Source organism: Microtus oregoni, unplaced genomic scaffold, assembly GCF_018167655.1.
Source record: "Microtus oregoni isolate MIOR12 unplaced genomic scaffold, Mior012 000070F_ref0000104, whole genome shotgun sequence".
Classification (NCBI taxonomy): domain Eukaryota; kingdom Metazoa; phylum Chordata; class Mammalia; order Rodentia; family Cricetidae; genus Microtus; species Microtus oregoni.
This window is the reverse complement of record NW_024543977.1, coordinates 711314-855492: the sequence shown is the minus strand read 5'-3', so window position 1 is coordinate 855492 and position 144179 is coordinate 711314. Positions and strand designations below refer to the sequence as shown.

At 41.8% G+C, this 144179-nt stretch overlaps 1 protein-coding gene across 1 annotated transcript; it reads left to right on the top strand.

The window, feature by feature from the left end:
* The first annotated feature begins 56877 nt into the window (after positions 1-56877).
* On the top strand, positions 56878-142902 carry CUNH10orf67 (chromosome unknown C10orf67 homolog). Its single transcript, XM_041641505.1, has 20 exons — positions 56878-56987; positions 68299-68419; positions 70743-70886; positions 76080-76154; positions 83271-83426; positions 89691-89823; positions 90903-90961; positions 96322-96387; positions 111384-111443; positions 112213-112512; positions 118435-118556; positions 129193-129217; positions 129998-130060; positions 130362-130441; positions 130517-130582; positions 133697-133784; positions 138425-138502; positions 138588-138648; positions 140015-140087; positions 142746-142902. The coding sequence occupies exons 1-20, from the start codon at positions 56878-56880 to the stop codon at positions 142900-142902; spliced, it is 2037 nt and encodes a 678-aa protein (XP_041497439.1).
* Positions 142903-144179: the final 1277 nt, after the last annotated feature.

Here is a 144179-nt window from a genome sequence, read left to right as displayed (position 1 = left end):
TTGAATTCCAGGAAGGCTTTAATTTTTTTCTCTATTTCTTCCTTAATCCAGGTATGGTTCAGTAGTTGACTGTTCAGTTTCCATGAATTTGTAGGCTTTCTGGGGGTAGCATTGTTGTTGAATTCTAACTTTAATCCATGGTGATCTGATAAGACACAGGTGGTTAGTAATATTTCTTTGTAACTGTGGATGTTTGCTTTGTTACTGACTATGTGGTCGATTTTCGAGAAGGTTCCATGAGCTGCAGAGAAGAAGGTATATTCTTTCCTATTTGGGTGGAATGTTCTATAGATGTCTGTTAAGTCCATTTGCTTCATTACCTCCATTAATTCTCTTATTTCTCTGTTAGGTTTCTGTCTGATTGACCTGTCCGTTGATGAGAGAGGAGTGTTGAAGTCTCCTACTATTAGTGTGTGCGTTTTGATGGCTGCCTTGAGTTTTAGCAATGTTTCTTTTATGTACGTGGGTGCTTTTAAATTAGGGGCATAGATGTTCAGGATTGAGACTTCATCCTGATGAACTGTTCCTGTTATGAGTATAAAATGCCCCTCTCCATCTCTTCTGATTGATTTAAGTTTGAAGTCAACTTTGTTAGAGATTAGTATGGCCACACCTGCTTGTTTCTTAGGTCCATTTGCTTGAAAAGCCTTTTCCCGGCCCTTTACTCTGACTAGGTGCCTGTCTTTCTGGTTGAGGTGTGTTTCTTGTAAACAGCAGAATGTTGGATCCTGTTTTCTTATCCAATCTCTTAGCCTGTGCCTTTTTATAAGTGAGTTGAGTCCATTGACATTAAGTGATATTAATGACCAGTGGTTGTTAACTCCGGTCACTTTTTTAGTCGTAGAGTTTGTGTGTTTCCCTTCTTTGAGTTGTGTTGGTGAAGGGTCTCTAGATGTCTGAGTTATTGTGGTCATTGTTGGACTCCTTGGTTAGTGATTTTCCTTCTATTACTTTCTGTAAGGCTTTATTTGTGGCTGCGTATTGTTTAAATTTGTTTTTATCTTGGAAAATTTTGTTTTCTCCATTTATAGTGAACGAAAGCTTGGCTGGGTATAGTAGTCTGGGCTTGCATCCATGGTCTCTCAGTTTCTGCAGTACATCTATCCAGGACCTTCTGGCTTTCATGGTTTCCATGGAGAAGTCAGGTGTAAGTCTGATAGCTTTACCTTTATAAGTGACTTGGCCTTTTTCCTTTGCAGCTCTTAAAATTCTTTCCTTATTCTGTATGCTTTGTGTTTTGATTATTATATGGCGAGGGGATGTTTGTTTTTGATCCAGCCTATTTGGTGTTCTGAACCTTCATAGGTATATCTTTCTTTAGGTTGGGAAAGTTTTCTTCTATAATTTTATTAAATATATTTTCTGGACCATTGAGCTGCACTTCTCCTTTTTCTACTCCTATTATTCTTAGGTTTGGTCTTTTTATTGTGTCCCAGATTTCCTGAATGTTTTGTGATGAGAGTTTGTTGGATTTGCTGTTTTCTTTGATCAATGTGTTTATTTTCTCTATGGTATCTTCAGAATCTGAGATTCTTTCTTCTAACTCTTGTATTCTGTTGGTTATGCTTGTTTCTGTAGACTCTGTTTGTTTACTTAAATTTTCCATGTCCAGCTGGCCCTCTGTTTGTGTTTTCTTCTTTGCTTCCATTTCAATTTTCAAGTCTTGAACTGTTTCCATTATCTGTTTGATTGTTTTTCCTTGGTTTTCTAGGGTATCATTCACTGATTTATTCAATTCTTCAAACTTTCTGTTATATTTCTCATCCATTTCTATAAGGGTGTTCTTTACACGCTGTTTAAGGATGTCAATCACTTTCATGAAGTCAATCTTTTCTACTTCTTCTTGATTAAGGTGTTCATGTTCTCCCGTTGTGAGGTTGCTGGTTTCTGGTGGCTTCATGTTGCTTTTCAGATTGTTGGGTGAATTCTTGCATTGGCGTCTGCCCATCTCTTCTTCCAAATGCTCCCTTATGGATCTTCTTTTACTCAATCAGGTGTCCTTGCTTACTGATGTACCTTCCCAGTGATGGCTCTCCCCAGTGATGTCTCTCCTGGTGCCGAGATCAGATCTCCATGCCCAATGATGGCTCTTCCCGATGCTGGCTCTCCTGGCACCCAGTTGGGTAGCTCGTAAACAAATCGCCTACCTTGCTTGGTGCAGGCAGGCTATAGAAACAATAGAACTCCAGCCTGCTTGGTTGCCCTGAGGATTCGGACCCAGTGCCCAGACAGGCTGGGCTGGGTGATGTTATGTGCCTAGAGAGGGCAGGGGGGGCTGAAGTGGGGAGGGCTCTGGATGCAAGCTGGGTGGGATAGGAAGAAAGAGGCAGTATGCAGGGAGTAGAGGCCCTGCAGAGAGCCCAAGAAGGATAGGGGGCTGAGGAACCCCTGTGTTCCCTGTCCCGGTCTGACGCCGCGGGGTCAGAAACTCACCCCAATATTGGCTCTCCTGGCGCCGAGAGATCAGCGGAAGTTAGGGATTTTGACTCGCGGATTGAGTCTAATCGATGCGGCTTTCCTCACTCTGGGGCACTCCTTTGAGAACCCTCGTGCTTTTCCTAGGTTAGCATTTGCTCAGTGGTCCTAGCCTACACTATGCTGACTTCACTTGAACTGTAAAGTCTTTACCTCCCAGAGTTAGGATGTACCACCTGTTAAAATCTATCCTAGAAAAGAAGGTGTACCCCTCCATCTGAATGCCACCCCACACGACAAGTCTCTCCTCCAGAGCTAAACTTAAAAAGACAAAAGAACAGAGAATGGGGAAATGAATGGCCTCAGAATAGTGGGCAGAAATAGCAACTTCCCTTTTTCTGTATGGCTTGGGTTTTGATCGTCTGTTCCTTTTTTTTTTCTTTTCCCAGTCCTTTTTTTTCAGAGAGAGAGACTGTTCTTTATGTCAGGCTGTGAGGTCGGAGACTCTAAAATACCACATGTGTCATTGGATGGGACATTTCTCAGAAGGGCATTAACTTTGGGAAGAGTTTGGGCGGTCCCAAATGACTCAGATGTAAACGATGAGTCAATTCATGTTGCTAAAACTGTGTTCCCTTCCTCTCGGCCTTTGGAATATTGGATTCTTTCAGCTTGGCAATAGCTAGCATTTATTGATTTCTTGAGTAGATTCTTGTGACCATGAGAATGAAGACCAAAGTAGACCATCTTTCCATGTTGATACAGTCTATCAGGCATTATCTGACACCTGGAAAAAATAACGAACTGGGGAAACAAGATTTTTGTTTTTAACCACATTAAAACCATTTCTGATAAAGCTTCTCAGGAAACTGACAAACTGTCAGTTATTCAATAATAAACCAACTCTCTAGGTTGAGGTCACATATGAGTACCACTGGTCGAGGGTTTTGTCGTGGGCACTGTTTTTAGAAACTTTTCATCTCTTCCTTCAGTTCAACCCCACCTCTATTGCATAGGGAAGATAGCATATCACCAGCAAGCTACACAGGAGGAAACTGAGTCACAGAATAAGCATTAAGGAGCAGGTCAAGGTTTAAACCTTGTCCTAGCCAAGGGACATTCTTTTTATGGCTGCACTTTCTGGATTTTCTAAAGTGCTTCTGGGGGAGAGTCTATCGGCTGGGCTGTTGCGATACAGGCAGGGAGAATTAAGATTGACTCAGATGAGTTTTGGTGTGCCTTTTCCCTTTCTGAGTGAAATGCTGAGGACCCGTCTGGAATCCTCACATTCCTGAAGGGATCGTGAATTACTGTATAAACATTTTATTTATCCAGTTGAGGCAGACACTTAAGTAATTAAAGTCATGGGTTCATAAGGGATAGGAAATGGGATCTTAATATATAAGGCTCTTCAAGTGTGGGCTTCTAGAATGGTTCCAAGCTGGGCCTTACTGGCATCTGCATTTAATCTCGGCGTCCAGGAGGCAGAGACAGGAGGGGCTCTGTGAGTTCTCTGTATGCTACACAGATAGACCTTGTCAAAAAAAAAGTCTCCATATTAGATAATTTACAGTACAGACTCTTGACAGAGAAATCGCAAGGCCTTGGCAGCTGGAGATTTCACTTGGGATCCTCCCCCTCAGGAACTTAATCAATACCATTTGATCAAGATGTGTTTCACAGGATTAAAATTGTCTATTTCTTCTTGAAGAACTGCTAAAAGCTTTATACATTCAAGCACTCTAGCTAATCAATAACGTATCTGGGGCTAGGGGTTCTGACTTACAGAGATACTGATGACACACTGTTTGTGGTGATAAGATTGTGACATAAATAGTGGCTCCAATAGGAGCCTAAGATAGAGTTTAGAGCTCTTTTAACATTTATATTATTATGTGTGTGTGTGTGTGTGTGTGTATGTGTGTGTGCATGCACACACACACAGCACTAGGGACACACACATGGAGGTCAGATGACAACTCTGTGGTTCTGGTTCTCTTTTCCACCTAAGTGAGTTCCAGGCTTATGTAATGAGCACCTTTACCTGCTGAGTCAGCAACTCAGCAACACCTCCCCTCATATTTTAAAAGATGAATAAATTCATAGTTAAATAAGGTTACTTCAGATAGCTAGACACCCATTTCTTGATTTTATTAGCCTATGTCCTAAGAGTGTGCTTCATCACACTGGTTGGCCGCCTGTTATGAGCTCTCCTACAGAGTTCCTGCTTCATTCATCTTTTCAGGACTATGTTTATAACACGCAGAGCACATGGCAGCAAGCAAGCAGTTATTCAGCGCAGACCCTGACAGTGCAGCACCGCTAAGACAAGATTAAGTAAAGGGCACTTTTATATGTCTGTTCCAGTTGTATTGTATTAGCAGTTTCAAAGAACATGGAGTTAAATTACAACCAAAATGCTGGCTTTTTAGATGTGCAAAAGAGAGGTGAGGACCGCAGTGTAATGAATTTTCTTAGGTGTCCATTTTTTACTTAAAAAGTATTAGACACCTACCCTTCTCCAGATAAAGAAAAGTACTTAACTGTCACAGACTGTGTAGAACTCTAAAATAATTCTGAGACCTCTCAGCAATAGTGCTCCCCCTCCCTTGGGAACCAAGGACCTAACAACTGCACATGCACGTACTGAAATGTTGGGAATTTTCCATCTCCCTGAGTCCTTATGAATGTTCTCCAAACAGACTCAGTTATTGAATAGGGGCAAGATAACCCTTAGGTGTTGACTCAGTTGTTTTGATTCAGTCCCTGGGAAAAGGTCAAAGTAACCCTCAAATGTTTCCTCTTGCCTCACCTGATCTGGCAACCGCTCTCCAGCCAATTATTGGTAATAGCCCTATGAATAAGCCAATCATAATAGTTGAAGAAAAACCCTCAGACTCCCCCCTTGTTTCTGTGGCTTTTTGCTTTGAAAGTAGCCTGTACCATCTATTCAGGGTCTTTCTGGCTTCTCAGATGCTGAAAGACCCTGTCACAACAGAATTAATTAAATCCTCATGCTTTTACATCAACTTGATGTGAGGGTGGTCTCTTCGGGCAACTTCTCCTCAATGATTGGACTCCAGGGTCCAACAAGAGCAGGATAGACATGCTTCCTGCCCTCTGGAACTTGCCTTCTTGGAGAAAAGAAGCAAAGTAAACATTGAATAATAAAAAACATTTATTACAAGTGATGAAGACACTGTAGTGTATAGTTTTGTTTGTTTTTTTGCTTGTTTTGTTAACTTGACACAAGGTAGAGTCATTGAGAAAAGGAACCTCACTTGAGAAAATGCCTCAGTCAGACTGCCTGGAGGCATTTTCTTAATTGACACTGTGTCTGGGAGGATCCAGCCCACTGTGGGCCATGCTTTGAGATGATCTTCAAAGGTATAAGAAAAGTAGATGAACATGAGCCTGGAGAGTAAGCTGGGAAATAGCAATCACCATCACCTCCTTTCCTTCCTGATGGACTGTAGACTGTAAACTGAAATAAGCCCTTTCCTCCCCAAGTTGGTTTTGGTCCTGGTTCTTAATCACAGCTATAGAAAACTAAGGCAGGGGCCAATTTCCTCCATCAGAGCATACCAGGAGCTCACCTGTGGTGGAACAAGTTGATACTGGCCCTTGCATTCAAGAGAAAACACACAATGTGAATTGTGTGGTATGTTGGAAAGAGAAGCTGGGAAAACTTTGATGGGTAAGGAGTTGGAGTCCCTGTTACAAACAAGGCTAAACATGGAGGCACTTTTGCCAGTGTTGAAAATAATCAGCCACCTAGTTAAGTATAGAGGGAGAATGTGATATTGAGTGAACCATATGGTGGCCTTGTTCTTGTCTTGTTCTTTGCTTTGATTCATTTTGTTGTCGTCTCAGAGGAAACTTGTCCAAGTTTGAGAGTTTATAATATTGTTTATATCTGGCTACTATAAATGCCAGGACAGTTTCTGCATATCAATACTTCATCTTTCCCACCCCGACTTCCAGAGGAAACAAATAAGGGACCAGGTAGCAAGTGCTGGTAAAGAAATCTATGTTCCTTGGGGGTGATTAGATATTGTTCTTATCTCTCCCAACATTTTATCCTTGGAATCTTGGGAAAGAAACTAAAGGACGCAGCAGTTAAAGAAGCAACTGCGTAGGTATCTTGTCTTTCCATGTAGAATAGGGTGTGTGTGTGTGTGTGTGTGTGTGTGTGTGTGTGTGTGTATGTGTGTGTGCATTTGTGTGCACTTGTGGAGGAATGTTAATGAAGAACATAGTCTGGGTGACTTGGATTCTTCTTGTTTATCCAGTCTCTGACTCTGACAAGACAGCACATACATGCTTAGTGACAGCGAACATCAGCCTGGTGAAACTGACTGCAAAGTAGTTCTAATCATCGTCTATTAATAGCTATCGGTAACACAGGCCTCAGATAAACAGGCAAGTGTCAGTGATGTGGGTCCCGAGGACGATTGCTGGTACATCAGCAAGAATTAAAATAGTGGTTTTAAAAAGAGTCCTAAACGTAATGAAATGCCTTCATTTTTCAAGCTCCCCCCCCCCCACCTAAATTCACTGATCGCTCAGCGTTCTATTTTTACTAGAAGGAACTATATTAGGAAGATGTTTGCTGTAGATGCTGTCTGGGATGTCATGGCAACCGCTTGCTTTTCATCAAGCAGTTTGTGTCAAGATTATACATTTAGCAACTTTCTGCAGGATGCCTAAAATGATGGTGTATTTCAGCCATCACTTCAGTCATGGGAATCTTATCCAGAGGCTCATAAATTCAAACTTGTTTGAGAGAAGGGTGGGACACAGGGATCACCTATGCTTCTGGAGAAAGGTTCCTTTCTTTCAGCAACAATGGGTGACTTAACAGACATTCTGTAGCTGGCAGACTCAGCACACAATGCCATCACACAAGCGTAGAGGTGAGGCAACAATCAGACCGTGAAATACAGTTCAGCCCCTGGTTTCTTAACCCCGCTATGAAGCATGACACCAAAGACTACAGGACTCAACTTCCCTAGCTAAATGATAATAAGAAAGTCCTTGAAGCCTTATGTTCCTGTGGTTGGGGCTTTCCCTTCATAAGTCTATGTTCAAGAGACTCCTCCAGCATTTCCGCCTAGACAGAGCAGTGTGGTTAAGAGTTCATGCTTGAAATGAAAACAAACCTAGGTTTAAATAAGCCCTGGCTCTGCCCACACACTTGCTATGTGTCCTTGGAAGGGTTCCTCATTGAGAAATGAACCTTATAATAGTAACTAGCTCATAGGGTTGGTGGGAGGAGCCACAAGAGCTTAACTTAGTATCTACCTCATATGTTATATTAGTTATGTGAGTGTGGTGGTTTGAATGAGAAGGGCCCCCACAAGCCCATATAGTTTAATTTTTGGTTCTCAATTGATGAGAATGTCTAAATTGGTGTTAGGTGTGGCTTTGTTGAAGAAGATATATCGTTATGGAGGACTCTGAGGTTCCAAGGCCCATGCACTCCCCAGCTCACTTTGAGTGTTTGTGACTCAAGATGTAAACTGTCAGGTAGGGCTTAGCATCATGCCTGCCGGCCTGCTACTCCCCTTCCCCATCACCATGGGCTTAGACGCTAACCCTCTGAAACTGTGAGCCCCAAACAAATAATTTCTTCTATAAGTTGCCTTGATCAGGATGTCTCATACAGCTAAAGAACAGTAGCTAAGACATATGAGACAATAAAATAAAATTTACTCAGTATGGTGTTTGACCCATTGAAAGTAATCAATAAGCATTAACAAATATCAATGCCAGCCTTAACAGATATTCCCCTTGGGGAACTGCTAACATAACACATGACTAGCCAGCCTTGTAGAGTTAAAAATAATCAGACCAACAAATCTCTTCATAATAAAGTAAGGGAGTCTGAGATGTGTTATTGGTCTCACATTGGAGCATAGTGTGTATTTTTTAACGTTCTCAGCACCTGCAGCTTCTACTAACAAGCAGCCGACAGTCCATTCCATTAGCCTGCACCACCGGGATTAATCAGGCCTGGGGATCAGGCACAGAAGGTCTCTGCAGAGGCCTCTTTCTTAGCTTTGTGCTATCACAGAAGATTTAATTATCATGATAGGGGGTTGATTACTTCCTGCAGACTGGGAAGCAGAGAGGAAAAAGAGAGAGAAGTGGCAGGCATCCTAATGCCCCCAGTGACCTAACTTCCAGTAGGTTCCAACCTTTCAAGGTTTCACTGCCTCCCAATAGTGCTGTGAGCTGAGCAGGGAATCTTCAATACACAAGCCTCTAGGAGATATTCAAGAGTTGAACTGTAAGACCACTGTACAAAAGAACACACTAAATGGTTGAATTCCAGACCTAAGCAGCCTTTGCAGCTAATCCACCTGCAGCCAGTGAAAGATTGTATCCTAGTTCTCCAGCTTTCCACACTATATTTTAATGTTCTTATTTAGTTTTTCTAAAATCAGAGTTAGCTTTGCTTTCCTTTCCTAAGTTGCATATAAGTGGAATCACATGTGTATTTTGTCCTTTGTTACATACTGCCTGGCAGTCAGATATATATATATATATATATATATATATATATATATATATATATATATATTACATATAATATGTGTAATATATTAATAAACCTCTATTAACTCCTTGATTACTTCAGATGCCTCTGGATTTAATTCAAATTTTTATAGTTTTATAAATACTGTATATTTATTATTTATCCAGCTATAATATAAGTAACAGTTAAAAATACCAATCTTGCAAAAATAATGAAGGGCCCTTCATAATCTCAGCCAGAGACAGTCCCTGCTGTCTCAGTTTATACCTCTAAATTTTCTCTGTGTTTACAGCCACTTAATTAGGATGAGCATGGAGTGTTAAAAACACACAGATTCATTTTTCTCTGTCAATAAATTTGTTTTTCTCTGTGGAGGTTTGAATCAGACATCCTGTGTAAGTCTCCTGAGAGTTTGATAGTCTCTAGTTTGTGGCTATTTAGCCTTGTTGTAGAGTGTGTCACTGGGGATGGATGTAAGGTTTCAGAAGCCTCCTGAATTCCTGGTGAACTCCCTACTTCCTTAGCCACTGCACCAGGGCCATGCCTGCCTGTCTGCTGCCACGCTCCCCACCATGATAGTGACAGGCTCTCCTGTCCCGCTGGAATTTTAAGCCCCAAATCAACCTTCCCTTCTATAAGTTACCTTAGCCAAGGTGGGGGTTTTTCCTTTTGTTTTTCTCAAGACAGGGTTTCTCTGTGTAGCCTTTGGAGCCTGTCCTGGAACTTACTCTGTAGACCAGGCTGGCCTTGAACTCACAGAGGTCTACCTGTCTCTGCCTCCTTAGTGCTGGAATTAAAGGTGGGTGCCACCACCACCCAGCTAGCCAAGGTGTTTTTTCACAGCATTAGAAAAGTAACTAACAGAATTTCTAGGGTGGGAAAATTCAGACACTGTACAAATCAGATAACCTGGCGTTCTGAAGAAGGCAAAACTCTCGTGAGAGTTGAACAAGTGTCTGGCAGAGGTGCAGTTGAGGAAGAATGCTGGGTATGGGGGGAAGAGGAGGAACACTGCGTAAGGGGCAGTGGAGAAGGAATAACTCTGGGTAAGGGGCAGTGAAGGAGGAGAAACACTGGGTAAGGGGCAGTGGGCTGGGTAAGGGGTCACACCACGGAAGCAAGCCTTGGAAATAGTGGGGTTATGCTCCAACACTGTAAAAGGGGTGCATGTCATCATTCATTTGCAACACCCACATATATAGAGACTTGTTAGTAGTGATGTTATGGCCAGGTAGTCTGTAACTAAGAACAAAACACACAAGTGACTCTACCTAGATGTAAGTTAGAAAAATGTAAAGATTAGACTTTAATAATATTTTGTACAAATATTAGTTCATAATTACAGCAATGTACCATGTAATTGCAAGACATTAGTAAGAGAGGAAACAAGAAAGGACTTGGGGGTTTGCAACCTCTCTGAATTTCTCTCTAAAACTAAAACTGCCCAAGAAAGCAGTCTCTATTTTAAAAGCCAAGTTAACAAGTCTAGGTCGTTGTGAGAATTATACTTCTTATGGTAAGATCCAGGTTCTTTCTAAGTCACTAATGTGACCCCAGCTTGCCCAGGGTACCATCATTGCTGCATGGATAAAGGTAGAACACAATCAAGTCTGGATTCCAGTTGGAGATAGAGGGGAAGAGAGGGTGTAGGAAGCATGCCCACCGTCCGTGAGCCCAGACCTGCACACTGCTCCAGGAGTTATTCTACTTTGAGGACTTAGTCACTTGTCACAGGTGAAAGAAATGCTGCAAAATGTCTACACAGGTGGCTAAGAAGGCAGGAAGCAAGTAAGGATTAGAGTGTGGAGAACGGCCAGACACACAAACACATGCAGTCATTAATGCTTATTTTGTGTTTTCCATATGTGTTTAAATACATATTGTAATTATTTTCCCTAAAATAGGATCCTCTAACATCATGCCACCTATTCTTTTACATTGATTTGGGACATGTATGCATGCTCCTTTGCCCTCGAAACATTAGTGACAACAGTAAACTATTTTGTTTACAGATTTCCGTTTTAATTGATCTCTGATCATGAACTTCCATGCTGTTCTACATTTTCCTGTCTTGCATTTCCAGACTGGTTCAGGTCTATATTCCCATAGCCACTTGTGCTTCTTCACTGAAAACAAGGCAAAAATTAATGAATAATTTATTATTGCCTTCATTTGTCTGTCTTTATTTGTTTTGAGACAGGATCTCTCTGTGTAGTCCTGGCTGTCCTGGAACTCACTCTATAGACCAGGCTAGCCTTGAATTCAGAGCTCCACCTGCCTCTGCCTCCTAAGTGCTGGGGTTAAAAGTGTGCACCGCAGCACCCATCCCCCTCATTTGTCATTTTACATTAAGCAGGCAACCAAGCTGTAAGCTAGACGGCTTGTCATTTGCAGATGAACTCTCTTGAGAACCATGACTGCATTTGTCTTCTGTGATGGTCCACCCAGGTCCAGGAGCTAAACACACTGCACTGAGCAGATTAGTTGTGTGAGTGAGAGTGTTAGTTACTTTATTGTCACTGTGCTAAAAGATTTCTGCTTGTCCTCAGAGGTTTAGCTCATGGTTGGCCCACCTGCAGAGCATCGTGAGGCAGGAGCACAGGCTTCACCTGGCAGAGGCTGGGGAGCAGAGAGAGACCAATGGCGCTCTCTGGCCCCGCCTGTGTGCTCTGTATTCCACCCAGGTCCCAGACTGTGGGATGGCACCACCCACATTAGAGAAAGGTCTTCACCCTTAGTTAATCCTCTGAGACATTCTCCCAGGCACACCAGCAGGCATGCGTCACTAAACCAACAGGCACTGCTTCCTCCAGGGAAGCTGGTAATCAAGATTAGCCAGATGACTGAAGAAGGGAAGAACCTCAGAGTTCTCAGGGCACTTCTGGAATAATTCTTAAAGTGCAACTGCTTCATCAAATTCATATGATCATTGCATGCATTTATAGCTGCTCGAGGCTGACTTCCAAAGAGTTGATACTGAGCTTTAATTCCATATGCAGGGAATGAGAGGTTCCACCCACCTCTGCCTCCTAAGTGCTGGGGTTAAAAAGGTGTGCACCGCAGCACCCAGACCCCTCAATCATCATTTTACGTTAAGCATTTTACCATTTCTCCCACACTTTTCAAAAAAAAGGAGGAGTGCGGATTTATCTTTCAACAAAAATAAATAAGATCAAAGAGAGCAGTTATTTTAAAACCTGAGTTAAAGCATCCCTAGAGTTATGAATAGAGAAAATGTTTCTGTTGTGGGAGAAAGTTGAAAATCATAAAATGGAGGCTCTTGTTAAATAATCATGTCTGTTGGGTGTAGTAAGGAGGAGGCTTGTTGGTTCCCGGCTGCTTAGTCCCAAAATAATCACACAGAAACTGTATTAATTGAATCACTGTTTGGCCCAGTAGCTCTAGCTTCTTATTGGCTAACTCTTACATCTTAATTTAATCCATTTCTATTAATCTGTGTATTGCCACATAGCTGTGGCTTACTAGCTAAAGTTCCTGTGTCTGGTCTCTGGTGAGGCTACATAGCATCTTTCTGACTCCGCCCTTCTTTCTCCCAACATTCAGTTTAGTTTTCCCCGCCTACCTAAGTTCTGCCCTATCAACAGGCCAAGTCAGTTTCTTTACTCTTTAACCAATAAAAGCAAACACATAGACAGAAGGACCTCATCAGTCGGACTCTCTTTTTTTTCCTCTATAACATTTCTGAACACTAATTCAATGTTCAATACAGCTTAAATAGGTCTTGGTGTGTATAGATGGTGTGTTATCATAACTTTCTTCTTAAAAAACATTAGAGGGTAGGAGTGTGCCTCAGTGGTACAGTAAATGCTAAGTATGTGTAAGCCTCTTCATTTCCAGAGCCACACAGAAACAAAGCAAAACCCAAGTTGAAATAATGAACATTTAAAACCAGTTTTGAGAAACAACAACATTATGCAGAAAAAAACACATATTTTAAATCTTTGGTTCAAGGAATGTTCACAGACTCAATGTGCGTATATAACAAATCTCAGACCAAAAAAATGAAAACTATCTCTACCTCCCAGAAGTCCACTAAGTATATCTTTATTTATACAGATGTTCATCTCAATGATGTCAAATCAATCATTGATACTAATATTGACAGACATTCTTGCTGTTATTGTTTTTATTATTAATGAGTATTGAACCAAGGCCCTATACACTTATCATACACAGACTCTACCCTTGTTCTACGCTCTCAGACAGAATGTATGTCTTATATGAGTGCGGTTAAACCACACTTGTATGTAGTGACGTTTCCTCCATCATTACGCTGCATATTTTAAAGGCAGGTCAATGCAGACAAATAGAAGGCTGCTCACGTCATGGAGAGCTAAACTTGACATCCCTGGTCACTCTGCACATTCTCTGAGGTTTCCAGATGGCACCAAAAGCCAGCCACACAAGTCATGGAAACAGCTGGGGACTCTGTGTAACAGCCAGTGAGGAAGATGATTCAGGTCCAGGGCTATTATTAGAGTCAAGTATGTGCTAACTGTGTAAACAGATCATTAAATAATCCCTTGGACAAGGAGAGAGAAAAGGAAGAGTAGACGTCGCGGGCACTTTCTCTTTCCCCACTGTACCATCCGAGTCCAAATCCAGCGTCATCACCATCAGTCTGTGTTCCCACGGCTGGACTCCATGTATCTGTCAGCTGCCCAGGAAGACCAAGCAGCAGGTGTCTGTGCATCTGTGAGTGACTCAACTCAGTGCAATTCAAATAGTGCTCCACACAGCTGCAAACGAAGTTCCAGAACTTTCAATGGGCAGGCGCACTTTCTTTCCCTTTGCTCTTTTACTATATTTTCTGTGACCTCAGATATGAGTGCTTATTCTGTTAGACTTGCTCTGCTGCTGCCACTGTGTGTGGTAGTTTGGTTTAGGGTAATTGGTTAACATCTTATATATGAGGACTCGAGTCAATATAAACATCTACATGCGTTTACATGGAAACAAATCAGTCTTCCCCAAAAGAGACCCATGAAAACAAAATTGACCACATAAACAAACCAACTGTGGCACAACTTGAAATAGGATCAGTCCTTGCTTCAGTTCCCAACACAAAACTCTGTCTCAACTCCCCTAGTGACAAGGGCACCAGAAGCATCTGTTGCTGTAATGTCTGGTTCTTGAAACAACTTGTTAAAACCTCAGGGACCCAGCGAGTGGCAACTGCATCTTTATTTCAGTCCTGTGAAGGTTGGCTTCAGTGTCAACTTGTCACAAATCAGAATCACCTGACGAGGGGCCTCATCCAGAGAAGTGTCCTGGTAGTGTTCATTGATGTGCAAGTCCCCACGCTGAGTGAGAGTGTGCCTTCGCTCACTTGGCTATCTCTCTTGCCTGCAGAGCCTTTCTTCTCACTGCCATGTTGATTTACCCTGGTGTCACTGCTGCTGCTGATACTAGAACCAGCATTTCCAAGCTCCCATCACTGACGGAGGACCAGAGGCACTCCAGGAACCTCCCAGGTTTTCAGTGCCAGATTGGGACTTCAGCCTCACCTCACTCACAGACTAAAGAACTACCAGGTTCTCAGGCTCTTGGTGTGAGACAGCCATTGTTACTATCTAAATGTAAGTTGATTAACATGCAAACAAATATGCATATATGTCATTCTATTGCTTCTATGTGTCTAGAGAACTCTGGCAATCCAAAGTCGTATGGATCACTTTGGAATTGGTGGTAGTGGGGTAAACTTGGGTCCGTGAGGTCTACAGACAGCACTAGAATGCAGTCACGTCTCCGGAAAGAACAAATGATCATGCCGTTAGAGCGCCACTTCACCGTCATACACCAGTTTTGGAAAGAGGCTAAATCCCTGGAGACTGACCTCTGTAGAAACTCCTAGACAGTGACACTCAAGGAGCTTCCAGATGAACACACCAAGGGACTAGCAGGGTGTGGGCCTAGAGAAGATCATGGAGTTGCCAGCCCTACAGGCCAAGTCTTTGGCTTTGGGTGCTCCTCTTTATCTTTTGCAATATGTTTTCCAACAAACGGTTATAGTTTGAATATGAAATTTCTCTGGCAGTTCATGTGTTAGTGTTTGGTCCTCAGTTGGTTAGTACCATTTAGGGGGGTGGTAAATACTTCAGGAGGCAGGGCCTGCCCAGATGAAGTAGGTGACTGTTGGCATGCTTCTGAAGTTGTACCTGCTTCCTAGTCTCTCGTTCTGTTTCCTCTCCACTATGAGGCGAACAGTAGCCTCCTCTGCAAGCAGCCACCACTATGGTGTTCTGATGGAGTGCATAAGGCCAAGTGTCCATGGACTGAATCCTCTGGAGTTACAAACAAGATAAAACTTCTTTCCCTGACGCTACTCAGTCAGGCATTTTGGTTTCAGCTACACAAAAGCAGCTAGTTCAAAGCTGAAAAATGCTTTTCCCTCATCTCCAGGAGCCATTCGAGCCAATTAGTCAAACCTGAGAGGCCCATGGGTCATGGGCAAGGATGACCCACAGGACAGCTGGTACCTGAAGAATAAAGAACGTTGTGGGAGTGAGCCTTCAACCTGTGGGCTCTGTCTCTGGGGGAAATAATGTCAGAACTGAGTTATACAGCGCTCAGTCGGTGACTCCTGGAGAACTGCTCAGGGTGTGGAAACTCCCACACATCAGATCACAAAAGCTTTCTGTGCTGCACTGAGTGTATGAGTAGAAAAGAAAAAAACAACTTGTTTTTCCCTTAACACACACACACAAAACATTTTAAAGAAGTAATAGTCCTAAATGTACCAAGTAATTACAAATTTGACTTTCAATCTTGACAGACTCCATCCGCATTCAAAATCCCAGTGAAACAGAGAAACTGTCTAAGAGGGAATAAAGTTCAGTGTCAGCCTGCAGCAGAAAGCTTGGATACAAGTGTCTGTCTGACAAGTGCTTTCACATTATCTTCTAGTTTTGCTATCATGAGGACATGACGGCCATTGTGATCTGGTCACTAAGGGTTGAGTGACAGGAGAGACAAAGGAAAACAACCCAGGTTTGTTGGCTTTACAAAGCAGGTTCTGGAATCGGCCACACATTCTGTCAGCGCAGTTACCCTACACTGTTTGGTTAACGAGGAAGCGGTTCTGTGAAGCAAGTTAAAGCCGAAAGTTGTGGGGGTTTCTGGACTCCCTTCGGGCCCGTGAACAAATGCACCTCATGACCGCCTCCATGAACGCTGCAGCAGCTAGGGTCCCAAGGAAGCCTGCTGAAGTTTGGAAGGGTTAAAGCAGGTAAAAGAAATGGAGGTGGGCTTGAAGCCAGGTTTGTCATTTTGATTGCAGATTATGACTTTCCCGAATGGAGTCCTATGCAAGTGAAGTGTTTCGGAAGAGTTACCCTACACAAGTCTTCTGTTTCTTGGATTGAGTACTAAAGACTTGATTACTGATAAAGAATAAAGGTTTGTTTTTAAAGTTTTAGAGGCTGGAAAGTCTAAAGCTAAGGGCTACATAGGGTGAGGTCCTCTCTGCTGGGAGGGCCTCAGTGGTAAGGGCCTGCAGACAGGCGCTCTGTGGATCCTGAGGCAACACAGAGCATCATGGGAGACAGAGAAAGCATGCCCCTTTGGGTCTTTCTTCCTCCTCGTTACTCTTCTTTCCTTCCTCCCTTTCTTTTGTTTTCTTTATTTTTTATTTCTAGGTGAGATCTTTCTTTATAGACCAAACTGGCCTTGAATTCATGTTTTTCTTGACTCAGACTCCTGAGCTAAGAGTAAAGGCATGTTTCTCTTCTTCCTCTTCCTCCTCTTCCTTTCCTTTCTAAGGCACAAATTCCCCCACAAGCCCCTCCCCTCAGCAATGCTTCTTATACTAATTGCCTCCCCAAATCCCAAATCACCAGGTGACAGGGTGAACTTGGGTAGAGCTGCCCAAAGCTTGGTCACAGTCCTAGTTTACCTGCCTGCCTTCTGAATATGATTACTGTAAACTTTGGAGACACACGGTTCTCTCTGCAGCCAAATGGCTTACGGGCGCTCCAGGCCTAAGTACAAATAAAGGTGTGAAGGCCACATGACTAAATATTTCAATATGAACAAAGTCCCACATAAATGATACTGATCCTTCTATCAAGATGGACGTAACTTTAAGATGCTCTGGATGGCTCCATTTTGTAGTTCTCTTACTCCTTGTCATTACAAACCACAGGTGACACACTTGCCCACACTTACCCTCCTCTTCTCAGACCTTAAAGGAGCTCTTGCCATCCTTCATGTTGATGAGAACTCTGTGCCCGGCCTCACCACTCAGGACCCTGCTCTGTGGATAGACAGACCTCCCTGTCTACAAACACACACACACACACACACACACACACACACACACTGTCTCTATAGAACAATTTGTGGCTCAAACTGGGGAACTTAGGACCATTTTTCAGAAGAGGGGGTGTAGATGTTATATGGGCACATTCTTTAATGCTGTCTCTCCTTGCAGAGGCAGCAGCTGGAGGAGCATCAGAGCCAGGTCCTGCTGGGTGTAGGGTCCCTCCTACTGGGCCTATGGACAGCAGGAAATGCTCATGGTCCCCAAGTCAAATGTAAAGATGGATCCTTCAGGCAGTCAACATTACTTTGTAAAGTGAATTCTATATTTTTTTTTAGTTAACTAGGCTATCAAACATGAAATGATTTATTTATTTTTTTAATTAATTTATTTATTTATTAAAGATTTCTGCCTCCTCCCTGCCACCGCCTCCCATTTCCCTCCCCCTCCCCCGATCAAGTCCCCCTCACTCATCAGCTCTAAGAGCAATCAGGGTTCCCTGACGTGTAAATTCCAGTAATATTTTTTTTAATCTTGACATCCATTGCCATACCAAATATATACATTGCTATACCAAAATATCTGATGAAAATATCTAAAGGAAAAAAACTCTGTTTTACTTCGTGGTGGAGAATGGCGTTAGGAGCGTGAGGCTTGTGGCTGAGTTGTAGCCACAGGCAGGAAGCAATGAGAGACTCCCAAGTGCTGACACTCCACCCACTCCCTCCCTCCTAGTCAGTCCAGCCCTGAGTCTACCGGAGTGTTGCCACCCACACACAGGGCAAGTTTCCCATGTCGGTTGAAGCTTCATGAGGAATGAATGCTTCACAAAGAGGTCAAGAAGTTTGTCTGTAGCTGATTCTAAATTCCACCAAGGTGGAGCTTGACCACCACCGCCATATTTCTTTTCCTGTTTTCATACCACTTCACGGCTCCAAAGGCTACCTCCACACCTGCCCAGTTAAAGGCCGTTTCTCCCCCTGGATGCGCAGCTCCACTCTTAGCTTTCCTTCCCTCCTTCTCTCCCCTCCGACTTTCCCTTCCTTTAGCTTTTTTATTATATGAGGCTTACCTTTCTTAAGAAAAATTTTGGATTTTTTAGACATCTTCTTCCTCTTCCAACTGGGGTTCCTCCCATCACACAAATTTACATCTCAGACATCTTTAACAGAAAGTGAGACCACGTAAGGGGGTGCTGAGACTAGACGGGAACTGGGGGTTGGATGCGGCTGACGGGTGGTATGGAAAGAAAGAACAGCTTCTTTGGGTGGAATCTGAGGAGAAATCAGAAGATATGACTCAGATAGCCTCAAAATACATCAAATACATATTCCTCCTTTGGTGGAAGTATACACTGAAAATCTGATTTATAAAAGTACAATGCAGGGAAATGACTTAAAATATATTTGTGTGACATGAGTGTTTTTATTGATTAATTTGGTTTCTTGTCCAGTATAGTTTTTTAAGGGGTAAATGTTCCTCTCACACTTCAGGACGTACCATGTGGGCACCACAAGCACACGTTATAGACTACATTAAGGGAAGGTATTTATTACAGCTTCAATTTGCCTTCAGCTCAATGTTTCCTTTTTTCTGGCACCATTGGAGGGCGGGGTGAGGACTGAACCTGGGTAGAGTATCTGACTGCTGAGCTATAGTTCCACATCCAATTTTTCTTAAGTTCAAACGAAGAGGCAGTTTTTCTTTGAATTTTGAACTTGTTTTTGAAAAGTAAAAATAACTACCACATTGCTTCCACTGGCACTTAGCTTATACAAATGTTAATGTTTGAAATAAAAATATTACCTTACTTCAGCTGTATTTGCTCAAAGGCTGATAGCTTGGTATGTGAGGTTCTTTCTTACTGAGTGCTGTGTTCTCCTAGGAGACAGCTCTGGAATTTCATTTTGAATAACATGAAGAAAATAAGGGTAGATCAAGAGCATGATTTATAGGTGATATTTTATTTTAAGAATGTACTAATTCCATAAAATAAAGTATGCTGCCTTCTTTCAAGGCTCCACTTTGTATTTTAAAGGCAAATTCATGCGTAGGGTTGCAGATTTCTTCAGAACCCTGCTGGAAAGGAGACATCTGCTTCCTGTGAGATGAAGCCAGAGCAACACTTCTCGGGGTTTTCAGTCAGGAAGTGCGGTAGTAGGGCAGTGTTGGTGCCGAGGACTGCGCAGTTAAGTCTGGAGTAGGCAGGAGAAGCTATTTGGAGCTGTAATTTTGCAGTAACTAGGTCTTAGGGACATGAATGCCAGGCAACTCACGTATGAATCATCCTTCACTTCCTGGTTCTTTTTCTGACATTTTAAAGGGCTTCTCAGCTCCACATGATGCTCCACTTGGGGAAGACTTGGAGGCCTTTTGGTCCACGAAGGTGAACCATCAGCGAGAAGCTCAACCATGACTGAGTATCTTCACTGTTATTTGGGAAGTCTGTTAGGTTCTAAAGATGATCAAGGGAGCTGAGGCACTAAAGGAGTGAAGTACACAGCAGTTGTCCCTAAGCTTAAGACCACAACCTCGATTTGGTTCTGGGCTTTCCGTCTCAAAGAGGACAGAAAGGTTGGAGAAAGTTGAAAGGAAGCACAAGTACGATTAAAGGTTTGAGAAACCAGTCCCATGAAAAGCTTCAAGGGCTTCTGCGAATCCTCCTGCTGTCGAGAACTTGAACTCAAAGGGCTGAAGTTTTCAGCTGTAGGGTGGCCACTGACTTGCCACTCTACAGAGAGGCTTTCAGTTAAACATCAAATGTCCTGACCCTGGAAGGATTTACCCCCAAAGAACTATGTGTGTAAAAACACAACTCTCATCTCATAGGTGATAGTTTATCCTGGAGCCAAATATGAGGGATCATGGCCAGGAATGCATATTTAGGTTACCCCAAATTTCACATTCCAATGTGGAAGTTGTTTCATGAAGCTTTCATAGTAACAGAATAAAGAAAGTCATAAATCAAAACACTTTTCAACTACATTGGTGGAAACATGAGGTAGGCAGATGAAAACACAGTAGAGAGGCTCTACTGTAGTCCTTGGATGTTACTGTACACTCCAAAAGATTCACCTAGTGCTCATGGAAAGATCCGGTCAGGTACAGAAGAGGGTACCATGGATATTGAAGGGCCAAGGATGGTCCAAGATATTTACTCTTTGGATATGTAACATTCTAAACTCTCCACTGAAGCTCCCAACAGCTAAGGGTCTTCCAGAAGTTTCAGTGGAGGTTGAAGCTCTTTTCTGGAAACTTTTGTCCACAGAACATAGAAAAATCTTTTGCAAAGAACAATGAAAAGTAGGGTAGATTTTAAAATAGATCTACCATATGATCCAGCTATCCTACGCCTGCATATATATCCACGGCAACTCAAAGCAACTTGCTGGAAAGAACCCTGCACACCACCCATGTTCATTCACAGTAGAGAACAGAAGCAGCAGAGGTGCCCATCAACAGACAGAGCATATAAAAATATATACACAGCAAGAGAGCCTGTCTCAAGGGAATAAAGCAGAGAACAACAGATGAAGACTTCTAAAGTCCTTCTCTAGCCTCTGCATGCACACCAATTTCCACACTCACACATGTGCATCACACACAATGGCTATAAATACAATGGAGTATCATCCAGTCATTTGCAGCAGAAAAGGTGACCTGGAAAACGCTTTTAAAAGTGAATACACAGAAAAAGGTAGATATTGTATACTTCTCACACAGTGGGAGCTAAACAAACAAACAAAATAACCTGAAAATAGCCTGGAGATTATGAAGGGTCTGAAGGTGTGGTGGGAGAATGGGAGAAGGGAAAGCTGCATTTGATCATTGCGGGATATATGTGCATATGGAAATACCACACTGATACCTGTTCATGGATACAGTTTATAGCCATACAGCTACACACATAGACACATGCACACACACACAGAGGTATAGCTATATAGACAGAGAGAGGGGAGAGAGGGGAAGAAGGGAGTGAGGAAAAGAGGGAGGGAAGAAAAAGAAAACGATTTTCAATTTTCAGGTAGGAGAGCGCTTTGGCCTACCTGATTCAAAGAGAATGCAATCAATAGTTCTCTTGAGTTGTTTTAGTTTCACAGTCATTTCCACTTACATAATCAATGATTGATCTTATGCTGCAAATGGCGAGACTCCCAATCAAAGTGAAGATTAAGGTCATTCAGACATTGGTGGCGATTCAGCAAACAATGCTTAAGAAGACGACAATGCTGTACGCGAGAGCCCATTTCTATTGATGTTTAGACCAAATGATTAGTGACTAGAGACTATAATCTCTCCAGCTGGAGCTCAGCTTCACTGGTAACCCTACAGAACTTACAGGAGAGTCTGAGGAATGGCTCAGAGCACAAGAACCTGAGCTTGGACCCCCAGAACTAGTAAGAAGAGATGTATCAGGCAGTTGCCTAGAACTCCAGCCTTGGAAAGGTAAGGGAGGGATGGAGTCAGGTGGATTCCAGAAGTGCCTTGGCTGGCCAGCCTAGCTGAATTGTTGAGTTTCAGGACTGTGAGAGACCCTGTCTCAAAAAACTAAAGATGGAGCGTGATCAGCAAAAGACAGAGCATCCACCTAGGGCTTGCATACATGCATGTGCAAGCATGCTCGTGCGCACCTGTGCACACGCACACGCACACACACACACGAGAAAGAGAGAGAGAATAAAACCTAAGTCTTTGGGAATTGTGCTAGCCATACAGGCTTAGTTATAACTGAATGTTTGGCTTTCCCTCCTCCACATTTGTATGTTGAAATGCTCAGCCCCACAGGGAGAGTATTAAGAGATGCCAGGTGATTAGGTCATGAGAACAGAGCTTCATGAATGGAATCAGTGACTGTGGTATGATGTGTGTTTGAGATTTCTTGCTGGTTCCCATTGCAGAGGTTTTTAAATCCCTAAGGTGCTGTTGGGTATTATGGTTTAGATCTGGAATGTTCCCTACAGGCTTACATTTTGAAACCCTGTCCCTACTGGTGGCCCTGTTTCAGGATGCATGAGCTCAGCCTAGTGGAACCTAGCTAACAGAAGACGTCAGTGGAGATAAGCCTTTGGCGGGGCCCCATCCCTGCTTCTGGAGCCTTCTCTGACTCCTGGTCACAGTGTTGCCCAGAGTCTCAAAGTCCTAGTCCAGCCACCATGAACTCCATGGGACTCCTGCCATAAGGGACTATAAATCCTTTAAACCCCCACCCTCCTTAAGTTGTGGGTGTTTTCTCACAACAATGGGAAAGTAATAAATAACAGGAGATAGGAGTGAGTTTTTTCCTCATAGTGAGTCAAATACCTGAGCTTATCCAAAGAGATGACTGGGGGGGGGGGGGGGTACTCCTCCCTAGTCGCAGAAAGAGTGCTGATTCCTGGAAAGGCCAAGTGGAATAAAGGTAAAGATCAAACAGGAGGGATCGGGGGCCAAAGAGAATAATTATTACAAAAACACAGCTTGATCTTTGAAGAGTTTCCAGGTCGCTGAACACATGGAGGAGCTGTGGGAGCAGGGCACTCAGAGACACGTAGGATCCCTGGGGCATTTCTTCATTGGACTGACTCTCTATCCTTTGGATAAACTAGAAAGCATAAGCAAAGCATTTCCTGAATTCTGTGAGCCACTGTAGCAAATTAACCAAACCTGATGTGGGGGCGCTGAGAACAGTTCATAGCCTGTCCTTTGCCCAGAGGCCTAGACTGTTGTCATCTAAAATGGGCACCATCTGTGGGAATCAGCCCTCAGCCTGTGGGTCTGACGACGTCTCCAAGGAATGTCAAAATTCAGCTGAACTGGGGGACACTGTTGGTTGTGAGAAAAACTCCACACACTTCTGATTACTGAAATATTTCTTATTGAGTATAGGAAGAGAGAGAAAGTGTAGCTTTTTCTCTTTATTGCAACCTTTTAAAAATGTATTTCTTTGCTGCCCCTTTGACTACACGAGGACAGAGTGAGAGGAACGCTACTGTGAACCAAGAAACTTGTCCTCCTCTTGAGACATGGATGGCGGCACAGGATTTCATAGCCAGCCATTTCTGCTGTTCATAAGCTACCCAGTCAATGTAGCACCCAAACAGACCAGAACAATTATGAACACCTGTAACTCAAACACTGTTAGAACAATTTAAATAATTAAGAAAATGTATTTAAAATTGCCGTGCTGTGACTGCAATGTTCCTTTATTTGTAAAGTTTTTCGCTTGCTATTTATTTTGACCCTGTGGATTCTCAGATGACTTTGGAGACTCACTAGGGTGTGGACGATAAGCTGTATAAACATGCCTATAAGTGTTGACTGTTATAAAAAGGAGGAACCATGAATCCTAAGCATTTGCATGGGATTAAGAAGGCTGGAAATGCCCTGTCCTCAGGAAAACAAAATCTCCTAAAGAGACAAATGTATTTGCTAGCAGGTCCATACTGCTCATTATATTTATTTTTAACTCAAAATGTCTATATACTTCTTTGCCAGGGATGCTAAAAATATCAAAGAAAATTTAAAATTTAATTCTCAATACTAATGTAACAGTAACACAAGAATATTTTCCAAATCCATTTAATCAAAGTTAAAGATAAAAATCTAGACTATGAGACAATTGTTCAAGACTCATGAAAAAAGTCACTATCAGAGAAGTATGTGTGTATATTTGTGTGTGTGTGTGTGTGTGTATGTGTGTGTGTGTGTGTGTGTGTGTGTGTGTGTGTATGTGTGTGTGTGTGTGTGTGTGTGTGTGGCCCTGTGTATGTCTGTGTCTGGCCTATTAAACTGGCTGGCCTCAGAGCTATGAATTATACGTGTGCACCACCACACCCATCTCATAAATTTTTGTTTTGTTTTTGAAATGTGCTCTCTCTACATAACCCAGGCCGGCCTGGAGCTCACAAAGATCCCCCTGCCTCTACCTCCCCAGTGCTGGGAACAAAGGTGTGTGCCACCTGGTATTCATAGAGATATTCTTAAATTGGGCTATAATCTGAATCTAAAGAAAAATAATAAAACAAGAAACAAACCTGGGTTGAAAACAAGATTAGAAAAAATAAAATATGTATACAAGCCATTTTTAGAACATTTGAGAAAATCCGATATATTTTATTCATAAGTCAATATTTATGATTAATGTCAGTTTTCTTAAGTGTACTAACAGTTGTGGATTTGAAATACATAGCCTTGGTTTAAGATGATCTGTCTTCTCTCTATTTGTGCATATATGTGAATAGCCAGTTGAATTTTTTTCAAAATGCAGAATGGAAAATTCAATAAGACAAATACAATTTCCAGATATGTATATATAGTATGTATGTGTGCATGCATGCCTGAATATGTGCATAGGCAAATTAAGCAAAACATGGTAAAATGCTAAAAACTTTGAATTTAAGTGAAATAAAATGTGTGTGCATTTGCTATTTGCTGTGGGATAATGCTCTTATACCTGTAAAGATTTGTAAAAATATTGGTTTAATAAAATGCTGGTTGACCAGTAGCCACACAGGAAATATAAGCGGGGCAAGCAGACTAAGAGAATTCAGGGAAAAAGAAAGGGAGAGAGGCAGTCATCAATCAGAAGCAGAAGAAACAAGACGAGGCTACTGCACTGGAAAAAAAAATAGCAAGCCACTTGGCTAAACATAGACAAGAATTATGAGTTAATTTAAGTTATAAAAGATAGTTAATAATAAGCCTGAACTAATAAGCCAAATAGTTTATAATTAATAGAAGCTTCTGTGTGTTTCTTTGGGGCTGAATGGCTGCAGGACCAGGGAGGACAGAAACTTCTGTTTGCAGCTATTCTTTAACCTTTCTGTAGTTATTTAAATTTTCAAAATAAAAGTGGTCCTGTAGTGTTATGGAGTATTCATTGAAGATGTGTTGCATTTGTTTATGCTGTGGAATATTTGTTTAATAATACAAAGATATGCTGCATTCTTTTATGTTGCATTTGTTTAACTCTATGGAGCTGTGTTACTTTGCCTGTCTAAAATGCCTGATTGGTCTAATATAGAGTTGAATGGCCAATAGCTAGGCAGGAGAGAGGACAGGCAGGGCTGGCAGGCAGAGAGAATAAACAGGAGGTGAAATCTGGGAAAAAAAGATGGAGGAGCAACAAAAGGAGGAGAAAGGAAACCGGGGTCAGCCATCCAGCTGCACAACAAGCCGCAGAGAAAGAAGTAAGGAAAGGTATATGGAATAGAGAAAGATAAAAGTCCAGAAGCAAAAGTTAAATGGGATAATTGTTAAGAAAAGTTCACTAGAAACAAGCGAAGCTAAGGCGGGGAGTTCATAACTAAGAATAAACCTCTGAGTGTTTATTTGAGAGCTGGGCGGCAGGCCCCAAAGAGAAAAAGAGCAAAGAGTTAAAAAAAATCAACTACAATACAGTGACTTCAAAATAATCAACAAACTCTGATTAGTCATTAGGAATCCATACAGTATCTGAGTTTACAAGAGCAATTTCCTTTGATGGGATCGTTTTTTATCAGCCCCCTTTCTTTTCTGCGCAATACCTGCTGTTCAGGAATTCACTTTAATACACAAGCTTCCAACACCAGCTGAATCACTAAAGGAATTGAGCACAAAGGATTATGTGCAAGTTGAACATTCTTAAGCTCCAAAACCTGAAATTTGAAAAGCTCCAAAAATCTGACACTATCTGAGCAATAGGATCCCACAAGTGGAAAATTCCACACTTGACCTAGTCGGGTGGGTCACAGTCAAAACACGGGCTCATTGAAGATACCATACAAAATTACCTTTAGGAGAGGTGCCCAAGGTGGAGATGAAACAGAATCAATTTCGTGTTTAGACTTGATTTCCATCTCTGAGGGATCTCTGTCTATGCAAATCTTCCCAAACTAAAAAACTGAAACCAGGAACACTTCTGTTCTCAAGCCTTGCGGGTTTCAAATGGACACTCATTGTCACCATTCATGGTTTTGTTTTAACCCCTAGTTTTTAGAAATCCCAATCTGTATTGCCAGTGTAAGCATATCTGTCAGTGAAAAGTGAATAGCAATTAGGGGCATAATTAAAAATGCCACAAGCACTGGTCAAGAAGGCTTAGCGGGTAAGAGTGTCTGGGGTCAAATGTGAGACCCTGATTTCACTCCTGAGATCCACGTAGTGGAAGGAGAACTGAACACTTAAAGAGAATCTCTAGACTTGACTGCCTGTTGAAAGAAAGGACGTTAGGATTTTCCCCCTGAATCTCCTGTTGGCATAAATCCTGGTGGCACCCAGAGGAGAAACAACTTGGGAGGTGACCTTGCAGGTGGAGAGACTTGGAGCTGAAACCATGTTGTTTAGTTAGATATGTCTCTTAATTCTATCCTCATGTCAGAACCTTCAAAGACAAAAAATTGGGGGAGTTACTAGATATCATTGTCCCTCTTTCTGATATGGCCACATTATATGTCCTTTTTTTTTTTTTTTGCTTTTCAGTGTTAATTTGGCTCCTTTAAATGCTTACTGTGGAGGAGTGGATGAAGCTGACTTCCTGGGGCACAGGCTGTGAGTCCTCAGTATAAAAATACGAGTTGTTCTCTGACCAGACCATTTCCAACGTGCGTGCGCGCGCACGCGCACACACACACACACACACACACACACACACACACACACACACTAAATAGTTCACTCATTAAATAAATGACTAAATAAATAAATATTTCTTTTCAAAATACCTTGGGTTTTCAACCTTTAAAGTATCAGGTCATAAATCTTAGGCTATCATTTGCTTAATTGTTTTAATAGTACATAGAGTTTATTAAGCAGGTTACCCGTGGAACACATTCCATCAATACAAACTGCCATAGTTCTAAAATATTTGATGCTCTGATTTAAATAATTAATGAAATTCTGTTTCATTTTGCCAGCCTCAGTTTTTCAATTGGCTTATCACAATCCCATGTTCATTGGTGGTTTGCCTACGGGCTACAACTCGCATATTTTATATTTAGATTAGAGAATCCTTCTGGAATGCTGCAAGCTTGTTTTGCTTTGCTTGATTGAATTCTTTGTAAGTTGTTTTGCAAAAATAATCCAGCTGGCTCACAAAGGGCTCCACCCAGTAACAGCTTCAGAAATACAAGTTGAACAGGGCATTTTGTCTCTGCTTAGGAATTGCCTGAGTCACCGGATGACTTGTTGGATCTTGAGAGCCTACTGAGCAGAACAGGCTGGGCTGTCACAGCAGCCGTGTGGCATGTTAACTTCAAATCACGTTCAACGCATTTATGGTGTTTTCCTCATTATTATATCTACATTCCAAGATTTCTTTGGAACCACTCCCTGCTGAAACAGTATTCCAACTCTTGTTTCACTCTGTCACTAGCTGGGGAGAGAAGGAACCTTTAAGATGTTCTGAAAACATGTAATAATGTATTCTTGCAGGAAGAAGCAGTGCCGTGGAGTGTTTTGTGCAGGAGAGTTTGAAGGCTCTCTAAGTAATAGCAGAATGGAGACCTAGTCATTATGACGTGTTTACTTCTGGGGAGAAGAAGCTGAAGCCTTGTGCATGGACACATGACATGTAATGTGACACAGAGCAGACCAGAATATAAAAGTTTGATATAGATATACGTCTGCGTATGTGAGCTATCCAAGTCCTGCATTGTGGAAGAGTTCCAAGAAGATACTCCTCACTTTCATGCATGGATCATTTGACTTTAATGAATTGAGAACACCTCAGAGTGAACCACAGTGAACATATTCTCCTAAATGGGGCTTCCACTCCCCACTTCTACTTCTACACTCCTTGCTCCCTGTTGCCATGGAATTGTGCAGTTTTCATTAAGAGTTTTGTGGTACCCAATGTCTGGTATGTAGGACCGGAAAAGGCTGAATAAAAGAAGTTCCAAACGGGCTTGGTGCCCTTTTAAGAGGCCTGCTCCTGGGCACTTGGATGGGGTTTCTGAGCAATGGGCAGTGTGTGCTACTCGGTGGGGTGGCGGGAGACTAGGCTGAAATGCCTACCTACCTCAGCAGGGACCCAGAAACTTCCCAGAACTGGGGTGGATAGACCTGATTCAGACCAGGACCAATGGGCATGAGGGTCTGAGGTCACCGACCAAGAAGTGGGAGGAGCCAGCTGCCAGGCCACGTGCTAAGCAGAGACTTGCAGTGGGAGGGCCTAGGCTCTGCTTTAGCAATGCAAGGTCTGGTGGCAAGTGTGTGACTGAGGGCACTTAGAAGGTCAGGACCAGACCTGCCTTGAAAAACAAAAACCAAAACAAACAAACAAACAAAAAGTCAGCACCAGAGAAAACCTCTGAACAGATGTAGTATGGTTAAAAATGTGCTTAGAAGCTGAAGAAAGAAAAGGAAATGGATATAGACAGTCATAAAAAATAAATAGTTTAAAAATAATGAAGTAGACTCTTCTTGGCTTTTGGTCATTTAATAGATTACGGATGTTTATCATCATTTAGGGGCTTGGTGGCAAGTTGTTATTAGTCATGGTCAGGGAGAAAGCTAAGGAAAGTTTATTAGATTCAGGAATCTCTTTCTGAAGGAAAAAATAATATAGAAATGACAGAAAAAGGATAGATTATTGGATCTAATTTTAAGTCTAATTTTAAACTAAAAAGCAACTATTAGTCTTTTTTTTTTTTTTGATTTTTCGAGACAGGGTTTCTCTTTTGGAGCCTGTACTAGAACTAGGTCTTGTAGACCAGGCTTGAACTCACAGAGATTTGCCTGCCTCTGCTTCCTGAGTGCTGGGATTAAAAGTGTGCAGCACCACTGCCTGGCTGCAACTACTAGTCTTAAATATTTTACATTGGTATGGATTTTGTGTATTGATATAAATTTAAGGTTATTTTTGTTATACTGTATATATGTTTCTCCTCTTGCTTAAGGTATTATACCTATGCAGCTCAATTAACAATGTAATGTAAATTTCTAGCCCTTGAAATTTATTATTCCAAACTATTTAGGATGATAGGAAATACAGGTTAGTAGTTAATCATCTATAATGATCAAATTTGTAGCCTTACTAGGTATGCTTTCAAGGTTAAACAGAGATATATTTTAGATAGATAGGTGGTCTTTAAACACTTTAGAGACCTACAGAATATGGCATTTAAGAATTTCTAACAACCTAAGGCTTTTCATGACAGTGAGGCCTGTCTGCTCCTAGCAGCACCAATTTACTTCAAAAAAGGATAACGGGTATCAAAGAACCTCCATATGGAGTTTGTTTTTATTGTGTCAAAGTTAGCCACTGGGAAAGAAACTCCTTGCTTCAACTGCTGATAATATGCTGTTCAAACTGGACAAGCAGGAGATAACAGAAGCCGACTACCAAACTTTACCAAGATAAGTTAGGCAAGTCCTTCAAAATTCCCACTTCACAAAGAAGTTTGTCAGATACTCTAGGCTTTAAAGATGGGTGCATGCCCCAACATTTCAGAAGAACTTTGGGGTTATTCTCCGGGCTGCCAGATTGTCATTTCTATAGTTTTAGGCGTTGTTTGCTCTGCACTTCCTGTTTACTCAGGTAATATTATATCCTTATTGGGTCTTTGATGGTGTTAAAGACTAGATAGTTATAGTTACAGATTTCCTTGCTACCAAATCCAGGGAAAAAAACTCATAAAAGAGGTGTAAAATGCATGAAGTTGAAAGACATAAAAGCTTAAGTTGTTTATCTAAGAAAATGTTTTAAGGTTTAAAAATATGTTTTAGGACGGTAATACAAATTATAATAGAAAGTGGTTCAGGTATAAAACTTTAGATTCATCAAGATAAGAAGGCTCATAGAGCATTTTCTCTAAATATGCCAAATAAAAATGGACTGAAACATCGTGAATGTAGTTTTTACCTCATAATTTTTCTTATTGCATATAGTTCTACTATGAATTAAAACCTTTTCTTTTTATTTAGAAAAAAGGGGGAAATGTTGTGGGACATTTGTACACTGTGTGAGGATGTATCTCTGTTATTGGTGTAATAAAAATCTGAACAGTCAATAGCTAGTCAGTAAAGTATAGGTGGGACTTGCAGGAAAAAAGAACTCTGGGGAGAAGAAAGGTGGAGTGTCTGCCAAATGCAAAGGAAGCAGGATGGGCAGTATGGAGCCAAGCCATGTAAAAGAACGGAACAGAGATTTTAAAATCTGAGTTAATTTAAGTTATAAGAACTAGTTATGAACAAGCCTAAGCTAAGGTCAAGGTTTCATGATTAATAATAAGTCTCTGTGTCATATTTGTGAGCTGGCAGCCTAAGGAAAAATCCAACTACACGTATGTATCAGTCTCCATTCAGATCCTACTTCCATTGAGTTCAAGGAAAATGTTTTCTCACAATGGACTCTAGTTAGCCTTAAACTCAAAATCTCCCAGCGTGGGTGCTAGAATTAAACACATACCATCACACCCAGCTAGAGACAGTGTTATCTTTAATATTATCTTGGGGGGAGGGTGAGATCAAGACAGGATTTCTCTGTGAGGCTTTGGAGCCTGTCTTGGAACTTTCTCTGTAGACCAGGCAAGCTTCAAACTCACAGAGACTCACCTGCCTCTGCCTCCCAAGTGCCCTGAGGTTAAAAGTGTGCATCACTATCGCCTGGCTTAATATTATCTTCTTATACATTACCTTGTAGATAGAAATGCCTCTACAGTTGCTTATAGGATTATTAATGGACTGGGTAGAGGAAGTTATAAAAGAGTAAAGAGTGACCTCTTTCTAAGCAAAATGTACTTCTCACAACCAATAAAAGCTGGAGCAGATAATTGCTTTCCTTCTGCTCATATAATTTGTAAACAACTGAAAACGGTCCCTTGGTGCCTTTGATCCTTCTGTGCCCTTTGACCCTCTGTCTCTTGCTTCTCTCACCTTTGAGCTCCAAAAGTCTGTTAAAGCCATTAGCTCCTGAACTTCTGAGGCTTCAAAAGATGACCAGAAGTGATCATGGAAATGCACAGTAGAATGACTGAGATTTCATCATACCAGAGCGGCTAAGACTTTAAAAAAAATGCTCATGTAGAAAGATTTTTCTTTGGGTTGCCATCTTGCAAGTAACGACACAGAGACTTATGAATTATGAAAGCTTGGCCTTAGCTTAGGCTTGTTTTAGCTAGCTCTTATAACTTAAATTCTGTCACATCCCACCAATCCAGCTTTCTCATGTCTCCTCGCATCTTGCTCCCAAGCCTAGATTCCTCCTCCTACTTTCGTTTTCTGCCTGGAAGTTCTGCCTATACCTCTGCATAGCTATTGGCCATTCAGCTTTTATTACCTTCCCATAGTGTGCAAATATCCCGCAACATGCAGGTATGGATATGGGGAAAGGGGAACACCTATTCAGTGCTGGTGGAAGTGCAGAGTGGCTCAGTCACTGTGGAAATCACTGTACAGGTACCCTCCCCCCGAAACTAGAAATGGTTGTTTCTCATGATCCAGCTACACCACTCCAGAGCACATCCCCAAAGGACTCTACACTCTACTACAGAGATACTGGTTCATCTGTGTTCATTGCTGGTGTATTCACAATGGTCAGAAAATGAGAACAGCCCAGATGTTCATCACCTGATGAAGGGATACTGATAAACTGCCATATATACACAAAGGAATATTATCAAGATGCAAAAAAAAATGAAATTCACAGGTAAATGGAAGATATGGAAACGATCATTCTGAGTGAGGTAACCCAGATCTGGCTAATCAAACTGTGCATGCCCTCTCTCATATGTGGATGCCAGCTTTGATTATTGACATAAGTGTTTTCAATTGGAGTACCCTAGAAATCAGGGAGCTAGTGCCGGGCCATGGTGAAGAGGCAGTGTCAAGGGAGGGGAGGGCTGATAGAATGAAGGTGGTAGAAAGGAGGGAAGAGGAATAGTGGAATAGGAAGGGTTAAATGGGGTGAGAGCCAGGAGGGCAGGAGAGAGGAGGGAGTATGGGGAGGAACAACTAACACTAAAGATATTTGAAAAAGTCATTGGAAACCTACTCCGGCAGAAGCCTCCCCAAACACATACATGTGCAGTTTGTAAAAAGAAAGAAATGGATAGAAGTGGCTGGACCTATAATCCAAGTGGATTCAGGTGCCTTTGGCAGAAATATCTTTGCCATTATTCTAAGATGGGTCATTCCATCGAAGGTGTTGGAGAAGTCTGGGCTGGATTGCTCAAAGAACAACCTGCTGAAGGAATTGTAACCACATCGGTACCCTGATTCTGGTGCCTTCCTCATGCCTGTAAGGGATAGGGAGCTTCTCCCATCTCTCCTGCTATCCCTCCTCCCCATGTGGATTTGCATCTCTGAGTCTCCACCAAGCACCCTAGCAACATCATCACAAGGAGCTCAAGCAAACCCATAAAGCTCCCCGGAGCAGCAGAACCTGTTTTAAACTTTCTATTAGCATTTAATAACACCTACCAATAGCAATGATTTCAGGAAGCCATGGGTCAGAGTTTCAGGTGCAAAAGCATCAGGTACCCAGAATGCCTCCTCATAACTACCGGAACAAGGTTTCTTTCACCCTATTCCTGGGACCCTTCAGTCCCTAAACATCATCCCCAAATGCAAACAAGAGTAGATGCTATGGTGCCCTGTCTAGTTCCCTAACATGATTCATGAGCTCATATTTATTCCACCAGTAGTTGGGGCTATTGTCATTGATGATAATTTCTGCTTATGTAGCTAGCGCTTGGGGAGTGAAGAAATGGACCCAGTTCTCTCTAGCATCCCAGAATTTTTAATGGCATGGTCTATCAAGAACTAGACCCCTCCATCCCCAACCGTTCTGGGTTACTTTGAAGGGTTCAAACAAGCCTTGAGGGTTTTGCCCACCAGGCCTTCTAACAACAAGGATTGATGCTGAAGCCATGTTTGTACATAGTGAGTTTGACCTAGACCACATTTCACAGAACCAATCAGATTCTTTCTCTTTGGCCTGTAGAAACCAGCTTGAGAATGTTGGTCTCTGTGTGCTACATGTGGCAAGTATGAGTTTCTTCTCCACTTACTTGATAAGAAACAAAATATTCCCAGAAAGGTAAGAGCGAAGCCAATATTTGGACAAAAACAAAGATGGCAGGAGGGCCAGCCACTTGTTAGGTCCCATTCAAAAAATGAAAGGGGCCTCTTATTCAAACAACAATATAAAAAATAAACTAAATAGGACATGGGCTGTGGCTCAGTGATTGAGAACTTTCCTAATATTCCTGAGACTCTGCTCCCTAGTGCCAGCCAAGTGAAAGAACTGACAGCAAACGTTTTTTCTTTCTTTTGCACCTGCAATGTTCTGTCTCTTTAAGAGACAAGCCACACCCACTCCCTTCCTGCTTGTAGCAGTAGCCTCTCTCTCTTCCTGTCTCTCTCTCCAGAAGAAGCAGCTTCTGCCTCTCCCCACCTCTCCCCTTCCCCCCTTCTCTGTCTCTGCCTCTCTCTCTCCCTCCCTCCCTTCCTCCCTCTCTCCCTCTCTCTCTCTCTCTTTTTCTCTCTTCTCTTCTCCCCTTTTCCCTTTTTCTCCATAACCCACCTAATAAATTTCTAACTTAACTCTGTATGCTGTGTCTATCTCTGGGTCTCCCACCAGCTGAAGACCAGCCACCTTCCTGCCGAGTGGTAGTGCACTGTCCCTGCTTGGGATTGGCTGCTTTCAGGACCCTGGCAGCTTGCAGCAAATCCATTTCATGGGTGCCGTGATTTTTCAGAAAGTCTTGCCAGTCCCTGTATCTTTCAGTGTTTGCCTGTATTTGTCTCTAGTAGCTTCAGAGTGTCTGGTCTTACATCAAAATCTTTCATTCATTTTGAACTGCTTTATTTTGTACAAAGCAAAGGAGGGATCTAGTCTCCTTTTGCATGTGGTTATCCAGTTTTCCCATCACCATTGATTGAAGAAGTGGTCTTTTCCTAATGTAAATTTTTGGAATCTTTGTCTAAAATTTGGTGATTGTATCTTTGAGTGTTATTTCCAGGTCCTCTGTTCTAATCCACTGGTCTGTGTGTCTCTTTTTCTTGTTATTTTTAAATTATTTATATATTTTGTCATGTGAATTGGTGTTTTGTCTGCACATATGTCTGTGTGAGAAGGTGACAGGTCACCCTCTCAGGTCTGTAACTGGAGTTACAGACAGTTCTGAACTGCCATGTGGGTGCTGAGAATTGGACCCGGGTCCCCTGGAAGATCAGCCAGTGCTCTTAACCCCTGAGCCATCTCTCCAGCCCCATTGAGTCTGTTTTTAAGGCATGCAGCCTTTGTAACTCTATAGTATAATTCGTTGTTGTTCCTCCAGAACTGTTCTTCCTGCTGATGGCTGCTTTGACTATTCAAGGCTTTTGAGCTTCCAGACCAACTTTAGGACTGTTTTTTTTTTTTCTTGTTCTGTGAAGAACAGCATTGGAACTTTGGTAGGATTTGCTAACTCGGGTGTCATCATGAATTTAATGACAACTGTAATGGTTAGTCTTTCTCTTGTAGTTGATAATTCAGAAAGTATCAGTAAAATAACATGACTAGCCCTAAAGTATGGAGAAGATTTTTATTGCAGACATAAGGGAGAAAGAAGACAGAGGGAAGAGTCCAGGCTGAACATGGCCAGCATGCTACCCCGGACCATGATAGAAAAGGAGAGCAAGAGAGGAGCCACTGACCAAGAGAGGCAGCTAGGCCAAGAGACCAAAATGACTGAGTTATATAAAAATCAAGCTGGGGGAAGGGGAGGGGGAAGTTCAGGAGAGTAGTGGGCAGGGTGGAAAGTGCTGAGTGAGACTTGCCCTGGGTAGAGACCTAACAATAGGCATACATTAGGTTGATTTATTTTGGTTGTATTATTTGACGTTTTCCCCTAATGTAACTTCTATGTGCCACTTCTGACCACAACGTGCTCTTGAAATCTGTTATCATTGATTTTTTTAATGCTCTCTTTAGTGAACTTCTGCATGCAGTAGCTTTGAACTTGACGGTGTGCTTGCTCTTTCAAATCAGTTAGTTTAAAAATAACTGTGTGTTATTTTCTGTGGCTCTCATTAAGACCTCTATAAAACAACCTGTTCTGTGAAGAAATCTTCAGGGATGGCTTGCAAGGGGATGGTCTTTCCAGGTCTTATCTAAAGCTTCTTTGGTAGCAGGTATTCAAACAAGAGATGATTATCTCTAGCCATTGGCCACCCTTGCTTACCCAGAAGACTACATTTATGAAGAGACCTGACCTCCCGTGTGTCTTCCCTTCCAGAGGTCAAATGCCTCCTGCTGCTGCCAGAAAGAGTAGAATTGCCTCTGAGGAAGTAGTTGTGCTTGTCTGAGTGGCTTGTGAGGAGTGTAGTCTAGTCTGCATGGTGTGCCTTTGAGTTAATAGAGCTTTGCTATTTCTTAAACAATTAGAAATTCCTGTTTTAAAAAATTCCCCAGAAAAATATAGCATGAGCTCATCAAGCACACTAGCCCGAAACAGGTACCACCATTTTGAGAGTTGTTTGGATTCCCTCCCTAGGCCAAGTATTCATTCTTGTCTGTGTAGGGTGTACCCAGACTCTTGGGTGCACTAAAAAAGTGCTTTATCACGGAACTATACCCTAATCCACACCTGTTTAGGGGGAAAGCCCGTCTGTCTGTACACCCAAAATGGTTGGGATGTTTGCAATCCCCAGCTCCAGCCGTTTCAACCCCCCCACCCCCCACCCCTTTTGCACTCAGGGTGCCAAGTCGAGGCCCCTCCTTCCAGACTCCACCCCCATCCACCTGAGGGCACTTTATTGGCCTCTCCTTGTGGTTTCCCCTTCTGGTTTTCTCCTCTTTTGCTGGGGCCACCAAAAAATGCTTTGCTCAGATAAAATCTGGATTTATTAATTCGGTTTGTTTGGTTTATTATATCAGTGGTGGTGGTGGTTATCCAATATCACCACCCATAAACACTTGAAATTTTAAAAGATGGCTTAAATGATTAAGAAGTTAACTGCTAAATATTTCTTCAGGTTTATCGAACAGAATCTAAGGTGACCCTTAGATAATGCCAGAATGTGTAAGGTCTCTCTTTGTTTTATAAATCTATGCATCTATGCAAAAACACATCAGCTATTGTGACGATGTTTAATTAAAGAACTGCAGGGATACAGGCGTAGAGGTCACCATCGATATGTTCTAGTCAGAGAGAAGAGGAAAGAACTGCAGGAACACAGGCGTAGAGGTCACCGTCAATATGTTCTAGTCGGAGAGAAGAGGGAAAGGAGAAGAGAAGACTTAGGCCCCCAATGGTGAAGCCTCAGGTCCAACACCACCTACTTCCTGCTTGTGGTCCTTTCTTCCCCACAGGTTCCCTAAGACGGTCTTTCGAGGGGAACACCATCTCGCTCCCCACCTTCCTTGGCTGCCAGCCCCCAGCAAACCTGACTTACTTTCCATCAGATCTCGCGTCTCAGGCATTGGTCTTCAAGCTGTCGCAGATGGACTTGGGTCCGCTTAACTGCCCCAAATTAAAGACTGGAATTCCTCTTTGGTGTTTCTATCTCTGGGACGCACAGGCTAGCTCTTATTCTTGGGTATGGGGGAGCTAATAAAACAAACTGTCATAAAATGTGAGGGACTCGGTATCTGTTGGGGAGGTATCAGCAGAAGGCATGACTTTATACAAACAAGAAGTTGCTGGTAGCAGGCATGTTGACTGTCCACCAGTACGGGCTTTGCATGAGCTTCGCCTAGTCATCCTCTTCACAGGCATGGATTAATTGCCCTATATGGGAAGACATGACACTGGCCTTTAGCAAGGAGACTGTGATTTAATAGCAATAGTGATTGTAGTATGTTCTGATAGGGTGAGAGTGGGAATAACAGCCTGTGATCGGAATGTAGATAGAAGAGTGTGAGTCAGGAAATTAGGGTTCCTTCTCTCGCCTTTCCATGGAGCAATCAGGAAGTAGGGGGTTAGAATGTCTCTACATACAGCTGTCATCCGGTTCTTCATGCTCCCCCTCCACTTTGCCATGCCCTTCCCTCTCCTCCAGCTGCTTCCTTCTCTTCCCTCAGTCCCTTTTCAGTCTTCCTGCTGCTTGTATTCAATCAGCTTCTATATTTCCCACCTCCCTTAAGATCTCTTTCCCCCATCCCTGTTATCTTCCTGGTTTCAGGACCTACAAGTACACATGTAAACATAAATACATACAATCCAGGTTCTGCATCTGAAAGACAACATGCAGTATTTGTAATAACTGTTGTGTCTCTTTAAGAGACAAGCCATGCGCACTCCCTCCCCCTTCCACTGAGGCAGGCTGATCTTCAGCTTCTGGCCTGAGCTCCCTCTCTTTTCCATCTTCCTCTTGAAGAAGCAGCTTCGTTTCTGCCTCTCTCTCTCCACTTCTCTGCTTCCCCCCTTCTCTGTCTCTCTCTCCTCTTCTTCCCCCTCTCCCCTTCTCTCTCCCCCTCCATAACCCCCTGGATAAATATTCAACCTCACTCTGCATGTTTTGCCTATCCATGTCTCTGTCCCTTGCCCACCTGCCACATGTCTCCCTGCCTGGAACGAGCCATGCTCGGGGACTGGCAGCCGTCTGCCTGGTACTGGATGCTCCCAGAGCCCGCTGCCTGCCGCCACATGGCCAGCTACCACCATTTGGGGACCTACAGCATTTCTGCTGCCTGCTGCCGCTGGGGATTCTGCAGCATTTTTAATTTTTCCATTACAGTATTTGTGAGTCTGGCTTATTTTGCCTAACATAATGTTCAGTTGCACCAACTGTCTTGCAAATGTCGGGATTTTGGGTTTCGTTGTGGACACTGAAAATCTCATTCTGTATTACATTTCCTTTATCTATCTATCATCTGTGAGTGCTTACGTTCCCTGGCTATCACACATAGTATGAGTGTCTCTGTGCCGTGCTGATTTGTATATGAGTTCTTAATGTATAGACCTAAGAATGGTACAGATGGGTCTTACGGTAGCCCTGTATTCAAAAGTTTGTTGCTGTTGGTTTGTTTTGTTTTTACATTTACCGTGTGTGTGTGTGTGTGTGTGTGTGTGTGTGTGTGTGTGTGTGTAGAGAGAGAGAGAGATCAGGAATCCAATTCAGATCATCAGGTTTGACATCAGTGTCTTTAACCACTAAGCCATCTTGCCCATTTCTGTTCTCAGTTCATCTGAGGATCTTCTGTACTCATGCTCTTGGTTCTTAGAAATGCAAATATAATTCAGGGCAGAGCAAACAGCTATGGTGAAATGTTTGCCCAGCATGAAGCACTATACAGCAGCCCCTCCGAAGAAAAAAGTCACATATATGTACATATATGTGTATATATAAATATATCATATGTATGTCATGTATACATGTGTATACATGCATATATAATTTGTGTATATATACATGGATATATGTGTATATATAATTTGTACACCATACTATTTAGTTTTTTAAAGTATACGTCTTCAGTGGTTAATTAATTTCAATTGTCAACCTGCTGTGAACTGGAGTGAAGAGGGAACCTCAGCTGAGAAACTTCCCAGTTGGCCTATGGGCATGTCTTGATTGCTAGTTGCTGTAGAAGGGCCATCCCTAGGCAGGAAGATCTGGACTGTATAGCAAAGCTATCTGAACACGAGCTGTGGGGCAAGCCAGAAAGCAAACCAGTAAGCAGCATTTCTTCGAGGTTCTTGCCTGAGTTCCTGCCCTGCCCTCCCTCAGGGATACAGCATGACCTGGAGGTATAAGATGAAATATCTCCCCAAGTTGCTTTAGGGCACCGTGGCTATCAGAGCCACAGACTGCAAACCAAGATAACATTCTAGTAATTTTAGCATATTCACCAAGTGTAACCTTGGCCCTGTCAAATTCCAGCACATTCTTGCCATTCTCTAAAGAAGCCTCCCTGAGGAAGCCTGCTTCCTCTTGTCCCAGGAAGCCCTTATTCACCACCACGTCGGCAGCACCTTCTCTCCCTCCTCCTCATCAAATGTTTTTATGCCTTTTCCTGTTCTGGATAACTCATGTACATGGGACCATAAAATACGGGTTTTGTTTTCAATCTGGATTCTTTTCGTTGGTTCAGGTATGTCCACAATTTATTCAGAAAAAAATTAGGGAATCAATTCCAAAAACGGTAACACAAGAATGTGGGGGAGAAAAAGTAATACCATTTTCTTACCCTTTGCAGGGTCATGGCTGCACCCCCATCCCAAATGACAGATGGATAGAAGAAACTTGTACAGGGGCTGGAGAGTGCTTTGTGGTCAACAGTTTGCACTCAGTGTGCAGAGGCCCATGCAGGATGGGCCACTACTTCCTGTGCCTCCAGATCTGAGGGATCTGATGCCCTCTTCTGATCTCCTCAGATATGTACACTCAGGTGCAGGCGTGTGTGTGTGTGTGTGTGTGGGTGTGGGTGTGGGTGTGTGCATACATAATTAAAATATATAATAAACCTTTAAGAAAATGGAATATTTGAAAATTTAATTTAACAAAGTTTTATGTGGTATGGGAAGCTTTGAAAAATGAGGAGCCCAAGACTTAGAGAGAGCTACGGTGTTTGCTGTATGTGCTAGGGCATTTCTCCTTGTCTGTACTCTTTTGAGAGCTCCTTTGGAAGTAACTCCCTCCCTCTTTCTGGACAGTGATGGTGACTGGTCTGGCATGGGGCAGACATGTTAACAAAGGCCTGAAATGAGCCAAGAGGATGCAAGGAGCTAGAATGGCAACTGCTGCATTGAGCCACTCTCTGGAACTTTCCAGCTCATCTCTGGAATCTCCTCAGCTTTGTGAGTCAATATAATTACTTATTGATGAATTGCAACGTTCAATGCCCTTTTGCTAAAAAAAAAAAAAAAAAAAAAAAAAAAAAAAAAAAAAACCTTAAATAATTCAGGCACCGAATCCATCCTGCAAAAATAAGACATTATGACCCTTTCTTTCTGTTCAAACAGAACCACAGAGTTCAAGAACTAACCTTGAATGATGCCAAGAGCCTCCAGAACTTCATCCAAATCTAAACAGAGTTGTGATTTGTTTATCTTTGCATGAGGGGAGCAGAGATGTAGATGACTTCCTAGAAGAAACAATTATCGAAGTTGTCACTGCACCGCTAGTTAAACATTAATTGACTAAACAGCCATCCCTGCATCTATTTTTTGATTGAATCTCAATTCTAATGGTCTTTGGGCAGATCAATAGGGTAAAAACTGAATAGAAAATTGACCTTCCCAGTCTGAAAATCGTTCTAAGGTTTCTGAATGAAGCACAGAGGACTGGACAAACTCCACTTTCTCTCTTTGGCTCAAACTGTTCAGCTATTCTGTTTTCAGAAACCTCAAAGCGTATCAGTTGACCAGCTGTCCTGAATGTGGCTTGGCAGGTTTGTGCATGGACACTGAATGAATTCTAAGGGGAAGAAAGAAAGAAAGAGTGAGCAAAAGCAGATGAGTGTGGGCAGAAGCGATGGCGGTGAAGGGATCCAACACAGCACGGGTGAATTTCACCCGTGTTTGGAAGGCCTGGGGAGAGGAAAGCCACTCAACACCTACTTGATTTTGTTTTCCTTAAAAGAGAACTCTTTTGCTTTGCCAAAACTATTCTGTGGGTCTTTCCCCGTTCATTTCTCATAAAGATTTAGTAGCAAGGGCTGTGTATCGTGTTCTCAAGAGTTTCCTTTTAGACAGCGTTGTGCTGAGGTTCTGAGGCTTAGGTAGCAGCTTCCCAGGGATCTGTGGGAAATCCTAGAAAAGTGTGTGAGCTCTCACCCTTGGTCCCACCCAGACCCTCACCAAAGCTCATCTTCCCTGCAGAGCATGTGACTGGCAAGCTCACAGCTTGTGGGAAGATGTAGAAGCATTTACAGTTCACTTGTTTATGAATGAGGCAGAAGGGCCATTTTTCTTGTTCCTGCATTCCATGACATTTACTGAGTGACTTTTACCTTAGAGAGATCAGAAGCTTAGGACTGTGTACCAGGACCACTGCTGCCAGTCAGTCAGCGGCAGAGTAGCAGTTGGGGCAGGAGGGATGCTCTGAGATCAACTGTCCTAGTTACCCTGGGTTGTATGACCATTGCTGTGTTGGGCTAAGTGACTCCCAGAATACCTTCCACCTTCCTGACAGTCTGCTCTTGTCCTTTTGAGTCTTAAATGAACCAGAAGCTGGTTCTTCAGTTAACCTGTTTATCTCCTGTTAGATTTCATCCTCAGCTATAGGAAATCATTGTTCTAGAAAAGCTTTCTGTGGTCATACTTGCTAAAACAAGTTTGCGCCTTGTTTTAATTTAATTATTTCTTTGTATGTCTACGGATGTTTTGTTGGCAAGTATACCTGTATATCATGACTATGCAATGCCTGCAGAGGCCAAAAGAAGGCATTAGATAGTGTAGAACTGGAGTTACAGACAGTTGTGACCTGCTGTTCATGCGCTGGGAACTGAACCCGGGTCCTCTGCAAGAGCGGCACAAGATCTTAACTGCAGGGCCATCTCCAGCCCCAAAAGTTTGGATCATGAATGTGCCTCTTTAGTGTTGAAAAGTTAATCTTCATGATGGTTGATCTTCGCTGTCAACTTGACAAGATTTGGAATCCCTACGGAGACACACTTCCGGACTTATGTGTTAGAGCATTTCCAGGCAGGTGTGACTGGGATGGGAAGGCCTCCCTGACGTGGGCAGCACTGTCCCGAAGGCTGGAATTCCAGACAGAATCAAAGGAGTAAGGGGAAAAGTAAAACAAGGATTAGCATTCATCTCTCTGCTTGGTCCTGACTGCGGACACAATAGGAACAGTTGCTTGATGGTCTCGCCTTCATGCCTTCCCTGCTGCGAGAGACTGCATCCTGCAAACCATGAGCTAAGGTAAATGAATCTTTCCTTGAGCTGCTGTTGCCAGATACTTTGCCCCTGGCAACAAGAAAAATAACAAATCCATCCTCAATGCAGCAAGGGTGAGAGGTGATAGGGTCATGATGATCTGCTCTCGCCATGGGATATACTCATTGGTGGATCAGTAGCTGGAGAGGTGTGTAGACAGGGGTGTTCTAATAAAAAAAAATTACTTTGCTCTTTGCTTTCTGCTGCTGTTTCGGTGTCAAAATACCAGAGAACGCACCAGGAAGAAGTGGTTTATCGGGGCTCCTTGTTTCAGAGGTTAGTGGTTTGTTGACTTCACTGATTTGGGGCTGTGTGAGATAGAACAGCATAGCAGAGAGACTATGGCAGGCACACTGGAATAAGGATGCTCACCTGCTAACCAGGAAACAACGGAAAACAAAAGAAAGGAAAGGACTCAGGTCTGAATGTCCTCTTGAAGGACGTAGTTCTCTAACATACATAACCTAACCCCTATACCATGCTCCAGTGCTACATGTTCCACCTCCTGCTCCACCTCTGTAGACCCTGCCTCTTGATAGCATAGCCTTTAACAAAAGGACTTTGGGAAAACATTTAAAAATGAACCTATACCAGAAGTCAAGGCATTGCTGAGTATCCAAAGAAAGAGTTCTAAAACTGTAGGATGAGAAGACAACTAGGAAAAAATCAGTAGATTCAAGTTTTGTTTGTTTTTACAAGAGAAAGAGCCGAGCATTTCAAAAGGCAAGATAGAGCAAGCAAGGCAAGTCGTAGGGTGCATACACTCATTCATATATAGGGCACGCCAAGGAAAGTTAGCTACCTGCTTCCCCTTCCAATTTGCTTCATTTCTGTAATACTGGGGCTGTTAATATTAATGTAGTCACATAGCCAATCAAAATGAATGACAACCACTGTTTAATTGGTAGGGACCATTAGCCTGAGCTCTGCTAATAAAGACCAACAGAGGCATTGTCTTCTGGAAGCGCCTCCAAACGCAATTCCTCTGCTTCTTGGCACATTCCCATTTCTTCCTCTGCCTCTGGCTCTCGTGCAGATGCAAGGGCCATAGCTGAAACACTTTGAGAAATAGGGTGACCATATTCAATGAGTCAAGGCACAGAAGTGTAGTGTTAGGAGCGGCGGGGCTGCGTCCCCAGCACCCCGGCCGCCTGTTAGCTTTACCCAAAATAATTACACGGAAACTGTATTCTTTTAAACACTGCTTGGCCCATTTCTATCTAGCCTCTTCTAGGCTAATTCTCGCACCTGGACTAGCCCATTTCTAATTAGCTGTGTAGCCCACAAGGTGGCTTACCAGGGAGATTCTAGCCTATGTCCATCCTGGGTCGGGGCTTCATTGCGTGTGTCTCAGAGAGCAGAGCTATCCCCGCGTCCGCCCAGGAGAGGGGAGCATGGTGTCTCTGTTCCAGAGAGTTGAGCTGTCGAGTCTGAGCTCACTTCCTCTTCCTCCCAGCATTCTGTTCTGTTTACTCCACCCACCTACGTTTTAACCTATGAGGGCCAAACAGTTTCTTTATTGCTTAATCAATGAAATCAACAGATTGATATATGACACTCCCACATCACAGAAGGAAGCTGGTTTTGGTGGAGCTGAGCCACCTCACTATCCCTGATTGCCAACTTCTACACAGAAGGGCAGTAGACTTCTATTGTGTTTTGAATACCCTTTCTGTATGGTTATTATACATAGACAAACTTATCCCACTGAGCTAGTGGCTTTGGTGGTGGGAGTTTAAAGACCTCTGTTGGTTTATGAAGTGAAACGGGGCTCGAAGGACAAGAGGGAAAGACTAGAGAAGGATGGCAGAGGTGTGGAGAGGGAGGCTTGACATAGCAGAGCGAATAAGTAAAGCAGTGTATCTTCTTCGTCTCTGGGGCCTGGATTGTCTCTGGTCTCCAGATCAAACCACCAGATGTGGCTACAAAAACTGATTTCAATGCATTTCCAGTCAGCTTCTCTCCTCCTCCAGCTCGGTCTGGTTTGGTAAACCCGAGGCACAAGCTGGAGAGTGAGAATGAGCAGCCAAGCTGAGGACATGTTCATCAGTGACTGCCCTACCCTTCTGAATTCTGCAGCACCGGCCATGGCTGGGTTCTGGCTTGCTGATGTGGGAGTGTCATATATCAATCTGTTGATTTCATTGGTTAAGCAATAAAGAAACTGCTTGGCCCTCATAGGTTAAAACATAGGTGGGAGGAGTAAACAGAACAGAAGGCTGGGAGAAAGAAGCTGAGTCAAGGAATTGCCATGATTCTCCTACTCCAGGCAGATGCAGGTTAAGATCATTCCTGGTAAGCCAGCTCGTGGGCTACAGCAGATTATTAGAAATGGGCTAGTCCAGGTGCGAGAGTTAGCCGAGAAAAGGCTAGATATAATGGGCCAAGCAGTGTTTAAAAGAATACAGTTTCTGTGTAATTATTTCGGGGCATAAGCTAGAGCTAGCTGGTGGCCGGGAGCTGGGGCGGCAGGAAAGCGGCCCGCAGCTCCTCACAATAGCTTGCCTCTGATATTCCTGTGGGTGCTGGGATATACTCTTGTTAGATTTCCATCACCAGGACCACACCTCACCAAGTTTTCCCTTCATCAGCCCTCCTCAACCCCTTCAAAGTGAGTCATCTGCTTCCTGTTGGGCCCTGTTGGGACAGATTTTTGCTGGGTTAGGTCTTTTGTGCATCTAAGTATATCGGCCTTTTAATTGTGATTAATGTAGCTATGCTTTGATAGCTCTCATTCCATTTTGAGCTTTTCCGTATAACCCACGCTGTAACAGAGCCAAGGGCGGGTTGAGAATCACCCTAAGAACATGAGCTAGTGTCTGGAACTTTCTGTCTGTCCAAGGTTGACATCTGGAAGTTAAGATAATACACCTCTTTAAGACTATAAATCCCAGGGACCTCAGATGGCCATTTAAGACACACCTCTCATTTGGACAGCTTTTCCCACAGAGACACAAAGTGTTCTGCACTTGGATGTCTTTCTCATAGCAGCCCTGGGTGTTGAACTAGCAGATGATTAGCTTGGCAAATGCTCTACCGCTGAGCTATATCCTAAATGCTACCTTGCATTATATGTGGTGGGTGAGGCAGATTTTTTGTTTTATTTTGAGATAGTATTTTGCTATGCGGTTCATGCTGGCCTTGAACTCATGATTTTTTTGCATCAGCCTCCCAGGATTGCTGATATGAGACAACCATATTCTTTTACTTTTTTGTTTATATTTTAATATATTATTAAATTTAATATGGTATATATATATATATTTGCTTATTCTGTCTTTGTGTCTATTGTAATAAATTGATTAACTGAGAAACTGTCTTTGTCATTTGAGTAGAGACTCTTAGCCAGTTAAGATTGTCAACAACTACTAAGGAACTGGACCACTGTATTTGATCTGGCATGACAGCCCCTGACTGGGGCAAGCCCTGAGGTTGCTGACCACAGTCCATGGTGAAATCAATAGCTTTATGCTGTGACTCTCACAACTGTATCGGGCCTGGATAGAGACAAAGAATAAGTTAGAAGTCAGCTAGCTATATATACCATGAAGAGTCGAATCAGTGACCAAATTATCAGTATTAAAATGATAACCCAGAGATTGTCAAGAGTGATGGAGAAAGAAAGGATAGGACAGAAGTCTAGAGATTGCAGAGTAGCTACATTCCCGGAGGCCCTACAGTCTGAGGCTGTGGGGTTGGAAGGGGCTGCATGCTAGCACTTGACATGTGAGACACTTGAATCAATGAGCCCAGAAGAGGTCAGATAGCATCTGATGGCTTCTAAATATCCCCAGAAGGGTTAGAATAAATAGGAGGCTTTGACTGAGAAAGCCAGGCAAAATTCCAAATGATGTTCAGAGAAAGAAACATTCTCCAAGGCTACCCCATCATTTGGGAACTGGTGGAGGGCGGGCTTGGCACAGATCTTGAAGAAGGGAGACTTTTTGCCTGGCATAGCTGGAGAGAGTTCAGGTGAGAAGGCTGGGTAAGGCTATGGGACCAGGCATGCCCAAGGAGTGTTTAGAGTCAACTGGAGTCCACGGAGAGGAATAAAGAAAACACGGAGAGGTACAGTAGGGACATCCGAGACCATCTCTAGAATCAATGAGTGATTTACTGGATGAACTCGCAAAACTTAGGCAATGATTATGACTATGAGCAAAAGGAATTAAAATAAAATCAATCAAGAGAGAGATACAGGGAGAGATGTCTGGAAGAAAGAAAACAAGCTTCTAGGGCTACTTGGAAGTTCTAGGATGTGGTTAATTTTCCCTGAAGCAAAAGTAACAGACAGTAAGCTGTCACTTAGAAGAGTGCTCAAGTCCAGCCTTTTCCCAAAGGATTTTACAGTGTCATCTTTTCCTTAACAGTGTGCAAACCCTAGACTCCAGGAAGAAAAGGTATTCTGCATGAACCACACTGTTTACACAGTTTAAACACACTGACAAACTCTTACCAGTTCAGAAATGATGGGGACCCTCCTAAACCCAAGTTGTTGTCAGAGTAGTCAAGGGTCAACCGTGGCAGCAGGCCACACTCAGCTAGCATCTCAAGTGTGCCATGTTCTGTGCAAGGAATTACTAAGGCTTTATCCCAGGAGGACATTAAACACAAGCTTAAGGGCACTTTCTAGACACTAGCAAGACTCATGGAGATGAAAACAGGCTCATCCGGAAGTGATATGTAGGATGTTGGACTCAGAATTATTGGAATTACTGGAAGAAGGAACCGTGGACTGCAGAGGGTCCAGCCTTTTGCAGGTCAGAGAGACTGGGAACCAGATGCTGAGTTGGCAAGAAAACACACAGACTTCTTTTCTGGGGGATAAAATCGTCTCTTTTATTTTATTATTTCTATTGCTTTTCTTTTTTAACTCTGCTCTTTTTGTATTCTGTTCACTACCCTGATATTTCCCTTCTTTCTCTTTACTGATGATTTCCTTTTTATTTTTATTTTTCACATATATATGTATATACATACACATATATGGTATACATGGTATGTATGATACATGTGGTATGTGCATATATATGGCTTATATGCCCCAGAAAAATCTTTCAAGCAATATAAAAGTTAAAATATAACATTCTATTTTTTAAGTGAATGATTCCAATGAATACAAGTAAAAAAAAAACATTTCCCATTTCTCTTACATGATTAAACATTTTATGTATTACAGGTAAAACACAAATTATCCCCAAGAACCCCATACAGTTAAATGTTTATCTTTCATACTTCTCATAGATCAGGACACTTTCTGCCATAACTGTTTATATAGGCAGAAGATTTTATAATTGCCATAAAAACAGGTTACTAGTTTCACTTTTTATATTTTAGAGTCCAGTCCAGTTATCTTTTTTGTTTATTTGTTTTGTTTTTGTTTGTTTGTTTGTTGAGACAGGGTTTCTCTGTGACTTTGGAGCCTGTCCTGGAAATAGCTCTTGTGAAACAGGCTGGCCTCGAACTCACAGAGATCCACCTGCCTCTGCCTCCCAAGTGCTGGGATTAAAGATGTGCGGCGTGGCAACCACCTGGCTAGTCCAATTATCTTAAGTAACCATCTAAGTCTTCATTTTCTGGTTACATGAATTGAATTGTTTAAAGCGTTGTTTCAGCTATGATGCACTCTGGAGCCTGTCAATACATTTCTCAGTATCAAAAGAGCTTGAGCTAGCCTGACTCCTGGACTCTGCTGTTCTCCTTACTCATTAACCAAATCATAGTCTATATGAATCACTCAAGAGAAACTTCTAAGCCTTAGCTGTGTGGCACTTTCCTATTCCTGTTTTCACTACTCTGCAGCTCCTGCTTTATCTGGAGTGAGGGCACTACTATATCCTACCTTCTATATTCATTTCTCCCTTTTAACCTCTACCATGGTCTCTGAAATTCAGCTCTGGTGATGCCCTCTCCAGGGAAGTGCCTCACAATCCCTAGGACAGCATGTGGATGGGATCAGCTTGAGCACACAGGAGAGAACAGGGCCAGAGGAATCCCTCGGGTGGATATGACCCTAAGTGGAAAGATGATGCTGTCTGACGGCTAGCTGAAAACTCCCTTGTTTTTATGTTCTTCTGGTGGCCTCTTTGTCTCCCAGAGCATCTTCAAGATAGCAGAGTTGGTAGTTTAAGTTCAAGGTGACTTTTGGATCAAAAAAGCTGTTCCACGCTCATGGAGAAAGCTTGGTGGCAGGGGCAGAGGGACACATGAATAAAGTCTCCATCCCTGCAAGCATGCCTGAAATTTCCTTTTGTTTTGTTTCATTTACTTTTTAGTGATAAGGATGGATTCTAGGACTTTGGAGATGGTAAGCGAGGAGCTCTAGCACTGAACTAAATCTCCCTTGCCCTGTTGAGATAGTTTTTAATCAAGGGAAACTACTATGATTGATATTATTTTATTTATTTAGATATGAAGGGAAAAGCAGAGCCAGAAGCTGAAAGATTTTTTTGAGAATCTTGTCTACTAATGTAAGCAACACTGTGAGAAAATGTAGAGGAAAGAATAAACTCATTAATAACCTCACCTCTATTGTATCCATTTTCTTTTATGTCCTGTTCTTTTTAAAAATTCTTTGCCCATTGTAACTGCAAATGCTTCCATAGGGTTTTATGGTTTTACTCATAGGATTCAAGTAATTTTGTGTCTTGTTTTTACAAGGTGGTACAGAATTTTCATATTTATTCGTATTAAGTCCCGTCCTCTTTGTAAGGGAGACCTATTACTTCCTTAATCAGCAATTAGGGACTAATAGCCCTTTATCAGGAAGGCAGGTCACTGGAGTAGAGTGTCTCTGTACTTTACCACCCCCTCCCCAAATCAGGTCATGATTATCTAAAGAAGTCTGAGAGCTGGAGCTGCTGGGGTGGGGTCAGAAGGGCAGTCTTTGGAAGAGGAAGCCCGAGGACACCACAGGCCAAGCCCATGACCTTGAACACACAAATCTCCCTTCAGCTAAGCTGTCGGGGTTAACACAGAAAACAAAATGTAAATCCACAGATTGGAGAATTGGTACTAAAAAGTTTTCAGATATAGTTGCAAACGAGGCAATGTTGATGCAGAGATAGGGAAGAGTACGATTAAAATTCACTAAGACACACTAAGAAACCATGGGCTGGGTTGTTACAGGCAAAAGGGCCAGTGCCAGTGAATTCTTTCAGGTGAAAAGAGCGGAATGAGGGAAGCCTCTCTAGGCTTGGCTACAGTTCAGACATAGTTCCCGTTTTCTCCCCAGGTAACAGGGAAACAAAAGTCCCAAAGAAATGTGTTCCTTTGTGAACCAAGTACTTGTGAGCATTATAAGATCTTGGCACGAGCTCTCCTGCTGTGTCTGAAGCCAGAGTTGTATTTTGAGAGAAGGAGCATTAGGAATGTGATCTTCCATTTACAAGTTACCAATAAACAGGGTCACGGAAAGTTTGAGGGACCCATGGGAATTCCTCTTTAATGATCTTAAGCAAAATGGGAAGCCACATCAATTAAGCAATTTCAGACATCTTGTATGGTGTAAATGCGCTGCTTCTCCATTTACACAGAGAAAAACAAGACTCCTCCCCCTTTTTTTGATCTAGCAGTTTGAGTCTGCATCCTAGTGATTCTCTGTGATAAAAAAAAAAACAGTTCTCAACATGAAGTGTGTGTGTGTGTGTGTGTGTGTGTGTGTGTGTGTGTGTTATTAGTGGAAGCATCATTCTCTTGTTTCTTGTCCAGTTTCTTGTCTCTGCCCATTTGTCACTGGGCAGACCCATTTCCAGCACAGCTGTAACAAGGAACCCTGCATATTTTCAGCCCTGCTCCTTTCTACCTGTGCAGGCCATATGCACTTTTTGCCTTGACTTCTGTGTCAGCTTTTTATGGAAGATTCTTTAGATGTTTCACATCTAGAAGGAATTCTCTCCCTCTCTCTCCCTCCCTCCTTCTCTCCCTCCTTCCCTCTTCCCTCCCTCCTTCCCTCTCTTTCTTTCTTTCTTTCTTTCTTTCATTTTTCCCTTTGATTGAAAATAGATTTCTTTCTCTGTCACATAATACATCCTGTTTACGGCTTCTCCTTCCTTTACTTCTCCTAGTCTCTCCCCACCTCCCCTCCCATCAGATCCACATCCTTTCTGTCTCTCCTTAGAAAACAAACAGGCTTCTGTGGGATAATAATAAATTATAATAAAATAAAACAAAGACTAACACATCAGACCTGGACAAAACAAACAGAAAGAAAAGAGCCCAAGAAAAGGCTCAAGAAACAAGAGACCCCTTATTTGCATACTCTGGAGCCTTGTAAAAACACTAAACTGAAAGCCTTAACACATATGTCAAGGATCTATGGGGTAAAAGGAGAGAAGAAAAAATATAAAATTAAGAATTAAAAGAATAGTAAGATAAAATTTTAAGAGTGGTTAGTTTCCCCAGTAAGACTCTCTCAGAGCAAACGGCTTTCATTTGCGAGTGGCTCTCAGTTGGAGGGAATCTCCTTTCTTAAGATGTAATTTTCTGTCCTCTTGCCATCATTATTTTCTCGACATAACAGCATGTGATTATAGATTGTTTAGAGAGAATCTGTCATTTTGCATGAGTTAGTTTTTTCTTTCCAATTAATTAACTTGAAAATAATCCATCGGGTTCCCCTGCCTGGTTTTCTGGCATTGACTACTGGGAATTTGGACTTTAGATAGTGTTCTGGGTGGTTTGTTCAGTCTTATTTATTTGAGACAGGCTCAGGTATGGAAGCCTGACCTTGAACTTGCTATACAGCCAAGAATGATTCTAAACTTCTGATATTCTTGCCTCCGCCTCTGTAGAAGGAACAGCGGGCTGCGTTCCTGCTGCCCTGCTCCCAGCCACCTGGCTAGTGTATGCCCCCAAATAACAACACACAAATTGTATTCCTTTAAACACTGATTGGCCCATTAGTTCGAGCCTCTTATCGGCTAATTCTCACATCTTGATTAACCCATTTCTAATAATCTGTGTAGCACCATGAGGTGGTGGCTTACCCAGAAAGATTCTAACCTACATCCATCTTGGGCCGGAGCTTCATCGCATCTGCCTGACTCAGCTTTCTTTCTCCCAGAATTCTGTTCTGTCTACTTCACCTATCTAAATCTTGCCCTATCAAAAAGCCAAGGCAGTTTCTTTATTAACCAATGAAAGTAACGCATAGACAGATGACCCTCCTCCATCACACCTCCTGAGTTCTGGGGTTGTAAACACGAACCATGGCTCCTTTATGAGGCGCTGGCAACAAACTGAAGATCTTTTTAAGTCAGCACTCTCCTCAGAGCTACAGCTCTAATAGCTGTTTCCACGGGTAATGGGGGAGCAGAGTTCCAAAGAAGCCTGTTCCTTTGGACCCTGATACTTTGTGAGTGCTACAAGGTCTTGGCACGAGCTCTCCTGTTCTAAAGACTGATTGGTAGTTTGGGGAACAGAACATTGGGGAAGCAAGCTTCCATTTACAAGTTACTAATTTGCATTGTAACTTTGATCTCGGGTAACCATGAATACAAGTCTCAGAGAACCATGAAAAAGATCACAATGAAATCAGGTTATTTGAAGGAAATTGGGAGGAACTTACTGAGATCATCAGCCTTGAGTCAGCTTCCTGGGTCTTGTGAGTCCCCCCTCCCCAAGGAGGGACCAGTTCAATCTGGAGGAAGGGGCTACATAAACAAACAAACTGAAAACCAGTCCTTTTCAGAGTGGGGGCTTCCTGCTTTGAGTGGGTCATCATTCCCACACTGTTGATTCCTGCAGACCTGGTGGTGACAGGAACCAACTGTGTGATTCACCACAGTACTCTGGATGTGCAGAGAAAGGTTTCCAAGCAACAAAGCCAACATCACAGCAGCAATAAGGCTGCCTTTCAAACTACTGCGGCTACCATGTAACTCCCCCTCTAAGTACTCAAGATTGCTAAATACAAGTTTTGGCACAGAAATTCATTTCTGTGTTAAGAGTTTAAAGGTAGGCCATTCTGGTTATAGTGGCACACAACTTTAATCCTAGCATTCAGGAGGCAGAAGCAGGAATCTCTGTGAGTCTGAGGTCAGCCTTGTCTAGACAGACAAACAAGGCTATATAGTGAGCCCTTGTTTGAGCTATATTCCTATATCTGTATATACATACAAAGAGAGACTATATTGATTGCAGGTTCACAGTGTTAATGGGAGAGCCCAGCTGCCTGCCAGATAAAATCTAACTTGATATACCTGGAGGGGACCTCTTGATTCTGAGTCTTGGCCTAATATAGGGGATCTAAATTGTCTGCAGTTAATATCTCTCTCTCTCTCTCTCTCTCTCTCTCTCTCTCTCTCTCTCAAGTATATAGTATATATCTGGTAGTTTATGAACCAGAGACAGTGATGATAAGGGATGCCCCTCTCCATGTTGTGAATATGTTTATATCCATTGGTTAATAAAGAAGCTGCTTTGGCCAATGAGCAGGGCAGAATAGAGCTAGGTGGGAAAGCCAAACTGAATGCAGGGAGAAAGAAGGTGGAGTTGAGGGAGACACCAGCAGCTGCTGGAGAAGCAAGATGTTAGGCAACAAGCCATGAGCCTTGTGGTAAAATATAGAATAATAGAAATGGTGGACAGAAGAGAAACACAGTAATAACTTAATAAAACAATATGTCGGGTTTTTTTTCTTTCCTTTTCTTTGTTTTTCTTTGTGGGTTTTTTTGTTTGTTTTTTTTTTTTTTTTAAGATGGGGTTTCTCTGTGTAGCCTTAGTTGTCCTGGAACTCACTATTTAGACAGGGCTGGCCTTGAACTCAGAGACCCTCCTGCCTCTGCCTCCCCAGTGCTAGGATAAAAAGAGTGTACCACCACCCACACCCTGCTTAAACAGAGCAGTTTTAACAGTATATTATAACACAAGTTCTATGAGTGTAATAGCTCAAAATAACCCTGCTCTGTATTATATGTAAGGTTGGTACTGTCTTTGGAGGGAATGATTAACTTAAACCATAGAAAGTAAAATCACAGATCAGGAGTCTTCAGCCCTTACTCTGGTCAAAATCACATTTCTGCCCAGATTAAGTCTTTGTCAAATTTATACACCAGTGAACATGAGCTGGTCATTGGCCTGCTTCCTTGTGACAGTGGAAAAGATTTATTCAAGTTATAGAATAAATGGAATGATTTATTCAAGTTATAGAAAAGCCTGGGCTGCCCTTTTTCCCAGGATAAGAGACGCTCTCTGGGTCTGATGAAATAGAGTTCCCAGTAAGGGTCTTTAATATTCTTATTTTGCTAAGGTAGTATTATAGCTGGTAGCTTTTTCTTAACATCTTACAAAGGATTAAGTCTCCCATGGCATTAAATATAATGATTGTCCCTATATTGTCTCCATCCAGATTCCAACTTGTCCCAGTCACCTCTCTCTGCACTGCAATGGCAGCACACGACAGTATTCCTAGGTCATAGGCAGGATGGAGGATCCTCGGGCAGTGAGCTCACATGCCTCTCAAGGGGCCTTTCTTCTCAGAGTCCCACCATTTTCCTCTCACTTGGCCCTTGTTCCTTTCTCAGGGGCCCTGATTTAAAGTTAGCTCTAAACACAGGAAATAGTCCACCCAGTGCTCAAGGACATCTGACAGCCAGCATCCCAATATTAATGTAGGTCACACCTGCCCAAACTCTCTGCCTTGCCTATCATTGCTACTTTCATTTCAACCAGGTGCCAAACAATCACTAATGGATATTTATAGTGGAGATGGTAACTTGCTGCAACCCAGTTTAAGACATGATCTAGTCTCTTTGGTTTTACCTCCAAAGGATTTAGGGCATAAAATTGTCCTGGCTTGCTGGGGTTTCCCTGTTTCCTTTCCCAACCCTTTACTTCAGATCTCCAGTTAGGGACAGAGCATTACATAAAACAAGTTTACATAACAGCACCAGTACCACATAATCACATCTTATGGCTGGTGATAAAGGAAAAATAAGCACTTCCCATAGCATGACTCCTTCAAAAGCATTTAAATTACAAACCTAAACTGAAACCTCTTGGGTTTTACTAGAGCTACAGAACTGATAATGTCCAACTGGGATATGTAAATTACCATGTTCAAAGACACCACTTGACTCTTAATCAAATCCTCCTGCTACTTAATCTAAGGTGCAATCCCTCTTGATAATTGGCAGGTGACATTTTCATAGGAAGCCACAGTCGTGTGTGTGTGTGTGTGTGTGTGTGTGTGTGTGTGTGTGTTTAAGCTCTGCCCTCTGTCCTATTGGCTGAGGAAGTGAAGAATCATTCTAGCTTTTGAAATGTTTAGCTTTTAGGAAGCTGAAAACCTTGGATGTTGCAGTTGTCTTCTTCGGGGGTGGTTTGGGAAGAGGAAAGATTGTCTTAAGAGCATGGTTGGGGTCTGTTTTGTAGTGTGCTGTGTGGGCTGCGAGTTCTTCCCACTTTACAGATTAAGCCAAACTGCCTGTTGAGAAAGGTTTGTTAGCCAGCTTTTATTTATAAAATACCAGAAGCTTGGGAATGTTAAATATATGAGCCCAGTATTCGAAAGTGAGTTTAGAGCCTATATTTCTAATATTTAGCCTGGAGTCCATGAACTTTCTCTACTAAAACCGCCAATGAATCCCCCATCTGATGAAAGAATACTAACTTCAGTATGACAAACCTGATTGTGCCAGGCCTCCTTTCTGGAGGTGAGACTGTGATCTGAGGTAAGCAGCTGAATAAGCCAGGACAGTCGGAGATTAAATGCAGGTGGCCAACAGGAAATGTTATGCTGTCCATAGTTTCACACTTGTTTCTTGGTGCCCTGCATGCTGAAAACTGAATCTCCTTGCTAGGTGGCTGCAAAGTTCCAATAAAGATGTTTTGTTTTGGTCCGTGTTTCTGGGGGATGGCGTAACTATGCAGCCTGACCAACAAATGCCACACAGCCCTGACCAATGACTCATGAGCTCAACTGTGAGATCTTGCGTCAGTTTCAAAATATCATTTATAATTACCTAAGCCACATAGCCAAGAACTTATCACAACTCATTATACTATCTTGACTCTGTTCTAATTTAATCTTTATTTTTCTAAAAAAAATGTGTATGGTGAAGAAAAAGATAATGTATTGTAGATATCTATATTAAAATACTTTTATATAATAAAAGTTTCCTAAGTTAATGTTGAATTGTTTTCAAGTTGTATATATTTTTAAACATAGGATCTCAAGTAAGATTGACCTTGAACCCCCTAGTTAGAAAGGATGACCTTGAACTTCTGAACTCTTGGCTCTAGAGTGCTGGAATTATGGACATGTACCACACACCCAGTTTATGTAGTGTCAGGACTTGAACTCAAGAACCTGTGTGTGCTAAGCACTCTACCATGGAGCTACATGCCCAGCTCTAGAAGTTAGAAAATTAAAAAAAAAAAAATTACAATCTCGGTAGAGCAAAAATAGCCCTGTACCCAAGGAAAACAAACCTTTAAATGTTATTTTGTTGTTGTTGTTGTTGTTACAATTTCTGTTAACCATCTTATATTCTTCTTCCCTCCCTCTTTCTGTCTCTTTCTTTCCCCACCTCCCTCATTTTCTGAGATAGGGACTAAGATGGATGGAGTCTGATATGACCCTGAACTCTCTATCTTCTTGCCTTCTGCCTGTATCCAGAGTGTGGGGATCATGAGTCTGGGCCACCACACACTACTTCTGTGTGTAAGTGTAAAACAGTGCTGGGGCTGGGGAAATGGCTCAGCTGTTCAGAGCACTTGCAGAGTCAGGGGTTTGGTCCCAAGTAGCCAAAAGGCAAATCACAGTCTTCTGAAACTCCAGTTCCAGGAGATGCATCGCCCTCTTCTCCCAGGGCACTGTAAGCAGGCTCCGGCGTGTGCACACACCACACACACACACACACACACAGAGAGAGGGAGAGAGAGAGAGAGAGAGACCACATGTTTTAAACATTTAAAGACAATGATGTTAGAGTGAATTTCTTTCTGTTTTATACTCCTACCACCAAGCTAATTAGAAGAGAGAGAAGGAAAAAACATCCAGTATCTTCTGTAGACAATATAGTGAAAAGAGAATAAGAACACTTAGCTATAAAACAAAGAGATGGCACCCTGAGCTTAGGTGTCCCTTGTCAGCTGTTGTCACTGGGTGATCCACAGTTGAGAATGATTGATAGTTTCATCACTAAAAATAGCTTCTCTTAAGAATGGTAGCTAGTGAGTTGAATTCCATTGTGCATCGTATAGTGGGAACTGCCTTTCTATTAAATAAGGATGTAGGCCTGTTTAACCTCTGCAAAGAAGTCTTTGCTCGCAGCTCTTAGTGTATGTGATCAGGTGAAGGCGGCAGTATTTTATCAAGCCACCTGCTCTCCTGTGGGATTGCTGACAGCCAAGCCTCTTTATGTCATGAGCATAGCTAATAGATGGGGTTACTAGTTTCCATCTTCCCAGAGGGTGACATTTGGTAACAGGCCAAGCAAAAGAGAGGGACAGGCACGTGGGAGGGGCGTTGTCCAGCCAGGAAGGAAGGTTGAGCTCAGAGCCTCGGGAGTGAAGGAAGCAGAAAGGGTCTGGAGGCGTGTGGGCCACAGCAGAGTTATTTACGGGGTGCAACTTTCCTTGGAGACATTTTAGGAGCCGGCTGGGTTGTGGGCACCCGGGGAAGAAGTGCTTTGTCCCAGGGTGTATGTTTGGTAGGGCAGGTGGCATGGCGGAACAGAGGGGCACCTCCGCAGCCCTCCCTGCACCTCAGCCACCCCACCCCCACCCGCTCTCCGTTCCGCCCCGCCCCCATCCCCACCCACCCTTCTCAGGTTTCCCTGGGAGTCGCCATGGCAACGGACGCTGGCTTAGGGATTGAACCTTTCAGAACTCAGAGAGCTGGCACACAGCCGGTGGGCATGGCGGACGCCGAGACTGAGAACTGGGAGGACTCGTCAAAGACCCAAGGATGCCGGAGGATTCTCGAGACCCTCCAGGGGGCTATTGAACAATTTCAATACAACCCCAGGTGACCTGCCCGCTGAGCCCATGCACCCCAGAGCAGGCCCACAGCCTCGTGTCTTTTGATTTCTTAAGTAAACCGTAGGTTAAAAGCTCAGGCTTTCAATTCTGCCTAGCTTCTCACCCCGACCTGACTTAGGTGGTTTACTTCTCTGTCTCTATCATCTCAGCTGGGAACAGGACAGTGGCCAACTGTGCCTGCTCATCACTGAGCACAGGACATGTTAAATGTGTTCACCTAAGTATGGTTTAGAAGAGAGCCATACAGAAATGACACAGAGCTGCTTTAAAAAAAATACCAGAGACTCCAGCTTTTAAACACAGATTTCTTTGGCTATTCTAAGGCTGGAAGTCCAAGAACTGGGCACTGATTTGGTGTCTTGTCGTCCTTTCCCATAAACACTTTCTTTGGGACCTGCCCGGGTGCTGTCTCCCAACTTCCCCACTCTCTACCACCACCATCCTGACTTTTTATAAAGGTACAGTTCTATTTCAGAGGCTCCCACATCATGATCTGTTCAGCTCTCTTGACCCCATATCTAGAAGCCATCAAAAAATAGGGCGTTGACATGGATTTTCTTAGAATTAGAGCACCCCCCAAAAGCACAGAGACAGCCAGTCATACGCGTTTGTGTTATTTCAGGGTCCTTGGCTTTCATTCCTCCTTCTTGGGATTCTTTGACCTCAACCCTACTATTGTTATTTGGATAATGTAGAGTTGACATTTCTTGTGTGTGTGTTGGGGGTGGGGGACATTTTTCTTAAAACACCTTTTCAAAGTAGTGGGCACAAAAGCCTGGGTTACCTGCTATAAGATGCAGTTTCATAGGCTTTGGGGAGCCAGGTAATTGGTTCTAGGCAAGCCCAACACCATGGTAGCTCCAGGTTGCTGGGGCGTGGGTGGGGGTGGGGCGGTTGCCTATAACTGGACCAGTCCAATAGTGGGCTTGACTCAGTGACTCAATCCTGTTGAGCCCAGCCTCCCGAGTGCAACTGTATTAAACAATAGGTACGTTGATCAAACCGAGTAAGGGTACACGCAGACCCTGATAAAAGTACGTAAAGGCCCTGATATGTGTCAAAAGCACATATCACAGGCAGTTCACGGTAGACACCAGTGGATTGCACTATGTGTAGTCTGTTCCTAAGAGTCCCTTTTTCTTCTGGATTTCTTGACATTCCACCGTGGAATACATCCCCAACAGCATTCCAGCCAGACTCAAGGGACTGACTGACCTCTGCCGAGTACTGTACCAACACACATTGACTGAGTCCAGGAACCACTAACGCCCATAACATTTTTTTCTTCAGTGAACCAGGTTGGAGTTCTGAAATAAGTGGGAGAAGCTGAACACCCCCAACACCCAGGGATCTAAGCATAGCTGGGTTAGGGCCTGGGGAGACAGCCATTCATTCACACAAAGACAGCTCAACCGTGGTGAAGTAGACATTCTAGTTAGGAATCAATGGCAAACTAGTTAAGTCAGTGACTATATGAGTCAAGCAGCATTGACAGAAGAGACAGAAGCAGAGGGTAGCAGAGGAAATTGTGTGTGCATGTTACACACCCCCAAGTCACCAAGTAGAAAAAAAGGGGGAATTATAATTTTAGATATGGCTCTCAGAAATACTTCACTGTGCTGACATTAAGAAGAAACTGCAGGGAGGAGCTGGGCAGATAGATCTGGAGCCAAAACCCTGGCTCAGAGAAAGGGAAGGTAGGGAATCTGGGTATAGGAATACAGGAGGCTTGCATGGCTATAGCATAGAATGGGGTGAGGCAGAAGAGAGATGGCCAGATTCCAGGGTCTTAGATCGCCACAAAGACTTCAGCTTTTGTTTCCAAAGAGGTGGGAGGCCAGGAGGGTATTGATGTAGAGTCCCGGCATTCTCTGACTTCCCTATCCATTGGCTTGCTCTGCTGTTTTGATAATAGACCATTACAGGGACAAGGGCACAAGTGGGGAAACCAGTTAGGGGACTTGTATAATACCTATCCAGGAGGATGGCCTTGGAGAGTTGCTATGAGGGCCTGAGTATATGTTTAGCCATGTACAAAGCTGGGCATAGTGAAGCAAATCTGTAAGACCAGCTCAGGGGTGGGGGTCCCAGGTGCTCACTGCCAGCCGCTAGTCTAGCTGATACAGCTAGAAGCCAGAATTCATCAAGTGGTCCCATTTCAAAAACAAGGAGGCACACAATAGAGGAAGACACTCAGCCTTGACTTCTGCCTTCCCATGCTCACACACAAGCAGATAAACAGACAACGCTTGTGGAAACTGTGGTCATGTGGTCACTGGAGGACAGGGGGCAGTCCTTGCAGGAGCTGAAGATGTGATCAAATTCTCATTACTCCTTTAAAGGGGATTGGTTAAGTTTACTGATGGACTGCCATGCCTAGCACAGTCTCCAAAGTTTCTGACTTGAGTAGCTGGAAGAATGGGGTTGCAGTTAACTTTGTTGGTAAAGGGAATGTGAGCAACAGGATGGAGTGATGTGATCAGCTGCCCTTGGGATACAGAATATCAGCAGTGACTGTTGAAACATCTATTTAAGCAGTTCAGTAGTGAGGCCTGCAGGTTGGACAAGGGGTCCAGTTTGGTAAATCAATTTGGAAATAATTTGTAAAATGATGCTGTGTTAAGTAAACTATAAGATTTGGTAATATGGTAATATCAGCCAGGAAATACATATATAAATTTATATATATATATATATATATATATTACAGATATATATTGATTTTTGATTTGATATAATATATATCAAATATATCTTTGAAACAGAAAACAATAAAAGAATATTTTCCTTAAATAACATTGAGCCATTCACCACAGTGAAAATTTAGCACCTCTAATGTCATCTTCATTGACTAATTTGCTAACCAGCATTTGTGAGGATGGACTATTCTAGGGCTCAGTGGGATGTGTTGCTGCAGCCTATTAATAAATATTCATGGATCTGTTTCGTATAAGCTAGCATATTAATTTTGTGTTTAATTTGTTAAACGTAATTGTTATCTCCCAAGACCATGCTTTATGCATAGCGAGCAACCCATTATTTGGGAGAATTGCACAGACTCTAAATAAGGACTGTGTAGGAACCACTTAGCTAAGGTCTTGGGTTGTGGGCTTCCACTCTAGACTGTGCTGTTAGCATCTAAAATTAGAGCTGCTTCAGATTTGAAGAGAAGCTGAAGAATGAACCTTCATATTTTATTTAGATTCTGGATGAGCCGGATCTTTCTAAATCAATCAATCATACAAGAAGTTAAGACTGGGGCGGGGACCTTACAGATCTGTCCCCCACCCCGGTTTATAGTTTTAGATGAGTTATTTGCCTTTGTTAAACCTCAGTTTCCATAGCCTTGAAACAAGATGTTGGAAAATTACTGGAAGAAGAAAAAGTATAGATTAAAGCACACATCTCAACAAAGCCTCTGGTTATAAAGCTTTGCTCTATAAATAGGTGTATTGTTTTTAAACACTCCAGAGGGTTTGTCTGTAAAATTACATATTTTATCATTGTCCTGTTATAGTTACAGAAAGAATAACCAAACATATTATGCTGTTTCTAAACCATAACCTGAAATAACATATTGATAATAAAAGCTATTCACACACAAAATTATCCATATTCTATAAAACTACTACTCAAATAAAGTGGGGTGTTTTTTTGCCTAAAATAGGAAGGAATAAAAGAACATAAATGTCAAGCCTAAGGGAAAATGAAGTTGAATAGAGAAAAGAAGCCACTTAGCATTGGGAGAGGGTGAAAGATTACAGCTCTAGACTGGAAGAATAATAACAGGTCTCTTAAATGTACAGGGTGCAGACTATAGAGAATCAGGGTACATCCAGATGATACATCTGATACATTGATGTAGCACCCAGGGTTTGGACACTTTAGAATTCCCCCCGACTACGATAAATACTTATTTGGAGACAGCATGGGATACACTAAAAGTTTCAGGCTACTAAGGGCAAAGAGACTTGGCAGAGGCTGTAAACAGCACTGGTCTGCAGGAAAGCTTGCCCATTCGCTAAGGAACACCACAAAGTTCAGTCAGGCCAAAGCTCCTTACTGAGCAGGATCGTTTTGCTGTCTTGGCTGCTGTGGTTTTCAATTGGTCTTTACCATGGCCATGGAATACTAAGAGGCATTTTGAGAACTCAGGGATCGCACAGAGTCCTCCTTGACTCCATGTACAGCAATCACCCAGTCATGCCTTGATAATCAGATTTCAGTCATTTCGTGCAGGAGGGTGATCCCGATTTTATGCCTTCAGTTCAGTGGCCTAAGGATCGCAAAACAGCCAGGTTTCCTGACTCCCAATGTCGTCACTGTTTCTTACAGGTATGCTTATAGTCTGTCCCTATTCTTAAAAGTGCATCCGTGTAACTCCTCCCTAGATGCTCCTGCCACCAATCTTTTGCCTTCCTGGCCACCCATGCTCATAAATTAATCTAGATGTCCACTGCAGGTGCTTCATCCAGAAAGAAGTGGCGGACAAATGATTGCTCAAGTGTTAACAATAGGAGAATCTTCCTTCTTAGCTCTCATTCATGATCACTTCTGGATGGTTTTGCGGGACTGTACGAACCTACCATGCGGTGACAGGTCCATCTATTTGTTAATTGGGGTTGAGATTTTCCTATTCGGTCAGCTGCTCATAATGTCCCACAAGGACATAAAATGCATGTAGTCTAGAAGAGTTCTTCAGCCTTTCCTAGTTTATTATGTATGTGACACTTGCACAAAGTATCGCGTTAACATTCTGTACAGTCGTCAGCTATATCCCAGGCTCCTATGATGTGACACAACCAGATTCAGGTTGTGTTTTTACAGCAGATATGCCACAAAAAAGAGCTGTTCTCTCTTCAGGGATTCAATATTGATAAGGCTGTTCAATTAACTACTATTAGCGACAATGACCTTGAGCTGAGTTTGGTGGCATAGGCATTTAATCCCAGCACTTGGGAGGCAGAGGCAGGTAGAACTCTGTGAGTTCAAGGTTAGCCTGGTCTACAGAGTGAGTTCCAGGAGAGACCCTGTCTGGACAAACAAACAAACAAACAAGCAAACAAACAAAAATCATACTGGTCTTGTCCAGTTAGTGTCTTCCAAGGCTCTCTAGCTCTGGACCTTTCTTCTTCTTGTGCTGAGTTTTGTCTTGTTAGTTTAATATTCCCTTTACTTAAATGAACTTATACTGACTGGCCTCAGCCATCATGAATGACTTTCATCTCAATTGCTCACCCTTGTGGAGGTTGTTGAGTACTGCTTCTATTTTTACCATGCTTGTATACTTTTAAGGGTCCTCTATATTTTGTTCAATTTCTATTCATCACATCAACACAAATCTCCTTAACTATTCAGTTCCTTGTAATTAGATACTTCCAATGGACTATATTTATTCAATGCATTATAATTTAGTACTTAACTTTTATTTTGATGCTCATATTGTCCTCAATACAGCCAGTGGGACTCTTTTCGATCCAGAATCATCTTTGTTCTCTCATAACCCTCATATAAATCTTATGATCGTTTATTCAGTATTTGTTGATTTTTTTCATATGAAAATGTTATGGGTTCATTTTGTACTTGTTTGTGCATAATTTTATACTTTTATACCTCTCTCAAATTACTCTCCTTCCTGAGGGACATGATTCCTTTTAGGGGTGGATGACATTTACCAAGTAGTATTTCGCTCACAGGATGCTCATCGCTACTGGTGTTTCACTCTTGTAGGTCCCCTAGTCAGGTATAAATAGAAACAAATGTATATGTAACTAGATGATATATGTTTACACGCACATATGCACATACATTCACCTGTAACTATTTGCAGACCTAAGTATATGATATATACATATATATTCATACATGCATTTATTTGTAAAACCGTGACCTTATACCAATTTTTCTAGTTTTGTTCCACTGTCTTGGGGTACATTTGTTGTAGGAAGGCCACTTGTTGGCTCCTGGCTACTCAGCCCTAAAATAATTACACAGAAACTATATTATTTAAATCGCTACTTGGCCTCTTAGCTCTAGCTTCTTATTGGCTAACTCTTACATATTAACTTAACCCATTACTATTATGGCTAAAGTTCCAGTGTCTGTCTCCGATGGGGCTACATGGCTTCTCTCTCCTGACTCCACCTTCTTCCTCCTGGCATTCAGTTTAGTTTTACCTGCCTACCTCTGTTCCCTGCACAGGCCCAAAACAGTTTCGTTATTAACCAATGGTATTCACAGCATACAGAGGGGGAATTCCACATCATACATTCCAGCCTTAATCATTTTCTACACTTATTAATATTTTTTCAGAGACTGAGAAACTTCTCCCCATCATCTTTAATACACGTACTTCTTCATCCAATATTCCCAATTCTGTCATTGTCCTGGCTCTCTCCTGTCTCTTCTTGTGCCTCCTCATCAGCCCTACCTCCTTAGCTACTGGGCCCACTGGCCTTCTCTAGTTGCTCCCAAGTTTTTTTTTCTGCTTGTTTGTTTGTTTTCAGTCATCCCTTGTCACTATCTACCGTGTTGACTCCTCCATGATGAGAAGTTAAGAGGGCCAAGAAGGAAAACTAAGGTGGGAAAGAAGGAAAGTACCAACTATTTTAGGGGGTAGAACTGTGAACAGACTCCAGCGCACGATACTGTGTATAATACATGATGCTCAGATCATTAGTCCAGCACACGATACTGTGTATAATACATGATGCTCAGATCATTAGTCCAGCACACGATACTGTGTATAATACATGATGCTCAGATCATTAGTCCAGCACACGATACTGTGTATAATACATGATGCTCAGATCATTAGTCCAGCACACGATACTGTGTATAATACATGATGCTCAGATCATTAGTCCAGCACACGATACTGTGTATAATACATGATGCTCAGATCATTAGTCCAGCACACGATACTGTGTATGAATGAATGCATGATGCTCAGATCATTAGTCCAGCGCACGATACTGTGTATAATACATGATGCTCAGATCATTAGTCCAGCACACGATACTGTGTATAATACATGATGCTCAGATCATTAGTCCAGCACACGATACTGTGTATAATACATGATGCTCAGATCATTAGTCCAGCACACGATACTGTGTATAACACATGATGCTCAGATCATTAGTCCAGCACACGATACTGTGTATAACACATGATGCTCAGATCATTAGTCCAGCACACGATACTGTGTATAATACATGATGCTCAGATCATTAGTCCAGCACACGATACTGTGTATAACACATGATGCTCAGATCATTAGTCCAGCACACGATACTGTGTATGAATGAATGCATGATGCTCAGATCATTAGTCCAGCACACGATACTGTGTATAACACATGATGCTCAGATCATTAGTCCAGCACACGATACTGTGTATAATACATGATGCTCAGATCATTAGTCCAGCACACGATACTGTGTATAATACATGATGCTCAGATCATTAGTCCAGCACACGATACTGTGTATAATACATGATGCTCAGATCATTAGTCCAGCACACGATACTGTGTATAACACATGATGCTCAGATCATTAGTCCAGCACACGATACTGTGTATAACACATGATGCTCAGATCATTAGTCCAGCACACGATACTGTGTGTGAATGAATGCATGATGCTCAGATCATTAGTCCAGCACGCGATACTGTGTATGAACACATGATGCTCAGATTATTAGTCCAGCACACGACACTTAAGCATGATGCTTAAGTCATTAGTTCAGACACAGATTTTGGAGGTTAGAAAAAGAAGACTGAATTTAATTATTTTTGATGAGAAAAGATATCAAAGTCCTTTGTGGAAAGGCAGGAACACAATATAGATTTTAGCAAGATACCTCAGGAGACAATGAAAATGATAGATGCAAAAATAATCATTTAGGGCTGGAGAAATGGCTTAGCTGGTTAAGGCACTTACCACCAAGCCTAAAGACCTGAGTTCAATACCAGGACTCACTTGGTAGAAGAAGAAAACCCAGTCCTCCAGGTGACCTCTGACCTTGACATGTGGGTGGTGGCATGTACATATGTGTGTATAAATAAATAAAATATATATAAATATAAATAAATAAATAAAAATTTAAAATTATTAAAATTGAAAGGTTTAGAGGCTTATGGTGATGTTAGGAAAACTCTCCATGGTCATCTAAATTTATTTGCTTAAATAGTGCAGTATAATACCATAGTTAATCTTACATATCATGATACTTTATTAGTGTTTTTCATTAATTATTTTCAGAGTTGGTTATAGATTTCATAGGGGGCAGAGCTTTAAATATTGATGATTATTTCATTGATTCTCATAAATTCGTATTAAGGAGAATATTCTATACTGCCTGGTCTTGAATGAGCAATTGTTGTGTTTCAGTCCCCAATGTTAGGATTACAGGTGTAATTTATATTGAGTGTCCCATCTCATCTCTAGTTCTCACAGATGACATCCCCAGTTCCCACAGGTGATATCCCAAGTTCCCATAGGTGACATGGAAGACCAAGATAGGTGTCCACACGTGGGACATTAAACTCAAGGAGAAGTTCCTGGGGATTATGGGCCACTATTTTTGTGAAGATTAATTTGTTATTTTTTGTGCATGTGTGTGTAGACATGTTTGGCCTTCATGTACGTAAGAGTATTGTGTGTGTGGCTGGTGCCTAGGAAGGTCAGCAGTTAGAGCCAACGCTCCTGGAGCTGAAGTTACTAATGATTTTTGAGTAGTCATATGGGTTCTGGGAACCAACCCAGTGTCCTCAACACGACCATAAGCATTTTTATCTGTCAAACATCTCTCCAGCCTGGCCACCATTTTATATAAGTAACAAGATTGCTTCCTCCTAGGGGGACGATGCTACCTTGTTCTTCAAGGTTATTCTCTGAAAACATACCTTAGAAGGGACCTACAGAATGACTTCTTGGCATCTCCTAAGAGAATATGCAGGGATGAGGAGGGCCTGTGGAGATTTCTAGAACACCGTGTTAGTGAGAAAAACACACAAGCTCTTAAGCTGAACTAAACTAAATCTAAAACCCAATTTCTTCTGGCAAAAAAAAATCAGAAATTTTAATTAAAATCAGATGCTTCATTTCTGTCTAGCTACTGCTGAAGATAAGGTTTGTCATCATAATATTGATGTGTGTGGAACACAATTGAGAACTTAGTGGGATTAGTTGAAAATCATTATTATGAGTATTAAATTTTAAATTTCAAATGAGCATTTGATAGTTAAATACTGCTGTTCTTTCAAGGTTTTCTTCAAATATGATGAACAAATTGTGATGTTTGAAAACCTGACAGTCAGCCACGCATTGTGGTACACGCTTTTAATCCCAGCACTTGGGGGCATAGACAGGTAGATCTTTTTGAAACAGAGGCCATCCTGATCTACATATTAAGTTCTGGAACAACCAAAGCTACATAATAGAAAGACCGTTTTTCAAAGAAAGAAAGAGAGGAAGAGAACAACAGAAAGAAAATGTGGTGATGGTTGCGGTGTAATAACTCCCTTCAGCACCAATGCCAACACTATTCCTCATTCCTCTAGGGCTCACTGTGCACCAAGCACCACACCAAAGTGATTCTAAGATTACTACACTCAGTCTATCAGTGATCCTGTGGACTCTGCACTCTTGTTATCTATAAGAAGAAACTAGGGGCATGCTGGAAAGATGCTGGTTCAGTGGCTAAGAGAATTGGCGGCTCTTCCAGAAGACTGAGTTTGATTACCAGCACCCTGTAAAGACATACAACTGTAACTCCAGTTCCAGGGGATCAGACATCTCTTCCAACCTCTCCTAGAACTAAGCACGAACATGGTACACAGACATACAGAAAGCAAAAACACCTGTACGCATAACATTAAAAGAAAAATATAAGAGGAAATCAAGGCAAGGAAAAGTTAGCTAATTTCCCTGAAGTCACGGGGTTACAGCATCAGTCAGGATGCTTCCACCGTGGCAGGCAGAGACTGCCTACAGGAGGTACCTATAATGTGACAATACAGGAAGAGCAGAGGTGTGGCAGGCTTCAGAACTAGCTAGCTCTTCGGCGGAGACATCTACAGCTCTGCCCCTGCGCAAGAAGAAAGGGAAGGCCACTGTGCCCCTAGCCTGGTCTGCCCCCACTTCTCAGCAGAGGAGTAAGAGGAATGTCTACTCTTTGCATCAGAGCCTCTGTTTCTATGGGATTTTCTTGACTCGCTTGCTTGCTTGCATCCATCCTTTCTTCCTCCTTTCCCCTCCCCATACCCTCTCCCCTTCAGCTGACATTTTAGAAACAAAAGGTTGTGATAGGTTTGATCAAATTGATGTGTACATGCGGAGAGTTTTCTTACTAACTTTTTAAGACACTTGTCATTATAGAGCCATGGAGGAAATGTAAAAGGCTAGTTCCTGGCCTCTGCAGATGCTTTGGGAGTAGAGTTTCCTAATCAGGGACACAATGGTGATTATCTAAAGCAGGGCTCAAACCTTCTGGCTCTAGAACCTGTTGGAGTTTCTTCAAAGTGTTGACAACCTCAAAAAGTTTTGGTTTATGTTCTTTGTATGTATAAAGAGTTGTCATAGTCAAAATTAAAAAGTAGAAATTAAATGTATATTTATAATAACTCCTATAGTATGGTGATAAAATCACATGTAAATATAAATAACAAACTTTAAGGACAATGTAACCATATTTTTCAGAACTAAAGTTTTAAGGTGAAAGTGTCACTGTTTTTTGCCAATCTTTTTTCTGCCTGTCTTAGAGGCAGGCAGCTGATTCATCTTAGCTGCTTCTGCATTTTAGCAACCACACAGCCTGGAGCCATGACACACTCCAGTGAACTTTTGTGAGAGAGTTATAGGGAAAAGGAAAACCTCCTAATATTATTGTGGAAAACTAAGTTTCCTCTTGTGATTTCTCCCACAGATTGTGCTGGAACCTCAGATGTTCTCAGATCACACCAGGATAATCTCCATCATGACATACTTTCTGTTAGATACGACTATGCATAAATTACAATCATCTCTAGCAATAGCACAGGATAAGATATTAAGATAATAGACTTAAGTAGATCATATCTCAGAAAAGTGGAGAAGGTACACAGAGATGAGGGTGCCACAGTGTAGGGGGTCTGATAACCAGGCCAAGGCCAACTCATCCATGACCAGATATTCCAAAAGTTTCTTTATTGAATAATCTCTTGCAGTATTGTAAATATAATCAAATTTTACTGCCAAATATATGTGCTTACCCTTTTCTAAGGAAATTTGGTATCTCTATTCTCTTTCCAGACTTACTATTTCGGATAATTTGAAGATTGGTTTTTTCACTTCAGACCATGCTACGCAGACAGATTGCAGTGAAATTTTGCCATTGAAAGATTTGACTCAATCAACAGAAAAGTTAATGCAGGTAAATCTAAATGTAACTTCTAAGATAACTTTGTGCATTATTTATCTTTATGGGGTAATTTTTTTTTGTTTGGGAAGGGAGTTGTGTACTAGAAATCAAACCCAATATTTCATGAATGTTATAAAAAGCACTTGTCATTAAACAACATCCCTACACATGTGGTTTTATAATATGGCATTCCCCTCTGTGTGCTGTGAATATGTTTTATTACCATTAGTTGATAAAGAAGCTATTTTGGCCAATGGCTTATCAGAGTAAAGTCAGGAAGGAAATCTGAACAGAGATATAGCGACAGTAGGTAGAGTCAGAGAGACGCCGTATAGCTGCCAAAGGAGACAGATGTCAGAACTTTACCAGTAGGCCACAGCCTTATGGCAATACACAGCTTAATAGAAATGGGTTAATTAAAGATGTAAGAGCTAGCTAGAAATACACCTAAGACATTGGCCAAACAGTGTTGTAATTAATATAGTTTCTGTGTGATTATTCAGGTCTGGGCGGCTGGGAAAAGAACGAGCAGGCTCCATGTACAGATTTATACATCTTTTATTTGCAACACCAAAGTGATTGTGATGGTCTCAGAATGCTAAGATCTTTGAGGAACTTAGCAGAACAACACTTGCATTCTTTTTAAGCTTTAAAGATTTACTCTTAATTTTGTGTACATGTGTGTTTTGCCTGCATGTGTGCCTGTGCACTGCATGTGTGCCCGGTGCTGTCAAAGGCCAGAAGAAGGGATCAGATCCCCTGGAACTGCAGTTACGGTTGTGAGCTCCCAAGGGTGCTGAGAACTGAATCCAGTCCCCTGCAGGAACAGTAAATGTTCAAGCCCCAGATATACGTTACAACTGATCTAAGTTATGATCTATACTTGTCATGTTTATATCTTACATATGAGTCTGTTCAGTGAAATTTCTCTGCTTCTGACATCTGTGAATAGTCTCTGCTTACGATACATTAAGAAAAGTAGAAAGTATTTTACCTATAGATAAATGAAGACAATAAGATACTGAATGACTTTCTAACTGTATTGCTTTGTCGAATCTTATCTTTTCCCTTGGATTTTTTGAAATTGAATGAGAATAGAGTATTTCATAAATATAAGATCATATTGAGTTATTAAAACTACCACATGAATCAAAATACTGCTATAAATTGCCTCAGTTGCCTTATTTTTACTTTTCATCTATTTGGAAATCATTCCATATCTATACATAAATATCTTCCACATAGTTGAATACAGTAGCACATACCTGGAATCCCAGATAATCAGGAAGCTGAGACAGGAGGATTACTTGTTTGGGATCCCCCCAGGCAACTTCATGAAACACTGTGTCAAAAATTAAATTCAAAAGAAAAAAAAAGAAGAAAAACAAAAACCAAAACAACAACTAGGGAGAAAGCTTAATGAGACAGAGTACTTGTCCAGTTTGTGCAAGGTCCTGGGTTCAATATCCAGTGTCTCGTTTATTTCACAACTATGTCACAAGACGTACATCGCATTGCTATCCCTGTATTGACTGACATTTTCGTAGTGTCTAATCTTTACCTATGATGAATAATCCTGCATGAATTCAAGCACCACTAAATCTGTGGCATAAATTCTTAAAAGGGAACTTATGAGTCAGAAGGTACACACATGAGTCACTTTAAAGGCCACTGCCAAGTTGCCCTGCTGAAAGACTGCAGCACTGTTAAGAGCTTTTGAAGGCATCACTTGCCACATGCTTGCCAATTTGTTGTCTTCTTTTAGAATGACATATTTTGGGGCACTATCTTTATAAGTTTCTTCCTCGGTAGCTTGCTGTGCTCAAACTAAGTTTTAGTCGGGAGGATTTAGATGGCAGTGGTGGGGAAGCTTTGGGAGTCTTCTCTGAGACACAGTTCACAAGCACTGGCTTGCTTGTTCTTGCCTCCTCTTCTGGCTCCTCCTTCCCACATAGCCGTCTTTTCTGCCCCAGGAGTTTACCTAATCCTAATCACATCCCTGCATTCCCCCCGTAAACACCGTAGCCGCGCTAAGGTTTCGTTCTCTTAATGTTTCTTGATGGAGATTAAATTTCAACGTAAGTTTTGGAAGGAACAGGCCATACTTAAACCAGACCACCCCACTAGCATATATTAATTTTAAAATTTAACAGCATTTTGAAAACCTAGATGCCATGAGAGAGAATTGTTGTATTTCTTCAATAAACCATACCTGAGAGATGATCTTCAAAGGTAAGCCAGGCACCTGGTCTAATGCTCCAAATCAAGGAATGTGCTGGAATATTGGCACCCAGGGCCTGACTCTCTCCACTGACAAAAGATTTTTATTTTGTAGATGATTACCTCACTTCAGGTGGATTTTGGGTTCCTCAAAGATTTGGTTCAACTGAAGTTTGAGGACCGACTTAAAGAGGAGTCTTGGAAAATTGTCGGTGTGCTTCACGACAGGATTTTAGAAATGAAAAGATATTATCAGCAGGTAGGTGCGCCCTCATTTTCTCTGCTGTGGGGGTGGATCCCGTGTGATGTGTGCAGGCTTTGGATGCAGCCACCTATCAGGGCAGCTGCGCTGTCCGAGCTGTGTCTCCAGGAGCTAATGCTGTCAGAAACTCGGGTGAACTCTTCATGTGTGACCGCAGTAATCCTCACACCTTCCTTGTACAGTTAGTATGATTGTTACGATAGAGAATCAGGTTAATTTGCTCCCAATTATTAATCTGTCAACAGAACTTTAAATTCTCTGCCAGATACTTGCTTTTGAATGTTTTTAAATATATAGTACTTATGTTTATTCTTCGTTAATTTCATGCATATGTACAATGTGATTAGTGATGTCTATCCCAACCGCTCTCTCCAACTCCCCCAGACTTTCCCCTAACACATGCCCGCCCTACTTTCATGTCTTTTTTTTAAATAAAATCCTCTCAGTTCGCTTAGTGCAGCCTGTATGCATATGTGCAGTCTATTATGGTCATAGAGAGAAAAGCAATGGTTTCCTTGCCCCAGCATCCACCAGTTATCAGTAGCTCCTTGGCTAGGGGTGAAACCTCATGAACTCCTCCCCATCCACATGGGAATTACTGACTGACTTGAAATAACACGATCTTGTTTAGATAACCATAGCTACTACAAATCCTTGACTGTGGTGGCCACGTCGCATGCAGAAGACCGCAGCATCCCTCCACATTCTCTGGTGCCTACGCTCTTTCAGCTCCCTCTTCTGCTTTTCTCCTGAGCTTTGGCGAGGGTGGCGGTGGGTGTTGTAGACGTCTTATTTAGGGCTGAGCATTTACTTATTCTCCTCACGTCGACCACTTGTGGGTCTCTGCCTGACTTCCTCCAGTGAAAGAAGAAAGCTCTGACCAAGGTTGAAAGCATCACTAATCTTGGATATAAAAGTAAATATTTAGAAAGCCTTATTTGTTAGGCCACTGGGGCTTTGTTAGAAGGCAGATTGACAACATGTCTGTTTAACAAAACAGTAGTTGTAGTAGGAGGGTAGGTTACCCACTTCTAGGGCTATGACCTCAGAAATTATCTCACTATTTTGTGTGTATGGGTGTTTTCCTGTGGGTATGTTTGCTCCCTGCACGTGGCGTCTGGTGCCTATACAGAAGAGGGTATTGAATTCACTGAAATTGGAGTTATAGAGATTTTGTGAGCATCTTTGTGGGTTTTAGGAATCAAACCTTGGTCCTATGGAAGAGCAGCCAGTACCCTTAACCACTGAGCTATCTCTTCAGGGACAAGTCGTGGCTTTTGATCAGGACTATGGTACCTGGACTAGATTCTTTCCTGTGGAACAGGCTTCAGATTCAGTCAGAAAACAACTGATGACCCCCTACCCCAGAGCAGTCTGCTGTGACAGCAGCTTGGTCACATCTTGGCTGGCATGTCAGCGTCATACCTGCAGGGTCAACTGCTTGGCATGTCCACTGATGATTTTGTGCCCCCAGTGGCCTGCTTAGTGTCTTTGGCATTACGGAAGCTAACCAGCAGGGAAGAAGTTCCCGAGTCTGTTCCAGCTTCATCTCTCTGCACACAGAACCAAAATGTTCTGTATTTCCAGGAGTGAGGTCCTAACATCTAGTTAAAAGGGCAAGTCACAGCAATCGTGGTAGACTGTGTTGTCCTGGAAGCCTCTGGAGCCTGGCTGGCCAGTAGATCAAATGACAGTGTCCCACAGCTGGCACTGGGATTGTCCCTTAACAACTGTCCACTGATGCAGGGTACCTTAACAACTGTCCACTGATGCAGGGTACCTTCATCCAAATCCCTTCTTTAAGCGTGCGCGTGCACACACATACATGGGGGAGGATGGGTTTCTTCACTTCTTCATACATCCTTTTGTTTGGTTAAGCCACTTCCCAACATTCCTGCCTGACTCCCCATGCCTCTGCTTAAGACTTTAAACCCCAGAATCCCCTACCCAACTTTATGGGTTTATTTTTGGAGATTATAATATAATCACAACATTTCCCCCATCTTTTCCATATATATAAAACCTGCTTAGTCCATAAAATGTTATTTGTATGTGTATTTCAGGGCTAGCTATTTGACATCAGAGAGCCAATTATTGTGCTTTAGCCTGGGAAGGGTCTTTTCTCCCACTCCCAGCTTTCCTGGGTTGCCTATGGTCTTGGATGGGGCTGCAGCCTCATAGTCTTTTCTCCTGTCCAGCTTTATCCATTGGTGTCAACCTTATCCAGCTCACTTTTGGGTTGCCATGTTGGTGAACTTGCACTACATTTCTGTCACAAGTGCTCTGCATTCTCTCCCCAACCGAAGTCCTCTTCCCCTCTTCCTACCATGTGCCCTCTCTAGCTTCCTAGCCACTACAGACACTAAACTTGAAGGCACAGATAAAAACATTCAAAGCCAAGCCAAGATCCACATATGAGATTTTTAATGTTATTTATCTTCCAGGGCCTGAGTGACTTCACTTAGTGTATTTTCCAGTTTCATCCACTTTCCTGTAAATTTCATTTTTGCAGCTGACTAAAATTCCATTGTGTAGCTGTAGCATATTTTCAGTATCATTCATCAGTTGACAGATATTTAGGGTCATTCGATTTCCTAGCTGTTGTTTGTAGAACAGCAATAAACACAGATGAACGATGAACTCAGACAAACAAGGATGTGCCCAGGAGTGGTACAGCTCGGTCATGTGGGCAGTTCTAATTTCAGCTTTGTGAGAAACCTTCACATTGCCTTACAAAGAGGCTGTACCAATTTACACTCCATCATCAGTACGTAAGTGTTCTTCTTGCCCCTTACCCTCAACAGCTTTTGTTATCTTTTGCTTACTTGGTGACAGCCATTCTGACTAGAGTGAGGTGGGATAGTTTTAATTTGCATTGCCCTTAATGGCTAAGAATGTTGAAGATTTCTTCAATGTCTATTAGCTATTTGTGGCTTTTGCTATTTTGAGAGCTTTCTGTTCCATTCCATAGACCAGTTTTTAAAATTGGGTTGCTACCTTAATGTCTAGTTTCCTGGAGGTTTTTGTTTTGTTTTGTAAATTATAGATCCTAAAGTCTGCTGGATGTACAGCCAGCAAAGATTTTCTTCCACTCTGAAGGCTGCATCTTCACTCAATTAATTTCCAGTTTTCTTTGCTTTTTAGAAACTTGTAGTTTTATGTGATCCCATTTGTCAATTATTGATCATATTTCTTCAGAGAATGAAGTTCTTTCCCCTCAGTAAAACCTTTCCTGTTCCTGTCTCTTGGTGTGCACACTGTTTCCTCTAACAGTTTCAGACTGACAGGTCTTTTGCTTGATTCATTTGGAGTTGATTTTTGTACAGGGTGAGAGACAATAAAGGGGTTTGTCTAGTTTCATTCTTCCACACGTCAATACCCAGTGTTCCCAGAATCTTTTGTTGAAGATGTTGTCCTTTGCCACAATGTGTATTTTTAGTGAGTGCGTTCCAAAAAGTCAGGCAGCTGTAGTTGTTAAATCTCAGTTTTCTATCCTATTCTGTTGATACACAAGTCTGTTTTAGTCCAGAACCAGCTGTTTGCATTACTGTGCCTCTGTAAAATGAATTGAAACCAGTCATGGTGGTACCTCCAATTGTATTCTTTTTTGCTGAGGATTGCTGAAGGAGTTCCCACAGCATAGATCTGTTTGTGTTGTTTGTCTCATTTTGGTTTAATTTTGCTCATCTTCACGTAGAAATCCATACATTGCTGTTACACTTTCAAATTTATTGAAATATAAGTTTCTAAGATAAAAACTAATTATTTTCTGAATCTCATTGTTATCTGTTGCAAAGGCTCCATTTTAACTACAATTTCATTAAACTGGGTCTTTCTCTCTTTCTTGTAGCTAGCTTGTGTGTATGTAGTGGGTAGACATTCAATCGCCATGATACCCATGTGAAGGTCAGAGGTCCTTTCATTCCATTGTATAGGTTCAGGGGATCAAACTCATGTCACCAGGTTTGGTAGAAGGTCCCTTACCCAGTGAGTCATCTTGCTCACCTTCTTTGGTTAGTTTGACTAAGGGTTTGTCAACCCCAGTTTTCTTTTCAAAGAACCAGCTCTGTTTCATTGATGCTTTGTATTGGTATTGTTGTTGTTTGATACTGTGTCATTAATGTCTGCCTTAATCTTTACGGTTTCTTTCCATCTGCTGACATTTTGTAGGGCCTCTGGACTTTTTAGGCTAGCCTGATCTACACAGTGAGACACGGTATAAAATAAAATATTAAAAATTGGTATTATTTCTGTGCTACGAAAGAAGACTCATATTTTAGTAACCATATCATAGTAAATGCTTTGTTAAGCATTTTGAATACATTTACATGATCTTCAAGTGTCTCCAAATCCCCAAATGGAAAGTCTTAAGATACAAATTTCAGAAACTAAGTTTTCCAAGTTTAATACCTTATGTTAGTTCAAAACATGGGGACATACAATATTTAAATTCCATCCTTTCTGACTCTAATACCTGTTTGCTGTTTACACATCATGCTAGACTCAGAATGGATATGAGAATCAGAGTATTTTTCTTTAAAAAAAATGTTCATTTTTAACCTAAGCAGAAATAATCAAATGTATTAGAAGAATAAAATTAGTATAGCCTATAGATCAGCAAAGCTAACCTTTTATGAACTTATTCCATCAAAAAATAGAACTGGGCACTAGAGAGATGTGTCAGTGGTTGATAGTGCTGGGTCTTCTTAGAGGACTGTGGTTTGAGTCCCAATACCCACATGGCAGTTCACAACCATCTCTAACTCCAGTCCGATAAGTTCTGACTCCCTCTTCTAGTTTCCTTGGGCACCAGGCTCACAAGGGGTACACAGCTATACATGCAGGAAATACACACACAAAGTTAAAATTAAAAACAAAAAAAGATACAGGCTACACGACAATGTGAATGTAAATAGATCTTATTCTTTTTCTAAGCAGTTCTAGGAAGAGTCTGTAAGACTTTAGTTGATGTGTACAGTGAAACATTGTCAAGTTGATCTGTGTTTTATCCACAGCCTCTTTGTATTGCTCTTGGGTAATCACAGATGAAAATTAAATATGCTACGATAGCTTCAGTATAGAAGAAATGATGATAAATTGAAACTCTCAAGAGACTGATGGGGAGTGGTTGCTATGCCTTCTTCCCCAGGCGGTGCCGTGGTACTTACTGCATTTGTCTTTGGTTTGCAGTCTGAAGACACCATGAGAAAAAGCTTTCAGCAACAGCTAAGTGATGCCATCGCTGTTATCAGAGGGATGTACACGGTGGGTGAGTGCTGCCACGGAGGCCAGCTTTGGTTCCTGTGTGTGCAGGGAGTGGAGCTCGCTTTGAGCTTCCACTCTTTACTCTGAGCTTCCACGAGGATATGCTTCCTCAAATTTCAGGTCATCTCAGAGAATTCGGGCTTGGACTATCGATGCTCACATTAAGTGCACCGAAGTCACACTATATCATGTGACTTTACAAAACTTTCGGACACTGGAAAACGGCTCTCATTTCCTGAGCACCTGGGCAAATCACCCAAATCATCCAAAGTTCTGTGGTGAAGATGCGGCCAGCTAGAAGAAAGTCAGACAGCCCAAAGACTAGAGTTCCAAAAATAGTCTGAACTCCCAGTGATGCAGAAGCCTCCCCAATGACAGGATCCTGCTGTGTGCTCAGTATGGTTCTTCACTCTCACACAGTGGGAAACAGCATACTCTCAGAGATGATTTTTAGACTTAGTAAGCACCTTATGAACTGTCTTTGTATTTACAGCTACAATCTCATCTTTCATTCCCATAAACTTCAAAAAGTATTTATACTTATGGTCGATTGGCGCAGTGGTCACTGCATGGCATTTGGCACGTCTGCATTTAGCTATGTAACCGCATGTTCTGTGCTCTAAGACAAGGACGCGGCCTTTCTTGCTGTGTCGTCACTGAGCATCAGTTAGTAACTGCGAGTGGATACTTTCCTGAACCTGTTGAGGATGTTGGTGTTGCTTGGTTCTCACCCAACCTCACCAACGGCACATCCTCTCCTCTTAAACTCACAGAAGCGTTTCCAACTTTGTAGACTGAAAACATTAATTCCACCCTAGCTTTCTTTTTACCAATGGCCTGGCCACTGGAAGTCAGGCCTGACCAATGGGACAGCAGGTGAGTTGCTGTAAGGCATACGGGAAAGGATATGTGCAGATTGAAGAAACTCGCCTTGGTTTGCTAAACACCAGAACCGAAAGCCACAGGACAGGAGCTCAAGACACAAGTCTGGAGGCAGGAGCTGAAGCAGAGCTTACTAGTTTGCTCACCATGGCATGCTTAGTTGCTTTCTTATTCAATCCAGTAACACTCAGAGATCTTGGCTCTCCCGTGTCAGTCATCAATCAGAAAAACGCCCCCCAGACTTGCCTATAGGTCAATCTAAGCGAGCAGTTTTTCAGTTGAGATGGCCTCTTCTCAGAGGTTTCTAGCTTCTGTTAAGTTGGAAAAAGAATCAGCACAGAATCCACAGGAGAAAACATCACTCTTTTTCTTTTTTGTATTTATTTATTTATGTGTGACAATCATAGGATAACTTCGTGGAAATGGTTCTGTCCTTCCACCTTTATGTGAGTTCTAAGGCTGTGTAGGACTCCCTCAGGAATACCCGAATGCATGAGTAGACAAGTGGACAGCAAACTATTGTTTTCACTATTTTGGTTGATGTATAAAAATTTCCACCAGAAAAGAAGAGACATGCTTGAAAGTCATTTTAACTCTTTCTAATATTTATGTACGTATTTTGTATGTATGTATGTATGTAAACATGAGTGTGTGTGCCCCTGCAGAGGTCAGAGAAGGATGTTAAGAGTTCTACTTTTGTCATCCTCTGCTTAACCAGTTGAGACAGGATCTCTCACTGACCCTGGAATTGCCCTGTTGCAGCTCTGTGGGCTGACTGGCATGGCCTGGAAATGCGCCTGTCTGTGCCTCAGCACCGGTAACAGGTGCACGGCTTTTACATGGGTGCTGGGATCTGAACTCAGGCCCTCGCGCTTGTACAACTCTTATGGAGCTGTCTCTCCAGTGCCCACATTACCTTTAAACACACATTAATTAGTACATTTACGTACACTTATAGTGTGTGCTTCATATTTTACACACCTTCTGTTTTTGAGGTTCTGGTAATTGTCTCTCACAAGTACTAGCCCTCCTTCCCTCATGAGATGACATCTGCTTTTGAGTTTTATAATTCTTAACTATGAATTCATGCCCTTTTGAGTTCTTTGAGCCCCCAGGATTGAGGGAGCTTTCTTCAGAGAACGTTTGCATTTGCTCCTGTGAGACTCTATGGGTCTGTGTAGACTATAATGTCTTCTCAACAGAAATGTTTCAGACTACCCAGACGTGTGAACATGGGAGAAAATTTCTCAGAATGCTCCCTGCCTCTGCCCTTCTTTGGTCTATTCCTACAGCCGCTTTCCACATAAGCTCTAACTCTAGCCGTGGGTGGGGGCGGGTGCAGAGCGCAAGGTGGCTGTTTCTGACAGCGAAAGTCTGGCCCTGCCCTGTGCTGTGTCCCACCTTTAATAGGCCGCTCTGACAAAGACATGATTGTATTTTCTCTATGGCCTGTAGTGAGCCAGAAGCTAACTTAGCAGCGTTTGTCTCTAGGGCTTGACAGATAGTGTGATGGCTAAGAGTATGTGTCTAGGAATCTGAGTGGGGATGCCAGCCCTCCTGGGAAAAGTCCAGAGTAACCCCAGCAGGTGGGAGTGGAGACAGGGGGATTGCTGAGGCTTGTGGACCACCAGGTTCAGTGAGAGACTGTGTCGAAACAAGAAAGCAGAACAAAGTAGAGTAAACCACAGGATGTCCTTCTGGGACAACTGCCTGGGACCTGTGTACACCTGCCGCACCCCCCACAGACACACAAAGAATTCTCCAGAACCTTTGTTTACAGTGCAAGAGTAATTCAAAAATCTATGGTTTATCAGAACAGGTTATAATCATCCGTCATTCTTCAATAATTCTTGGAGTACTATTTTTCATAGACATCAAATATGTTCAAAAGTATGGCAAAGTAATGGGTGTCACTCTTCACATGTACAATTTCTATTTCTGGGAGCGGAAACGGAAATGACTAAATTCTGCCTGTTGCCAAGTTTTCATAAGCGTATGCTAGTGCAACGCTTTTAACCAAGCCCTCACTAGTGTGGTTAGTTGCCTTGTTAGATTAAAACATTTGTCTCTATTAGGTTAAATTAAAGCCATTATCTGAATCTTCACTCAGACTTGTTAGCTTTGATTTGACTTATGACCTCACAAGTCTTGCTAATCCTGGCCACCCGCTTTTCTCAGGATTAATCATAAGAGAACAGTTGAGCCTGGGAAATACAACAGCCACAGGCCTGTGTTTTTTTTTGGCAGAGGACAAACATAACTGGCTCTCTGCTGCCCCCTAGAGACCAGTGAAGGATGTAGTTACTTCCCCCAGCTCTGGAGTGTGGCTCTTAAACTTACTTAACTTTCAAGTATTTGTGTGAGATATTATACTGTTTTTACTTGCAAAAAGAAAACTTTAAAAAGTAATATCATTTCTATATTTTTCATTTTTAAGAAAGGTATTGCTTAATCTATACTTCTGATAAAAAAAACGAAGCTACTGTCAGTATTTCAAATGGGATTTTAATACCAGGACTTAGGTGTTTATAAAACCTATAAAACAGAGAGAGGAGCCACCACCAGCCTTCAAGCTGATAAGCGTCACTTTAGAATACCATATACTGGATAGCTTTCTTTCCCCTTGATATCTGATCTTTTCTTTCTTGATAGCTTTAGATTCACTTCAAGTCTGTCTGGATATTTTGTGACCATATATGAAAACTATCAAAAAAAAAAAAAAGAAGAAGAAAGGAAGGAAGGAAGGAAGGAAGGAAAGAAGGAAAAGCTAGTCTGGTGTGCTGACATGAGCCTTTGTTCCCAGACTTGGGATTAAGCAGTCTCTGTGAGTTGGAAGGAAGGAAGGAAGAAAGGAAGGAAGGAAGGAAGGAAGGAAGGAAGGAAAAGCTAGTCTAGTGTGCTGACATGAGCCTTTGTTCCCAGACTTGGGATTAAGCAGTCTCTGTGAGTTTGAAGCCAGCCAGGTTTACATGACTAGTTCCAGGCCAGACAGGACTACTTAATGAGATACTATCTCAAATGAACAAATGAAATGATCTATTGACTCTGAATTGTAGAATTTTAGCACTTTTTGAATTAATATTTTGTGTGTGTGTGTGTTTTGCTGGGGATGGAATCCAGGGCCTTATGACTAGGCAAGTGTATAGCAAGTTTTATTTTTATTCTATCTCTTCTTTATGATTTTCTTAGCATGTTTTATTCTTTCAAATAAACTAAAATAATTTGGAGGATTATTTCATCCTCAACAAAACTTCCCTGTTTGCATGTTTTTTGAAGCTTGTTCAATGTCAGAAATTATTCATAAATTCTGGGGGAGGTTTTTATTATTTATAGCATTCAATTTCCTCGACTAATAATGTGATTCATTTCTGTTTTCTATATTTCAAAAAAATTTATAATGTTACTTATAGATATTTTATGTAGCCAAGCTTTTCCTAAGTGTAATAGTTTATTTCTTGAGAGGATGTAATCTTTTCTGTCACATTTTTATGACTTATTCCTAGTGTATATTGAAAATGTTGGTACAGTGAAGTCACTTAGCAGTTTTATTAAAGGCAGTTTACATAGCATAAGATGTACAACTTAACGGTGGTGTGCAATCAGCAGCACTGTTCAGTTTTAGAAGATTTCACTACACCTTGAATCCAGTAGTTCTACCCTCTGAGGTTTCCTCACCTCGTCGAGGGAAAAGAATGTCTTCCAGGGAGGCTCAGTGAGGATAAGCTCCTGGCTTGTTGATGTAGTTGCTTTGGGTTTTTGTTTTTGTTGTTAATCCAAAAGGTCACTAATCCCAATGGTTAAGTAGTGTTTCATATATGTAGGATGATCTCAGCTCCTTGGCGTGAGACAGAAGATCACCACCTCTCCCCATGTCTTCCTTCTGTCATTTATCCAGACAGTACCAAGCTATTTGAGGTCATTTGCCTTTCTCTAAACACCTCAGGATATTACCACCACCCTGAAATTTTCACATGTTTTTCTTCTTTTCTATTTCTCATGTATTCAAATCTACCATTTTCTTACTGAACTTTTACATTTTATCTATTATTAGAAGTGGAATATTAGCCTGGGGGAGTAGCTCAATGGTGGAGTGCTAGTTAGCATGTGCAAAGTCCTAGGTTCAACACCAAGGGGTGACAAAAAAATCAATGGGTTAGCAAAATCCCCTTTATAATTATCATATTGCTACTTCTTTCTTAAATTGTTAATATCTATTTTATATATTTCAGTTTTCCAAAGCTGACTGCTTAAATGTTTATGGTTGTTACATCCTTTACATAAATTGATTCATTATTAGGCATGACCTCTGTCTCTTGTGAAAACAACTGGATCCAAATTTGTTTAGTCTGATATTAGTGTAGTTGTCCTCCTTCTCTCTAGGTTAGGAATCACAGGGAAAACCTTGTGTTACCTTAAGATTTCAGGCCGTGTGTGTCCTTTAGGCTAAAGTGGGTCTTTATGGGAAGTACATTGTTGCACGTTGTTTCTCTTCCATTCTTCCACGGCTCTACCTTTGGTTAGAGAATTCCATTTGCTCATAGCTGAAGTCGCTGCTGAAGGGAAGGGCTTGCTGGGGCCATTATGTCAGTTGTCCGAGTTTGTGAATCTTTTAGTCCCCTTCCCCTTTCTTACCGCTTCTGATTTGTTGCCTTCTTTGAAGTCTTATGCTTTGCTTTGTTTTCTTGTTGTCTTTGTGTACCTACCAGAAGATTTTTTTTAAAATTTCACCTGTGGTTGACAAGAAGCATGTATAAGTTAAAAGCTCCCATTTCCAGGCGTGGTGGCCATGCCAGCATCCATAGGCTGAGGTAGGGAGATCATGAGTTCTAGGCCAACAGGTGCCACATAGAAAACTCTGTGTCAAAAAGCTGGGAGAAGGAGACAGGAAAGGAGGGAGACAAGGAGACAGGGAAGAAGGAGGGGATAATTTTAAGCTAATAGTCACTTAATTTCAATGGCATACAACCCTGAACACTTTAATATTTTCATTCATCCAATATTTTATGCTATTGATGTCACACTTTATATTTTTCAAAATTATTTACTGATTAACTACTTATTGTAGCTATAATTACTTTGAATAGTTTTGTTTGGACACTCCAGACATGTAACAGGGACAATGATGAACCCGTATTCTGCTAGATTCTGGGGATTCAGAGGTACTTCTGGATCATGGCTTTTGTGGGGCTGAAGCTGGGTTATGGGGTGTCCCTGGAGTAGGAAACTGAACTAATGCTTTCAGGTTTACTTTAGGAGGCCTGTGTGAGCATGTCTCCTGATGAGTCTCTGGATGGACAGGGCTGCTTCTGTACTGGGTGAGATGGATTGGCTTGCAAGGCTATTTATGCAATGGGATATGAATCGGTAGACCTTCCTCTAAGGCAGGAAAACACATACTTCCCCAGCGGTCCCTTAGTGGGCTGTCACTGTTAAACGACAACCAGGGATGTTCCAGGGTGTTTCGGGATTTGCTGTGTGGCTAACAGCAATGACTCAGGGGCCTGGAGTAGCATGATTGCTGCTCAGGTCCTGGGAAGGTGAGACTGCTCTCAAGTCACACCTGAGACAGGCATTAGATGGATTTCAAGTTGAGGGTCTGCAAGCATCCCAGACCAGTAGACCTGTTACCTACCAGAAATGCGGGTGGGCTTGCCTCCTTTTCTTAGCAGCTTGTGTTAGTGGTGGGACCAAACCAGAAGTTTGTGGCTGAGTTCACCGTGCAATGGGTCTGCTTATAACTGTTGTGAGAACTGTCATTATTGAGCCTACCGCTTGGTATAGACCCACCCTCCCGAAACAGCTCTCTTCGGGGTCAGCCAGACTTGTGCACCCTTCTAGCCAGTTAGGCCTTTGTCTTGACAAATGGCTACCAAAGTCTTGTGGCTGTGGGAGAGATGCCTGTGGGAAACGTATATTTTGTGGGAAGCCTCCTAATCAGTCATCTTCCTCTTCTTCACTCTTACTTGGATGACAGATAAAATCAGAACAATGTACCATGCTTTGTGTTTTATCAGATAATGTATTGTTTAATTATAATAAATTAATAATAATTATTATAATAACATATATAATAATTTTTAATAATAAAACTGTATTGTTTTATTGTGTGCTTTAATTTAGAATTATTTTCAAAGAAATGTAAGAATGTTATAAAAATAAAATAGGTTTACAAGATATCAAATTAAAATGAAGCAATTTCTGATCAAATTTTTAATGCTCTTCTCTGCCTTCCAGAAATTCTTTGAGATAGAAGAAGAAAAGGCTGCCTTGCAAGACGAAGCAAACATCAGAATGAGCTTTCTAGCAAAAAAGCTGAAAGAGAAAGAAGAAATTCTTAAAGATTTAAGAAATGAACTAGAACAATATGAAGAGAGTGGAATTCAAAAGGTTGTAAGTTTAATTCATTTTTATAATAAATTAAAGTTAATAGTAATCAATGTAAATAGGATTGTAGATAGCAATAATTCTGGGTTAAAAAAGAGTAAGAACTGGACTGAGGCAATGACCAAACTGCAAGCATGAGGCCCTGGTTCAGGCTCCAGCACCCACAGAAAAGCCAGGCATGGTGGCACTGTAGGCAGGGGCTGAGACAAGAGAAACCTTAGGGCTTACTTGTCACCCTGTCTAGATAAATTGTGGCCCCCAGGCCCAGTGAGAGTTTCCATCCCCCCAAATAAGGGAGAGAGTCAAAGAGGAAGACCGCTGATGCCATCTCCTGGCTTCGGCCTCTACAACACAGGTGTACAGGCACACAAACACACACCCATCCAGAAGGATGTAAAAACGTGTGCACACACATCCACTCAAACAGAAAGATGAAAGGGGTTGGTTCGGTGTATTTTCGCACTCACTCTACAATCTAAACCAGTCCAGCACTTTACTACTCTATGGCACATTCTAGAAAATCCATAGTAATTATAAAGAGGAGCACCATAATTGTCTTCAAATTTTAATTTATAATGGAAATGAAATTGCCCACTTGCCAGTGACAAGAAAAATCCTGTTCTAGAGAACAACACTGTTGAGTTTTTATTGTAATTTTTAAGCCTTCCATCCTTTCTGTAGTCAAGATGGCTGAAAAGGGACAACGCCAATCTCCCCAAGTCAGAGGCTTCCAACAAGCCAACTGGGATTGAACAGAATTGAGGCAGGATGGAAAGACAGGAAAAATTATGGGGGTGTGAGAAAGACTAAGAGCCTGTTACTACGGAATTGAGCAGAAGGCTCTTGCTAGCTGAGAATCAAGAATTCTAACACAGTTTAGCAATATTCATTATAAACATTACTAACAATAAATGTCTTTGATAGACACTTTTGCAGCCTGAAAAGATAGCTCAGGGGTTAAGAATTCTGGTTGCTCTTCCAGAGGACCCATGTTCTAGGCCTAGTAACCATGTTGGGCCATTCACAGCCACTCATAATTCCAGCCCAGGGGATCCATTGTCTCTGACTTCTACACACACACACACACGCACACACACACACACACACACACACACACAATCTTTTTTTTTTAAGAAAGGAGATTGTAATTTCCATTAAGCCTGTTAAAATACCAGTCAGGCCCATGAGTATCTGAGCTTTGTGATCTTTCTCTTCTCTCTGGGAGTCTCACAAACCCAACTCATATCCAGTGAAGATACCTTACCTTCTGGAGTTTTAAGTTTTCAATTGTAATTCTGTTCAACACATCTCAAGAACCACCCTGTGGTCTCATTCACAGTTCTTAGCAACCATTTGGAGATAAGGAACCCATAAAGTCCTTTTTGCGATGACTGTATGTGACTGAAATATGCCTCTCACTTGGGTGTTTCTTACTTTTTCCCTGATGCTTCTTTCTGTTAAAATCCTGATGCTTTAATGCAAGTTAATTCTTTTCTCTGAAAAAACTCCAACTCTGCTGCAAACTAGATCATTCTGAAAATCTTTTCCATGGCCTAGTCAAGGATCTGGATTTACGTAGTGGAAGCCCTGAAGGAGAAGTCTTCAGGATGTTCCCCATAGTGCTGTAGGACTGCGCTTTCCTCCCATCACAGGTAGTGAGCTAACGACTTTTAAATCAAGATGTCGAGAAGGAAAATCTCAGATTTCCCTACTGATGGTCTCGCTAGCAAGAGGAGCCAGTCACCATCTTCCTGATTAGACCCAGGGTCAGAGCAAACACAATGTGAAGAGCAGAAAGGATAGCTTGAAGTTCTGCCTGGGAGGAATGTAAGAGAAAGGCAAATTCATTCTCATCTCCTGTCAGCTCAGCACTACCGTCTGGAGCCCAGCAGCGAGCAGTCCAAAGCAGGACAGAATTTTCTCATGACTTTCTAAAGACCAAGAAGATGACTGAATGGGGGTTGCAGGACTGAGGATAAATAGGTGAAGCCAGAAGGCACACGCACGCGCACATACACACACACACACACACACACACACACACACACACTGGCCACCAATCCACATTGAGTCTCCCTTGTCTGAAAATACCTACAGCTGGAAGGGTTTCAGATTTCAGAATTGTAGTGTGGATTTCAGAGAAGTTGGATAGCAGGAAGCCTGTGAAAAACTTATTACTAAATTCCCTTGGAACAGACTTCCCTAAGTCTGTTCTCAACTGTGTAGTTCTCAACTGTAGCTTTTGACTGGGTTTCTATTTAAAGTTTCATCATAGATAGCTGCCCCCTCTAGCGGCTCAGAAATCCTCTGAGACATTGCTCAATGCTAACCTGTAGCTGCATTTGGAGCACAGAAGTAGAGAACGGGTTAGGACGCCAAGGGGAGGGTCAGCAAATAGTTCAGCAGGTGAAATGCCTGTAGCACAGATCTGAGGGCCTCAGTTCCATCCCTAGAGCTTAAAGGTGAGAGGCACGATTCCACAGTGTTGTCGTCTGCCCTCCACACACATGCTGTGGCGCTCATGCCTGTCCTCGCCATTTGCACGCACAAACATTACTAACGAATGAATATTCAGGGGAAATCTCGAGAAGTATTTTTGAAAACATGTGAAATAAACTAGCTATGCCTAGTCTATTTAAGACTTGATTGATTCTTCTAATAATCAAATCACACCAGTAGCTTATTTATGTTAATAAACAGTCATGCTGTCGCTCCTGGCTTGGTTCTGAGAGGAATTTGATGAGACAGTCTAGAGAAGGACAAGTTCAGTAAACAAGGAGCCTAAACTCCATGTGCAGCCAGTGGAAGGCAGAAAGGGATTTTCAAGTTACAGAAACCTGGGTTTCCGATGACATCCTTGATCTCAGTTTTCCTGAGAACAACTTCATTCCAGTTTTGATTCTGTGGGAAATCAGTGTGGCTTATCTCACCACCCACCCTCCACTGACGAACAGATCTGTTGGTTGCTAACCATACTGGATCAGAGGTGTTTTTCACGGATGGCCACTCTGCAGGGCTGCGCTGTCCCTAGGGTGCCACTTTCCTGGCTGTCACTCATTTGGGAAGCACCTGCTCTTCTGTGTGGCTGTCACGAAACAAGAGCACACATCACAGTCCTACTCCCCTCCACTCCCGCCATCTACAGATTGAGATGTCCGAGTGCCATCCGTGGAGTCTGCAGAATTGAGATGCTAACGTCACAGAAGAGAACTGCTGGGAAGGCACACAGAGAGCTCCGAGACAGGAACTTCTCAGACCCTGGCTCATATGCATTACATGCAGAGATTGCTCAGATACAGACCAGCATAGGAGGTCTGGGCTGGAACCTGAGATGCCACCTCTCCAGCATGTTCACACATGATGCCTAGACACTCGGGCAAGAACACATCAAGAGAAGGAAGGTTCTGCATGGTCCTGCTTTGGAAAGCACTTCTTTCCAGAATCAGCTTGGAGTTCTGAGACCTGCAATTAGACGTACTGTGAACCTTATGCATATTCACAAGAAAAACTGCATTTATCCCACCAATTAAAGGCCTCATTTTCATAAAATGAAAGAAAAACAAGAGAAGAGAAAGTACCTTCATGAATGTAAAATTCCAAGATGATTGTGTTTGATGTGATCTTGGTTTATACTGATCCTACAAGTAATCACTAACTTTCCTTTAATGAGCTGCATCTTCCTCAACCTTGTTTTATGAATGCAATTTATTTTTAAGAAAATTCATGGTATAAGCAAGCCAGAGCTAGCAATGTGGGGCAGATGGCAGAAGGAACATCACCACAAAACTTGCCACTTGAGTGTGAGAGAGGAAGGCAGCAGCCAGGACTAAGGCTTTGTTCCCTTTGCTAATGAAGTGTCCTCGTTTCCCTGGGTGTCTGAATAGTTAATTACTTGCAGTTCCTGCAGCTGACAGATGGTGGGGACAGAGCTAAAGACTCACCTCTGGAGAACCAGGGCTGCAGATGGACGGAGGAAGAGTGCCTCATTTCAGTGGGTTTTCCTTGGATCTCGCTTTCCCACACAGAGGCTCAGAAAACATATTAGCTGGAAGCTGCTCTTACTTTAATCTTCATCTGATTTGCTCAAATAGTTCTTAGGTTATGGACAATAACAGGCATCCATGTAACCCTCTATGGATGGCCTTGAATTGCCAGGTGTCATGTCAAATATACGCTGAAACAGATTCAAGCTGGTATTGTTCAATATATACAGCATATGTGTGTGTGTGTGTGTGTATTCCTTTAGATCATAAACAACACATTCTGTAATTGTCTTAATTTTAACGATGTGAGATGTAGAAATACTGAGCCTCCCCTTATTTTTTTGAGAAAACCATGCTGCTTCTTAACTGTTCATTAAACCAGTTAGTACTCCTTTAGTTCTGCATGTTAGGATCTGAGCACTATGGTTGTCTAGTTAGAAAGGTGAAGAATTCAAGAGCAAGGACTTAAGGGATGCCTCAGCGGTTAAGAGTACTGGTTACTCTTCCTAAGGACCGCGTTCAATGCCCAGCACCCATATGGCAGCTGACAACTGTCTGTAGCTCCAGTTTCAGGGATCCAACATCCTCTCCTGACCTCCAATAGCACCAGGGAAACACATGGCACAGACACACATGCAGGCAAAATACTCACACACATAAATCAGTATGTAAGTAACTAAATAAATCTCACTGGGATAGCCAGGCTGGGCTATAGAATACCAGCCTGTTCCAAAGACAATAAATAAAATTAGTGATTATTATGCTGGGATAACCTAAATAGAGTAAAGATTCAAAAGCTCAAAGATTTGTAATTTGTATACCCAAGCTCAACTCAACAGCATATTCAAATGTTATTAAGTCCAATGTATAAGATTATAATTCTATTAGTAAGTCACTATTTTAAAGGGGTTTGTTAATGTACTATAAAATATTTCAATGCTTGTTTTTCTTTTAAAAAATTATGATCACAGGGAGAAACATTTTAATAATTTACTTTCTGGTTTCTCTAAAGCTAAGTCAGAGTACAGTCCTAGAAGAAAATGGGTGCATTGGAAAACTCGCTTTGTTTTTGAGTGTCTATTTATTTGTATTTATCTACAATCATGGAATTACTGTAAAAGGAACAACTCATAATTCAGCTAAGATTACTTTGAAGCTCAAAAGTATTTTCAAGTCCATGGGAATTTCAAAGCAAGACATGTAGAATTGTTTTCCTATTTAGCATAATAATGCAACCGTTATTTTTAAATTGCATGATCCGTGATGGAGTATAAAATTCTGCACCAGCCTCCGTGATCCCTGACATCTTAATTTTTTAAAGTGTGTCCATAAAACGTAGACAACCATAGGCAAGTATATTCAGATGTTTTCAATAGCTTTGAAGCAGACAAGAGGAAGAAGAAAAAAAAAAGGGTAGCCTCCCCAAATCAACTTCCATTGCATAGGAAAAAGCCTCTGTCATAACGGACATGGCACGGTTTAAACAAAAGGCACACATAATAAAAATGTAAATGAGTTTGCTTTGCTAAAACTATAACTTTAAAGTCTTTTGTTGTAAGTTATCCTGAAACCTTCTTACAAGGTAATCACTTTGCATAGAGATTTAAACCCTAGTCTTCAATAGCGTTAACTGCCTGCACAGCCCCTGTGACAGGCATGCAAAGCCACGTTAATGTTCAGAATATGAATTGCCTCTGGGTGGCTCCTCCACCCAGAAGAAAACCAACTGTGTGGATATCTGGGCGCCTGATGGGCTCCATGCGGCTCCCAGCCTGCACACGTCACTCCTTTGACATGTGATGGGCTCCTCGTGACACTGGCAGCACTGACACTGGGAAGTGCCACAAAGCAACAAGCCCCCCTCCTTAGTCTTGCACTTTGCCACCCCCTGGTGCTGCCCATCCATGGTCTCCCCAGCCTGCCTAGTTACAGGGCATAACACTTCAGATCCTGAGATGGAAGTGTGGGTGGAGGGGCCCCAGCTGCCTCCCCGGACACAGCCTCCATAATGAATTGACCTGAATGATGAGGGCACACAAACAGTATGATATGCATAATTCCTGTCAATAAAATGTCCCCATGTGCTGGGGTCTTTGTACAGAATGTACTGAGCCCTTTCTTCCAGCCCATTCTATTTAGTCCCCTTCCTTTTTGCTATTCATATTATAAGTGTGTAATAGAATTCAGAAAATTATATGATAGAGGCTCTGTATCCGCATTGTTCTGGGGTTGCATATTTAAACCCTTGGTTCCCTGCGTAGAAATATGGAATTCCCTGTCTTTGCAGGACAATCTAGGCAAGGAGGCCAGCTCAGAAAAAGAACTTATGGAATGCAAGACGGAGAATGAGAGGCTGCTGCAGGTGATTGCGATGCTGGAGGAGGAAGCGCAGATGAGCCTGAAGGAAAACTCAATACTAGGTAACCCTTCCGGCTCTTCCATGGAGAGCATGACACGTCACAAACTGTCGTGTTTGGCTTCTCCTCTGACGTGTGTTTAGTTACTTACACCTAGAAGACAGCAGTGTGATAGCTGTCTTTGTTTTTCTTAAAATAGCTTCCCTTGCTTGGAGCATAGGACGTATCTGTGTTTGTGCGACCGAGCCATGTGAATGAACTCAGAGTGTGTGTTTCAAAAAAAAAAAAAAAAAAAACAGAAATACACATTAGCGTTAGCAGGAAAAAAAAAGTCCTAATCAGTTTGCTGTGCTTCACTTAGAGGTGCTGTAAAGAGACGTGCTCATTTTCCTTCACTGTAGCACACATAAGGGAACATGTTGAGGTGTACTTGTGGAGAAGCAAGCTCAGCCTCTCAGAACAAAATGCCAGGACTCACACTCAACTTTTGATCCAAATTATAAATGCAATTTTTTCCTTCGACACTTTAGATTCCCTTTTGTTTAGACAATAAGTATCAATAAAAATTACAATTTTGTCACCAGAAATACACTGCTGTAAAGTGCCTTTAAAATTTGACTGTAGCCATTATATTTGGAGTTGTTTTGTATGATGTTCTGGTAATCTACCGTGTGAAAGCAGGACAAAGACTAAGAACACGGGTGTGAGCATTGGCGAGATGAGTCGCATTACGGTGTCCTGTGGTACAGGATGACGTCGTGCCACTGTGACGCCATTTCTCTTCTGATGTGGTGTGATGATGCTTTCTCAGGTTGTGGTCTTTCTTGGCAAATCATAAAGAGCCACCTGCTAAAGCACTTTGTATTGGCTGGAACTAACGGCAAAGAATGCCCACTGCTATACTGATGAAAAGCATCCAGCCCTAAGCCACACTTACTTCTTACTCCCGATTTGACTGGCCAACCTAACAGCAGGGAGAAGGCTGTGAATGTCAAGGGCATTTGTGAAGGTCACAGTCCTGCTAGGACTCGTGAACACCATGCCTGTCCATGCCTCCACGGCCTGCCCCAAAGCAGGCGCTTTGAATACAGGGGCATACGTGTGTAATTTCATGGTCGGCCTCTCTCTCCTTTTGTTTACAGAGGATGAAATTATATGTCTGAAAGAGACTGCAGACCAGGATCAGCGAACTATTCAAAAGGTACGAACATCTTTTACATTGATAAATGACTCTTTTTAAATTGAAATATCAGCACCATTGGTGAAATGACATCATGTCCAGGGTATCCTCAAATGTAAAGAAAGTTGACTTAAACATTTCCCCATTATGTCATTTTAACAATGTATTTCCTTATTATCTGGAATAAAGGGGCTAGTAATAAATAAAAATTCTTACTGAAAACTCATTGGAGTATTGAACCTTTGCTTGAGAGCATCAATCACTAAGAGTGAGACTACATTGCCACATCTTTTTTTGAGTGAGAATGAATTGGCTTATTCTGCTGGGCCAATAGTGGGATCATGAAAACCAAGAATCCCCGTACACCTGATGCACAGCGCCTCAGCAGTAGCTCTTACCCTAACTCCCTCCCCCCAAAGCTGCCCTGCTTAAAGTCTCCTGAGCAACGCTCGTCCCCTGTGCATCTCCCCTGTACTGTGATTCCCAGTGCAGACAGCACACTCTCTCAACTGTGCTGAGGACCATGCCTGAAATTCTGAAATACACTCCTCTAGGGATACATAGAATGAAGAAGCATTTGGAGTTTATAAAATTTACAGATGGAAAGGCAGACCCACATCCCCAAGTTATTCCAAGAAATGTATGTTTTTTCCAGTAACCCAGCCAACTATCAATTTTAAGTTAAATTGAAAGTATGGATCTTGGGGCTGGAGAGAAGGCTCAGGGGTTAAGGGCATGGCTGCTCTTCCAGAGACCTAGGTTCTGTTCCCAGAACCCAACCAACCAGTTATAACTCCGTTTCATGGGATCTGATCCTCTATGGACAGGGCATGCACTTGGTAGACAGATGATGTGGGAGTGTCATATTTCAATCTGTTGATTTCATTGGTTAAGCAATAAAGAAACTGCTTTGGCCCTCATAGGTTAAAACATAGGTAGGTGGAGTAAACAGAAAGGAATGCTGGGAGAAAGAAGCTGAGTCAGAGAGTCGCCATGATTCTCCCACTCCAGGCAGACGCAAATTAAGATCAATCCTGGTAAGCCAGCTCATGGGCTACAGCAGATTATTAGAAATGGGCTAGTCCAGGTGCGAGAGCTAGCCTAGAAGAGGCTAGATAGAAATGGGCCAAGCAGTGTTTAAATGAATACAGTTTATGTGTTGTTATTTTGGGCATAAGCTAGCAGGCGGCCGGGGTGCTGGGGACGCAGCCCCGCCACTCTTATTACTACAGACAGACATATGTGCAAGCAACAAAACCATACATATACATAAAATATTTAAAGAAATAGTGAAAGAAAATATACACACACGCGTGCGCACACACACACACACACACACACACACACACGCAACCTTTGCTCTTCAAATACACGAGTCACATTTCAAAAGCATGATGACCACACAGACCCAAGTAGTTTGGGGTCTGATTTTGCAGTGTAGGATGTTTCTGGAGTATAGATAAAATTAGTTCCAAGAACGGTAGTTAACACTGATAGGTCGGAGTCAGGCCGTGGTTTCCTCCGCTAGGCAGGTTTCCACGAAATGATATCATTTTCTCAGGCGTCACCTGGTCTCCTTCAGCAGCACTGCAAGCCCTCCTGTTAGAGAGTAGGAATGGCGTCTGTGGGGAGACGGTCCGAGAGTCTCAGGATTGGTTCCGTTCTTGTAAAATTAAAATATCCAAATTCTGCTTTTACCCGACCTGTGAGGAAGTGCACTGTTGATTAAAATCTCCCAGACCACTCATCTTCTCTACCTCTGGGGAGAATGAATTACGGAGGTGTCCTACTCTGTGTGGAAAACAATATGCGGTTAAAGCCAAAAATGTCCCCTGTAAGTGGTCGAGGACACAAACCATGCCCGGTGTGAACTGACCCCGCTCAGTTGCAGGCTGCCCCAGCTTCTAGGTTTGTGCAGCCCAGGGCTTTCTTTCTCCCAGCCACATGTGACCGCTGGACATATGCAACATGACCAATGCAACTGAGGAGATTCATTTTGAACAATTTTAACTTTAAATAAAAAAAAAACCAATGCTTGTTTCAATGAATGGAAAAAACCTTCATGTTTTCAATAATTTAAATAATGAATCTGCCTTCCTATTTGTAAGTTTCCTGAAATCTACATAGATAAGAACTTAGCTCTCCAATTTTCCCTATAATTGAAAAAGCTATATATACATGTGTTTTTTAAATTTTTTATATAAAATTTGAGATATTTCCCTTATAATTCTAATATTTATTGATATTTGGAGTATTTTTGTAGGGACAGATAAAAATATAGTTTTAGTGTTATGTTTTACCGTTTAACAAGGCTACTCTGAAATTGAATTTAAGTATATGACTCACAATGTGTTTCTGATTGCCAGCTCTATTTTGGATAACTATAGCACAGTGGTTCTTAGCTTCCCTCCTAATGCTGTGACCCTTTAATACAGTTCCTCATGTTGTGGTGACACTAGCCATAAAATCATTCTTATTGTTACTTCATAACTGTAATTTTGCTATTGTTAGGAATCACATGTATCTGATATGCAACTCCCTATGAAAGGGTTTTTGGACTTTTCACTATAATCTGCTGTAATATAGCAGATCTCTTTCAGCTCACTGATGAAGCATGATTAATAAAAGCTCAGAGTCAGGCGGTAGTGGCACTCGCCTTTAATCCTAGCACTCGGAAGGCAGAGGCAGGTCAATCTCTGTGAGTTCGAGGCCAGCCTGGTCTACAAGAGCTAGTTCCATGACAGATCCTAAAGCCACAGAGAAACTCTGTCTCAAAAAACAAAATTCAAAACAAAACAAAACAAAAAACAAATAATAAAAGCTCAGAGGCTGATATTGGGTACAACCTGAAGACCAGAAAAGCAAAGCAACCAGCCACTGGCTCTTATCTCAACCTCGGTAAGAAAATGGTGATCTCACCTCCAGGAAACCTCAGAAATGAGGATGAGCCTAAGAACTGTCTCCTCCCATCTTATAGTCCTCTCTAGTTCTGGGATAAAGGGCATGCACCACTACCACCTGGTTTCTATGGCAAACTAGTGTGGCTACTGGGATTAAAGATGTCTGTAATTGCTGCCTGGTCTGTAAGGGTGGGCAGTGTGACTGTTGTACTTTTCTGATCCTCAGGCAAGCTTTATTTATTAAACATACAAATGAAATGCCACTACACACTCATCCTCGGAAAGTCCTGTGTTTCTCTTGCTTTTCCTTCAAATTACTGGAACTTAATACAGATGCAAAATATAGACTCACTTATTGAGAAGAAAGAATCTAAACACCTAGGTTCCTGTTTTATTTCTGGCTTGCCCTGTGGACTAGTTTTTGCACCCCCCTCTTCTTTCTCCCAAGCTTACAATGTATGTAGTAGAGATAATACTGTGTGTGGAAGTGGTTTGCCATCTGGAAGCAGGTCAGACCTTGTTGAACAAGAAAGAACAGATCTTTGAAGTTTGTTCCTACTACCCTTCAGTAAATTAGTTCAGTGGTGTTTATTAGGTGGTTTTGAATGTCACACACTGCACTACTGTCAGAAAAAGTTTAAATGTGTGGATATGTATGTATGTATATACATACACATACACACGTGTGCACACACACACACTGTGCCTGCTGTGAAGTCACAGACCAAGATCACAGAGCAGAGTAACACATGGAGAAAAGAATCTGGCTCCATCTGGAGGATTCTAGAAAATCTTCGCAGACATTTCCATGCTCTTTCTTCTCCTGGTCCTCTTGCAAGGGCTGCCTAGAAGACAAGAGGGCATAGAAGCTGGCGTCCAAGTGTGAGTGTTGCTGAGTGGTGGGAAGTGTATTCCAGGACTTTCTGACAAGTGACATGGCTGTATGAGGGACCTGTTGAGACGACAAAGTGAGAATCTGTTGTAGAGCACAAAGAGGGAAACTAGAGGGAGCATGGGGAAGAGGCAGGCAGAACAAGAACGAATGGAAAAAACAAACTCGAGTATCAGCTAAGACACAGGTTCCCTTCTTTAATCGGTAGCTGTAATAAGAAAGTTGAAAGCGGGTGTAACTCTCACCTACGGTCTGGGATCACAGCCCTACAGTATAGAATTCAGTAGCGTTTGTGCTTTAATTCCAGGGATCTAACAAAAGAGACTCTAAGCCTGTTTCCATCTGCTGCTACCTCACAGTCTCTTTTTCAAACTGCCACTCTAGTAGGTGACAGACCAGGAGGCAGAGGGGACAGTAGGAGTGTGATGCTCAGCAAGCTGGGGAAGCTGTAGCAGGTGTGCCCATCTTGGGTTAGATCAAAGCTGGCTGAACTGTCTCCCAGAAGCCAGACAGAGCTAGGCAGGAAGAAAATGAGAGTCCAGAAGGGAATCCTAAGCTCCATCAGAAGCCATCTTTTAAAGGGCAAGGTGTGTGGTTTCACTAGCTGGGGCAGGGAGGTACATGAGAGGGAGGATGGCAAAGATCAGACATAGTGGAAAGGGTCACTCATGCAAAGGGATTGGATGCCCTCTGAGTCCGTGGAGAAACCTGGGCACTGTGCTAGGCTCAGACTTGTGTTTCACCTAGGTGAATAAAACCGGGCAGTGGTGGTGCATGCCTTTAATCCCAGCACTCAGGAGGCAGAGGCAGGCGGATCTCTGTGAGTGTGAGTTCAAGGCCAGCCTGGTCTACAGAGCCAGTTCCAGGAGATAGGCACCAAAGCTACAGAGAAACTCTGTCTCGAAAAACAAAAACAAACAAACAAACAAACAAACAAAAGATGAATAGGAAGAGGAGGGGGGTCTGAGCCAGGGTGACGAGTCAGTGGGCAGCTTAAATAAACAGTAGACAATATATTCTTGACTGTGACTCGAGATATTTATCAGATTAGTAATTACAATTAATTGATTGAGCTGAGCAAAGGTCTAAATTAAGGTTTGAATTTTACCAAGAAAAACAGAGATTAAACTACAAAAAACAAAACAAAACAAAAACAGAAACAAGAAAAAAACTGCGTAGGATCAGAGATAAAATGTGTGATTTTAAAAGGAATTTTTAGTCAATATGAGTATAATTTGATATGCAAATAAATATAGCATGAAAATTTGAAGCAAGAGAATGTAACATACGGAAAGTTAAGCAAAGTTGTTACGGGAACTAGGCTGACTCACTGGGCTGCATGGTGAGGTCATATTTGAGGGTGGCAAGGAAAGTTCTAAGTACATTAGCATTGTTTTTGGATATTATGTTTGGTATAATAATATTATCAAAGCATAATAATCTGTAGGAAATTAATTTTCTCTTTGGTCATATTGTGATCCATTTTTCTCCCTCATTAAAATGTGTTTTTACCACGTTCTCCTGAGGAAAGCATTTTAGGTGTTGTATTCTTATCTTTAATCAAAATGCCATATTTTTCTCTCTTACAGTTAATGGACAGTAGAGACAGACTGAGATATGAGTTGGATTGTGAAAAATTAGCCATTCAAGATATGGTAAGATGATTTATATTCCCTCTAAGGAATCTGAATTCGAGACTTTAATTTAACCTGAATGTTTTAGCTTCTGCTTCTGTAACTTTGCTGTGAACTGTTTGTTTCTACTTCATCAAACTCCTAAGTGTACATATAATTGTAGAGACTTCTAAGTAGGTGTGTGGGGGGACATCTGAATGATGCTATGATAAACCGGAGGTAAACTCTGGGTAAGAAACAGTCTGCCCACTTAAAACAGTGTACAAACTACTTCATTTTATTCTGGAAATCTGAAAGCAAAACGGAAGCTGAGAGACCAGGATTTTGAAGGATTTGCCATTTTCAGTTACAAATTGCAGCGACTGACAAGAAAGGAGCCCAGCTAGATAGTTTGGCATTCTGTGGTAGTCTCATAAGACAACACTGCCTTTTCAAGTTCTTTAAAGAGAACTTTCCAGACGGCTGGCCTTTTATCAGTTCCCTCCCCACCCCCAGGGCCCTCACCACCAGCTCCTGGTGCTGGTCTGGCTGTCAGCTGATCACCACCACTACGTCTTTGTTACAGTGAACTGTGTTTATTATAATAAAAAATAAAACACAGCTTGACTTGGGTCTCCAATGTGCCTGGAAAGAATATGATTCTGTCTGCAGGCGACAAGGTTGCTCCAGGAAAGCCACACCACTTCGGATCCTGAAACATTGCCTTTTTCACAGCTTGTCACACTTGTGCCAAGTTGTGACTGTCTCCCCAACTCTGTTTTGTTACTCCCGGGCACCCTGTGTTTTGGGTTCCTTGTCATAGAAATTAATGCAAAACAATGGTCCTGGATTACAATGAAGCCTTCTATGAAACCAACTTGGAAATGCAGGCGAGGGGGAAAAATTAAGATCCACTATTCACAAACACCACACGTTAGCAATTGCCTTATTTGGTCCTTTACTTTCAAATACCTGCATATAAAAAGCCACCCTCTATTGAGTACACTTGGTGAATTTCTGGTATTCCCACAGCCTGCCTTCCTCTGCTCTTCCAGGGAAGTCCCGCCTCTGCCTCCAAAAGAGTTAAACATACACGTAGTGATGAAAGGGGATGTTTTTACTGGGGGGAAGTAAATGTGACTTTGTTAGCTTGTCAGCAGCCATGGAGAAGAACGCATCGCACCAGCAGTGAATTCACGCCTGTCCTGGGAGTACCCCCATGCCCTTTGCTTTTTTAAAGACAGTATGTGTTTAACGGGTGCTATTGTCTCACCCACAGGGGAACCAATCCCGTTTTGTTTTGTTGTTTAGGAGTTTGTTGAGCCCAAATCTTGTTGCCAAGCAGCAAGCATCTGCCTCAAAAACAAAACAAAACAGAACAAACAAACAAAAAAACAGAACAACGTTAGAGTTTTTAGTATGCTTGGAACTAGTTTGGGGGGTTCTGGTTTTTAGTAGGGGCGCGAGCTTAAGCCTGTCCTCCAAATGAAGGCTGTCATGGGGGACTTGCTTCCCTCCACCTCCCCAGGGCATTGGTGCTGCATGAGAAGGAGGTGACTGGGAGGATCGTTGGCACTGATGTTTCATGCTATGCTGTTTGTCCATAAACCAGAGGGGAGGAGTATGTTGGAGGGAGTAGAACGTGGAACTGGCCATTATTTTATAAACAGCTATTTTCTCACCGACAGTCTCCTGTTCTTTGGTTTTCTGTTACTCTTTCCCACAATACTCTCTGGCCTGTTGAAAGTCTCATGTAAGAAGTCAATACATATTTTAAAAAAAAACAACCCAATAAGCATAGGTAGGCAATCACAAGTGGCATGTTAGAATTGTCATGAGGCAAATATTGGAGAAATCGAAGGAGGAAAGAGTCATTTGGACCCATAGTTCCCAAGGTTCCAGACTGTAGCTCACTGGGATCATTGTTCCTAAACCTGTGATAAGTAGAACATCTGGGGCCAGAAATGGCGGCGCTTGAGGTATCAGGACGAGGCCAAGCAGAGGGACCCAGGACAAGATAGAGTCCCTAAGAACTTGCTTCATATTTCCTCCAGCTAAAGTGTCACCCTGAAGTTCAACTACTTCCTAATAATGCCGGCCACTTATTAAACCCTTAGTAGTATACACATCCATTAATTAGGTCAGAGTACTCATGATCCAGTAGCTTCTCCATGGTTGGGTCCATTTTCTACAGATTTAGCCTTTAACACACAAGTCTTTTGCGGTGGAGGGGGGAGTTTCATATCCCTGCAATAGTATATGGAGAAATTGTATCCCTAGGAGGGACTTGGAGAAGCACAGGAAAGAGTTCTGCATCTTCCATGGTCCTTAAGTGAATGTTTCCCATTTGTCTTGAAGTGTGCAAAGGAGTGAGTTCCCCATCAGAAGAGAAGCTTGGTTGAGCCTCTTCCTCGACCTAATACCCATATGCCTCATCTCTCTCTGCTTTCTTGTTGCTGCCTAGAGTCAAGACAGACAGTACAGTTTGGACTCTAGTGCCATTCTGGGGACAGTACTAACAGACTCCTGGGGCCCATGAGCTTCTGGAATTGGGCTTCAGATGTCCAACTTCCTTTAAGTACATGCTGCAAGTCAGTCTGGTCCTGTTATGTGTGGCAGTGTCTGGCCGACCAGATGGGAAACTGATGTTTCCAGTGGTCTGAGCGAAACCTCACTAATCCCCAAATTCTGGGAAGACTAATGCTGAATGAGCAGTGGTGGTGTGACTGGGCACAGGCTGTCAGAGGAGATCTTCTCTCATGGTCTCACTACCCACTGGTCAGTCCAGTATGTCCCCTGCAGTGCTGGACAGCTGAAAGCCCTGTTCAGCCTGTACCATCTTCTTATGCAGTCCCAAGGGCAGAGGGCAAAACTGGCGAGAGGAAGAACTCCCTTCGTTAGTGGTTGTTCACATAGCCTCTGAGAATCTCCACTGGACACTCATGAGAGCTCTGAAAGACCTAAGGAATTAATGCCTTATGGTTATGAAAATAATTTATGATTTATAGAACCCAAAACGGCTTTAGGGATTCTGAGGATTCTCGGACCACATTTTGATAGCTGCTATACTACTTAATGGTAAGTTGGAAATATACCTAGCCAGTTGTAAAGGAGATGTCTTCGCTCTGTTATTCTTTTGATCTTCTTCCTTTCCAATTCATTTATCCTCTAATACCCTTTCCTTGGCACACTGCTGTCAGAATGTCACCTTAGTAACCCCCTCTCTACTCTTTTCATTGTTCTTTATTGTGTTCTTGAGAGAGGAACCTGCTGATCCTCCTGTTTCAGTCTCCCAAGCCAAAGGATCACAGTCATCCAGCCACACCCAGCTACATTAAATATGGACTGTGCTATTAATGTTCGGCTCAGGCGGGATGTTCCAGATGTGGGGCTAGAGAGATGGCTCAGCATGCAAAAACACTTGCTGTGCAAGCATGAGCTCCTGTATGCCAGGTGTTTCCATGTGTGCCAGTAACTCCAGTACTGGGCACTGGAGGCAGAGCCCTGAGTGTGCTGAGATCGGAAAGTTCTAGGTTCAGTAAGAGACCTTGTCTCAAGGAATTGGGATGGGGAGCGATAGAAGATAACACTCAACACCAGCTTCTTGTCTCTTCTGCTTCCTTCAGTAGTGCCACAATCTCTTAGGCAGTGGTTGTCAACCTGGGGGTCACAACCCCCACAGAGGTCTTATCCTGTTTACATTAGGATCCATAACTGTAGCAAAATTACAGTTATGAAGTCGCAATGAAATAATTCTGTAGCTGTAGTGGGGTGGGGGTCACCACAACTTGAGAAATCCTTCAATAAAGGGTCACAACATTAGGAAATCGAGAACCACTGTTAAGTTTCTACAACCTCTCAAAACAGAGCCAACAACTGGGGACCAATGGTTCAAATCCACAAGCCTGTGGAGGAGATTTTACATTCTAGTCACAACTACTATCACATGGAAGTGTGTCGAAGCCATCTCTCTCTTTAAGGAAGTGCAGTGCCATCACACACAACTATGAGAAGATGCATTTGTGGCCTAGCATCTGCTTTTACTCTTTCCAACCTACGTCTCATAGGTAAGATGTTCAGCAGACCCGAAGTGAGTCCCTTGCAGCTCTGCCAGGCATCTGTCTGTAACGACAGCTCTTCTGAGAAACATCCATGGCCAGACAGCTCCTATTGGGACATTAGCTTAATTTTTGAATGATAATCCTGTGCTTGGATTTCTTTGCTCTATTGCTCTGGCCAAATTCTTCAAGTAACTAAGAATAATGTGTCACGGCAGATCAGTCTTGACTGGTTCTGATTTTAGAGAGTTTTTTGCACTTCACCACCAAGTATGATATTTGTTACAGGGTTGACTCCTGCCTGAAGAGGCTTCTTTTCCCCTAAGAATGGGCGCATGTTCAATGAAGCAGACCAGATGCTATTCTCAGATACTTTGCACACGTCTATTCAGATAATCATACAGTTTTCCCCCTTGATCTGATCATGTCCAGTTATTACATTAATAGCTTTTATCCTATCATTAAAAAGCTCTGTGCGCTTTTTTTTTGTGTGTGTTTTGCGACCATTGCCTTGTATTGTGAGTGAGGGTCATCCATGTTGTTACACCACCCTGCTAATTATTCTGAAGTAGAATAAAGTAGAAAGGACTGATTCCTAGATACTGACTTATTGATTTATTTAGAGACTTAAAGTACTGATTGTACTGCCTGTTTGCCAAACATGACTTCATTTGCGACCTAGAACAGCATGACCTAGAGAAATACCTGAAACAATGGATTGTTGCTCTTAACAACCTACTGCCTGCCACATAAATTTTCCTGTAAGACCTCGCTTGCTCGCTCTTTTCACCTTGTGGTTTTAGATCATAAAATGAGAATGCAAACTGGACCGGACACCCGGGCCGTTCGGGAGCTATCCTGGCTTCAGTCCACTGTGAGGTCTCTTCTCCACCACTCTCACTGCTGTCATGGAGTGCTTATTCCAGAAAGATTTTCACAACAGTGGATGCCATTTTTCCTGCAGTGAAGAGACATTGTGATGGTTTCCACTTAATGACCCTCCTTATCCTGAACCTGAACAGAAGTGCATGTGTCCTGGTGCCATGCCCTTTGTATGAGTCTACCCATTGTAATTTAATGTTAATTCCTTATTTGCTAAATAATTTTCAAAATTAACTCTGCTGATGTATAGTACTGACATCGCCATAGGGTTCCACAGCCTCCCAATTTTGCAAACAGCATTTTTTATTTTATTTTTGACCAGTCAGTCTGGTATGCATAATATTTAAGTTTATTGCTTTAACCTGTTTCATTGATTATTGTTAAAAATCAAATACCTCATGCTATATCTCATACCTGAATGACTTCTTTTCAATCCTTCCTGTTATTGCCTATTACATAGTATAACTTTATTTTTATTAAATTGGGTTTTGTTGTTGTTCCCAATGTCTTGTGAATCCAGTAATCAGGTTTCACTATTCTTCACATGGTTATCCAGTTTCCTCAGCACTCTTTGTTGAAGATGCTATGTTTTCTTCAGTGTGTTCCTTGGTATCTTTGTCAACTGGGAAGCGGCAGTTTAATGAGCTTAGATCCTCTGATCTGCTCCACTGGTTTATAAGTCTATGTTATGCCAGTGCCATGCTGCTTTTATTATCCTAGCCTTGCACTGGAACTTGGAATTAGATATGGTGTTATCTCCAGCAGGATTCTATTTTCAGGATTGTTTTTTTACCATTTAGAATCATTTGTGCTTCTGTATGATTTTTTTTTTTTGATTTTTGAGACAGAGTTTCTCTATGTAACAGCCCTGGCTGTCCTGGAACTCACTCTGTAGACCAGGCTGGCCTCGAACTCAGAGATCCTCCTGGCTCAGCTTCCTGAGTGCTGGGATTAAAGGTGTGCACCACCATCATTACCCAACTTCCATAAGAATTTTAATGTTGGGGTTTTTTTGTTTTTGTTTTTTGTTTGTTTTGGGTTTTTTTTTTTTGCCTGTTTCTGTGAAAAACAGAGCTAAAATTTTGATGTGTGTTACATTGACTCTGTAGATTGCTTTGGCAGGATGGCCATTTTCACAATGTTAACTCTGCCAGTCTGTGACCTTAGGAAGCTCCCCATTTTCTACTGCCTTCCCCAATTTCATTTTAAAGTCTCTTGCTTCCTTGGTTAGTTTTATCCCAAGGTTTTTGGGAAGACAGTGCTGTTGCGAATGGGATTGTTTCTTTGGTTTTCTCAGTATGTTTGCCACTGACATATTCGGCGGCTATTGATTTCTATTATGTTAATTTTGTTTCCTGCCACATAGTAACTGATGGCATTCTAACTTTGATGAGGGTCATAAACTGATTTACGAAACCAAGAAAATTCAAAGTAGAATATATCTAAAGAAAACTACTGCAGGTCATATTCTAATTTAATTCCAGACAGCAAGAAGCCAGAGAAAAAGAATTCTAGCCAAAGAAAAGTGGCAGGACTTTAAATTGTATTAAAATAGAACACATACTCAACAACATTGCTTATCTGAAAGAAGTTAATCACACAGAAATGATGACAGAAAGATGTGAAGCCTAGGAAAGGAGAGTGTGAGAGAGAGAACGATGTGAACAAGCAAGGCTGCAGACTGTTCTGTGCGTTGTTGAAATCGATGTTTACAGCTGGTAAAGACATTGTAATGTCATCTAATGTTCTATCCCCCAACTATGCGGAGGAAATGTCCAAAACAAATCCACTTCAGAGCAGCAAGTGTGAATAAGCCAATAGAGTAACATTTTACTTTCTCTGGTCAAATCAATGCAAAAAAAGCAAGTAACAAAGATCATAGCAGAGATTATTAAAACTGAAAATAGAAAAATAGCAGAAGTCAATCAAAAAGAGATGAGGTTTTTAGTTTTTTTCACTTTTTATTACTTTATAAATAATACCATTCAAAATTTCCACTTCCTCCCCTCCTCCCATTCCCCTCCCCCACTCAACCTCCCCCCCTCCAGTCTTAAGAGAGAGCAGGGTACCCTGCCCTGTGGGAAGTCCAAGGCCCTCCCCACTCCATCCAGGCTTAGGAAGCTGTGCATCCAAATAAAATAGGATCCCAAAAAGCTAGTACATGCAGTACAGACAAATCCCAGTACCATTATCATTGGCTTCTCAGTCAGCCCCAAATGTCATCCACATTCAGAGGGTCCAGTTTGATCACATGCTCATTCAGTCCCAGTCTAGCTGGATTTGGTGAGCTCCCATTAGCTCAGGAACACTGTCTCAGTGGGTGGACCAACCCCTCATGGTTCTGACTTCCTTGCTCATATTCTCCCTCCTTCTGCTCTTTAACTGGACCTTGGGAGCTCAGTCCAGTGCTCCAATGTGGGTCTCTTTCTCTATCTCCATCTGTCCCTGGACGAAGGTTCTATGGTGATATTTTAATAGTCATCAGTCTGACTACAGAACAAGGCCAGTTCAGGCACCCTCTCCTCCACTGCCCAGGGTCCTATCTGGTGTCATCCTCGTGGACACCTGGAAACTCCTCTAGAGCCAAGTCTCTTGACAACCCCAAAATGTCTCCCTTAATTAAGATAACTTCTTCCCTGTTCCCATATCCATCCTTCCTCTATCGCAAACATCCTACTCCCCCCAAGCTCTCCGGAACCTTCCCCATCTCCCTTCTCTCTCTCCCTTTCTCCTATCCCCCATCTCACCCCACCCCCATGCTCCCAACTTTTGCCTGGCAATCTTGTCTGCTTCCAATTTCCAGGAGGATCTATATATGTTTTTCTTTAGGTTCACCTTATTACTTAGGTTCTCTAGGATAGTGAACTATAGGCTCAATGTCCTTTGCTTATGGCTAGAATCCACTAATGAGTGAGTACATACCATATTCCTCTTTTTGGGTCTGTGTTATCTCACTCAGGATAGTGTTTTCTACTTCCATTCATTTGCATGCAAAATTCAAGATGTCATTGATTTTTACCGCTGAGTAGTACTCTAATGTGTAGATGTGCCACAGTTTCTTTTTTTTTCCTTTTTTTTTAATTTATTTATTTATTAAGGATTTCTGCCTCGTCCCCACAACCGCTTCCCATTTCCCTCCCCCTCCCCCGATCAAGTCCCCCCCCCTCATCTGCTCGAAGAGCAATCAGGGTTCCCTGACCTGTGGGAAGCCCAAGGACTGCCCACCTCTATCCAGGTCTCGTAAGGTGAGCATTCAAACTGCCTAGGCTCCCACAAAGCCAGTACGTGCAGTAGGATCAAAAACCCACTGCAATTGTTCTTGAGTTCTCAGTATTCCTCATTGTCCGCTATGTTCAGCTAGTCCGGATTTATCCCATGCTTTTTCAGACCTAGGCCAGCTGGCCTTGGTGAGATCCCAATAGAACATCCCCATTGTCTTAGTGTGTGGGTGCACCCCTCGTGGTCCTGAGTTCCTTGCTCATGCTCCGTCTCCTTCTGCTCCTGATTTGGACCTTGAGATTTCTGTCCGGTGCTCCCGTGTTTCTAGCCATAAATAAAGGACATTGAGCCTATAATTCATGTTCCTAGAGAAGCTAAATAAGGTGAATCCAAAGACAAACACATAGGCATCCTCAGGAATATTAACCTTCATCAGGCGATGAAAGGAGACAGAGACAGAGACCCACAGTTTCTTTATCCATTCTTCCATTGAGGGGCATCTAGGTTGTTTCCAGGTTCTGGCTATTACAAATAATGCTGCTATGAACATCGCTGAACAAATGCTTTTGTAGTATGATTGGGCATCTCTTGGGTTTATCCCCAAGAGTGGTATTGCTGAATCCTGAGGTAGGTTGACTCCCAATTTTCTGAGAAACCACCACACTGATTTCCAAAGTGGCTACACACATTTGCATTCCCACCAGCAATGGATGAATGTTCCCCTTACTTCACATCCTCTCCAGCAAAGGTTATCATTGGTGTTTTTGATTTTAGCCATTCTGACAGGTGTAAGATGGTGTCTCAAAGATGTTTTGATTTGCATTTCCCTGATAGCTAAGGAAGTTGAGCATGACCTTAAGTATCTTTTGGCCATTTGAAATTCTGTTGAGAATTCTTTTTTTAATTAATTAATTTAGTTTTTTTATTGAAAAAACTTCCGCCTCCCACTCCTCTGCCCCTCCCCCCATTTCATTCCCCCTCCCTCTCGAGTCTGAAGAGCAGTCTGGATTCCCTGCCCTGTGGGAAGTCCAAGGTCCTTCCCCCTCCATCCAGGTCCAGGAAGGTGAGCATCCAAACAGGCTAGGCTCCCACAAAGCCAGTTCATGCAGTAGGATCGAAACCCAGTGCCATTGTCCTTGGCTTCTCATCAGCCCTCATTGTCCACCATGTTCAGAGAGTCCGGTTTTATCCCATGCTTATTCAGTCCTAGTCCTGCTGGCCTTGGTGAGCTCCCAATAGATCAGCCCCACTGTTACAGTGGGTGGGTGCACCCCTCGCGGTCCTGACTTCCTTGCTCATGTTCTCCCTTCTTTTGCTCCTCATTTGGGCCTTGGGAGCTCCGTCCAGTGCTCCAATGTGGGTCTCTGTTCAGTTCAGTACCCCATTTTTTCTTTCTTATTTCTTCCTTTACCTAGGGGTGGTTTAGTAGTTGAATGTTCAGTTTCCATGAGTTTGTAGGCTTTCTGGGGGTAGAATTGTTGAATTCTAACTTTATTCCATGGTGATCCGATAGTACACAGGTGGTTACTACAATTTTTTTTATATCTGTGGGTGTTTGCTTTGTTACCACTTATGGGATCAATTTTTGAGAAGGTTCCATGAGATGCTGAGAAGAAGGTATATTCTTTTCTGTTTGGGCGAAATGTTCTAAAGATGTCTGTTAAGTATGTTTGATTCATTACATCTGTTAGTTCTCTTATTTCTCTGTTAAGTTTCTGTCTGGTTGACCTATCCTTTGGTGAGAGAGGAGTGTTAAAATCTTTTACTATTAGTGTGCGGGGTTTGATGTGTGATTTGAGTTCTAGTAATGTTTCTTTTACATATGTGGGTGCTTTTATATTAGGGGCACAGATATTCAGGATTGAGACTTCATCTTGCTGAATTGTTCCTGTTATGAGTATAAAGTGTCCTTCTCCATCTCTTCTGATTGATTGTAGTTTGAAATCAATTTTGTATTAGGATAGCCACACACACTTGTTTCTTAGGTCCATTTGATTGGAAAACCTTGTCCCAATCCTTTACTCTGAGGCAATGTTTATTCTTAGGTTAAGGTGTGTTTCTTGTAAACAGCAGAATGTTGGACACTGTTTTCGTATCCATTCTCTTAACCTGTGCCTTGTTATAGTTGAATTGAGTCCATTGATATTAAGTGATATTAATGACCAGTGGTTGTTAACTCCAGTTATTATTTTGGTGGTAGTGTTTGTGAGTTTCCCTTCTTTGAGTTGTGTTGGTGGAGGGTTGTCAGATATCTGTTCTATTGTGGGTATTGTTGGCTTCCTTGGGTTCAGGTTTTCCTTCTAGTACTTTCTGTAAGGCTAGGTTTGTGGCTATGTATTGTTTAAATCTGTTTTTCTCATGGAATATCTTGTTTTCTCCATCAATGGTGAAAGAAAGCTTTGATGGATATAGTAGTCTGGACTTGCATCCATGGTCTCTTAGTGTCTGCAGCACATCTATCCAAGACTTTCTGGCTTTCATGGTTTCCATTGAGAAGTCAGGTATAATTCTGATAGGTTTACATTTATATGTTACTTGACCTTTTTCCTTTGCAGCTCTTAATATTCTTTCTTTATTCTGTATGTTTTGTTTTTTGATTATTACATGGAGAGGGGATTTTTTTGATCCAGTCTATTTAGTGTTCTGCATGCTTCTTGTACCTTCATGGAAATATCCTTCTTTAGGTTGGGAAAATTTTCTTCTATAATTTTGTTGAATATATTTTCTGGGCCTTTGAGCTGGAATTCTCCTTCTTCTGCCCCTATTATTCTTAGCTTTTGTCTTTTCATGGTGTCCCAGATTTCCTGGATGTTTTGTGTTAAGAATTTTTTGGGTTTGCTGTTTTCTTTGATCAATGAGTTTATTTCCTCTATTGTATCTTCAGTGCCTGAGATTCTTTCTTCTGTCTCTTGTATTCTGTTGGTTTACTTGTCTCTATAGTTCCTGTTCATTTACCCAGGTTTTCCATATCCAGCCATCCTTAGTTTGTGTTTTCTTTATTACCTTCATTTCAGTCTTGAAGTCTTGAACTGTTTCATTTACCTGTTTGATTGCTTTTTCTTGGTTTTTTTTGGGTATCATTGAGGGATGTATTGATTTCTTCTAACTTTTTGTTTGTCTTCTCTTCCATTTCTTTAAGGAATTTTTCACTTCCTGGTTAAGGGTCTCCATCATTTTCATAACGTTATGTTTAAAGTCAAATTCTTCTATTACTTCTGGATTAGGATGTTCAAGTCTTCCTATTGCATGTTTGCTGGATTCTGGTGTTATCATGTTGCTTTTCAGGATGTTGGAGGAATTCTTGCATTGGCACCCACCCATCTCTTCCTTCAAATGAGGCCAGCAGAGTCTTGGCATCTTGGTCCAATTTTTGCTATGGCTGACTGTGTACTTGGGAGTTTTTCTTGGTCTGCCTTCTCTTCGGTCCCCTCAGCACTGGAGCAGGCTCTCAGATCCCCTCTGCCCTGAAGCCGGCCTTGGTGGGGGATCCAAGGATCCTGCAGATGAGAAGGAGTACTTGGGGTCAAGGTGGAATGGGGTAAAGAAAGCCAGCAACAGAGAACACACCCCACTGGATGGCCAGAAAAGCTTAGGGAATTGGAGAGGGCCTGGACTCAGTTCCCCAGGACCATCAGACTGCGTGGCCACTCACTCACCTCTCTGGATCCACTTAGCATAGGAGCAGGTCCTCTTGCTGGGGAGAAATGAGTTTTTTATAAAGAAATTGGTTTAAATGATAAATCTACCAAGACTAACACATGTACAAAGAGATGGGTAAAACTCCAAAATGAGGGCAAATTGAAATACCAAGATAAGGAGTGCAGATGTGAGGAAAACAGGACTTCTGTATCCTGTCCTTTGTTGTCGGGGGTTTCTGTCCTGCCCAGTTCCCACAGTTGTTAAGTCCCAAAGAAATCACACAGAGGTCTACATTAGTTATAAACTGATTGGTTCATTAGCTCAGGCTTCTTATTAACTCTTATAACTTATATTAGCCCATTATTCTTGTCTATTTTAGCCACATGGCTCAGTACCTTATTTGGCGCGGCAGTCACATCTTGCTTCTTCTGTGGCTGGGTCACGACTGCAGACTAGGACTTCCTTCTTCCCAGAATTCTCCTGTTCTCATTGACCGACCTCTATTTCCTGTCTGGTTATCTCACCTATACTTCCTGCCTGGCTATTGGCCAATCAGTGTTTATTAAAATATAATTGACAGAATACAGACCATTGTCCCATACCACTACCCTCCCAAAGCTTAGGAGTCATTGTGAAAGAGGGGCGGGCAGTGGAAGAGACAAGCAGGGGATGAATAAAAGGCAACAGTATCCTCTAGCCTAGGTAACAACAGGGCCAGTGTACCTCTGAACTCAAAGAGACTGTGACAGCACACACAAGCCCAGTGCAAACTGAAGCCAGACCAGACCTCAGCATGGGAAGGGCAGGCAGACATGGAGTCCCACCCAGAGGTGAGGGGCTGAGCTACTAGGAGAAGAATCAGTTACCTTTAAGAATGTAGCCTCTGGTAAGTCAACCGTGCTCCAGCTAAAGACCACACCTCTAAGAAAATACAGGCAGCACAAATTGGACTTGATAGGTGGAGAACAAAGGGGGGGGGCAAAGTTGGGAGGGTAGAAAAGGGGAAGAGGCTGAATATGATCAAAATACATTATAGGAAATTCTAACTTTCTTGAAAGAAAACCAGGAAAAACAATAACAGTTTTATGTTCCTAAATTTCTCAGTGTTAAGAACTAAAGCAATTGGGTGCCCAAAGCAGGTAGTTTTCTGTGAAATTAAATTCATGCTGATCTACACAGAAAGTTCCAGACCAACTAGCCAGGCTAGGGTTATGCAGTAAAACACTGTTGCAAAAAAAAAAAAAACCAAAAGATAGCAAACATCATCAGAACAAGCCACCACCCATACAACCTGAAGCAATCCCTGTGAAAACTCCAAGGTTAGATTTTTCCACCAGAAATTTCTATCAAACATTTGTAGCTTCTCACAATGTAGTCTGGAAGAGGAAATATCACTTCCTGATGAGTTCATGACACTAGTTTTCCCCATGATAACAATCTAAATAGAGACAGTAACAAATACAAGTAAATGGAAATTTGTTGCATATAGAAAGAAGTACGAGCTGTGGTTACAAAAGGTTTATGTGTAGTGTGTAACATACCTCAACTTTTGCAAAACAATTGTGATGGCTATTTTTGGTTGTCAACTTAACTCTATCTGTAATAAACTAAAACCCAAATATCTGGGTATACCTGAGAGATTTTTTTCTTAATTAAATCATTGGAAGTGGGACAATCCATTTTTAATCTGGCTGTTTTGAGGAGGAAAGATCCACCTTTATCTGGACCGCAACTTCTGCTGGCAGCCTGTACAAAGGACATGGTAGATGGAAACTAACTGTCTTCACCTGCTTGCTCTAACTCTCCCTGGCAAGTCCATTTCTTCATTGGACTTCAAGTCCAGTAGAGCCTGATTCTTCAGGATTCTGCTATATTCTGAAGACCAGTTGAGATGCCCAGTCTTGTGGACTGATCAACTACTGGGTTCTTGAACCTTCCATTGGGAAACAGCCACTGTAGATGCTCTGTGTTTATGCAGGTTTTTAGAAACATTTTTAGGTTGAAAAATTGGTGTTTTAATATATCCTACATTAAATCAGACAATCCATAAAGGGGAACATAGAGCTATTCATTTAGGTCTTTAATTCCCACCAACAATATGTCATTTTCAGTATTGAGATCTTACATATTGTGTTAAATTTATTTCTAATTATTTTGTAGTGTTGAAACTGTTGTAGATGGAATATTTTTAGAGTTTTAATTCTTAATATAAAAGAAGCACAATTGTCTGGGCTGTGGTGGTGCATTCTTTAATCCCAGCACTTGGGAGGCAGAGGCAGGTGGATCTCTGTGAGTTCAAGACTAGCGTGGTCTGTTTTCTTATAGCAAGATTTTGTCAAATTTAGGAGCTTTCTTTTATGGCTAATTTCCTGAGAGTTTTTTTCTTCATCAGGAATGGCTGTTGAATTTTTCTAAATGCGGTCCACTGTGAAGGATCACATTGTGTATAGCAGAATGAATGCTATATTTAAATGCTAAGGAATTATTGAATTCCTGTGAAATCTGGATTGAATTTGACAATGACTGTGTTGAAGATTATGGAGAAAATAAGTTTTAAACGGTTGCAATAGGGCTCAAGTATAGCATTAGATCTAAATTCACACCACTGATACAATTTGATCTGGGCCTTCACAGGCATCAGTGACTACCCTTTCAGACAGCAAGATGTTCTAAGACACATTTCTGGTGAATTCTGATCAACGTTTAGAGTGAGAAGGTTTCAGGTATAATAAGATGAATAGTTACATGTATTCCCCATCACCTTTCAATTCACATAAGTTATAATTAGAATAATTGGCATTACTAATAAATTCCTATCAAACATGAATTAAAGCATACAATAATAAAATATTTTGATACATTTATTTTATGCTTGAAAATCAGTATTAACTTTTAAAATAAATTTTGTTCTTTGTATTGTTGAGATTTAGCTGTTAAGTTATCTTGTATTTTTTTAAATTATGAGGATTATATAATATAATAATGTATCAAAATATCACTTCATAAGCAAAGAACATATGAATTTATGTAGCCTGTAAAACATAAAAGCCGTAAATAGATGCTAATTGAAATAGTCATATTTACATGTTCTTCTGTTCTTATTATAAGGGACTTTTATGTACAAGTTTATTTCTTTTTAGCACTCAGCATATAATCTGTTTGAGATGTTGTGTAATGATTTCTCCTGTTTAATCTTTGCAAATGATAACAGATCACCAGTATGGCCCTTGGTTTTTACAGATCAATAAGCAGAAAGAAGACATGGAATTAAGAAGAAAGTACGCCAGTATAAGCGCCAAGGTTGTATAGACTCTACCATCATCTATCTATCTATCTCGGCTACTATGCTCTCTCTCTACATTCAAGAATTCATGCTCTCCGTTGCTTCCTCATAAATGAGGTTTTTTTTTTTTTTTAAGTGCTTGATATCAAGAGTAGACAGTGCTCTTGCAGGTGAGTCTGGTTCCTAGCATACAACCTCAACAGAAACTCCAGTCCCAGGGGATCCAGCATATTCTTCTGAACTCTGAGGACATCAGCATTCATGTGCACACAAACACTCACAAGGAATTAAAATAAGTCTTTTAAGAAGACTCATTTGGAATTGAAACAAGATGAGCATGTGGAGATAGAAAATAAGGAAAGTAGGGAGAGGAGGAAGAAAGAGAAGCAGCAAGCCATCCCTCAGAGGCTGCTGCAAACCCCAGTGCACACATTCCTCCTTCACCCTTCCTTTCTTCTTCCTTTCCCTTTTCCCTCCTTGACACAAACCTCAGATTACCACCTCGCCAGCTTCACAAGGACTGTATCTTCACAGGTGCTGCCGAGGAACGGAGGAATGTCTGTCTGTTTTTATATTTTTTCCTAGAACAATGGGTGAAGGGGCATTCAGTCCCAGCTGCTAATGAAGGCAGGCAAGAGTGGGCTGTGAATCTAGGAGCAAAGGCAGATTCACACCCACCGAGAGTGAAATTGCCTGCCCGCTCTGAGGTTCTCGCTCGGGGAGGACAGATAGAGGGTACAAATCTAAGGGGTGAAATAAAAATAATTCTTGCCTCTTTTCGAGCAGAGAACAACCAGGGGAAGAGAATCTGCTTTCAGACGGTCTACGAGTCATCAATCCAAGAACGTGACATCAGCAACCGAAAGCCATCATTTTATAAGGCCGCCTTCTGCTTCCCTCAGCGTATCACCTAGGCTAAAGAAGAAGATGGGAAAGAGATATCTTGGCGCTGCTGTCATGCCTACTCCTGTTCGTGCTGAAACTCATGCTCCTGCTGCAGCGCCCGCTCCTGGGGTTCCTGTCACATTGGTCACCACTCCTACTGTCATTACCAATTTCCTCGCAAAGTCCCAGATGGATAAGCATGTAAGAACCATGTACATTACCACTATCTGCTCACTTCACGTGCTTCATGTGTGCAGGGTTCCTGTCTTGTTAGCCTTTTCCGGCTGCAGCCTCATGCCTCCCACCTCCCACTTCCTGTCTGGCATCATCCAGGCCCACTGTCTAACACACTGGACTCTCATATAGGAGTAAGGGCTCTGGCAGCTAACCAGGGTTAGCTTGATAGGCCCCTTAGCTTTCTTAAAATGATTCTTCCATTACCCATAGCTGGCTGCATTGTGTAGGTTAGTTAGTGAGCCTTAGTGACTCTATTGAATCATTAAAATCTGAGAAGCTGCATTCCAAGTACTTGTTAAGGTGCATATCTCTAACTCCTTATGGTGTGGTAGGATATTAATGATGTCTTTCTGAAGGACATGGAAGGATCTTATCCTTTTGGTCACACAAGAGTCTGCACTGGGCAGTAATATTACATAACACAATTAGGAACAGCTACACGTGAGTTGTACGCTGCCGCTCTCTTTAGCCATGTGAACAGTCAGTTCTCTGAAGTTCAGCTGACTGTTGGCTTGTGACAGTTATGGCGGCCCCATTCCCTAGGCTTGGGTTCTAGTGCACACAAAGGAGAAAGCTAGCTGAGTACAAGACAACTCTCCCTTTGCCTCGTGACTCTGAGTCTAGCATGACCAGATGATGCCACGTCTTGCTGCTTTGACTTCACCGTGCCAGGCCAGACCCTATAACTAAGAGCCAGAGAGAAGCCCTTTCTCCCCTAAGTTTCTTTTATGAGGGTATTTAACAATAGCAACAAGTAGTGAAGGGGCATGGCTTATTTGGGGGTATTCCCAAAGATTGCCCTTTGTGATGATCCTGGGAAAATTTTCTTTGTGCTTAGCTGTGGGGATAGAGATGGTTGTTGGCGCACACAGTCGGTAAGCACCATGAACTTTGTAACTAGATCAGATTCTTTTCTGGTCTGACTTTCAGAGAGCTCTTAGATCCAACTGGTGACTCATTGGACCAATGGGTAGCCCTTGACACTTGGATGTTTAGATCTCCTGTGTTCTGCCAAGTCCCATGTCCTTCCTCCTCTCCAGGTGACAGAATCTGCTTATCCATAGGACATGGAAGAACAGAGTAGAATTATATGGTTGTGTGTACTTTGCTTCAAAACAGGAACAGGAAAGGATACTGGCCTCTTAAGCCATTTAATCAGAGAAGTAGATCACTCCCTTCTCCAGTGACGGAGTGAGACATGGGGAAACTCGGAGTTGCTCTAGTAAAGAGTCAGTCCACTTGGAAGAAAGCATCGAGAAGTGAGAAAAATCATCCTCAGATGGTATAGTGGCATTTGCCTGTGTGATCCCAGCAATCAGGAGGCAGAGGCAGAAGGATCACTATGAAGTTGAGGCCAACCCGGGCTACAGTAGTGAGTCTACGGCCAGCAAGGGCTACCCTGCCAGCCCAAAAAGAAAACCAAGAGACAAAAAGGAGGAGAGAAAGGAAGGAAGAAAAAGTATGGGAGGAGACATAAATGTTTCCACTGTAAAAATTAGGAAATGAAGTCAGGCGGAGGGCTATATAAATCTCTAAGGAGAGACTTTGCATGTGACAGGCAAGTGACTTAGTTCTAGAAGCAACTGCTTCATAATCCAGATATTGAGAAGTACGTTCTTTAGTTCCCACCAAATAAAAGCTGATTGAAGGGCTGGGAAGATGGCTCGCTGGCTAAGATCGCTTGTTGTGCAAGTGTTGAGGACTCGTGTTAGAGTGCCTAGCACTCGTGGTAAAACTCAGGCATAACTACTTATGCCCGTACCACCCCTTGACATTCCCAGTTGAGACAAGCCAGCCAGCCAGCCTAGCCAAGCAAGGTTTCTTGCTCAGTGAAGGACACCATTTTAAGGAAATAAGGCAGAGTAGAGTAGACATCTGAGGCCCTTCTCTGGACTCTGACTGCTTGGAAAGGTACTCCCATGTCTGTCTGTCTGTCTGTTCCCCTCCCTCCACAACTCTCTCTCTCTCTCTCTCTCTCTCTCTCTCTCTCTCTCTCTCTCTCTCTCTCACACACACACACACACACACACACACACAAAGAAAAACTAGAACTAAAACCTGGTCTGAGTGGTTAGTGTCTCCTGTGGCAGGAGCAGGGAGACCAGCCGTCTACCCTACGTGGTCATGATAGAAGAACAAGGACTCCTTGCCAGAGGATCATGAGGGCAATACTCTGTCACCTAGTTTTTCAAAATTTAAAAAAAAAATTGTATGAATGTCTGCAGATGTAGCTCAGTGGTAGAGCACTTGCCTACTGTGTCTGGACCCACAGGGTCCATCGCCAGCACTCACAAAAGATCTTCACTGAAGGCTCAAGTCGTAGAGCCAGATTTTCAGGGGTACACCTCTGTGTTGTGGGGAGAGAAGAGGCACTGCTCTATTGGACAGTGCAGGGAGGAAGCACTGGGATTCTGAGGGGTAGGCTCAAGCTGCCGCTATGCCTCCCTGCTTTTTGAAGTTTTTGCCTGGCACGGAGGGATGACCTTGTGGTTTCACAAGATTACTGACTTGTAAGCTTTACTTTTTGAATGCTCCTCCCCCTTGAAAAGTAGATTTTGAACCATCTTTAGGTAAATTCTCGAGACTTTTTTTATAGAATGGACTTAAGCAGATTATTATTTAAAAGATTTATGGCCGTTTAGCTGAATTCAAGGTGCCCTAGTTCAAGCCTTAGGCTTCCTTAGTGAGCTGGTACCAGGTCCGGAAGGTGTCAGTGGACAGTGAAGTGGGTACCTTTCAGGAGTGTCTGGGATCTTAGGTCCTAGATACCGGCTAGAGGGGAGCAGAGCTGTGTCAAGCCAGGCCCTGCAGCTGAGCTCCCATCCTGAGGTCCCAGCAGCAGGGGGCAGCTGCACTAGCGACCTCCCTGCCCCCTTCATGACCCCAAGGCTGGAACTGAATCCTGGATCTGTGACTCAGAAACTCCTGTGCCCTTAATATAGATAAATGCTGAGCTTTCAACATTAAGAGGGTCACAGGAGCCCTCCTCCCCCCCCCCCCCCGCACACATTGCCCTTCCCACCGAGAAGACACAAAAAGAGAGAGCAGAAAGCCGACTTAGGGTCTCTGAGAAGTATAATTTCAGTTGGCTTTTCTCCTGGTATCACACTCTCTTCTGATCAGAGTGATTGTTATCTAGAGGTTTCCAGAGCTTCATGGAACATTCTGTCAAACGGTGAGACTCTCAAGTTAATGTTTAACATTAAGTACAAATCGGACAAGGAGGGGCCTATGGGCCTAAGCTGGTCCCCTCGCTGACACAGTAATTGATTCAATTTTTAAATACATTTTCTGGTTCACAGTTGCTGCTGCCACCTATGCTGGCAGTCCCATGGTCACCTTCCCCTGTGATTCTTCTTTCAGCGTGCACTAACTCCGTCTGTGCCACAGTGCTTAAGATTACCTTTAAATGTCTAACTCAAAGGATTGCTGGACCTCTTTGAACGACCTTTAAAGGGCTTTCTAATATCTCCTACATGCAAATGACCACATGGAAATCTCGCTGCAGGAACTTTACATCAGTCATTTCACTTCCTAATTAATCATACTTATTTTTGAAATCTGTGTCATTTGGTGGGAACGGTGCATATGCTGCCTGGGGGAGGCACACAGTGATAAAGGCAGTGTTTAGCCAGTCTGAAAAACCATGACACACGCATTGCCTTCAGATATCAGTTTATAAACGATTTCACAACATAAAATTTGTATTTGTACAGGGTACTTATGTAAAGTTTATCTTTTGATAGCTGTAAAACAGTTCAAATACTCGGGTTTTATGTACCAAGGTTAAACTGGATTCCCAGGTTTCCCTTCCACCTCACCCCATCCCAAGTAATTAGTTAATTAAGGTCACACCCAGCAAACGCTTCTCTGGAAGACTTCTGAGCCTCCTTTGGAGGAACCTGGTCTATGTTGACAGGCCGTATGACATGTGCTTTGGACTACTCAGGGCTCTTCTGTGTGGGAAATAGGACAAAGGACAAGGCCAATCTTGTTCTTGTCACAATACAAAGCAATTCTTGTAGGCAAAAAAAAAAAAGAAAGAAAGAAACCTCCAAAAAACAAAGGAACAAAAATTATAAAATAACAATGACTAGTAAAGTATTTTTGCAATAATCTGCAGTCGTGACTATAATCATCCTGCAAGCTAGTAATTTTTAAAATATGACTACAATACCAAATTATTATTATCTTCACCATTCAATTCTTTTGTTTGGCAAAATTACACATGACGTTGAAAACATAGTGCACAGGGGAAGGAAGCATTGTTTCACTCTCCTGTTCGTCTCCCCTCTGCTGAGTCCGGCAGATCAGAGCGCAGACAGAAGCCAGCACTTTGCTGGTTCTGAGCTGGGAATGCCAGGGAAACTGAGTCAGACAGAGAGGGAGATCCTGACTGTGACCTGTGTGGTCTTTGGGGACTGTCAATGGCTATTAACTATATTTTGATAATTATGTTGATGCAAAATAATTTCAGTGATGCTGAATTTATTATGGTGTGAGTGTGTGCATACATGAGTGTGTAATTGGTGTGTTTGTGCATATGTGCATGTGTATTGCTGTGTGTTTATGCATGTGTGTATGTGCATGTGTGTGCTGTGTGTGTATAGGTACTCTGTGTATTTACGTGTGTCTGTTGCAATGCTTATGTGGACATCAGAGAACAACTTAAGGAAATTGGTTCTGACCTTCTGCCTTGTGAGGTAAGGCCTTCCTGAGCTGCACACCCGAGCCTAGATGGCTCAGGGGTTTCCAGGAAGTGCTCCTCTCTCAATCTCCCTCTTGTTGTTTTAGCAGTGCTGAGGTTACAGATGTGCACTTCCACATCTGGTTCAAGGTTTTGAATTCAGGTTGTTAGTCTTGTGCAGAAGGTACATTTACCCAGTGAGCCATCTCTCTGCCTTTAATTTTGCTTCTTTGTTTCTTTAAGATTAAAGACTTTGCCGTGTGGAAAGGATCACAATCACACAGTACAATGATTTGCTGAGCTTTAGAAACAAAATTCTCACATACCACTAAAACAAATTCCCCTTTAGTTTCTGCTCTAGGAGACCCAAACTGACACTCTGAGCAATCGCCTATTTAAAATTAAAGCGAGCTAAGCATGCTGATGCCTGCTTACACTCCTAGCGTCCTGGAGACTGGGACAGGAGACCTGTGAGTTGAAGCAAGCCTGGGCTACATAGCGAGACTCCCTCATAAGCAAATCCAGTAATCAGTTAATAAACTAAATAAAATTTAACCTCAAAGTAGTTTTTTATCTTCCATATAATTTTATCTTGGGTACTTCAATGATGAATTAAATATGTATTTTCAATATACTTGGAACTAAAAATTGCTAATGAAAATAGCATTTAGTATTTCCTGAACAAATGAAAAATATTTAAAAGTTATGTGAAGAAATTTATACTGTTTTTAAAAGGTTTTACATTTACTTATCTGGGGTGGACCATGTACAGCCAAGGCCCACGTGGGAGAATTAGTGTCTGTCTTACACCCTGTGAGTCCTGGGCCATGAGTTGTCTGTCGGACTCAGTGGTTTAGTGCCCTCACCTACAGATCCATCTTCCTGCTAGGATCATGTAGCTCACTTGCTTAGTTGAAAAAAAGAATGTAAACTGTTGTTTGATGAACACAGTATTTCCCTCTAAACTAAAAACTGGAGATTTGCCATCTTTCTAAGAGTGAGAAATAGACAAGATGGAGATGCAGGTAATCCCTACCCTCCCCGTGCGTTCTCAGCAGTGGGGCAGGCAGGCGCTATGTCCTAACCTCAGGTGGAGTAGCATCCTTAGCGGCTTGGTCCCCAGAGCAAACATTTTACCCTCACTATGCAAAGCGGTTTTGTTCCCCACACTTGGGCTTCAACCCTTGCTTTCTCACCAGCAAGTTAACACACCAGAGCCTCTGCAAGAGACTGGGCGCCTGCGAGGCACACGCTCTTTCCCACATACCACGCTGTTGCTCATGGGCACCGCCGTTATTGCTGAGACCAAAGCTGCTGTTCGGTATTGCCCGCCGTGCCAGGGTGGCATCCAAGCTTGCAAGGACCCCACCAGAGGCGCGCACTGGTTGCGGGCTGTGTTGGCTCCCACTTCGATCCTGCTCTAACAGCCTTGCCTTTCTTCAGCTCTACTGCTCCAGGCTTCCGTTTTCTCCTCAAATCCCAAGATTTGGTCTAGAGAGTTAAGATGCATCTTTTTTCTCTCTCTCTCTCTCTCTCTCTTTAGGAATTAAACTTTTCTCGTTTGTTTTCCTCTCCTTAATGTAACTGTTTATTCATCAGCAAAACCGGTCTTGTCAGGCAAATGCCCAGTGTAATTCCAACATTCTAGAGGCTGAGGCAAGAGGGTGACCAGCTGTGTGGCCACTTTGTACTAGGTAACATCATCTCTAAACAAAACAGTTTTTAAAGGAGAAAGGAAACAAATTTTGAAAGGGAAGCTGTTTATTCCTCCATTATTACATTTTATTTTCAACTTTCATTCCCAAACAACTTCAGGTAGCCAGTAATATTCACTAAACTGATTTAATGCTGGACAAATCCAGACTTTATTAGTTTTGTTAGCCTATGCAGCTTTACTAGGGACTAGAGGCCGGCTTGCTGTTGTTGAGGCAGGGTCTCACCATGTAGTCGAGGCTAGTATTGACCTCACAATCCTCCTGCCTTGGTCTCCTGGGTACTAAGATTGCAGATGCGTGCCATAGCAAAAATGAGCATTTTATCTAAGCTTCTTTAAAAAAATATTTTTAAAATGAGGGCTGGAGAGGTACCTCAGCAGTTAAGAATGTTTGTTCCTCCTGCAGAGGGTCTGAGTTAGAGCAGGGCTAGGTTCCCAGAACCCACATCACAGATAAGTGTAACTGCAGTTCCAGAAGAACCTGTGCACATACATGCACACACAAACACACAGACATGGAAAGGGGGGGGGGATAAAAGATAAATATCTTTAAAATTTTTTTCAAGTGCTTACAACCCTACTAATATCATACCATATCCCATACATAAGTGCGTATAACTTTCCAGTCATTGAATGAACCGGAGCCACATGTTTCTATGCATGTGTATGTGCATATATTGTATACATATGTGTGTATACAATGTTACACACAAACATAGAATATAAATATATAATAATATATAATTATACATTAATATATAACATACACGTACATACATGCTATATATCACTATATATTAATGAATATAGTTATAATATAGTAATGATATATATGGTTATATTATAAATTATAGGATATATAATACATATCATATGCATGTATATGTATACCTCAGTCATATGACTCCGTCACAGCAGCAACTACCAGGAATGTTGTAAGCTCCAATAAGTCCAATGTCTGAACATATGCACTAAACATTTTCAGAATCATGAAGCATGGACCTGAACAACTTAGAATGTAATTCTGGTGATCTGTTTCTCTAAGTGAGACTATGTAAGTCCCAATTAAATATACAAAATTTCTATATCTGGTTACATTAAACAGATCGTATGCATGTTTAAAGATAATTATTAAAACTAGATTACAATACATTTAATGTTAAAATTAGATTTTAATTCACTTAGGTCATACACGTGCATTAAAAAGGCTAGGAGAAGAGTTAAAAAAGCAACAAAAAGATTTCTGAGGAACGCAGCCTCTAAGGAAGAGTCACTGCAGCAGAAATGCCAGGAACTCTCTCAATAAACAGCTTAGCCTTCAGCTTAGAGAGAACGCTGCCCAGAGTATTTCAGCAGCTACCAAGAAACTCGGCCCACATGTCTTACTCCAAAGGCCTCTGGGTGTTTGTTTCCAGTTTTCCATCAAAGGCTTAATGTATTTTAGAGATCTGAATATGACAGACTACAAAAAGACAAAGATGTTGTCATTTTAACACTTATTTTTATGTGTATGGGTCACACATGCCATAGCATGTATGTGACCACCAAAGGCAGCTTTCAAGACTCAGTTCTCTTCTTCCATGCTATGGATTCTGGAAATCAATCTCGATCCATTGCTTCGTGGCTAGCACCCCTACCTGCTAAGCTATCTCTCTGGCCCTTATATTTTAATATAAATAATTTCATGTAAAATTTTATATACTTGATTTTAATAAGATTTCCATTTGATGTCAATATTTACACCATTTTTGCAGGTTTCGGTTCCTTGTGTAGATCTATGATCAGATTCTCTCTTTTGGACAGTTGATAATAAATTCTCAGTTTGTGTTTGTGTTTAGAAGAAATCTTTATTTTAGCTTATTTTCTGAGTCTAGAAAACCAGATCGAAAGTTTTATTCTCTTTTAATGTTCTGAAGAGATGAAACCATTGCCTTTGGCCTACAGCTTCTGAGGGGAACTGAAAGACTTCCTTGGGCTGCAGTGTAGCTCAGTGGTAGAATGTGCAAGGCCCTGGGTTCCATACACAGCACCCCAAGCCCCCCAGAATTTCCCCTTTATTTTGCTTTTTAACAGAGATTGCTTGGGGGGGGGGGCAGTGTTTGTTGTTCAACCCTGTCTATTTTGATATTTATATTTATCTTTATGCAGTTTCTTGGGTTTGTGATTTGATATTTGTTGTAGATGCAGTCCAACAATAACAAAATTGTTACTCAACACACAAGTACAGGTTCATTTGACCCCCTGAACTACTCCAGAACCCTGGAAGGCTCTGCCCATGAATAGTGAAATTGTACATATGCTTCTGACCCTCTTCCTTTGCCTGACCCATGGCTACACCTGGAACAATACTGGTGTGCAAAGATAGTTGTTTGTTAGAAGATAGAAATAACGTTCATATAAAAGTCAGCCAATCATTCAGTAAAGGTTTAGACAGAAAAGAACTCATTTCTTCCAGAATGCTTTGGCCTCCTTTCCTCTGCTGGGATAGAATGCCATTTGTTGAAAATGCTTTCTTTTTTCTATTGTATAATTTTGGCTTCTTTTTCAAAAATCAGGCGTCCATAGATGTGTGGATTAACATTGGTGTCATCAACTGGATTCCATTGATGCACCTGTCTGCTTTTATGCCATCACTATGTGGCTTTCATTACTGTATAAATGCTTGAAATCAGGGGTGGTGATGCCTCCAGAGGTTCTTTTATTGTACAGGATTGTTTTTTAGCTATCCTGTGTTGTTTGTTTTTTCATGTGAAGTTGAGCATTGTTCTTTTAAGGTTTGTGAAGAATTCTTTGGGGATTTTAATAGGGATAATATTCTACTGTTTCTGTTATTGTTGAAATCCATGGTGATCTGTTAAGATACAGGGGGTTATATCTATTTTTTGTACCTGTTGAGCTTTGTGGCTGAATATATTGTCAATTTTAGAGACGGTTCCATGTGGTACAAATAATGTATATTCTTTTATGTTTGGGTGAAACTTTCTGTAGATATCTGTTAGGACCATTTGAGTCATAACATCTGTTAGTTCCACTATTTCTCTGTTTAGTTTCTGTCTAGATGACCTGTCCATTAGTGAGAGTGCAGTGTTGAAGTCTCCCACTATTAACATGTGGGGTTCAATATATGGTTTAAACTTTAGTAATGTTTCTTTCGCAAATGTGCGCCATTAGATTTGTAGCATAGATGTTCAGAATTGAGATCATCTTGGTAGATTTTTCCTTTGATGAATGTGAAATGGCCTTCTCCAACTCTTTTTATTAATTTGTTTGGAAGTCCATTTTCTTAGATATTGGGATAACTATTCTAGTTTGCTCCTTAGGTCCATTTGATTGGAAAACCTTTTTTTACTCTGAGGTAATGTCTATCTTTGATGTTGAGGTGTGTTTCTTGTATGTAGTAGAATGATGTATCTTGTTTTTGTATCCATTCCATTAGCCTGTGCCTTTTTATTGGTGAATTGAGTGCATTGATAATAAGAGATATTAATGACCAATGATTGTCAAATCCTATTATTTTGTTGGTGGTGATAGTATGAATGTATGTGTGTGTGTGCATGTGCACATATGTGTATGTATTTGTATGTTTCTCTTCTTTGGACTTTGCTGGTGTGTGATTATTTATTGTCTGTGATTTTGTGTATGTAGTCAACTTCCTCGGGTTGGAGGTTTCCTTCTAGTACCTTCTGTAGGGTTGTGTTTTTGGATAAATATTGTTTAAATTTGACTTTGTCATGAAATATCTTGTTTTCTCTATCTATGGTGATTGACACTCTTGCTGAGTATAGTAGTCTGTGCTAGCATCTGTGGTCCCTTAAAGTCTGCAGCACATCTATACAGGACTTTCTGACTTTTAGAGTCTCTGTTGAAAAGTCAGGCATAATTCTAATAGGTCTGTCTTTGTATGTTACTTGGCCTTTTCCCCTTGAAGCTTTTAATATTCTTTCTTTGTTCTGTATGTTTAATGTTTTACTTATAATGTGGTGAGAGAATTTTATTTTCTGGCCTAATCTATTTGGTGTTCTATCAGCTTCTTATACCTTTGTAGGCAAGTCCTTCTTTAGGTTGGAAAAATTTTATTCTATGATTTTGCTAAGTATATTCTTTAAGTTATTGAGCTGGTTTCATCATTTTCTATTCCTATTATTCTTCTGTTTGGTCTTTTCACAGAGTCCCAGATTTTCTAGATGTTTTGTGTTAGGAAATTTTTAGATTTAACATTTTATTTGACTGATAAATCTTTTCCTTTATCCTGTCTTCAATATCTGAGATTCTTTCTTCCATCTCTTGTATTCTGTTAGTGATGCTTGCATTTGTAGTTCTTGTTTGCTTACTCAGAATTTCCATTTCCAGGATTCCCTCCCTTTGTATTTTCTTTATTGTTTCTATTCCCATTTTAAGGTCTTGAACAGTTTCCTTCATCTATTTTTTCTTGGCTTTCTTTTAGGGATTTATTGCTATCCAATTTTTTCTTTGTCTTTTCCTCAATATTTGACAGATTATTTCATATCTTCTTTAAGAACATCTATCATCTTCATAAAGTCATTTTAAGTCCATTTTCTTCTGCTTTAGCTGTGTTGGATTGTTCAGGTCTTGTTTTTGTAGGACAACTGGGCTCTGGTGATGCCATATTTCTTTTTCTGTTATTGATTATGATCTTACATTGACATTTAGGTTTTTGGATTTGAAGTGATTGTAGGTCTAGGTATTTTTTTTTACTTAAACATCCACATTTATTGCTGTTTTCTTCACAATGGCAAGGAAATAAAATGGATAATGAAAATGAAAATTAAATAAAAGAATACATTAGAATTTTAGTCCTCCACACTCCAATTCCTTTCAGATCCTCCCCATTTCTCCCACCACCTAATGGTGCAAGTTTGGAGACAGGTTGTCATGTAGCTTTAGCTGACTTCAAATTTTTGGGGTGCACAGACTGACCTTGAACCCTTGATTCTCCTGCTTCTGCCACTTGAGTGCTAGGATTACATTCAGCTGCTACTACAACTCAGTTCAGGTGGTAATGGAGATTAAAGCCAAGACTTCATGTATGCTGTACATGCATTCTAGTGAGCCCTGTCCATAGTCTGTAAATAATCATTTTGTAGAGTGCAGTCTAGCAGGCCTGCACAAGGCATGAGTCCTAAACTGTCATGGAGGAAGAAGACTATTCAAGCAAAGAGGCCATGGACCTAGGTCTAGGTATTGATTCCTGCTTTTGTCTTTGTTGTGTGGGAGTTTTGTTCCTTGGTTTCTCTTTCCTCTCTGGTCTTCTGACTTCAGTGGCTAAGTGTCCCAATGACTAGTATATCTTCAGGCCCAATGCAGTGTTGCCTCTCGGGTTTTTTGAACCAGGGTTCCATAGATCTGGCCTGGCCTCTAGAAGAGACAAAGTTTTTTTCTGAAGTTGTAGACCAGGATATGGAGCCAGGAAGTTGGTGGGTGGGTGTGAAGTCTGGGGTTGTTGGGAGCTCTTAAAGGGGTTTTGTGGGTAGTGGGCAATACCTTACCTGAGGCTTCTAGGACCAGCCTAGCTTTCTGTAAGGCTGCAAGGTCCTAGAATGGAACTCAGGGGAGAGGATGCTGTCTGGGGTTATTGGGTAAGTTTTAAGGAACTTTAAATTTAAGAAGTTATTTCATAGAAGTGTTAAGAAATTTAAAAATTGTGAGCTCTATTATAAAACTATAGTGGGGTTTTCCTGTCCTGACTGCCTTGTCCCAAATAAACACTCAGAAACTTAATATTAATTATAACTGCTCTGCCGGTAGCTCAGGATTGTTTCTACCTAACTCTTTGTGGGAAGAGTGGCATTTTATACATAATTTATTCAAACACATAATTAAATACATAACAGTCAGCTTCTTTATTAAACCAATCATAGTAAAATATATTCACACAGTGTACAGAAAGATTATCTCACAGCATTAAACAAAAATTATTTTCATGATTTTTTAAAATTTTATTTTATGTGTATAGGTGTTTTGCTTGCATGTATGCATGTATGTCTGTGACCCACTTGTGTGCCTGGTACCCACAGAGACCAGAAGAGGGCATTGGGTTCCCTGGAACTGGAGTTACAGATAGTTGTGAGCCATCATGTAGATACTTCAAATGGAACTTGAGTTCTCTGCAAGAGTAGCCAGTGCTCTTAACTCTGAGCCATCTCTCCAACCCCTAAAATGAACATTAACAGTTATGAAATTTTAGGTATAAATTCAAAATAAATATACTTGGAAAAATGATTCATAACCACAGTTTGATAGCACAAGTGCAGTCATTTAACTTATGCTTTCCCACTCAGGAAGCTACAGGTTGTCCCATTAATATGGCCATTGGTTTTCATTTCCATCCATTGTTTGGCAATCCAGTGTTTGCACTGTCAATGGAGTGACCACATAAAGACCAGCATGTGTATTCCAGAGAAAGTGGAATGTCAGCAGCTGGCAAAACAAAATGACAGCTTCATGTGGACAGAGCCAAGATTCAATATAATGTACTGTAACAAGGTGGAAAATTTGACTTGTGAAAAGGAACAAATACTATAGTCAATAAGAGGTGCTTTGCTTTGCTTGTTTTTGATGAAAAGAAATGCTATCTTCATAGTCACAACTCAACTATCTTTTGAGAAATCAAATAATTATCTGCATTACAGAAGATATGCTGCAGCAGTCTTATCTTCCATGGTTGGCTTCTTATGAGAAAACTAGAACCTTAAAATGATACTGAATTTCACTACATATTCAAACAAGGAATGTTAAAATAAGTCTTTAATTGCTGACGTTAGTCTGGATGGTATGAAGTTAGACATCAGTGTCTTCCAATTTGGCTTCTTGTTTTGATTTTGTTTTCCTAAATGTCTGAGTTTTTAAAACTTGAGCATGTTTTCTTTAGCATGTTGTGGAAAACCTTGGAGTACTTGACGCTTTTGTTCAGTGATCTCCATGGCCTACAGCTGACCAAAGGGCACTGAATTCACCCTGTACTCCATGCCTTGGTCGAAAGACCATTCAAGTAGTCTGTCCCTGTGGAGGACAAATAGATGGAGTGATCCTAAAGTGTGTGTCTGCCTTGTGTCACCTTAGTGACTTTTTTATTTTCTTAATTCTTCCCCAGCTTTTCCAGTGGTTACACAGAATCTAAATGTGTTTAAACTCAGGGATAAAAGGCTGCCTTCAGACATGGTGAACCTATAATTTTGATTTTTTTTTTTTGGCTCCCCGTCGGGGAATCGAACCCCGGTCTCCTGCGTGTATAATTTTGATTAATTGTTGTTTTATTTGTCTGTTTGGTTTGGGAGACAGAGTCTCTGTGTATCTCAGGCTGACCTCAAACCTACTCCAGAAAAGAACCTTGAACTCCATATCCGAGAACTGGGCGCCACTGTTCCTGGTGGTCAGGGTTTGGATCAGATGTTTTGTGATTTTGGCTTCTTATTCAAAGATCTGAGATAAAAGCCCACATAGATCTTTAAAAGTAGCAAGGCAACTTTATTCAAATCAAAGCAGTAGTAGATATTAGAAATGAATATATGGTCAAGATTGACCGCAGGCCACATGAGCAAAGGTCTCAACAGGTTCAGTTACATTTTGGGACTTTCTTTTATGGAGTTTACAACAAGCTGGGCTGTTAAAACGTTTGGATGGGTCTCTGTTTTACTGACAGATTGTTATACAAATCTTTTCTCTACTATGCATATCCCTTCCTATAAGGCATCTAATTGTAATCATATACATGCTCAATTATGCATAGGCATAAGATTACAAGTAGAGAGTTCTTCCTAAAAGGCCACTTTAGGGTATAGTTTGCCTTATTGTACATACACCCAACACTAACTCAAGAAAGAAGGACTTCCCACTTTCTGTGACTGGACACAATGAAAATACTGATGAACAAGACCTGTGTAAGTTCGATGCTTGTTAAAGAAAAAAAGAAACTCTTTCCATTGTTAAGAAGGGATCGGTATATACCTCCATAGAGATTGGGGTCCTCAGCTATTAATAGGTTGCTAGGTACATTGTTCAGAGTGAGAGAGGCTTCCATAATACATGCATATGAAAGTCTCAGAATGACGAAGTACATTGTTAGAAGAGGGGATGTGCAAATATCCCCAACCAGGTAGAGTCCTAGGTTAAAAAGCTATTCCCTATGCTTGTCTGACTCATCAGCATGCCAGATAAACATGGGTTGCAGTTTGGATTTGGAGTTTTATGCAGCTAGATCAGCACTCCACTAACTGAGCCAAACCCTCAGCCCTGAATTAAGTCAACTTCTGGATCTCATCACAGTCTGCCTGGAGGCCAGTTTGCATTTTTTTTAATCAAAATAGTTGTTACATTTTCATCACTATTACCAAAAAAACAACTCAAGAGGAAAAAGTTGTTTTGCCCATGGCTTCAGACATTTCTGTCCATCTTGTCAGGGAGGGTAGAATGGAGCCAAGCCACTCAGATCATGGCTGACTAAAAACAGAGAAAGAATTGCCTACATTACCTGGTTTCCCCATTTCCACCTTTTACTCCATAGCTCTCCTTGCCTCCAGTCTATAGAATGGCGCCACACACATTCAAGATAGGTCTTACAGCTCAATTATGCCTCTCTGGAGATGCCTTCTCAGATTTACCCAGAACTGCATTTCCGTCTACAAGCAGGTTTGGGTATATTGCTCTGTGGGTAGTGTTTTGCGTGCACACACAGAACCTGAGTTTAGATCCTTGACACCCATGTGAAAAGCTGAACATGGCAGTGTGCATCTGTAATCACAGCTCTGGAAAACTGAGACAGGAGGGTCCTGGGACTTTTTGGGCAGCCAATTTAGCCAATCAGTAAGTTCCAGGTTCAGTGAGAGACCCTATCTCAAAAATACAAGGTGGATAGTGATAAAGACACCCAGCATCAACCTTTAAACTCTACACACAAACACGCCCACATACACACATGCATGCACATACGTATGTAACAAACAAATAATAATCTCATATGCACTTCTAAATCCAGTCAAAATGATGAGTTTAACCCATGAAGTGGGTAAAGGGCTTCCTGACAAGTCTCACCTCCTGAGTTCCGTCCCTGGGATCACATGTCAGAAAGAGAGAGACAACATCCACAGATTGTCCTCTGATCACCACATAAGCCAGAGGCCCATGTTTGCCTCCCCACACAAAAACATGCTAGTTAAACTGTAACAAAAATAATTAAAAATAAATTAGCCATCAAAATCCAGGGCTGAATTAATCTGACGCTGTCATTTCTCTGCACACTCCCATACACATCCTGCACATATTCCCTTAGCACATGTGAGTTTGAGGAGGCTCACATTGGTGGGTGACTGACTTGTGTCATCAAGATGCTATTCCAAACTTATCAGTCTGAGTGCTGGTCCTTAGCTGCCCACCAAACACCAATACCCCCCACTTCCTGAGTTTGCCCCATCTTCACCTCAGCTTTGATTTTTGGTTACCTGGGAGAGCTCTTTCTCTTTAGGATGCTAGACTGCTCAACTCTCTCTAATTCCTTCTCTGACACAGCCAGTTCTACCAAGAAGGGTAATGGACCCCTACGTGAAAAATACAGCAGTAGTATTTGAGTAGGAACTTTGCTGTCTACTGCATAGAAATATGAGTTCATTGACCAAGATGTGTGTGTGTGCGTGTGTGTGTGTCTGTGTGTGTGTCTGTGTATGTGCATGTGTGTGTGTGTCTGTGTATGTGCATGTGTGTGTGTCTGTGTGTGTGTGCATGTGTGTGTGTCTGTGTGTGTGCATGTGTATGTGCGTGTGTGTGTCTGTGTGTGTGCATGTGTGTGTGTCTGTGTGTGCATGTGTGTGTGTCTGTGTGCATGCATGTGTGTGTCTGTGTGTGCATGTGTGTCTCTCTGTGTGTGCATGTGTGTGCATGTGTGTGTCTGTGCGTGCATGTGTGTGCATGTGTGTGTGCATGTGTCTGTGTGCATGTGTGTGTCTGTGTGTGTGCATGTGTGTGTGTGTGCGTGTGCATGTATGTGTGTGTGTCTGTGTGTGTAGTTCTAGGGATGGAACTGGAACCACATATGAACTAGCTAAGTATTCTGCCAGTGAAGTACATTTCCAGCCCAGCCAAAAGTTCTATACACAGTTCATATTTGTATATTGGTGAATTCAGGTGGGTATGAGGACATGCCCATTAGAATTCATTGACCTGTCTCTCCTCTGGAACCATGTGGCACACACTCTCCCTTTTTATCCTATTCCTCCCTCTCCTTCTCTTTCAGACAAGGTCTCTCACTTGCCTGGACAGTAAGCCCCAAAGATTCACCTGTTTCCTTCTCCCCATCACAGGGTTCCGAGCTGATGCTACCAAACCCTGCATTTTTAAAATGGATTCTGGGAATGGAACTCCATTCCCGGGACTTGCAAGGCAAGCACTTAAGCAACCAACTATCTCCCAAGATCCTGTGCCAATTGTCTCACTTCCAAAAAAAAAAAAACTGCTGGCCCGTCTACAGAAAAGTTTAGCAATGAAAACTTACAGTTTTCAAGTACTTTTTTTTAAGCTTATGACTTTGTTGAAAAATACCTTCCTGCTCCTGCTTCACTGTTTTAAAGAGTATAATGCTGAGTGGGGTGAAGAGATGGGTTAAGTAGTTAAGAGCACTCTCTGCTCTTCCAGATGACCTGGATTCAATTCCCACTACCCACATGGTGACTCACAATCATCTTTAACTCCAGTTCCAGGGGATCTGATGCCTTATTCTGACTTCTGTGAACAGCAGGCACACAGGTGGCATACATACAAGCGAAGCACTCATGTACATAAAATAATCTTTTTAAAGTTTATAAAAGTATAATGGTCAAGTTTGACCTAGCACTATAGCTGTCATGGCCCAATTGCGCGTGTGTTACGTGCATAGCAAATTTTAGGGATTAGATGAAGCAGTGAAGACCTCTGGGCTACAGTTGGCAAATTCAAGTCTCTATTTTCTTTCCAAACAAAGATAGATAAGCAGACAGAAAGGAAAACTATCTTCATGAAGTAATGTGATATTTTGTCTTTACTGTGGTTTCTTCTCTTCACAGGTTACATTTCTACTACCTCACATGGTGCCTGAAGAAGTGCTTTTAAAGTTACAGATGCTTAAGGTATGAAAATGACCACTATTGTTAACCTCATTATTGCTTATGGATCCCGGCTATTCCTAGGAAGTAAAGTCAGTCATTTACAGGAAATAGGAGTGTGTGGTTCTAAAGCCTTCTGACCTCCAGGAATTTGCAAGGCAGTCTCATTATTCGCTCAAGGGACTCTCTCAGCATTTCTTTCTGTCGGTTGTCATCAGGTGTCACTTACTACCTATCAGAAATGGCCTTTCCTCACTTAGGAGGAAGGGGTGGTGCCGTCCATGTCCTTAACCTTATGCTGGGTTCCTGTGCTTTCTGTTGAAAGGATGAAGACAAAAGAGTTATGCAGGAGGAAATACAAGCATTAAAATCTACACTGGAGAATGAAAAGAAGAAAATAGAAAGGTACTGGGCTTAATGGTTCCCATGTTGTCTGTCTGCAGCTGCGACACTATTTAACCACATGCAAATGTGTTCCAGGATTCGAAAGGACACTGATCGGATCAACAAAAACTGGGAGAGGAAATTTCTCATCCTCAGGAACAGGTAGAGTGTACCCAGTGTAGGTGTAGGTGTGCAGACAAATTCCATTTGGAGAAACACAGTAGAAAGAGAACTCTCGTGTTTTTCTCTATATATTAACTAACGTTAAATGACCTCACATACTTGTAATAAGAACTGCAACATGGTCTAAAATAGAAAAGTATTCAGAGTCACTTAAGAGAAATTGGAATTCTGGACTCCTGTTCTCTGGTTCACCGTTTCCGACCTAGCTGAGCATCTTCCTCTACAGCAGTTTCATGTAATGGTGAAAGAGGGTCTGCACCACCTTCACAATCGCCTCTTGTGCCAGGCCCTTTCCCCAATTCCCTAATCTCTTGCCCACACTTTGCTCTCACAGCCATTTGATTTCTTCTCCCTGGTTTATGCTTGCTTTTTTCTACAATGGTGAAAGTGGGACTGTGGATCTGTGATCCCAGCACTTGGGAGGATGGAGCGGGAGGATTACTAAGAGTATGAGGCTAACCTTGGCTACGTCGGAAGTTCAGAGACAGCCTGGACTACATAAGTAAAATACAGTCCAAGAAAACCTCAACATGAAAGGCCAGAAGGAAGGTCAGGAGGAAAGAGTAAGGAGGAAGGGAAGAAGAAGCTGCAACCCTGAGTGACAAAATGCTTGTATTGAATATAAAGGCTACAACAAAGAAAACGCTGCTTTTCTCCTTTGTCCTATGTCATGTGAACATTTAAAATGCATTTCCTGACCACTTGTTTCCACCCCACATTTTCTTAGTCATCACATACTGGAAGTTTCTTTGCAAGAAACTTAATAGTGAAGGGCAGTGATGAACGGATGAGCTTACAGCTCATGCTTGACATGAATACACTGCATTTGCTATGCAGGGCAATAATACACTAAATTAGCTCCCATGTCATAAGCACGATACCCATCGTGTATTGAAAAGCCTACACCCGATGCTGAAATAGTTAGGACTGGCTAGCAACCGAGATCTCATGTGATACCAGAAATGATCCCAGAGGGGGAGCCCAAGTCCCCTGCTTAGGGGAAAATGTCTTTCTTGTTTGGTTTCTCATACCTGCTGGTAATGCTTATGCTCCATGAAGTGTGTCAGTTTTAATTTTGGCTGTCTGAATCAAGGTCTCACTCTAAAGCCCAGGCAGGTCTTGAACTCAAAGCAGTCCTCTTGCCAGGACCCATGTGGTGGAAGAAGAGAAATGACTCCCGTTGTTGTCTTCTGGCTTCCACAAGCACTCTGTGGCATGTTCACATCCGCACACACAAACACACAAGCACTCTGTGGCATGTGCCCATCCACACACACAAACACACAAGCACTCTGTGGCATGTTCACATCCGCACACACAAACACACAAGCACTCTGTGGCATGTGCCCATCCACACACACAAACACACAAGCACTCTGTGGCATGTTCACATCCACACACACAAACACACAAGCACTCTGTGGCATGTGCCCATCCGCACACACAAACACACAAGCACTCTGTGGCATGTGCCCATAATCACACACAAACACACAAGCACTCTGTGGCATGTGCCCATCCACACACACAAACACACAAGCACTCTGTGGCATGTTCACATCCGCACACACAAACACACAAGCACTCTGTGGCATGTGCCCATCCACACACACAAACACACAAGCACTCTGTGGCATGTTCACATCCGCACACACAAACACACAAGCACTCTGTGGCATGTTCACATCCACACACACAAACACACAAGCACTCTGTGGCATGTGCCCATAATCACACACAAACACACAAGCACTCTGTGGCATGTTCACATCCACACACACAAACACACAAGCACTCTGTGGCATGTGCCCATCCACACACACAAACACACAAGCACTTTGTGGCATGTTCACATCCGCATACACAAACACACAAGCACTCTGTGGCATGTTCACATCCGCACACACAAACACAGGGGAGGTAAAAAAGCAAGAAATGATACCGTAGTTGAAATATATGGAAAAATGGAGTGAGCAGTACATCGCTACCAGGTGTGAGAGCGGGAAGCAGAGCACACCTACACACAGGTGTGCACACTGTACACATTACAAAAAGGAAATGGAAAAGAAATGGGCACTTTTGATGTTGAGGAATATTCAGTCCACGATGACCACTTTTCGGCACCCAAATATGTATGTCTGTCCTGCATGCAAAAATGCCATCCCATTGGAGGGTCAGCTCAAGTCTAAACCCTTTCTAAGACTCATATCTCAAAGTCTTAATTCTCCTAATCTCAATTGAGTATCAGTGAAGTTCTGGCTATAAATTCATTCATTCTGGGCTCCCAAAGCTGTGACCAAGTCCGTTTGCTCCCAAGTGCAAAGTAGGGTGGGCATTGTATTGACATAGCTGTCAATAATACTTACAAATATTCATGTTCAAAAAGGGGGGATATGGGAAGATATCTAAAAAGCCATTAGCTATTTTTGTTTTTGTTGTTTTATTTTGCTTTGTTTTTGGTGCTGGGGATAAAACCCAGGGCCTTGCCCATGCTAGGCAATTGCTCTATCACTGAGATACTGCCCCCATTTTGCTGTGATGTTTTTGTTCACTTACAATCACTAGAAAAAAAACCAAACATGTCCAGCCATACTCCCAACTCATCTTTCTCTAACAATGAATCTCCTCATTTTAACACCATCCACAATGAGAAGAAGCTAAACATTTCCTAAAAGATCAGTTGTGGTTCTTATTACTTCTGGTGTTTAACTTCTCCAATCTTAATCAGCGAGAGCCTTCCAAAGATAAAGAATGCACTGTTTTTACCTAATCTTTGAGGATTCCCTTGATTTTTAGTAGAATAACATATCTTAGAGTCCCCTTGCATATTTTTTAACTTAGATCTAGAAACAGCTATCTCAAAAATACCCTTATTCATTTCAGAACGTACAGTCGGCAGGGATCGTCATTGCTGTTACTTCTGTACGTTTTTAGACCTAGGAAATAGTTATTCGTAAGGAAGAAGAAATAAGCTGAAATTAATATTTTTGTATTTTTACTTGGCAGTATTTAAACTTTTTGCATTGTGATCCCAAGTGTTGGTCTTGTCCTAGGATGTTTATACATCTTCTTCTATCGCTTCTTTTGATGCAGTTTTCACGTCCTAAAGGATGAGATGTTCACCAGACACACACTTTTCCGTCAGTTCGCAATGATTGCTGACACCTCCTTCAACTACGTTGTAAGTGCTTTGAATGCATGTGCCTGTGTCTACGAACGACACGTTTATTGAACTCTTATCACATTCTAGGCTGCAGTGATAACACAGAGCAGACACTCTGCCAGCTACTGAGAACAAAGTGCAGGGCCCCAAAGAGCTCAGTAGGAAGTGCAGATGTGTAAATAAGGCTGTCACCATGCAGCGTGGCGGCTAAGCTCTGCTAGAAGTCTGCAGATTTCAGAGGGTGCGATACTCATTCTGCATAGTAGTGCCTGCTCATTTGTTCATCTTTGACCACAGATACGATGCCTGGAAGAATCAAAGCTCAAGTTCAAGTCTCCAGTCTCTTCCAAAGGGAAGGAGTAAGCACCAACTCATTCATTCTCAGATTAGAAACTGTTGTTACCAGATTCGCATCGCTATGACAAAATACCTAAGACCTTTGAAGCAAAGTGGTTCACTTAGCTCACAGGAGGAGCTTCAAAGTCCATATAACATCATACAGGCTGGCAGCAAGGGCTGCACCATTGCAAGACAAACAGCAATAGCAGAAGAGTCTGTGGGACAAGGTGGTCACATCCTGAGCCAGGATGCAGAGAGAACAAGAGAATCCAGGCTTGCTCCACGGAGCCACCATCTGGTGAAAATTCAAGCGTTATACAAGAGCAACCTTCTGAGAGCCCACCCCAAAGTGACCTAAGGACTCCCACAAGGCACTGCCTCTTGAAGGCTCCATCACGTATTAGTGCCATGTTGGATATCAAGTTTTCAATATGTAAATTTGGTGGCACAATATTTCATATTCAGACCAAAGCACAGCAGGCCTGTAGACAAGCTCAGCTATGAAATAGACTATTATTTACCTGTTTTGACAAGAGAGTACTGCTTATGAAAGGGAAGGCTGGCTGGTCTAGAAGAAGATCTGGTAAATTCCACCTGACAAGACAGTCGGCATAATAGCAACCCTTTAAGCTTCTGCCGCCTGGCTGCTTTCCTTGGATCAGTCAGGCTTTTTTGTTTAGTTTTGTTTTGTTTTGTGAACGGAGCATAAGAAACAGGCTGTAGGATATTGCTTTGGTCTAAAATAAGACCAAAGAGGCTTATGGTCTAAAATAATTTTCTTTCCAGTTCTTTTCAACAATTTTCATTTTTAGACCATTTTCTAGGTTTAAGTTCAGAGGTGTTCTAAAGTATCCTGTCAAGACAGTATTTTTTAACTAGATCTATTTAGAAACCTGAGGATTTTAAGAATTGTCTCCTGAGTCAGGTAGGAGTGGCACACACCTTTAATCCCAGCATTCAGTAGGCAGAAGGAGGCAGATCTCTGTAAATTGGCAAACAGCCTGGTCTACAGAGTGAGTTCCAGTACAGCCAGGGCTACACAGAGAAACCCTATCTTGGCAAACCAAAGAGAAAGAAAGAAAGAAAGAAAGAAAGAAAGAAAGAAAGAAAGAGAAAGAAGAAAGGAAGAAGAAAGAAGGAAGGAAGGAAGAAAGTGAAGGAAGGAAAGAGGGAGGGAAGGAGGGAGGGAGGGAAGGAATGAGGGAGGGAGAGAAGGAGGGAGGGAGGGAGGGAAGAAAAAGAAGGAAAGAATTGTCTCCTGAGCATCCCAAACTGGTCTACACAAGAGAACAGGCACAGAATCCTCCTTTCTTCCTTCCCCCCCTTTTCCTGTAGTTTATAAATTCACTAGGCATTCTCCTCATCTTAGATGTGTAACCAGCTGGGCAAACAAAAGAGAAAGTTCCACAAGAAGGCTATGTCACTCAATCAGACATTTCTAGTACTTTTCTAGGGTAATTAGAATCAATGTATCTATTCCTTCAAAAGGTACCACTAATACTTTTATTTGTTGCACTGTATTTCTTAAGTCTCCTTAGCCCAAGTTGAGCATACCTGCTGCAAATAAATGAATAAGGATTTAACTTTTAATGCTATGTCCTATGGCAAGCTAGCGGATATAGCTGTCTGGAAAAGCTTCAGGCCTGTTACAGGTTTGCCTTATATGCATGATGCATATGACTCCATCTTCTCCCTCAGCCCTGTATGTACATCTACTTTAAATCACTCCGGAGTCATCGTGAGGCAGCGGGGTCTTGTTAGTCACACACTTTAAGTGGATTCTGAGTTGTGTCCTCTACCTCTGGGTTAAAAGAGCCTTTGACCACTCTTAGATGTATTTGTTAAGTTTGGCAAATGTCCTTAAAGCAAAGTGAAGCCATAGGATGGGAGACGTGGTGCCCACCTTTTCTTACTCTTACATCTGGCAGCATTCTTGATTACATTTTATTTTTATTTTTTAAATTTTATGTGTATAAGTGTTTTGTCTGCTTGTGTGTAGATGTACCATAAATGTGCCGAGTGCCCAAGAAGGCAGCTGAGTTCCCTGAACTGCAGTTCACTGGCTGTAAACTGCCACGTGAGTGCTGGGAACCGAACCCTGTTCTCTGAAAGAGCATCTAGTGTTCTTACCCACTGAGCCATCTCACCAGCTCCTTGCTTATATTTCCACTGGTATAACAACTTTGAGGAGTATACGAAATGAAAGTTTTGCCGGGCTGTGGTGGCGCACGCCTTTAATCCCAGCACTAGGGAGGCAGAGGCAGGCGGATCTCTGTGAGTTTGAGGCCAGCCTGGTCTACAAGAGCTAGTTCCAGGACAGGAACCAAAAAGCTACAGAGAAACGCTGTCTCAAAAATTAAAAAAAAAAGAAAGAAAGAAAGAAAGAAAGAAAGAAAAGAAAGAAAGGAGTTTTTTGGGGGTTTAAATTTTCCCAAAGTTTAAATTTGGGTTTTAGTAGTTGAAATTTTTCCACATGGTATCCACAATTGTCTTCACAGTCTGTTCATTTTCTGTGTCTCTGCCTGTTTCCTAAGGCCATGTGCTCTTGTACACGCGTTTTCTGTGCCACCCCCTGCTGTGGTGTGCTCCACCGTACACCCAGCAGAGTTAGCCTCTTCTCACAAGTGTTTTTCACTCACCTGATGTAGGTCAATTGGTTTTTCCCCATCAATCATTTAACCCCACACCCCTTTGTGGGATTAGGTTTTAGGGATAGGAGAATGCACATATATGAATATATAAATAAAAATACTCAACTCACCAAGAGAGAATAAGGAAATAGTAAGAGGGGAAAAACGTACATTCTAAGCAATGCACAGGGCCCCAGACTGTTTCTGGTGAGCATGCATAATGCACCTTGAACTGCGTGGCCTGCACGTCTCTCGTCATGACTTAGTAGTAAATGGGTAACGGTGATGCATGCTTCTGCTCAGGACTTCTAGAAGAAAGTCCCTCCCTTATTTGCTTTATCTCTTGCTTTTTTTTTTTTTTTTTTTTTTTTTTTTGCCAGTCCATTCTTAGCAATGTGGGCACACTGCTGAAGCTTTCAACAGCTATTTGGGATTGGAAGTAACCTTATAACTTATGACCTGTTCCTGTGTGATGCCCTTCCATATCTGAAGGACCACACAGAGGAACCAAGGTCCTTGGATTCCCAATAACTGTATTAGTTTTAGAAAGCCTTAGTATTTGTGTGTGATATTTTGCAATTCTCCATGGACTTTAATTCTCTATAGATTACTTGTACTACCTAATGCAATATATTATGTAAATGGCTGATATACTGTATTGCTTAGGGAATAATGGCAAGGAAAAGATGTCTATACATGTTAAATACAAAAATAATTTAGAGTTTTTTAAGTGTTTTTCTCCACTGCAGCTTGAAGCTGCAAACACAGGACTACGCCCATGGAGAGCCAGCTTGTAGAAAATCCCAAGTTGAAGTGATAAGCAAATGAAAGTAGAGTTGGAAGAGACATTGAGGAGAATATTTTTCTCGGATTGTCTCTCAAAACAGCCTCAGTTAAGCAGCGAATCTTTGCTACTACTTTGATGATGACTCTGATGCTTTTGACTGGAGTTGGGGCAACTCTTTATTACCCAAGCAATTCTCAAATGTCTGCTTTAAACAGCCCTCCTACATTAGCCACTCGAGTGGCTGAGACTCTAGATGGATACCACCGCTAGTTTAAAGAAAAGGATCTCTCCATCTGTGTGTGAGTCAATAAGTTAGAAGCAGGGTTTCCATGTCACAGTTGAAGAGATGAAGGTGTTGTGGCAATCCTTGGAAGTCAACTTGACTACATCTGGAATTAACTGGAAGTCAAGTAGCCTGGTACACCTGCGAGAGGTTTCTGACTGAATCATCGAAGTGGGTAAACCTACCCTAAGTCTGGATCTTCTGAGGCAGAAAGATTACATTAAATTTATACCACACCTTCTGGTGGCAGCCTCTGTAAAGGACATGGAAGAAAGGGAAGCTTGCTGTGTGCCTGCTTGCTGTCAATCTTGCTAGCAAGGCCATTTTGTCTCTTCTTTGAGACTCTAGCATATACGGAAAACCATCTGATACATCCAACCCCTTGGACTGAACAGCTACTGAATTATTGAACTTTTCATAGGGAGAAATCCATTGTTTGAATAGTCAGATTATAGTCTGCAAGTCACTTTAATAAATCTAAATAAATTTTATATACTTAGATTCATTATATCTGTTCGGCTTCTCTAGAGAAGCCTACCTAATACAAAGGGCAACTGCATCCCTTTGCTGTGACTGTGATTTCATCTTAACGGTGGTACCTGCTGTTTGTGTCTTTCAGAAAGTTAAGCCTGTGTTTGTGAACACAATGAACTTGACAGAATCATCCTCTGCTGCAAACGCTTTGCAGACCACCATGGTAGGACAATTGTTTTCCCCTATTAAATATTTAATTGGTTGATATTATTGAAGCTCAGTAATAAAACTTTTTGGTTAACATGCAGATGGAACCCAACTTTGTGGACATACCCAGTGACCAGGTGACCTTTAAACGCGTGCCAAAAGGTAAGAGTCTAGGGACTGGGAGTAGAGATGTTTTCTATATGCCAACTTAGCACATCTGAGGCCCTGGCATTCATCACAGAACCAAAGGAAACCAGGTAAGACTCCTTATTGTCAGGGAAAGAGGTTCACATGGAGAATGAGTACACAAGACAGGTTACCTTCGTGTCTCTTCCTCTTCTGAGCCTCTATCTGTAGTCCAGGCTGGCCTCCAGCCTCACAGAAATCCTCCCTCTTTTTGCTTTTCTTGTTTAGCTTACAGTATTTGGTGCCATGGATGAAACTGGGACTTTGCAACCAGTTTGTAAGACTTGTGCCTTTCTGCATTCTGACTGCTGCTAGCTGAAAATGAATTTTGTCTTTCTTCATACTCAAACTATCTCAGTTAAAATCTCATTCCTTTTAGCTAGACTGCAAAAAGAAAAAAAATCCCAAACCCCAAGCCCTAAATTTCTAGTTAAATGTCTGTTTATGCAATGCAATAATTTCCAGGAAAACTAAGACTGCTTCCTAAAACATTTCGCTTTGATCAGTCCCTGAAGAGCTTCAAATCGGAAGTGTTTTACACTAAAATTTATTTTGTCTATTCACATCTGTAAAAATGTTCTCTGATCTTGGAAACCAAAATAAATGTATGTAAGAGTTTCAGAGTGAGGGCAGATATACACACCGAGAGAAGCTGTGGGCTAGGGTGCATCTCAGCGACAAGAGTGCTTCCTTAGTGAATATGAGACCCCAGGTTCAGGCTCCAGGATTGGGGGAAAGAATCCATTATTTAAAGTTTATAAATTTATAGAGCACAATGAGCAAGTAGAATTAACAAAATATAGCATTGTTATTTTGAATTATGAGCATTGACTGTGACTGATCACTGAGTGAGCGATTCTTTCGGCATATCTGGAAATGTTTAAAAGTAAACTGGTTAATAAAACTTTCTGTGTGTGGGGGGGGGGGGGGGGTGCGTGTGATAAGAGCTCAGATCCCGGCCTCTGCAGAATGTGTGAAGAGTCTCTTTTCCTGCGCGTCTGTGCACTGGGAAAGCTTCCTGTGGATGTATGCGCCGCTGATATCGGGTCAGTGGTTGTCTTCCTAGGGACAAAGGAATCTTTGAGCAACCCCAGTGATGGACGTTTCCCCAGGACTGACAGTATACTACAGTCGTGCTCAGACCGGACTCCAGAGTTTAGGAAACAGCAATGTTTAAAGCTGTCAGTATTTAAATAATGAATTATATCTGTTAAACTGCAAATCCCAGCTCATATGGTAAGTTATTTCTAAAGTATCTAAATGTACTATGATTTATCATATCCACACAAAAAATATAAGTTCATAAATTTAGAGTTTGTTGTTGACCTGAAACTTGAATTAGGAAACTATGACCTCAGCAGTGCGTTCCCAGACGATCTGGGGGAGGACACTGCAGCCACAGCTGATTTTCTGGGGTAAAGATATTGCTTAGTAAAGACCCTTTGCCTTACCTTCTCAAAGTTCTGGGTCTCTCTCTCTCTCTCTCTCTCTCTCTCTCTCTCTCTCCACACACACACACACACACACACACACACACACACCACACACTCCTATATAATTTTCAATTGACTTTCCAGAGACAAGAAAATCCAGTTAAAAATATTAATAGCACAAATAACTACATGGTAAAGCATCCCCGGCTGAGACAAACACTACCAATGCCTTCCTCGTCCTGGGAAATACAAAATGCTGCAGAATCATCTCTACCAAGTCCTCTAGAGTCATCATTTCACTTTTTATCATAGAAATCAGACTTAATATAAATACTTTATGTAACCATGAGTTTTCATAAAGCTGGTGATTTTGGCTGTCACCAAAATAGATAGATGGCCAACCCTTGATGTACTCATGTGAGCCGTCTCTTAAGTAAAGAATATTAATAAGGGGAACCCTACTTCTTGGGGTACTAGTGAGAATTAGAGTTGAAACAAGACACAGAAGGAAGACATTTGGTGATACAGCAGCAGAGTCTGCCTGCCTTAAAGGCTGGCAGACTTCGGCTCCAATCTCAATTCCTTCCTCAATCCCTAAGCAGCTTCCTCTGGCTTTCCTCTGTGTGAGAGCAGAGGCGACCCCACCCTGTCACTCATTAAGAGGATTAAATAAAATAATCTCCTAGAAGACATATGGAGCTAGTCCTGCCATTTGCTTCTCTTCAACAGCCATTTCTAGTGCAACCCCAAACTCAAGTCTGGCAGATGTATATTTTAGCTTACCATGTGAAATAAATGAGGCTCTAAGCAGTAGGTGCATACATTAAAATAATTCCACCTTTGTTTCTTTAATAACTAGTTTTCACCAGGTATGAGTAAAACTGGTTTTATCAAAGTAAACTAAGTAAAACCGAGGTTAGTGCATACAAGGTTTAAGGAAAGTAATTAAAATAATAACATATAATCAAAACAATGTGATATCAGGAAGGACCAGCCCAACCAGGCTGCAATTGACTTCTTTGTTATGAGTCCTGAGAGGCCTAAAGAGAGCACAGGGCTTCATTCATGCAATGGCCAGGTTTAAGAGATTAAAAATATCTAATAGAAAGGAATAGAAAAAAAAGGCCCAATACTATCTGCAAAATCTCAAAGCAGTTTTTTACACGGTCGTAATCATCCCAAGAGCGCACAAGGAAGATTATTAATTTGTTTGCTGCTTCCCTGTGATAAAATGTGAGATGTGAGCCTCCCATTGTGTGGCCCACGCTGCCCCCGGTCTTATGTACTCAAGCAGACCTTTCTCACAGCCCAGTAATTAGGTGTTATTGACATTGTAATCTCTGGAAATGTTCTTAATGAGCCCCAAAGACACGAATCCCATAGATAAAACCTCAAAGTTACTGGCTGTGTAAGCACCTCATCAGGAAGAGAAGGCTCAAACATCAGTATCTGTGTCAGGGGAAACCCAAACTGAAGCCCGGATTACATTGTATAGTTGATTTTCTGGGATTTCTAGGAAAGGTTACTTAAAAGCTTTTGGAGAGTAGTAAAATGACCATGATATATTTGATTAAAAATTTTAGGATCTATTTCACCCTTTAAAAATTTGGACCTGAGAACACTTTCTTTGAAGTCTTTTGTCCACTGCTTGGCGAGATTAAAACCTGATGCTGTTTAAATACAATTTTTTTAAAGAAATCACACAAGGAGCTGGAAAGTGGCCCAGTGGTTAAAAGCACTGCTGCTCTCCCAGAGGACCTGGGTTCAATTCCCAGCACCACAGGACAGCTCCCAAGTGTTTGTCACTCCAATTCCAGAGGATCTGCTACCCTCACACAGATACACATTCAGGCAAAACACCAGTGCATATAAAATAAAAATAAAACGTTAAAAAAGTAAGGTGTGTGCTAAAAAAAAAAATCATTCAAGAGGTTGGAACTTAGATAAAAGATAAGCGATTTTAAGCTTTTGTAAAATTAAAATCCAACAAGCTAGTGTTAGTTTACATATCATTTCTAGACCCTCAACTACAATTAATTAGAATTTTAAAGATTAGCCGAATTCACACTCAAGTGCATATTTTAAAATATAACTGCATATAGAACAGATACAGAGCATCTTTAGTCTCTAACTAATGACTGTAAATGCTAATATGTGTATAGAGGCTGGGCCTGGCAGACACCTATAATTCCAGCACTTGGGAACAGAGACAAGAGAACCACTGTGAGTTTGAGGTCCAGCCTTGACTACAAAGTTCTAAGCCAGGATGGACTTCAAAGTGAGACCCTGCCTCAAACAGCAGCAAATTTAGATGGGATTAACCCTTGAATTATATTTAACATCAAGACTAATCTGCTCTTTTTGGTATATAGTACAAAGAGGCCGTAAATGCTAACAATGTCATCGCCACTGACTTGTATACTGTCTCCTTTGCAATTCTCGACTATTCAAACACTAAGTCACGTGTCATCTTTGTCTCAGAGATTTGAGCTGATTATCTTTCTTTGAAAATTTTCCTTGTTTTTCATATATTCTGAGAGATCTTTCCTGCTTGAGACCATAAACGTTAGAGCATTAGGCAGTGAACTGAAATCTGAACCATCAGTAATCTTTTAGTTTATCCTTGCAAATGCTGTAAAGGCTGGATTGCATAGAAAAGGGTCCAGGAGCCAGCTGTATTGAAGAAGTTATGATGGAATTAAAAGACTTTCTGAAGAGTTGTCCACAGGCCAAAGAATGTATTGGAAAACACGACGAGTGGGTGGAGGTGCAGCTGACGGTCAGGGCCGTTCCCTAGATCCCCTAGATCCCTCATTAAAGTCACATGACTGCACAAAAAAAAAAAAGGACAAATGAAAAGGAGGAGTAAACTTTTTTTTTTTTTTTGAAAATGCAATGCTCCAAGGGTGGCTCAGGGGTTAAGAGCACTTATTTTCCTTCCAGAGGAACTGGGTTCAGTTCCCAGCACCCATACCAGGGGGCTCACACTGCCAATAACTCCAGTTCTAGGAGATCCAATGCCCTCCGACTTCCAGAGCACACATGTGGTATACATAAGCTAATGTAGGCACAAACACATGCTAATTAAACTGTACTTCATTAATTTGATGTACAGGTTGGTTATAACCATCACTTAAAATTCTTGGGACCAGTATTGTTTTGTATTCATTTAATTTTTAATATGCCATGTACATTGTGGGTACACAATGAAACATATTAGGGATAGAACTCAAGTCTAAACACAAAATTGATTTGTGTTTCCATCTGGTGGAGTGTGCTTGCTTAGTACGCTCAAGGCCCTGAATTTGACCTCCACACTACAAGGAGACAAGAAAATCCATCTGTTTCATGCCTACCTGGTACAGACAGCCTGAATGAACGTTACTTCATGCAACCTGTGAGTTTTGTATATCTCACCAAATTTCATGGTGCAGAACTTTCTAGTTGTGGCATTCCATTTTCACTTCTGAAGCATTTCAAATTCATATTTCATTCTCCTATTGGTGAGAATTTAGAAACCTTCAGCTTTACTGGAGCCCAAACCGTCGCTGGTATTAATACTCAGTATTTCCCACAGAGTGGCCTATAGCAGGCCACTGCTGTTATAACTTGAAACCAAACCCCTGAGCGCTAGAAACTTACTGGATACTGTCAAGTATCCAACTTACTGGATACTGATAAGTCGACACACTAATTTACACACGTGACAGAATTGCCAAGTTTGTATTGACACAAATTTCCACAAATGCTTGGGGTACCATACCTGTTCATTATAGTTGCGTCTCATTTTTGAAGTCAAACATCCTGATAGCTGGCGAGAAGAATAATTTTATGTGCATACTGACTGACCTTTGGGCTCCTTTTCTGTGGATTGCAGTTAACTTTTGTTTGTTTTCCCATTATTGGGCACTTCTCTCCTGTGGTTTCCTGACGTCTTTGGATTCCTAGCATTAGCAGATTAGTAGCCTGGATGATTCACGGTCCATGCACTTTTAAAATTTTGATGCCTTTTGCTATACTAAAGTTGTTTATTTTTAATTTCCACACACACATACTTTTCAAACTTGTAATTTA

Coding starts and splice junctions, on each gene's coding strand:
- CUNH10orf67 (XM_041641505.1), top strand. CDS start 56,878: ATGGCGGACGCCGAGACTGAGAACTGGGAGGACTCGTCAAAGACCCAA. Junction 111,444..112,212: donor ACGCCAGTATAAGCGCCAAG/GTTGTATAGACT, acceptor CTTTTCGAGCAG/AGAACAACCAGGGGAAGAGA. Junction 140,088..142,745: donor GCCACAGCTGATTTTCTGGG/GTAAAGATATTG, acceptor AATGCTGTAAAG/GCTGGATTGCATAGAAAAGG.